Genomic DNA, 137,351 nt, shown 5'->3' on the forward strand with positions numbered 1-137,351 from the left:
TAACAACCTATTTGCTATGCTTCATTCTACATGCCACTCCTAGAATAGCCACTTTCAAGGTACAAAACACATTCCTGCGGAGGGAGCTGGTAGGAACGTTGGGTTGCTCGGTCAATGGCCAGGGTCAACGGCGGCGTGGTGTATTCCGCAAATATGCCCGGATGTGAGGGCGGGCACAAGCCGGCGTGAGTAGGTTAAACGTTGAGTTTTATAAGGGCACCACGGGTGACCAACCCCTCCCCACCCAGCCCCACCCCTCCCTCCCCCACCCAGCCCCTCCCCACCCTCCCCACCCAGCCCCTCCCCACCCTCCCCTCCCCACCCAGCCCCTCCCTGCACGACGAACGGACGGACACAATAATCCCCTGTGGGCTGGTGTAACCAGGAGGTTCCAACCAGTAACAGGACTTCCTGGGGAAACCATGACAGGTGAGAAACCAGCCACACCATAGATGTGCCGGTGGGTATTTCACACACCGTGACCACTGCATGCTCCATCAAACAAAACGTCCTGCACTACAGCTATCTAGCATCATGTTCTCGAGTGTTGGGAATTTGATGGTTTCAGCTTTGACACCAATGATAGCTATTTTACGTTGGCTTATTCAATTTCTGGAGATTAAGAATTTGAGTGTGACCGTAATTCTCCGCCCACACATTTCACTGCAGAAATTCATAACATGTGCAAAAGACTTTCTGGAGAAGCGCCCAGTCAGCCTTCACTCAGAGAGAGGTCGCTGTTTCTCCCCTGGGTCTAGAATTCCCTTAACTTTGTCATCCACGCTGTTGGCTCCCTGCCCCTGTTCAACACCATACTCAAAAAAGTTAAACATTTCCTCTGCATATTACTCTATTGCAAATAGCTTTATATTTACCTTATATCCCCTGGATGCCCATGTTCCATTATTCTGTACAAAGTCTTGGGATCTGATTGCATGTAGACGTTATTTAAATTCATAATTGTATTGTAAATTGTAATGTGTTTCGGCCGAATACAAATTGCTAACATTTCACAGTGCCTTTGCTTTTAATTTCAGCATGAACAGATGGAAGATACATGACCCATGTGTACCGATACATCAGCTTCCCGTACTGTGATTGAAAGGACACCCTAATAAGTACAGACGAGCATTTAACATTCGCTTGAATAACACACGATATACATATTTTTTTTCCTTCTTGCTAATTAATTTATTTTGTATGCATTGTGGGCTGAGAGAGAGGCTGCCCATTGCAGATTAAATCAGGGCTGAGTGACGTGCGAATTGAATGAAGCTTTGCGGTAAGGGTCGTTGAGCTTGTCGTGTTTTTCAAGTGAGTATCATTCAAAGAAAAATGTGAAAGTATAACCAGAAAGGCAGCGGTAAACACAGGTGGCGGCCTCTATTGTGCTGCATGTTCTGAGTGGAACCACCACCATTGCCATCAATAGTATGCTGCAAATTAAAGGCAAAAACCAGCACAAATTGTCCACGCAAAGCCCTTTTTGTCAATCCATTATTGGATGTGGGCCGACCCATACCATGCAGGTGCTCGGGATATTTGACCATACTCCACACTGGCCAGTAGAGGTTGGGTGAAGTCGGGGAGCGTGGAGGCAGGAGGATAGAGTTTGGAGCATAGTACAGTACAACAATGGATTTTAAAATACTGCCCTCGGCTGACCTAGTAACCCCGCTCACCGGCACTGAATATTGGAAACAAATACCATCGTCATATATTATTTTGTGCTAATACGATGAACTTAATATATTTTGTCACAATACAGACTGGTACTTCAACAACCCCAATTAATCTTCCAGCTATAATCCAATCAATGTCTGCTTTATCGCAGTTTGCTCCTTCTCCTATTCTGCCTCCACAGACTGCAATGCTCCTACCCAGGATCACATATTTGGGTGAAACTTCCATACACGCTAGGCTGGGAAGGGTCCACCAGAGCACAGCATTTGAATCTGTCCACCTGCCTATGATGACCTTGTAATGTTATCACCTAGTTTTTATGGTTTCCTCCCACAGTGCAAAATATTCCTTCAAAACAGAAATGGCCAAACTTCCGTACGCAGGACTACTGTTGTTTCCACTGCGGGTCACCAGCACAGAGTAACAGCGCCCTCCACCTCAGCCGCTCGCTCGCTCGTAGCGGTCCACAGCTCGCCAGCAAAGAGGCCCAAGTCCATCTCAATCTGGTGTCGCCACGTGTGACGAGGCCAAGATGGCCGCCTGAATACTTGCCACCATCGTCACGCGGTCTCACTCAGTGCGTTCACCTTTTTTTTCCCTGAAGGCTCATTGAGGCTTTCGTGGCGAAATTAATTTGATTGTTTATATTATTCTTGGTTCTTTCGGTAAAGTCACGTAGAAGGGAAATAATAAAAATTATAAAAAATTTACAATAAAATTCTCACGACGTTCCGATTGCAACGCAAGCAATCATCATCAGGTGTGAAAACCACGGCAAGAAAATTTGCAAAAAAGTGGCGATGTGGTTTTCACACCTGATGTTGATTGCTTGTGTTGCAATCGAACGTCGTGAGAATTGTATTGTTTTTATTTTTATTATTTTATTATTTCTCTTCTACGTGACTTTACCGAAAGAACCAAGAATATGAATCCCTGCAGTCACGAAACTTTAAATCGAAATTTAGTTTATTATTATTGTTGTTTTATAATTTTGAGGGTATTTTTCTTTCAAATAACGTCCCAAAATTGGTGTCATGTCATGATAAAAAAAAACTATTGACAGTCTGAACTCTCACAACAAGCAGATTAACATCTCCTGGTGACAGTGAAATCGCCCCAGAAGTTGAGTTTCCAGAACCTGCATTTTAGTTTATAAACGTACCCTGTGTGTGTAGCATTGAAGTGTGTAGTTCATCAGATGTGGAATGTGCCAGCTTTAGTGACAACCCGGATTTATTATGATTTTTTACGTGGTCTTTGGTGACCAGGCTGGGACCATCCACTTGCTACGCTTGAGAATATGGATTAATTACAGATGCCGTTTATTTATCGTCTCCATAAATCCCAATTGTTTTGACCCTTGTTGAGCTCATTCACTTCGCATTAGGCAATCCGATAATGTGCTGCACATTGGTGTGTTGAAGTAAAACAGATGCTGACAACACGCTTGAAGTTGCCCAGAAAGTGAGGGAATGTTCGCGGAAAATCTGTTGTGGATTCTAAATATTATTTTTAGACTAGCAAGGTTGACTATCTTGCGCAGCTGCAAAGGCGCAATTACAGGAGGACAGAGACATACATATTTCAGAAAGTGTCAATTCTCTAATTTCCATTCAGGTGCTTTCCTTGGGCATTAGGGAGGGGTGGGGGGAGAATCCACTATTCTCGGGCATATAAAAAGGCGTGCCATGTAGTGCAGATAATAAGGTCTGTTGAATTTCCTTCAAAAGTCATTACGCGACCTCACAATGATCATGGTAACTAGAAAATATAGCGCAGGAAATGCCGAAGTCTAGTTTTGCACAGCATCAAGACCCCATCTTTAATGAGTTTATATTGTCGTAGATGAGGTCACTTTTCCCATTTCAATTTGGGTGCCCATTCACACCCCGCAATTGAGAACGTCAATAGCTCACCCCTCCGCAAACCAGCAGGTGGGGATGAGCACTCGTCTTTATTCGTGGGTAGAATTTCGGGCGGAAGACAATTACATATAAAGTTGTGCCGTTGAAGGGCACTGCACTGTTGAGGTTTTCCAATTAAGCAAATCCATGGCTTTCGTGCAACCAAAGTTTGCGTGTGAATTCTTTACCGCAGAAACCATTTTTGTTGTTGCTTTTACCCTACCAATTATATTCCAAAGCCCTAATGGCACGGTCACAGGAATATATTTCCATGTGAAAGTCTCGCATCTGTCAGTGTACCACCTTGTTGCATGGAACAGCTCTGGCAGACAATACCACAGAACAATTTCTGAGGTATCTTCAATCGGCCTCTTTATCCGCAGGGAACGCCATTATATGGCCTGCAATGAACGTTTATCCAATTTCATGGACAAACCCAGTTTAATTGTAAGGTGGCTGGGGGTGGGGGCTTGGGTAAGTCATGCCAATTATGTGCATGATGCATGAGAAACCAAATGTAATATGATGCGGTTGTTTTGTGTGTAGTGATGTAGAGGCACTAAATTCACCACCATAATGTAAAAAATATTAATTGAGCGTTGAAGCCTCTCACACTCACGAATCATGACAACTGATGGAATTGTCAGGCAGGCAAATTGTCGCATTTCTAGAGTTTCATATATGTCGCGTCTTTAATATCTGTCGTGTGTTACCACTAAGCAGGTGTTTGCGGTTGTCCTGTTCAGCTCCCACGTGTGTTTTTCAGGTTGTCTTTCATTTGAAGGTAGTTCAGATGCTTGTGGGCTTGTATTTTGTTTACACAGTTACTGAGCACAGGCCCAGAGGGCCACCGTTCCAAGAGAGTGAGTTAATGGACTCAGCAATGTCAAGTCGCATCACATCAATTTGCCTTTTTTATTATCTCAACCTTGCCCAACTCTGTGGTCTACAATATATTGGACGATTGCCAGGAGGTGAACCACTCTCGTACAGAGCTTAAATAAGTATTAAGCACTGCTGCGTAGGTGTTCGTGGTTGTGCTATACACTAGCGTGTTGCAACCGTAGCGCAGCCTTGGGTACTGCCGTTAGTATTGCTCAGTGCTGTGTGTTTTGTATTTTGATGTCTATAGGCTTGCCTGTGAGAAACCAGACAATCCTCTGCATTGATTCACGTTGATTTTTGATGGAATGCCTTTTCTCTATATTCCCTATTCAGAGCCACTTCTATCAAGCTAGTCTCAAGACCGATTCATTTTAACTTAAAGCTTTCGTGACTGCAGGAATCATATTCGGTCAGGAAATACAATTGCTTGTGTTGCTGATCGAAACGTCGTGATATTGTTATTCTTTTTATTAATTTTATTCTTTTTCGATCTACGTGGCTTTACCGAAAGACCCAAAGAATATTAATTTTAATGAGATTGTCTACATTATTTACAATCCCTCATTTACTCAATTAGCAGCAATGTTATTTATTTTGATCTGGTTTTATATTTCACTCAAGTTTTATTTCCGAGGTTAAGTTTTAGCACCTTGGTGGTACACCCATCATTTTAAAAATATACTCGAATTCACCAGGGGTTATCAGTTAACTCGCATTTGCCATTGTAATAAGCCCTTGGTTTTGTAATTGCCTCACCTCCAATCCTTTATTTTCACCATGAATCACATCGGGGCATTGATTTTGGCGTATTCATTTGCGTGAACTAAATGTCCTGTTAAATTATGCTCGGTTTATGGCTTTGAGTGTTGTTGAGTATTTGCTCAGCAGGCACAATAGATAAAGTTTCCCTTCATAAACATGTGGACTGTCAGGGCAAGGCCTGCAGTGAAGAAACTATTGAGACAGACATGGCACGTGACAGGGTGGTGTGGTGAGCGCCACACCCGACCACCTTTGTCTCCCAAGTGCTGATGTTTATAAGCTGCACCAGGTACTCATTTAAGGCTGAGTGAACGTAGGGGTGTTTCAGAACCGTTTTATATGCTGCCTACGGTGATTGTGCATTGCTGGGAATAAAACCCAAAGCTCCAGTTTTATAATGCAATGCACGAGCCAGGATGCCACCACTCTCCCCATACTACAACATTTGCTACTAAGTGACAGTGGCGTTACCATAGTGATCCATTACTCTCATATGCAGAGTGGGTGGAAAACCGCTTCTCCCTACAATGTGCATCAAAGCTCACTTTGAAGGGATCGCAGAGGTAGCTCTTATATCTGCGTCCGTGGGCTATTCTCTAACAGCCCATGCCTGTTGAAGGCTGAGTTGAGATAGGGGGAAGCCTCGGGCCGGTTCAGTTAATCGTCACTTATGGTAGCCATGCCCGCAAATCGAACTCAGGCCACCACGTTCATAGCACAGTGCGTCCACCACTACGCTACCACTCCCCACATCCCACAAAATACCCGAAGACAAAAAAAAAGACACAAACGAGACCATGTGCGAACACACACAAACACAGGCTCAACTTGAACCAGATTTATGAGTAGAGGGTGGTTATGAAGCTTCCCCACTCGCTCGCTCACTAAAATATGACACCTACATCAAAACACCGTTAATCTGAAAGCGGTTCCCCTCCCACACCCGCCACACTCCCTGCCAGTGTTCAGAGGAACTTGTAAATGTCGCAGAGAAACTACACATGCGGCATGCCGGTGTGAGGTGGAAGACCCCTGTCCTGTGATCTTTGGCTCTTAACACTGATTCATGGCGGTTCTGATGTTGACAGGAGGACCATCAGTCTTATAATGACCACGTCAGAGCCACTGAGCCAAGCATTGCTGACATCCTAGGTTTAAATCAAAGCTCCAGCCATTTGGGACTATACCTGGTTCTCATATGCAGTGAGATGATGTGCTTTGCCCAACTAAACACCATAATGCTTCAGTATCTCAGAGGCAGACCAATACTCATTTGGTATGGTTAAAACGCAGTGGTAAGAGCCTCAGGCTCAAATGATGGAAGCCTTATGATTCTTAGGGTTGAGTGTAAATTCCTGAGGGTTAACGGAGGCCGTTTCTGGAGTGGCATAGCTGAGGGAAGTCACCAAGTTTGTGTATAAGTTCAGACACGGTAAGTTTCTGTGTTACAGAGACAGTTATAGAGTGAGGGTGAGAGAAGGGTGGCAGGTTTGAAAGGTCACAATCCATGTGACATATCAAGGAGGCGCTCGCAAATATCACTGGGAATGTTTACAATCCACGTGTGTGCCACACCGTGTGAACGTGCAAAGCCAGCGGGGCGGTGGTGCCGCGGTGAGGACATTTGACTCACAATCAGGAATGTGAGAGTTCAAATCCTGGTAGCAGAGGTCGCAATCGGGTACCCGATACCCGTACCCTACCCGATACCCGGCTACCCGTACCCGGCCGGGTACGGGTACGGGTACCCGTTTGCGACCCTGGTGCGGCCGGGTACGGGTAGGCCGTGAGTCACTGGTGAGTAACCATTTGTCACTCATTTCGGGTAGGGTACGGGTAGGGAACGGGTACCCGGCCGGGTACGGGTAAGAAATCAAAACCCGTTTGCGACCTCTGCCTGGTAGGGGACTGACTCGGCCTCTTATTTCTCTGGGGCCAATAAAATACGTAGCACTTTGTCAGGGATTAGCAGTCATCATTCTGAGAAGGCAATGATGCTGACCTTGAAAATATGGAACTTCCACCACTTGACTCAAGTGTACCAAAGAAAGTATTTTTTATTTAAAGGTAGGTTGTCACTTGACTTTAAATATCGGGTTGTTTTTTCCCATAAATAAACTAGAAATGGAGCATGAAAAGGTGGCAACATGTTAGGGCTATTCACTGTCACAATACAACGGAACAATATTGACAGCGTAATTGAAAGTTGTATTTTCTTCCATCGCGGTATTGACGTGCATCTCTCGGTGACCTTCGAATTTCCATTCTGAGCGTCGCTTGTGAAAGACAGTTCAATCGTGAGTGCACGGACCCCAGAGTTTAGACAAGTTGCCTGGGCCCTCTCCACCTTCACAATACCAATAGTGCTGTTTGTGGTCAATGTCAATGCCCCCTTTTGTTTCTCTAATAGTCTGCGAATATCTCTGCCAAAATTAGTGTAAAGCATTTGTGATTCAGAGCCGCTGGTGGAAAATCTACGTTCCTGTGGCAGGAGCAGAAATCTCAACAGGACAACCCGCTGTTCTTATCTCATCATCATCATCCTACATCATGATCAATTCATCGCTAGGGTGAATCGGGTGCCCTAGCGACCAATGCGCTACCGCGCAATTGGGCCGGCAGCCTCGGTTACTTTTTCCCTCCCGTTCACCTCATTCCCAAGGTTCTGGAGAAGATCAGCATGGATGGGAGTCTATGGGTCTCTTTATGAGTCTATGAGTCGCTATGTGAGTCCATGGGTCTCTATGTGAGTAAAACAAACCTATAAGTCACATAACCCTCCTCCCTATTTCCACAAATTACATTTTCAGTTTTTGGCCACTCGATAGGGCCACCCAGCTGCATATGTGTAGCCTGTCAGTAACCTACTTTCTGAACTTCCACCACTTTGCCCTGGAGGTAGGTTTTCACATCCCATAGCAGATTCATCCCCAAGCAATCCAGCGTTCTTGCCTCTAAGTTGCCGAGTGACAGAGCCAACGCGGCTATGCACAGCCATTTGAAATGTTGACGAGGTTTCTCCAAATCCCAGCTCGTTGCTGGGATCGACCAGAGACAACCTGACGCTCAATGCGAACATGCAGATTTGTGTCAATCAAGTTGTTTACAACATCAAAGGTAAAAATTGTATCAATCATCTGGGGAGGGGGGAATCCAAGTGGAAATTATTTTTCTCCCAAAAATGCCTCTCTGACGTGCGGCTTTAATACATCGCACAGCTGAATGGCAATGAAGGAGGCTAATGGACATCACAGGTGCTGAGGGCAAGGGGGGGGGGGGCGGGAATTTGATTCTGAGTTTGGAATGAGCTGTGCCAAACTAGTTTAAAGTGTTCTTTTTTTTCCTCCCACCTAAGATTCTTAACACCTGGTCAATCTTGTGATGTGTAATTGCTGCCAATTTTCTCCCCTTCTCTCAAGGGTAGACTTCTTGGACCGAAGCCGTGTCGGTGAACGTTCGTTCTGGTTCTATTTTGTTGTTGTTGTTGTTGCGATAAACGTGTGGGTACTTCAAAGGCCAGCAAATAACCAAGGCGAAGCGATGAGTTTCAGCCGCCGATTGTTTTATCAACTGGCCCCAAAAGTGTTTCCGGGAGTGCTGTTTGGGCAATGTCAGAACAATTCACCCTGTCCCCAGCGATCTTTGTTATCTAACCCTTTCCCATTCCGAGACATCTGCAAGTTGCAGGGTGGGTGTCCCGTTCACCGCCGAATCTTGGAACGTGCAAGCGGTCAGCGTTTATTTTGTTCAAAGAGGCGTAGCGCCGTTATTTTTTAAAGACATTGCGCTCACCGCAGAGAACCGTAGTGACACGACCGCACTCTTTGATAGTCAGCGTCAAACTGTGCCACACACCTCTCCCGCATGGTCTTGTGGGAGCCTCGGTACTCGTAAAGTTATTTATTTTAGTTTTTCTTCCGGTTCCGTTCCGATGACGTACCTACACGCCACAGACACACACAGATACCTGTAGCACTTACATTGAGATCCACAGGTTAGGAGGGCTATGGAGATGCCACCGGTACTGGGCAGAGGGAATAGAGGGAACCCGAGGGTAAGATGGGAGGATGTGGTGGAACGAGATGTGAAGAGATTGGATGTGATGAGAATAGAGGCGCATATTAGCAGCACATGGAGAGAGAAAATCCGAGCAGCCAACCCCTACGTCGTGATGTGACTTTTGGCTGGGAAGAAGAATTGCAGTGAGCAGCACTCAACACAAAATAAAAAAAACTATTAAAAGCAACAATACTGCCCACTTGTTCTGCAATATATTCTGCCTTATAATACCTTATAAACTAACATTATTGGCAACTGTTGGCATCCCACACATTGGAAAGCCAATTTCAACAACAAATAATTTATTTGGACGTGAAAATACATCACAATATATTTAATATTCATTTTAACAAGGTGGCTTTTTACTCCGATTGCTGTTTGTTTACCACACCAAGAGGCACATTACAGGACGTGCATAATACATAAACACTTCATTTGGAAGGGCAGTTGAATATGCATGTAAATGTTATAAATATACATCTGCGGGTATGTCGACACATCACCAAGGTTTTTTTTAGTATAAGCCGTGACTGCATATGGCTTGATATCCCAAATGTGAAGATAGCACGCTTGCTTAAGAAAGTATACCAATCCTCAGATCTTAATTTCTCATTAAACTAGGCCTTTGTGGAACGCTGCTAGGCTGGCTTTGAATAGGAATTATCGGTGCAAGAGACTTACTCAAAGATACAAGTTACTACTATCGATAATATTGTATACTATACCACCACACACACCACCGTAGTATTCTGAGGACAAAATAAGGTGATATGGATTTAGGCTGGGTGCCAAAATAATTCCCAGAACTGCGTTTTGGACTGTTCCGGCAAAGATTAAGCACTTACAATACCTGATGGACAATGGATTTCGAAATTATCATAATCTACTGCCCTTTGTCAATCCACTGCTGAATGAGCGTCTCCCTCCCCATGACATGTCAGGCATGGCGGTTTAACCATACTTCACCACGCTGGTCAGTAGGAGTTGGTGGGGTGGGGGAGGGGAGAAAACCCGTTTAAAGTTTCAAATGCCACCTAACGTTAGCCAAGGTCAGGCATCGAACTTAGGTCACTGGGTTCAAAGCACAATGTGCTAACCACTGCGCCATCACTCCAATCCAGGAAGCCCTCACTGAGTAAGAATGGAGCGATGCATCAATTTTCCAATTAATGTTGATTCTTAAGCTCATGATTCCATGCGTCAAATCGCGGAATATATTTGATGCTTTTTAATGTACATTCTAATGAGTTCATAGCCAACCCAAAGGCGCTACCATAAAACTACTAAAACTCAACACATTTGTCAATAGCATTGCCCTCCTTCACAGTGTAGTGGTGGTACGTGCTGACAAAGGGGCGGCGTGCGTATGAGCGCGCCGGGCGTGGCTACGTCAAGAGGGGGGGTGTTGACACGCGCCGACGGTGATGGATCACGGAGCGGCGCGAGGTGCGTGGTTGTGCGCGCTGACATCATGTGGGAAAGAGGATCGTAGGGAGTACGCAGTGATTGGCCAACTGGGGTGGGTGCTCTCAGCGACGTCCGCATTTAGGGCTATAAAGGAGGACGCGCGGGAGCACTCGGGGAATTGATAACCAGTTGAAGATCGAAGACGAAGCTGAAGAGATAGGGTCCCGAAACCCCTGGTCCCGCGGTCCTTGTAAGGGCCGGGACGCTGTGTGGTTCGGAGGCGAGGCTGTGGGACCCGTGGTCTGACGTCCATGTGGGACGAGGCTGTGGGACCCAGAGTCGAGACGGATACCCCGGTTAGGTGGGTTCCGAGAGCTACGGGGCGTAAGAGCCCGTGAGGGTGTAGCCTAGGGAGCTCTGTGTATCAGGCTGTACTTAGCCACCCGTGTAAAGAGAAGTTAGGGAGCCTTGTGTGTCAGGCTGTACTTAGCCACCCGTGTAAAGAGAAGTTGACGTTAATAAAGAGGTGTGCAACCCATGAAGTCGTCTCCCGACAAGTTCATACTTTACAACAGCACGTAGAGGCCACTCCACTTCTCCACCCTCTCTACGTGCTGTGAAGAGCCATTGCCTCTGATTTACTTTTTTTAGTGCAGTATTATTGATGCACGTATTGCGTTTCATGTTGTTTGTGCTTGTGTGCCATAACCAACGCAACACCACCAACTAAGTTACCATCTGATAATTGGTTCTTTACCCTTCTATCTGGCAACAAAACTGACACCTTTTTGCAAGGAGTCATGTTTGCATAGACCGCAATACCTGCAGTCATAATACAAACAAAAGAACATAACTCTGATAATGTGCACTGTCCTTGAAGTTGATTGGTCCACACCCGAGACAGCTTTCCTTCGAGCCTAGTCTCATATGGGTTGGACTAGATGACGCCAAATAGAAGGGTAAAGAACCAATTATCATATTTTTACTGGCAAATGAGGTCCCCATAGTGTAGAAGTTACCATCTGTTAACAACAGAATCGACTTTCCAATTGAATTGCAATTCTGAGCCCCGACACTTAATCAAATCACTGCGAATAGTGAATTGTTCCACCCCCATCATAACACGGAAGACTATGGGAGCCTTTGCCATTGAAGTTTATGGGGGAATTGAACATTGAAGTCTGAAGTCTATGGGGGCCTTTAACATTGAAGTATATGCTAGCCTTTAACACTGAACCCTATGGGAGTGTTTAACATTGCAGTCTACGAGATACTTTAACATTGGTGTATATAGGAGCCTTGAATGTGGTAGCGTGGAGCAACATGCCTGCCCTGACATAGTCACATATAAACACATTCCTGCGGAGGGAGCTGGTAGGAACGTTGGGTTGCTCGGTCAATGGCCAGGGTCAACGGCGGCGTGGTGTATTCCGCAAATATGCCCGACTGTGAGGGCGGGCACAAGCCGGCGTGAGTAGGTTAAATGTTGAGTTTTATAAGAGCACCACGGGGTGACCAGCCCCTCCCCACCCAGCCCCACCCCTCCCACCCCCCACCCAGCCCCACCCTCCCCACCCAGCCCCTCCCCATCCCTCCCCACCCAACCCCTTCCCACCCTCCCCTCTCCACCCAGCCCCACCCCTCCCATTTTTGGATGCACGACGAACGGACGGACGGACACAATAATCCCCTGTGGGCTGGTGGAACCAGGTTGTTCCTACCAGTATAAGTAAAACAGAATAATGCTTATGTACTCAGGTAAGAATTGCTGAAACTCAAGACTCTTTCTCAGGTGGGAGAGAACTCGAGAGCCCAGAGAAGACCCACCCACACACACGATGGGGTGACACTCAAAACTCCATACACAGATTCAATCCATTGCTGTGCTACCATCGCTTTGCCACCTAGCAGATCGAAGCCAACAACATTGAACCTGGTTCAACTTTTTAAAATCTAGATGTAAAACTCTTCCCTTTAGAACTGCGTTTTGTGTTTAGCTGGTCGCTATTCCCCCGCACCTCCGATTAGCACGGGTGACTACGCACGGCGCAAAAGAAGTTCTACATACAATCAAGTACTAACCAGAATCGAATTTGCTTCTCTTTGAGATTGATGAAATCGGACGCATTCAGGCTGAATTTATAGCAGCGATGGGGGGGATGATGAGAGTGGTAATGTCTTGTTTTGCACAATACATTTCCTGTATTTTGTATTTAACTTTCTGGCTAAGTGGTGCTGTAGTTAGAGCAACTGACTCACCATCAGGTCACAGGTTCATATCAAATTAGCCCATCATCCTTCTGGGTCCTATATAACTATAACTATTTTGTGGGAAACCAAGTTATTGTTTTAGAGAGAAACTCGTGCCTGTCTAGGAATGTGTAATTTTCACCACTGGACCAAGATTGCTAATTAAGAAAGATGTATTTGATGCTGGAGACACTGGTTTTTACATATATATAAGAACCGCACCTTATCCTGTGTTTATTCTGGACTTCCTTGCGAGTAACAGTTTATGTGAGTGGTCTCCCGCCTTGTGTATAATAAATTAACTTTGTGTCTGGCCAATGTCTTCAAAGAGCTTCAGGATATTTTTTCTGGATTTAAGTTGTCTCCTTTTTAAAAGAAATTCCTAAGAGGCTTAACGGAAAAGTTAATGTTTGAAGTGATTTCAGTTCGTGCCGTTTTTGCCATGCAGGCATAAATGAAAGTGCAAGTGTAGACACACTGCTTCTGGGCGTCTTGTATGTGCCTGTCATATTTCCCACTGGAACGGATTAGCAAAGTTTATGTCCACAGGAGAACTTGGGGCGAGAGTGCTGGTGGGGCCAAACCCGCAAACGCTGTTGGCATACATAAAAATGAACGCATTAGTTGCAATGATTAATAGCGTCGCGCTCAGTTCGACTTCTAATTCGTTTACGCGCACATACAGACCACATGCCCAATCCATTGTCAAATATGTAGCTACGACACTTGTGACGGGCTGGGTGATGTCTTTAGGCCACGTGAAGTTGTGGCAGCTTTCTGGCAGGAGGTAAAGGCCATTCCGGTGTTATGGGTTAATTTGCTGTAGTTACATCTCGCTATGCCACGTGATTGTGTTTTAGATGCCTAACGCTGGGACGCATATACACATATAAATATAATGCACACAATATCAATGAAAACATCTCTCCCATTGTGCCTTACAGACTATAAGAGCAAACTGCTGGTGTCGATCCCACATTAAGGCCAGCACAGCCCACGGTGAGATAAATGTGGCCACACCGCGCCTGGCCGCCTTTGTCTCCCCATTGCCGATGTTCACACACCGCAGTTACTCGTTACAGACTGTCAGCCCAGGGGATGCCCAGGACAGCTTCAGATACCACTTCCCACTAATGTGTGATATATACAACATGGCCCACGATTTAACTCGGTATGCTAACCATTGCCAGGGTTCTTCCTACAAAGACAAAGGTCGCCAGTATAGCCTTTTTGGGCAAGTGCTGTTAGAGAGCACCTTTTAGGGTAGAAAAATAAAATAAAACAAAAAAAATTATATCACGACGTTTCGATCGCAACACAAGCGGTCGTCCTCAGGCGGAAAAAATCTAATCCAGCAGTGGAACTACTGAACCAGTGAGAGAGCTGTTACACAAGAGGTGATTTATGTGGCGATGGGCAAGCAGGCGGGGTCTGAGCTGGAAAGGAATTCCATCCACGGACGCAAGCACGTCAGTTGTGTTAATTTGGGAGATTAGGAAGAGAGATTAGCATGAAACGAACTTCCGTCGCCGCATAAGAGTATCGTCACATATGCGCACCAGAGCAGTGTTAATGGGAGATTAGCACTATGTTGATGGGAGAGATTCGGCAGTGAGATTAGGGGGGTTAGCAAGTTAATGTTATGTATATGTGTAACACAGCTGCGGCGCTGCCAACTGCAAAATCCGTGATTTTATCCCATCTGTGAAGGATGTCATTCCTGACATGCAATACCCTGGTGTCTACAAACTAAGTTGTGTCTGCGGCAGTAGTTACATTGGGGAAGCGAAACGACATGTCTCGGACCATGGTCGCGAACACAAGGCAGAATTGAAACACGACACAACCAATACCTCTGCAGTGGCTGATCATTGTTATAACGCAGTGGGCTCGCACGATATTGTTTTTTCCGAGACCAAGGTACTCTGCAAACCTTCGGGCTACCTTCAAAGATGTGTCCATGAAGCCATCCAGATATATAAACACAGAGACAATTTCAACCAAGAAGATGGGTATAAGCTGAGCAATCACTGGAAGGACGTTATTAACCAAGCAAAGTCGTAACTTGCCGTGGTGCTTCCATTCTTCCTGCCGTTTGGCTGTTATCTACCGCCTGAGGACGAGCGCTTGTGTTGCGATCGAAACGTGGTGATACATATTTTTTAGTTTTATTTTATTTTTCTACCTACGTAACTTTACCGAAAGAACCAAAGAGTATGGATTCCTGCAGTCACGAAAGCTTCAAATCAAGATAGCGCCTATTAAGCCTGGCAATGCGCACAAGGGGGTGGGTGGCCAGCACCATGCCCTGCCCCCTTCGTCTCCCCAGTACTAATATATCCACCCTGCTCCAAGTACTCATTTAAGGCTGAGTCGTCTTCGGAAAGTACGAGAACTGGTTCAGATAATTCCCACGTGTTAGCCGTGGTTACAAATCGAACTCGGGTGATTGGGTTCGTGGTGCAGTGCGCTAACCACTAGGCTACTGCTCCACCCAGCATTTCCTACAACACATTCAGATTCAGGGTAGTGCAATTCGAGAAAATACACGTGTGCAAACATATATAGGCATAAACCTATTTGCGTATGAATCCTCAAGCACAGTATATCAAATGTCTATTGAAATGTACGCAGCAGCAGAGGTCTTAACGCACAATCGGAAGATTACGATTTTAAATCCTGGTCCGGAATAGAATCAAACCATCATGCCTCCGGGATCGATACATTGACTTCCACTGATTACTAAGTCAACAGTGCTCATCCTACAGAGAGACGAAACCGGGTCACCACCATGAAAATGGAGTTTCCACTGGTTCAAGCCTACAAAAGGAGACCCCCTCACCCCGCCTCGTGTTGGAAAGAGGAGAGACATCACCTTGACTGAGATTGCAGCCCACCAGGTTACAAAAAAGAATTGGCCGCAAATGTTTCTTGAACGTGTGGAGCGTTCGATTGCTGCTGCTGCTGTGCCGAGTCTAAGTCTCCACGCGCCTGGTGCGTCGGGACGGCCGTGCCCTGTGAAGATATTCCATCTGTGCGCTTTGAAGGGCTTAAGGCGAGAGCTGGCAAGCAGCTTAAAGACTGTCAGCAGGCTGTCTGCAGTAATCACGACGACACGAGTGGAAGTATGGGCGGGGGGGGGGTCGAAATGAGAGCCTTTAGAAATAAATAAATCTATGAATAACTGCTGGATTTGCCTTTTTAATGTTCTCGTATTTGAAGATTGCTATCTCAGTGTTAATGGAGGTCTTCCTCAGTCTGGCTGAGACTAATTTTAAGCTCTACGAATAACAATTTTTTTTAAACCTTAAGCTGAACCAGGTTCAAGTTTAGGTTTCAGCCACTCATCATAACACAGCTAACGGTCTGAGCACGTGATGTATGTACGTATGTTGAACTTCCTTTATACAATACGTTGTCAACCGTGCTCATCGGAGGAAGCAGGTTTGTGTGATATCCCTTATCCACTGGACTTTTCCATCACGGCGTGTTACAGCCAAGCTAGACAATGCCCATGGCATAGTTCACGCACGGACCGGAATCGAACCCAGGTTGGTCCGGCATGTAGTGCATTGTATTGCCACTTCCCAAGTCACGATTGCAAACGTGACTCTTGAGTTTGCACCCTGGTTAAAAACAACATCAACTTGAAAGCTGAACCACGACACATCGCTGCTCCTACGCACACAAATGTAAACACACACACACCAATGCACGTGCCCATGCTCAGTGTTTGCACCTCAGTTCCATCTGGTTCACATGATTTCCGTTTCTGGCGTAAGGTTTGCTTGTCAGTATCTTCCAACTCATGTCTCACGTAATCTTGTTCGAGTCTTCTCCCAACCCATATTTGTTTACGCTCCCCATACTAATTTCTCTCTTTTAAAGAGTGTCTTCATACTATGAGCTCATCGTCACTTTACTACAAACGAAACATATATTCAGTAAATAATGATCAGCACATTGTCAATCCAACCGTGGATGAAGAACTTCCTATTCATTTTATTTTGCCATACTTCACCACTCTGGTCAGTGTGAGTTAGCAAAAGAGCGTGGCCCAGGACTGGTTCTAATATCACCCACCACTGATGTTAGCCATGGTCAGGAATCAAACCCGGGTCACTGCGTTGACATTACAAGGCATGAAGCACTGCTCCAATGCTCGTATTATTATCATTATGTTGTTGTGTTGTTGTGCTGTCTACCCAGGAAAGCCTCACTGAGGTCTAAAGACTTTTTCACTCATGTCCTGCCACAGTAGGGGGGCGAGGTTGCTGCGTGTAGTCCCAATTTAGAAATGTGCAGGAAAAGTTTTCAGCATTGGGATGTTTGGCCAATAGCGGTTAGAACGTGTGTAGGGTTTGTGGCTATGCAAGGAAACCAGCGAACTCAGAGGAGACCCATGCAAACCAGGGGAAAATACACAAACTCCATGCAGAATACACTATGGGAACTTCATATGCCAGTAAAAATATGATAATTGGTTTTTTACCCTTCTATCTGGCAACAAAACTGACACCTTTTTACAAGGAGTCATGTTTGCATAGACCGCAATACCTGCAGTCATAATACAAACAAAAGACATAACTCTGATAATGTGCACTGTCCTTGAAGTTGATTGGTCCACACCCGAGACAGCTTTCCTTAGAGCCTAGTCTCACATGGGTTGGACCAGATAAACTAAACAATGAGTTGTGCGCCTTTTGGCGTCATCTGGTCCAACCCATGTGAGACTAGGCTCTAAGGAAAGCTGTCTCGGGTGTGGACAAATCAACTTCAAGGACAATGCACATTATCAGAGTTATGTTTTTTCTTGCATTATGACTGCAGGTATTGCGGTCTATGCAAACATGACTCCTTGTAAAAAGGTGTCAGTTTTGTTGCCAGATAGAAGGGTAAAAAAACAATTATCCATGCAGAATGGTGTCCGAGTCGGGATTCAAACCCAGGCCTATTGCTGAGACATAAGTGTTACCATTGCTTCACCCCCCCCCCCCCCCGCCCACATATAATCTTGAGCTTGCTTACACACTTAACCTAATCACTGCAGTTTCTAAAATGTTAACTGAAATCACTTTCTTATTCTCGGCCACTCTCAAAGCCCTCTTTAACATATTCAGGGTAACAAAAAGGTTAATCTGCTCGCCTCCACTGAAGGCTTCAATCCTTTGAGCTCAGTTGACGGCAATTTCACTAATTCAACTCTGTTTCCAAAACCGTGCCTCGGGTTAGGTGACCAGGACTCACAGAAAATTGAGAATAAATCCGCGGATCATGATACGATCTGCCCGTTGAGAAGCTACCGATTATTCTTTTTAACATATTCTCCGTATTAACTGATTAACGTCTGGCACACCGTTCTCCAAAAAGTTCAGCTGAATAAAATTACGGGCATCGGCCATTCATTGCTGGTATTTTTTAGAAAATTTGTATCACATAAACTAAACAATTTTTTTATTTCACCAGGTAAGGCCCACTGAGAAATCGAGCAATTTTTTTATACGCTACCTGGCCACAAATGATAGCCATATGAAGTGGCTTAATTTATGCTATTCAGTCTCGCTATAAAGTGAACAATTATCCCTGTGGAATTGACACAGCCAGTAAATTATCATAGAAGGCAACGACTCTAACTTTCCTCAAGTCACTCGATTTGGCCTGTCGTACCCAACACGAAGAGGACACTCCTTCATGCTCTGTAAAATCCAACATTCACCGCTAATTAATAGTTTAATGCAAAATAAGTGATGGGCATATGGCAGATGGTAGGATGACACGCGTGGCTCCAAACTGCATGAATAATGTTGATCTAGTGGAGCTTTGGAGGGACTTAAATTCTTCTTGGTTCTTTCGGTAAAGTCACGTAGAAGGGAAGTAATAAAACAATAAAAATAAAACATAATAAAATTATTCTCACGACGTTTTATTATGTTTTATTTTTATTATTTTATTACTTCCCTTCTACGTGACTTTACCGAAAGAACCAAGAAGATGAATCCCTGCAGTCACGAAAGCTTTAAATCAGGACTTAAATTCGTTGCCAACAATGCATTTTTTTTAATGAAATAGCGCATTTAATGTACTGCGGGTGAAGGACATAACAGAGGATGAAACAAGCTCGTGAGGTGGTCAGCCAGGTCACGCGGGGTCAGCGCGCTGAGCTGGCACAGCTGAGATTCTGGTAGCACTTTATTTTATTTTTATTTTACTTTTATTAATTTAAATTTTTTTACCTACGTGACTTTACCGAAAAAACCTAAGAATATGAATAAGGTCTGCTATTAGACCGGGTTCCCAAGTGTCGTATAAAATTAATGCACTTAATTTGGTAAAAATCCCAGCTTTGTGAGAGTTAAAATATCAATTTTGATTTGAGGCTTTCGTGACTGCAGGAATCCATACTCTTTGGTTCTTTCGATAAAGTCACGTAGGTATAAAATAAAATTAATCACGACGTTTCGGGCGCAACACAAACGTTCGTCATCAGGTGGGTAAGCATGGTCTGCTGCTGAGGCAGACTGTTTTTAAAAAAACTTCGTGATTTATTTTATTTTATACCTACGTGACTTTACCGAAAGAACCAAAGAGTATAGTTAAAATATCAGTTTGACTGTCATGCAATGAAAATGACTCTCACTGTGGTGGTGGTGGTGGAATGTGTGCTCTACCTCAGCAAATATCCATATGCACATTGCTTCTCGTGACGTGATGCCAATAGCACGTAACATGATGGTGGGATACGATTTGGGGAGGAGATAGAACAATTTTAAAGAATACGTTATCTCTCGACGTCTTCATGGTCGCACAGAACTTGCACTGTGCGCACTTCAAAGCGAGTGCGTGATTAACATCGACGATTCTCCTTCTTTCTGTTAAAGTGTTTTCCTGTTCAAATAATGAGTATGTGTTGGGGCTCATTTCCTGATTTAAGCCCTCAGCCAGTGGCGGCAATTCAACAGTCTCATGGCAGGGACAAAATAAATCCACAAGGCACCACAGTTGACAAGCCTAAATTAGTTCTCATTTGATCAACCATGATATGATGGAAGACTGAGTCGACCACCGTGTAGGATTTGAACTTGCAACCCTCGATTTGTGAATCGAGCAATTTAACTTAAGCGCACACAACCAATTTAGATTTAAAGTTTTCGTGACTGCAGGGATTCATCTTCTTGGTTCTTTCGGTAAAGGCACGTAGAATTGAAATAATAAAATAATAAAAATAAAACATAATAAAATAATTCTGTCTCATTAAAACATAATAAAATAATTCTGTCTCCTCGACAGACCTGTTCTCCACCTGAGGATGGCTACTTGCGTTGTGGCCGAAACGTCGTGAGAATTATTTTATTATGTTTTATTTTATTATTTATTATTTCAATTCTACGTGACTTTACCGAAAGAACCAAGAAGACGCACACAACCGTTTTATATTAATATATATTCTGCTATAGACAGGGTTGTACCCTGTGTGGATGTCTGGTTGAGGTTGTCGGAGAGTGCCCTAGCAGGTGATCTCTGCTCTAGCTTTAACCGTAGGCCTCGTGCGGGTTTTCTAAAGTCTGGAGGAAAATTGATGATGCTGGAGCAGTTGACTCTGCTGTGTTTGTTGGCTGAATGCTTTGTGTTGCAGGATTTTTGCCTTGTTCAGCAACGGTTGGCTACGTACGGTGCGAAATAAATTCAACATACATACGATACAAAAAAACATCGTGATAAAATTACTTTCTCGCTCTGCTGATGAGACCCAGAAGGTCGAAACTGGTCCAGAGTTTGCTTGAATATAAAGGCCAATGGACAGAGAAAACTATTTTATTAATATATGGAGGCACATTATATAGTGATGCTGTTTACATGTTCTTCCTCATTCAGGAATGTTGTATTGCAGCAAAAATCGGGGAGCTTACGAAGGGGTGGTAGGTTATTATTAATGAGTTCATGTTATTGTATATATATAACATCAATTGATTGCGTTTCATCACTCTTGAACATAAGGATTTTAGAAGCCTTGGAATGCTTGGTCAATGTTGTCATGAGTATTTCTCACGTGGGAGGCAGCCGAAGTATCCCAAGGAAAATTACGTCCACAATGGGATTCAAATCAATGTAAAATTCTATTGGAATAGAGCAGTAGCCTGTTTGCTATGTTATCATCCATAGCAACCTGGTATTTCTTTATATTTGAAATATGTTACTGTTTGTAAATCGCATTGAGAAGCTTGGCAATAAAATGCGAAGGCGAAAATAACCTTCAGGCAAAATAGTTGCATCTTGTCTAAAAACAAAAAAGCATCAATATACCTTTCATTTTATCCCTCACACAAGCAAAATACAACATACCACAGATATTACATTCAGAGCCTGGGACGACCCAATAGAAGAGGGAGGTGCCTCATCGTCTTCACATCGCATGCTCACAATTCCAGACAGGTCGCGCATCGCCGAGGCAACATTAATGAGTAGAAAATAGATATTGAGAACGTTCTTACTGTGGGCATTTCATTTGATATTTAATCAGTTCGGTGATTTCCATCGTTGTGGCAGTGTGGTTATGCAGGCGTTGAGGTGAGATGGGTGTCGACGCAAGAGGATTTTTAAGCGATGGGTGCAGGGATGGCTTCGTGAAATTACTCTTTCCTCGCACGCCTCTCCGCCACCTATCTGCCGTCGCTTCCCCCCCTCCAACTCCCCAACCTCTCCAATGCACCAGAAGAAATTACTGAACCACGGTCCTTTGAAGACCTGGGAACAAGGAGTATGTGTTTGCAGCTGGATGTGTGTTTTCATGAAACGTTTTGCTGCAGTTTGTACATTTCTGATAATCGTAAAATACCTTTTTCTTGGTTCTTTCGGTAAAGTCACGTGACTTTACCGAAAGAACCAAGAAGATGAATCCCTGCAGTCACGAAAGCTTTAAATCATAACGTAAAATACCTGTAAATATACATGTACAAGGTCAGCAGAGGTCATCACGGCCAATGCAAATGCGAATGCTGCCACACACAAACATACATCGCTTCATTCCTTCTGCCCAGATACTGCTGCTGTTGCAGAATTGATTCCCGACTTCAAAAATCTGTTTAGTATCATCACCACCACCACCATCGTCTGGCTTCGCTGACGCTGGGTGCCACTCCAATGACTATCTCAGTAACCTGCCCTCTAACACGCTGCACACGTTCATCACCCATTACACACTCCAACCTCCTCTTCGTGATTTACATCTGCAATGCTTTCCGAATACAGTAAATTCCAATATTCCAAGGTGTTACCATATCCAGCACATATTTGGCCAATTATTTTTAGGATTCTTTTTGTATATGTGGGAGAAAACATATATGCCTGGAGAAACCCCACGGATACAAGGGAAGTGAGAGTAAGAGGAGTGTATGGGTAAGAAAATTACATTATTGCTGATAAATAGAATTAATGACAAATCCTATAATTCCACGCAAACCCCCAATGATGGTTTTTAATTTGTATGCATAAAGCACAGCCTGGTCTATTTGCCAACCCCTGGAAAATATTCGTGTGGCAATTTAATTTGTGCAGTAACACATGGGTAGACGTGATAGAATTTGTATGCAGCTGCCAATATTACAGGACTGTCCTTTTTTATTAAAGTACAACCAAACTGCTTTGTGGATGTGTAGTGGCATCGCGGGATGTCACTGTGTAGTGCCGGCACTATAGAGAGGCACGGCGTGCGGTGTAAAGACCGTCGCAGACACCACAATGGTGTAGGTGCAATACCGGCCCTAGAGGGGCCCGGTGAGCGCTGATTGATAGCGCTGGATGGCACCACGCTTGGCGTGCAGTGCCAACCCCTACAGGACAGGGTGTAGGTGTAGTACCGGCCCTAGAGGGGCCCGGTGAGCGCTGATTGATAGCGCTGGATGGCACCACGCTTGGCATGCAGTGCCAGCCCTACAGGACAGGGTGTGGGAGTGCCGGCCGTAGAAATGAGGTTACTAAAGGCCATGGCACTCTGGTTGACCCGAGAGAGCACGTGACCATCATGGGACCTCCTTTGCCAGTACCAAAATATGAGAATAGGTTTTTTTTCCCCTTTTATCTGCCATGTTTGTTTGTTGTAGTACAGAATTAGCCTGATAACTTTAATCTACATTGTCTTATGGTTGTTATTGTTTGACTTGCATCCCACTGCGATTTTCGCACACAGCGTTGAAAGACGGTGTTTTTTTCTGGAAGACTTTGCTGTTTTTGCCAGGATTTTTCTGTTGCGTGTAGTCACTTTAAGATGTTTCTTTTTCATGTTTTTGTTTGTTGCGGTTGCACCCGAGTCAAGAGCCGCATGGCTCACAGGGTTATACCTAATACATGAAATAAATGAAAATCTGTCAACAAAAAAGGTGTTAAGTTGTTAAAACACCAAACTGAAACCTTTTACAAGGAATCATGTCTGCATTAACCACAATACTTGTGGTCAAAATGCAAACAAAAACATCCTCTGATAATATATGCATTGTCTTCGAAACTGATTGCTCCACACCAGAGACAGCTTTCTTTTGAGCCTCGTCTCAAACGGTGCTAGACCAGAGGACGCCTTTTGGCCTTTTGGCGTCCTCTGGTTTACTAACAAGGTAATATAGTACTGTATGTCCTTTATTGAATCTGAAAAATACCCAATACATCTTAAGACTGTGTTTCAGGAGGATGCTACCAGGGATGCTTGGGCAATGTATTAGTTGCGTGGTGGAAATGGAAGTTATCATCATCAGCCATGCTCTATCCTCTGCTGCAGGGGTCGGGAACCTTTTTGACTGGGAGAGCCATAAAAGCCAAATATTTCTAAATATATTTCATTGAGAGCCATATAGTATTTTTAACGTATAATAAATTAAATATGTCTTAATTTTAATGCGACTTCTGGTCACGGGACCCGTGACCCGAGAAATGTTATCTTTAAAACTAATTTCTGTTTATTTTAAAATGACACAGTATTATTAAGCAATATTACAAGTTCCAAACTGATTTTATTTTTATTTTATTATTATTATTATTTTTTTTCAACTCAAAATTGTCTGGGAGCCATATGCCGTCACCAGAAGAGCCATATATGGCTCGCGAGCCATAGGTTCCCGACCGCTGCTCTGCTGGATAAATACCTCCCCATGTCAGAGCCATCTCTCAGTCCTGCGATGCCACAGTCCACCTAACTCCGGCAAATGAGCGGTGGTGGTAGTGCTCTTGGGCATCCATCCATCACCAGTCTCGTCCGTGTGCTTGTATCCCTTAAAACGACGCGTTCTGCCCAAGCCCACTTCTACAGTCGTTGTATTTCCCAGCAGGAATCCTTTCCATGATTCGATGCATACTTTTCAGCTTCTGTTCCATGTTATTTGTCAGAATCCATATGCCATGGTAGGATACAATATGCACTGATCAAAACGTTTTTCTTGAGTCAGATTGGTTGTATTGCTTTTCATTATCAAATTTCATTTTCCAAAAGCACTCTATTCGGCTCTTCCTCGCCTCTTTTATATCATTATTTTGCTCCCAGTCCATCTTCAATAACTGCCCTAGGAAACCAGATTCTGCTGTGTTTTTCAGTGGTGTCTCTTAAACTGATATCTTCAATTGTTTAGTGACTTTAGTTTTGCTCATATTTATCCTTAACCAAACTTTGGAGCCTTTTTTTATTAAGTTCTTCGATCAGCAAAACTAAAATGGTTATTTTTTTTCACAATGGATGTTTAAACCGTTATTTAACCATCCTAATATTTTAGGAAAATATATTGTAATGTCACTGTGTATAGTCGAAGTGATAGTGTACCTCCTTGACAAACTAATCTCGTGGTTTGCATGATTCGTTTCTTCACGAAATCTCAGTGTAGCTCTTACCAACTCGATAAATGTATTTCATCATTTGTATATATATATACTTTTGTATATCCGGACCTTTATTTGTGAGAACATTGAATCAAATGCCTTTCTTATAATCTGCAATAGCCAAGTATAATGGTATTTGATATTAATTTGTCTTTTTATAGAATCTGATTGATAGTATATACTATATGTGGTCAATTTTCTAATGCCAGCCTGTTCTCATGGTGTGGGTTGGCTGGTTATGATTTTATCTCTCTGTGTTCTATTTCCATCTTGCTCTCTAGGGGTTACCGCTCGAAATGTATCAAACAATTGACTAATGCCTGTGATGACATCTTCAATCACATTCGTGGTGTTCTCTGTTTTTCTTAATTATTTTACGAAGGCGTATTCCATATTGTTTGGTATTTTCATCCCTCTTCAAATCGTTTGCAAAATCTTCAACACGCTTTTTGTTATTTGCAAAAAAGTTGTCCTATGTTTTTATTTTTTTACCCACTACTGTAAATACATCAATATTTAAAGTATCGATATACTCGTAATCAGTTTCATTTCTCAAAGGATTTCAATCTGTTGGTTAAATCCAGTCTAAATTCCGTAGAATGTTTTCTATACGTGTTAAGTGTTAGTTATCGTCTGTGGTTATTGTTGTCCTCTGTTTTAGCGACAACGTCGAAGTGTAATGTGCAGTACACCAGCCTCATATCACTTGCTGTGTTGATACTCTTAGGTTTTTTCGGTAAAATCACGTAGGTAAAAAATTAACCCGTAAAAACAAAGTTTTCACTATAAATCCTTTATATGCGTGGCATCGGTTTTATTTTATTATTCATTTCTTTTTTTCTTGAGTAAGAGTTTCATTTTTATCACATTGGTATTTTAAATTAAATATTAAAATGTTTTTCCTAAAAAGTGGAAAATTTTGGAATTTTTTTCACGAAAATAAATTGTCACGCACAACGAGTCTGTGTGCAAAATGTCAGCTCGATTGGATCACGGGAAGTGGGTTAAAAAACGACCGAAAGATTTGCACGGTCGTAAGCAAGCAAGCACGCAAGCAAGCAAGCAAGCGAACTTAATATAAAGGATTTAAAAATAAATAATAAAATATTAATAATATTAATAATAATATCTTTTTAAAATCACGACGTTTCGGAGGCAACACAAGTCTCCATCATCAGGTGGGACCGTCACAGCTAGGTTTATTATTATTATTTTATTATTTATTTTTACCTACGTGACTTTACCGAAACAACCTAAGAGTATGAATCCTTGCAGTCACGAAAGCTTCAAATCTAGAATTTCTGTGTTGAATTTATGATTCTAGAACATGCACATAGAGGATCCGAAATGAAAACATTATTTTAAAAAAAGTTACTTGATTCTCATGGATCCTGTATTACTCAGAAATATCTTAAACCTACACACAATGCTCATGGCAATGATGAGTATTATGAAGTGTTTACTAACGGTAATGTTAGTGATTTATTGATGACGAATGAGGTGATTATGATGCTGCTAATTATGATGTTAACACTGATGATCATCTTGCTGCTAATGTTGATGACTATGATGTTTTTTGTTGTTGTTGTTGTTCATGCTGATTGTTACAGCCACTGCTCCTGCTAATAATGGCGTTGGCAATGCTGATGTTTTTCCTCCTGCTGCTGCTGTTGTGGCTGATGCAGCTGATAATGAAGGCATTGTCGATTGATGTTGGCGATGATGAAGCAAATGCTGATTAGACGCACTTGTATAATCAGGTCTTGCATTGTGTAACTGCAAGGGTGATGATTTGTCTGATTGGGTCAAGCTGACATTTAGTGGCAAAGTCAATTATGCCAACAATTAGCTATCATAATTGAATTACACTCCAATGTCAATCAATGACCAGAGAAGACACGTGGTATTAGCTCAGAGACCAACATTGAACGTTAAATAAATTGTCTGGTTGGGTGGTTCATAATGCCAATGTCACAGAATTTGGGTCGACACCATTGAGATCGTGTGTTTGCATTTGTCATTCGAAGGCAATGATCTGTTTTTAAATCCTTTATATTAAGTTCGCATGCTTGCTTGCTTGCGCGCTTACGACCGTGCAAATCTTTCGGTCGTTTTTTAACCCACTTCCCGTGATCCAATCGAGCTGACATTTTGCACACAGACTCGTTGTGCGTGACAATTTATTTTCGTGAAAAAAATTTCCAAAATTTTCCACTTTTTAGGAAAAAAATTTCATATTTAATTTAAAATACCAATGTGATAAAAATGAAACTCTTACTCAAGAAAAACAGAAATGAATAATAAAATTAAACCGATGCCACGCATATAAAAGGATTTATAGTGAAAAACTTTGTTTTTACGGGTTAATTTTTTTTCATATATATAAAGCAAAGAACCCCAGATTAACTTCCTACATTTCAGCTCCTGTCCGTGGTACACCACCACTATTGGTGATTATAACTCGCCCTCCATGTGCTGGTAGGGAGGCAGGGGGGACCAAAATATGTTTAAATAGAGCCCTACAATATCATTCAAACAAAACGTTGAATGTATTCTCTCTATTTCGATTTAAAGCTTTCGTGACTGCAGGGATTCATCTTCTTGGTTCTTTCGGTAAAGTCACGTAGAAGGGAAGTAATAAAATAATAAAAATAAAACATAATAAAATAATTCTCACGACGTTTCGGCCACAACGCAAGCAGCCGTCAGACCTGGTTTTCACCTGAAGACGGCTGCTTGCGTTGTGGCCGAAACGTCGTGAGAATTATTTTATTATGTTTTATTTTTATTATTTTATTACTTCCCTTCTACGTGACTTTACCGAAAGAACCAAGAAGATGTATTCTCTCTACATTTATAAATATCAGGACCTCAATGGTGGAGGCAAACACCCACAACATGTCCACAGACCTTGGACCTGTGAGGCTCCCACCTCGCAAGGGCATGCAGACACCAGAGGATTGCGCTGATCAAAATTATTATTTTCACGATAACATACAATGTCATATATAGCATCTACATTCAGCCGCATATGGAGACTGTATTGGAAGATGTTATCAGTACGTGAGTGTGTGTAATCTGTATATGTGTACCTTAAAGCTGGGGTTAGCGCACTGCGTAACAATCCCGGTGTTCCAAGTTCGAATCCCACTTACGACCAATAACAGTGGCGAATATTTGAACTGGTCGACTCGGCCTCAAATAAGTAAACATCGCGACTAGGGAGACAAAGGCGGCCGGGCGTGGTGCTGGTCACCCACCTATTCGTCTGCCATTCCTGCCTTCATAGGTGCTCACGAATGGCACTTGCCCCAACAGTCTGTTAAGGCCATGCAGGGTATCTTTGTTTTTGTCCGTATGGAGGAGCGAAGTTGTTATCTCACTGCGCTATAAATCCAGTGGTTATAATCTGAACCAGCTCTCCATCTCACCTAGGTCGACTCAGCCTTAAATGATTACCTTATGCAGTGAGTCAATAGCATTGGTGGAAAAAACCCGATTTTAACAGCGACAGGCATCGGGTTTTTTCTTTAATACAATTAAACCCGATTTCGGGGAATTAAAACCTGGTTTAATGAATACGAAACTCTGATAGGCTTAGGCTGCTTCCTCGTCGGTGCTGCTATCGTACTCGGGGCCGTCGGGCACGGGGTAGTCGTAGAATGCGGCGGGCAGGTTGGTCTTGATGAACACGAGCTTCTCCACAATCGTGGGCGCCAGTGAGTTCCTTCGCTTGGAATGGATGAAGCCCATCGTTGAGAAGTTGGTAAAGTGCGGTTCTGCAATTAGAACCAATTAAACCGGATTTCTTCCAATCTCAGATGATCGGGTTTAATATAAAAAGACAATTAAACCCGATTGTAAAAAACCCGACTGTGCCACCCTTGGTCAATAGCAATCCTGGAGAGTTAACGGAAGTCGGGAATGGTTCTGGCCACACCACTCCCTCGTGGACCGTGCTTCTGAGCCGCACTTGCCCTAACAACCTGTGTAGACTAGAAGGGGGGAATCGTTGTCTTGATACGTCTGTTTTGCATGTATATGTGCGCATGTATCTGCGTGTGGGTATGTGTGCTCGATACATGTGTAGTGGTGTTTATTCACGCGGACAACTTCTTTTTCTACCGTGTCACTTTATTCTCAAGCATCCCACACGGATACTCCTCACGTTCCATACCACGTACTCCTCTCACGAATTATTCCTCTCTTGCTCCGCTAGCCTGCTTCTCGGAGCTCACTCTCTCTGGCTCCGCTAGCCTGTTCTCCGCGAGCCTCTTCCTGTATACTCCGCTAGCTTCTCACCCCGCTAACCTCTCACTGAATCTCCTGCTAGCCTATTCTCCTGCTAGCCTAACACACTCACACCAAGGATTCCGCTAGCCTCTCCCCCACTAGTCTGTCACTACACCCACACCTCCAACCTCGCCCGTGCCCCCAGCGGGGGTTCAGCCAACACCGCTGGGGAGGACGAGGCGTGGAGGGCGAGGTCCCGGACTTGTCTTGTATTGACTTCTTCATCTCCAACCAACCCAACCCCGTTGCTTCACACGTTCCCCTTATATCCCCCTCCTCATTAAGTGTCCTCAGGTCGCCCTCGTTAAGCCGGCGTCCTTCCCGCGTCTCTTGCACATGCTCCCCCCCCCCCCCCCCTTTAGCCTCTATTTCTCGCCTTCTTGGCGCCTACTCCGCGTTTGCATTTGCAAGCCAATCACTGCCTCTTTCCCTAATTTCTGGCGTCTCTCTGTCTGCTGTCTCCCAGGCCACATGCTTGCACCTGCTCGTCCTGACCTGACCTCACTGTTTGCAACCCCGTACATGAATGCAACTGCTGTTTGCAAACCCTGTGCGCGTTACGCCACTACACATGTGTAGTGACGTATATTGGGTCACTACGGCGCCCAGTGCCAGTTACTTATAGAGAGGAGAACTACAGTATAATTAGCCCTCTCTGCCAGCAGGGTGTGCTATGCCATGGCAAATGGTCCCTAAGGAGCATGGTTCTAGCTGCGGGCAGAGACAGAGCATGTGAGGACGTAGCAGCCTGATTAGCTGGCAAGGGCACGTGACAGGACACGGTAAGGATGTGGGCCAAAGGTGACAAAAGGGACATGTGATGTAAGGCCCAGAGTCTTCTAGTCAGTTCTAGAAGGGGGCGTGGCCGAGGCAGAGCCAGGCCACGCATAAAAGGGAGTTCCCAAGGTGCGATCCGGGCTGTCTACTGAAATGGAATCCGCCGTGCTACGTCTCTTCGGTCTTCGGTCTTCACGCTCGGCATCGTGGGTCAGGCAGTGTGTTAACTGACCTGACCCGGTTATGTGGTTACCCCGTGGTGGTTACCGCTATATAGTTATCCCGTTGTTACGTTTATGGAGTTACCCCGTTGTGGTCATAGAATAAAAGTGTTGCCTCCTAAGTCAAGTGTGTTTCTTAAGTGAACCCCCTACACATCTGAAAGAAGACTCTCTAACCCTTTTCTTTGTCCACAAGGTAAGGTCTTTTCATTTCACCCACCCACTCACCTACGCACACAACCACCCACCGACTCACTCACCCCACCAACCCCACTCACCCACCCCACCCACCCCACCCACCCCACCCACCCCACTCACCCACCCCACCCACCCCATCACCCAATCCACTCACCCACTCCCTCTTTTCACCTCTTCCTGGCTCCACCCCTCGTCGTCCTCTCTACCGTCACCTGTCCTCACCGTCCCACTTGACGCTCACCCAACCCTCCAGCTCTTTTCCCTTTTGAACGTTCCGGTCAATCCGCTTGCTCCCCGTGGCCTAACCAATCAGAGCACGGAGTGTTTGCTCCACCCTTCTTGATTACTTTAGTCCCAAGGATCGTGTGAGACAATAACGACACGTGCATCGAATCAAACGTGCGAGAATATCTCGCCTTTGATTCATATAAATGCGTACCCAATGGATTTTGTGGGGGGGCTCTTGCTACCACTAGGAGCCACAGCATTCATCTCAATAGAAAGGAAAAAAATCATTTCTTGAATTACGACCACAAATTGTGACAAATCAACGAATCACTTGGGGGAGGACAAATCATTATATGGGCCTAATATATGGCCTGTGGGGCATGTTGTCATGGTTAGCACACTGGACTTGCAATCCAGAAGTCGGCGATTCAGTTAGATATGTCAGCGTAGCAGCTGAAACAATGGTGAAAGTTTCATGGATGCCCCCCACCTCTCCGCCCAGCAATATAAATGGGTACACCACAGTCGGAACGGCATGTTGTGTTTGGTGGGGTAAAGTCGTGTGGTTGCCACCCACCTCTACCACGATGGGTGGCCAGTTTGGAAGAGTAGGCCAAATACCCTAATATTGGTGAATCCTGTGGTTAACACAACTGCAGCATCAACCAAGGCGGCTCAAACTGTCAACCTCTCCAGCATTCTGCAGCTCAGCCATGTCAAAGGGCCGTGATTTTACAGTGAAGAGAATTGAGTCGCACCTCCAAGGTCCTACGATCAATTGCTGAATTTCTACCAAAGATTAAATCTGTTCCTCATGCGGGGTGAAATTATAATTTAAGTCATGTTACTAATGCTGCTCAAATTATAATTGAAAAGAAACAATGATAGCTTTCACTATTTTTCAGAGTTTAAGTGAAAAGCTTGAGATTGCGTATAAGTTCAATCTTTGAAGGAAAACAAGGCTAAGAAGATCTTAATTCCTTTAAGGTGATTGTCACGTGATACAAAATTTATTAAAATGGGTTTCTTCCGGAAGCTGACATTGGCAAATTGGTAAATATATATCTCAACTAAAAATAAGACATGTGCTAAAACTATTTTCTAAAAAGTGAAAAAATGTTTTGTCATTTTCAATAGAGACACTTTTAACACTGCGCTGTTTTAAAGAGCAACGATGTTACAAAAACATATTACGTTCCATTCTTTAAATACTATGCGGCATATAACTGAAAACGAAAATTGCTTCATCCATTTAACCACTGGCCTGTACTTCTGTGTAAATTGTCGCCGTTAAGTTTAAATCAATACATCAGACAGAGCTCTTCATTGGCAACGCTCTGCGATTACAGACGATTTCAAAATGTTCAGACATTCGTTAAACAAGCTGGTCCTGATGGAAACGTTATTTCTCTCTTTCCTTGTCATATGCCTCCCCGCACGGCACAGAAAAAAAACAGAGTGAGGAAAGCGCAGAAGGACGCTGCTCATGGCTCAATGAAAAATCCGTTTGTATGGGCACGAGGGGACTGGTGTCTTTGATTAACATCGATCTGTATTGCCCGATGAAAAGACACAGTGAGCAGGGAAGCAAGCGGGCCAGGGTGTTTGAAGACATCACCGAAGGCTCGAATTAAGAAATGCTCAGGGTGTTGAAAACACGAGGATGGTGCCCAAGGAACGGGGTGTTTAATAGGGGCAGAATTATTCACCTCCCCATCGATACAGCGAATTGTCGCAATTCAGGGTCACTGTTTCATTTAATAATTGATTCTATTTTTAACAATGAATGCAGTGGTCTCTATCAACTGCTACAGGAGTCACATGAACACATTACGCAGATTGTAAACATGAGAAATGTTCATATTCTTAGGTTTTTTCGGTAAAGTCACGTAGGTAAAACATTAAAATTAATAAAAGTAAAATAAAAAAAATAAAAAATCACGACGTTTCGGAGGCAACACAAGCTTCCGTCCGAAACGTCGTGATTTTCATTTTTTATTTTATTTTACTTTTATTAATTTTAATGTTTTACCTACGTGACTTTACCGAAAAAACCTAAGAATATGAATCCTTGCAGTCACGAAAGCTTCAAATCTAGAATGAGAAATGTTGATTCTACCCGTGCATTGTTTCGATTAATAATTTATATAATCGATTCATTAAAAACGCGAGGAAGTGGTTGTTACAGGATTATAGGTCTACTCGCCCCGTTTATCATCAGCAGCAGCCTTAGAATCCATATTAGCAGCTACATTAGTATCAGCAACAGCAGCTGCATTCCTATAATCATCAGCTGCTGCGTCATCATCAGCTGCTGCGTCATCTTCAGCAGCACCATTCGTATCATCATCACCAACAGCACCATTAGTATCTTTAAAATAGCGAGAAGCAACTGCGGCACCAGGAGTATTCTCAGAATCACGAGAAGCAGCTGCAGCAGCATTAGTATTATCATCACGATGGGTCTTGTACTGCTAAAATGAGCCCCACTTGCTGATGCTGCACCACAGGGTTGAGAAGTCAGTGATGGTCGCTGCCGCTGTGTTTGACTGATTAAAATAAAGACAGGGCCCTGCCATTTAAGGTCCAGAGGTTATCGCTGGAAATGCCACTGATGTCAACACACCTCGCCATCACTTCCACTCCTTCTGCTCGGTCCTTCCGTATGTTGAAAGAGCGAGAGCAAACCCCGCAAGCTCAGTTTAGCACGCAGGCTTTCGCGACCAATAAATCTGGCTGTCCGCCTGATGATGCTGGTTGTAATTACTGGCGAAACGTCGTATACTCAGATTGTAGTGGATTTGCTCTCCAACGCACGGGTGTGCTGTACTCGTAACGAATTGGCATGTTCGGTTTACGTGACAAACATTACTAATTAGCTGTGTCGGGTGGTGGCGGGTTTAACGACACATTTATATTTAAGTGATCTAACCAAGAAAACCTCTATTATGGATATATTACAGGTCGGCTTTGACGTTATCCCACCATGCAACTGTGGCGTTAGGCCTTCCCTTTGGTCGCCGACCTCTGGTTTGTCGCTCCGATACACTCGTCAAAAACACTGACTTGAAAAAAAAACGGCAATGTTTTGGGCAATGGTCCTTCTTCATAGCACTGAAGAAGAGCTGCTGCAGCACCACCACCAAATAATGAATCTGTCATAGGTAAGTAAATGTCCCTTCACTCGCTCAGGACCATCGGTGTTAAACAAATGTTAAACACATGTTTAGGTGCTAAACGCAATGGACAATGACACGACCTTCTTTTGTCCATAACGTATTCTGAAATCGTTTCCACCCACGATGTATATGAGACAAGGCTGTGATTCCCACCACTGCTTTGTCATTCACTTTCGTTTTAGTGTCCAACCTCTATCCATCAGCCTGCAGATGGTCAGAATATCAACTGAACCGTATAAAATTATTTAAAAAATACCGCAGTAGATCATTTCAATGCATGCGTGGACAGTCTTAACGGCATGGAGAGTGCAACAATGGCCGTTCACCACGAAGTGACGGTGACGTCACCACGTAGCGTGTCCCATGCTCGGTGCCCTTTGAGGCCACGTGAAGTGTCGAAGGCCCGCTGACAGGAGGTCACGAAACAGACCCGGGTACCATGGGTTGGCTGACTGAGATAACTGACTAACCGCCGCACTACGGCAGGAGTATACAAAGACACACGCACAGTCATTAGCACATAATTTTGTCAAATTAGAAAAATTACCCGAAATTTACTCAATTGGAATTATGCAGAGCAATCATCACCCCTCTTTGTGAAAACTTGCCAGGACCCCCCTTAAAAGTCGCGTCACTCTGGTGAGTTTTTTTTTCTGTGTAAATAAACTAAATATTAATAATAGCTACACCAACCACGTCCCATCCCTATTAAACAAAGTGGAAATGCCTCAGAGATGAGCACTGCCCAGTACTCACGTGGGCTTTGGGGTTATGCCTCTGCTTTATATACAGTCTCGTGTGAAAAGTTTAAAACTCACATTAATTCTGGGTTGGAGGGAGGGGAAAAACACATTTAATACGATTTTAATGACATTTCAGTGACAGGCCTTCAAATTAAATTGCCGATCCGTTAATGTAGTTTACTTTATTTTTAATCGGTGTCACTGCTAATTAGAACTAATAGGCAGGGAAGTTAATGTTGTAAACAAGCCAACAATCCGGTCCACAAAGGAGGCCTCTTTATTTGATTTGAACTGGGGATTGGACCACACAAACACGCGCGTAGGAACGCGCACCCACACCCACACAAATAATCGCGTGTACAACGCTTGCACCCACCCATGAGCATTTTTAGTGAAAGTATTTTTCGAAAGTACGGCATTGTGTAGCCAATATTGCCCCAAAAAAACTATACACAACTGGACGTTGTGAGCTGTGTGGTAAGTTTCGTAGCAATTTAGGGGTTTTTGTTGTTGAAATTTTTGTTAAAACTTGAAGTGTCCTTAGATGGACAAATATATCAATATACCCTGGAAACACTTTGCGCCCTTTGCTTTGGCTCAATTTGCTCATGTCTAATGGACCCAGTGTAAGCAAGGACCAGGAGGCAGCACCGGGACTAGGCCAGCAACACGAGAGAGAGAAAAACGAAAGACAATCACAAAACAAATAAGAAAATAATGGAGGGGATGAAGGGAAAAAATGAGGGATTAGTTTTTGGCGGCAGAAACATTGAGCACAGAGCTGTCTCGCCCAGGGGAAGTGGGAAGGAGGCACAATCACACACTGGCCATCTTCCCACCAAAGTCTTATTTTTAACGGTATCTCTTCAGATGTATACATTTCATGCATAATATGAAAATCTCCATTTAATGATCTTGCCATTTACAAATAAGCATTTAATGTAGGTGGTGATGTCAAACAAGATGTATGTATATGCCGAGAAAGTCTGGATGTTTCATACGGACAGCATTTTCCACATTTACAAAGATCCCACGTATAGCCTTCAACATGCTGTTGGGGATATGCACAGCGTGCGAGACGGTTGGTGGACAGCACCATGCCTGGCCAGCCGCCTTTGTCTCCCCATGGCTGATGTTTACACATCGCACCAGGTACTCATTTAGTCGGCATGGGGATGCCCAGGACTGGTTCAGATATTCCTTGCTAATGTTGGCCATGAGCGGGAATCGAACATTTCCTGCGTTTGTAGCACAGTGCACTAACCACTGTACCCCACTCACACAAGCACACACACACACAGCAACGGCATCAGCCACCAATCACCGCTAAGTGGTGGTGACATCGTTACAGAGCCTGTCCTTGGCTTACACACGGAGGTTACACGTAGAGCGGCAGTGGCTCGTTGATTGGAGGTCACAGGACAAGACCAGATGATATGGGTTAACAGGATAGAGAGAAGGGTAATTGGGCCAATCCACCACTGTGTCAACTTGCAGTGTTTTATTTCTGCTCGATGTTACAAATGTAACTCTCGCACCTTCTCTTGTAACTCAAGGGCAGCTGCCACCAGCCACTCAGTAGGGTCATGCCAATTACAAGAGCAGTGTGATGGCAATCTCGTCCTATTTGTGCCACTGTGAAATATTCACTCTATTTTACACATTTATCCACCCATGACTGATCAGGTGACAACAGTTGTTGTTTTTTTAAAGTCGATTTGGGATAATAGAATCCACAAATAGTGCCTCCACCTCATTACAAGAGAAGTTTCATTTCGATTGCCAAGTCAACTCAGGCCCTCCTGTGCTACATAAACCCATTTCTTCTCTAGCCCATTCCATGTCACTTTAGACCCCTCTATTCAGTCGATCAACCACTGCTTGCGAATTCTTTGGCTGAGCATTTTGGTAGCTGGGCATATTGGTGGTTGGGCATGTGGGCTACATGACACAGTAAAGATGTATCAGGAAGAGCCAGTGAGAAGAGCCCATATATGGAACTTTGTTCAGCTATTTGTCGTTTAAAAATAACTGAACAGTCCCACATGGATAAAGCCAGGGTTGAACATAGGCAAGCTCACGTGCAACAACAACAACAACAATCGCTATTCGCCACTAATTGGCGGTGACGTCACCAATACGCTTGTGCCAGGCTATGTGCACGTTGAGGCCACCTAAAGTGTCGAACGCCCGCTGTCAGGTGCCACGCGTCGACTGACTGAGATGACTGGCTGATGCACCACCTGTGCCCCCTACCTACTGTGCCAACTTGCTGTGCTTTAGCCACCCGGTGCTCCGCTCGTTGTTGTGAGCGTCGCTCCTCCACCCTCTGTTGTTGTTGGAGGGCGACTGCCTCTAACTGCCCAGTAGCGTCCTTCACGAGCCTTCTCCATAGAGGCCGATCTTGACACCACTGGTACCAGTCATCGGCAAGTCCACTCAGCTCCACATCCTCCTGTACCACATCACTCCTTCTCTTCTCTAGCCTGTGCCGCGCCCATTTGGCCCCCTCTATCTGGCCGAACAAAAGCTGATTAGGCATACAGTGGCTGGGCATGCAGGCTACATGGCCCAGCTAACGCAGCCTTGTCTGCCGGAGGAGCTCACCGATGGGACTTTGTCCAGATCTTTCAAGGATTTGTGAGCTCCCCACACAATCCAGCCTGGTTAAACCCAGAATGGATCGTAGGCAGGCCAGCCTCAATGTTCTGACTGATGAAAATGTTCCATTAGGGGGGTCCACGTTTTGCAAGCATAGAGAAGGGAGGGAATGACTGTGGCCGAAAAGACCTGAAGCTTCATGCGAAGCAACAGACAAGGTAGTTTCTACACAGCATTACACAACAGATGAAAAAATAATGCCACTCGACTGATTCTGAGTGAGACCTCTGTTGTCAAACCGGAGCCGGTCAAGAGCACACTGCCAAGGTATGGAAAACTCTCCACTCTCTCCACAACTGCCCCATCACCAATAGGGAGTTGTGGGGGTGGAGTGTCCGATGGTACAAAATACCCAGGCAGGTGCTTAGTTTTGGTGGGGCTGATGGTAAGGCCCCACTTCATAGTGGCAAGGTCCAGGTTCAGCAGCATCGCCTCCAACTCCTCCTCTGAGTGAGCAGCAAATACCAGATCATCGACATACGTAACATGGTTGACCAATAGGGAGCCATCCCTTGACCACACCAAAGCATTGTATCCGTACCAGATGGAAATGCTAGCGGTACAGCCATCGAAGGCTTCACGAACTACGTGGTCGAAATGGATGTTAAATAATGTGGGAGCCAGAGGACATCCCTGTCGCACCCCAAGGTGAACAGGGAATGGCTCCAACTCCCGGCCACGTAGTTTTACCCAGGCCCGCTCACCACCATTAAGGTCCTTAATGATCATGAGCAGAGGGTCAGGGACTCCGAAAGTATGAAGAACAACCCAGAGCCCAGGCCTACTGATTGTATCATAGGCCTTGACTAGGTCAATAAAGCAGAGATGTAGGTCTTGTTGGAATTCCCTACATCTCTGCTGTAGCAGACGGACAGAAAATATGGCATCTGTGCAGGACCGCCCTTTCCTGAAACCACATTGGGGCTCTCCTTAGCGTGCCTGGCAAGGCGATGTAGGATAATCCTTGCCAGGACCTTTCTCGGCACACTGAGGAGTAGTTGTTACAGCCTGTGCGGTCCCCCTTCTTAAAGAGTGGGACCACGAGGGCATCCTCCCAATCCTGCGGAACCTGTCCAGTGGTCCAGACTGTTGTTATGATGTCATGTAGGGCAGTCTATGCAGAAACGCCACCCTCCCTCTGCCCAGTACCTTTCCTGGTCTCAGACTCTGGATCGCCTTCAGTACTTCCTCAACAGAAGGCACCTCAGCCAGCCACTCACAGGGGGTGACTTCTTCCAATATTTGAGGCACCACAGCTTCAGCACGGTCATCCCCACTTTGTCCCGCGATGTTTTCCAGGCTGAGGGATTTCCCCTCCCCATGACCTCACAAAAATGCTTAGCAAATCTGCAAACCTGTTCCTGGGGGTCGGAGATTGGTGTCACCATTCTTTCCCCTAATGATGGTAATAGGTGTGGCACTGCAAGTTACTTTTTTTAAGGCGTTAAAGAGCGATTTGTGATCGCGGGCCATTGAGGCAGATTCCATCTCCTCAGCAACTGGCGACCACCACCCATCCTTGCAGTGCCTCACGGCTTTCAGAACCTCCGAGCAAAGGCTGCGGTAAGCCTCCTCATTCTCTGATGTGAGATTCTGTAGACGATGAGAGTGGACCTGTCGCTTTTCTCTGCCAGCCTGAACACCTCCTCTGTCAGCCAGGGTCTCTGGGGAGGTCTGAACCGTGTACCAAAAGCAGCCATTGCAGCTGCATGAGCCACAGTCCTAAACCTCGCCCATTTCCCTCGACATTATTGGGGGACGATGCCAACCCCAGCCGCAAGCGTGGATGAAATTCTCGCTTACAACACTCACAGGCAGTACACGCAGACACTATCATACATGTGGAATGACATGGAATGGGTCACTACATAGCATAGCACTGGTTGCAGCAGCCTTATCTGTCAGCAGGTCACGTGATAAGCCAGAGAGAGAGATGTAGGGGAAAAGTGATAGAGGCATCACGTAAAGGTAAGCCCGGAAACCCGCTAGTAGGTTCTAGAAGGGGGGCGTGGCCAGGGCGGAGCGAGCTGTCCTGACTGGGAGCTGTAGTTACCTCTTGTGAACTGTGAAGGATCTTAATATATAGAGTGTCTTCTACTCCTAGTGTCTCTGAGTCAGTCACTACACATACATACATATACACACGCATGCAAGCCGTGAATGTGTGTGGGCTTTGCAATAATGCAACGCCTACTTGAAACGGACAACTGAATGAGTGAGGCCATTACTAAGTGCTGTTTGTCTGTCCTAACATGAAGAAAACGCGATTCTCTCTCTCCGTTATTGACCTTCAAAGCCCACACACACATCCACACACCATTTATCTGCACTATCCCTGGTGTTTTGTGCTGATTATAAGAACACTCAGAAATTTGTGGATGCATTCACTGTTGATGAGGTCATTCCCAGCACTTTCAGCTTGGCCCAAAAATAAAGAGGTATTGGGGTCCTTAGTTCCTATGGGTGAAAGGATGCATCAATTCATCAATGAATGTTCATTCTTACGCTCATAATACATTCGTTAAATTGCATGTACGAATAAATGAATATCAATGTCTATATATGTTTTAAATAATGGATGCATATCACGCCAGTACTCCAGAACAGTGTTTCCCAACCTGAGGACCGCACAATCATGGGAAGTGGTCTCTGGAAACTGTTGCCGATACGATCACACCATGTACTTACTGCACGGTGGTTTGCGTAAATGTTTTGATGTTGAACATTATTTTTCTTGGTTCTTTCGGTAAAATCACGTAGAAGGGAAATAATAAAATAATACAAATAATACATAATAAAAAAATATAACAATAAAATTATCACGACGTTTCGGCCACAACGCAAGCATTAGGACGCTGTCTTTCCAACATCTCTGTTCTTCACCTGAGGACGGCTGCTTGCGTTGTGGCCGAAATGTCGTGAGAAATTTTATTATGTTTTATTTTTATTATTTTATTATTTCCCTTCTACGTGACTTTACCAAAAGAACCAAGAATATGAATCCCTGCAGTCACAAAAGCTTTAAATAAAAATTGAACATTATAATTTTTATTATTATTTACACGATGATTGTGCACCCAGGAAAGTCTAGCTGTGTCTCGAGACTCTTTGGTCCATGAGTTAAGGAATGTTGGGAGACGACGGCGTTAGAAACTCTGCCATTCATTGAAATGTAAACAAAATAGATTTGATTTTTTATTGGATCGAATTGTGAGCCTGAATCACAGCAAGCAATCATTTTACGACTGCAAAAGCAGAGCAACAAATGTGTTGGAGATCTTACATCACAGTTGTCACTATACAGCACGACTTTCATGCTTTGCACATTGTTATGAACGTCCCACCGGAAGTGAGGGCAAAGTAAAAATGCAATGGCAGAATCAGTTATATAGTACCGCAATGTGCATATTGAACAAAAATTGATATCGTAGGGGAACAAATTGCCAAACAAAGGGAGACTACACCACAAACATTACACTGGTCAACAAAAAAAAAACATTTTTTTCTGGCCTGGACTTTTGCAGCTGTTCTAGACTCATTTCAGGGTGCTGATTCCAAATCTGATCTCAGATTTGCTCTATCACGTCTCATTCTTATGCTATCGGCATACCCCATTTTCATTGATTTTACCCGAAATTAACTCTGTCACTTATGATTGCAAGTTGTTGCGAGTCAGTGACTGCTTTAGTGTTAAAATATGGTGCTGTATTTTTAGGATAGTGTGTTTATAATATCATTTTATGTAGATATCCACATTTATTTACTATTTTTCTTCTGCAGTTTTTATTGAAAATGCAATATTTTATATCTCAAAAACCTGATGTGATAAACGAAAACTGATGCCAGATTTGGAATCAGCTCCCCAAAATTACCTTAAAACCGTTGGAATACCTTATGCCAGAAAAAGTGTGTTGACCAGTGAATTATTGAAGATGTAATGAAAAACAAGGGAAACATGATTGAGCAGAAAATAAGTTGATGATTCTCCTTTAAAAAAAAAACATGTTTCCATGAGGTCAACTCCCAGGTCGCCATGAGCAGAATCCATGGCGCCTCGATTAGAAAATCTCCCACATTTGATCAGAATCTTCCAGACTCATGAGCTCTCAAACTGGTATGAAACAAGATCCTCTTCATGAATCCTCTTGAAGGGTTGTCACAACCAGCTGGCGGTCCACGGTGTAGGCCACAACACTTTAGAAAACTCTCTAATTCTCTAAAGTCTTCAGCGGCTTTCTACAGGTATGTGATCGAATTCCTTCATTGCAGTGCCACCATTGGACATACCAAGTCCAGCGGTGCACGTCAGGATGATGGTTCTAAGAGCCATAGATTCTCAAGCACGAAGCTTTGGCAAAGTAGGTGTCGAGAAACACTGGTATTGTTGACATCAAACCCATGGGGACCTAAAGATTACTCATAGCAAACCCTGTCGGCACCAATTGATGCATTGAAGTCACCCAGATCACCTACCACTGGTCTAAAGTGCTTGTGAAAAACTGAATTTGGTTATGAAACCCAACCTACCAATGTGCCTAGAGAATTAAGTTTTAACAGTGCGTATTACCAAATATGCCACGGATCAAGTGGATTCAGCTCTGCTCTCTACGTGGCTGTACTGTGCAGAGGCTTAGTATAAACATGTAGTTGATCCATACCACATGAATTCATTCCCCAATTGAGAGAGGACATTGGTCATTTTAAGCTGCCTTCAAACATTCGCATTCGCAGATCCAGTAGTAGTAGGTTTTTACCCTTTCAACTGGTACAAAAACTGACACCTTTATTAAGGTGTCAAAAACTGACACCTTAATAAAGGTGTCAAAAACTGACACCTTTATAAAGGTGTCAGTTTTTGTACCAGTTGAAAGGGTTAAAACCTACTACTATATTTTGCCACTGGTAAAGGAGGTCTCATAATGTAAATTCGCAGATCCATTATGCTGGCGTTTCACCTCGCCAGAATTTTCCCTTTTTCACAAACATCACTAAATCAAACATTGCATGCAATTGAAAGGTGACAGGAACATCGCTATCAGCCATAATCACTTTGTAATGTCGGCCGTGTTGAGTGTGATTTGGTTGTTAGTAGCCCGGCTGAATAGCATTCACTCGGTAAGCACTCTCCTGTTTGCTCACTTTATATTTTACCTTCAACGCTGTATGAGAGAGAGAAGTGAGCTCCACAATATGAATGCGAGGACTCGCTACGGATACACAATGTTGGCTGGGGGTCCCCATCCCTTGCCATCTCTTTCCATCGGCCTGTCGAAGCGAGAAAATTCGCCGAGGCTACGATTGTAACCAATGCAACATTTTCTATGCGTGTGTGTTTATTGTATTGTGTATAGCTGAGATATAAACCACCAAAGTAGATCACCACCTTGCATGCTACATCGAGTATTTATCATAGGACTCTTTCTAATGTCAGTTTAACACGTAGCAGGCTTTCGCGACCAATATCATCCATAACAGAGGTTTTTTGGGTTCGATCATTGAAATATATAAATGTGTCGTTAAACCCGACACCACCCGACACAGCCAACTAGTAAGGGTTGTCACGTAAACAGAACGTGGCCAATTCGTGACTAGTACAGCACACCGGCGTGTTGGAGAGCCAAGCCACGACATTTACAATCTTTGGAATGTATTGCCTTTTTGTTTCCATTTTCCCAACAGTAAAATGTAGACCGCATTTCTTGAAATGGGAAATACAAAACTTTATGGCTCTAAGGTCATTAATATCTGCTCGGAACTTGGGGTTGGGGGGGGTCCTGGGCGGACTTAACAGCACAAAAAGTGAAGGATCTGCTTGTGAAAGCACGACTTTTGATGATAATGGAATTGCGAAGGCGAAAGCTTGAAAAATGCACGCAATGACGAGCGCTTTCAACACTCGCCTTTTAAACTCTTTGTTTACCGCGATGTTCGTGTGCTGCGTGCCAGGCAATGTGGTGAGTGCGTGCATCATCGCGATGCGTTCAGAAAACGAAATATGTCTGGCAAATGATGAAAGTGCACATCATATAGGGATGGGGTTAAGCTTTTCACCCCCCTGGATTCGTTTAGAATCAACATCACTCGTTTAGAGTATCTAGCTGCTACACATTTCCACATGATAAGCCACTTCGTTGAGCTATCATTTGTGGCCAGGTTCTCTCTGAAAAAGAGCTACTCAGCTCAATGGGCCTTACCTGGTAACATAAAAAAATATAGTTTTCCTCTTTTGATTTAAAGCTTTCGTGACTGCAGGGATTCATATTCTTGGTTATTTCGGTTACGTCACGTAGAAGGGAAATAATAAAATGTAAAAAATATACTTATTTTATTATTTCCCTTCTACGTGACTTTACCGAAAGAACCAAGAATATAGTTTTCCTAGTTTAGTTTCATTTGTCATATCGACCAGTCGAGGATCCTGCCGTTTTCCACTTTGACCCCAACGGACCTACAGCGTTTACATCAAAAGGCATTTTTTTAAAGCTGGCAAGTCTAAACGGTTACATTGTTGTCATGGGACCATTTCTTTTGCTTGACAGTATCAAAGTATGAAAAAAAAATGAGAATCGTTTTTTTTTGTACCCTGTTCCGACAATAAGACGTTCAAAAGCCGCCGCTCGTACGTCGCTGAAGCCGCTCCGGGCGGCTCCGCTCTCGAACCGCGGCCACTTTTACCGCGTCGCGATTTGCGATCCGGCTCGGCGAAGCATTTTCAATCCGCCGCGTACATTAGTCACCAGAGTGTATCGTGAAGACAGCGGAGGGCCCGCGTGAATTATTTCATACATTCATGGATTTTAGTCCTCAGATCAGAGCTTGGCCAAGTAAAGTCAAATAACAAATTTATACCCAGTGGTGATGCTTGTGCACTCATTGATGATCAAACTTCAGAGCCTGGTTAAATCTCAGGTGGCTGTCTGTATGTGAACCCATGTTCTCAGCGGTGCATGCTTGGTGATCTGACAAGCGTATTATGACCACCCCTCCACTCCCCAATGAGTCACCCAGCCAATTGCTTTTACCGTAAAGTTGTAAAAACATTTTTGACAATCCTGTTCTGAGGTTGAGCTGATGTTGTCGCTGCTGCTGCCACTTCTGGGAATGGGGTTTGGAAGGCTCTCGGACGCTATGAATGTTTTAAATAAAAGGTGCTTCTTTTGAAGTGCTTGACTCAGAGGTCTATTTCCCATGTCGGAATGCCAACCTGCCATGTACAAACACACCCAGTGAGAACAGGTGAAATGTTATACTGGTAGGAACGAAGTGGACCAGACCACCAATAGATTAATGTGTCCGTCCGTCCGTCCGTCCGTGGGAGGGGTGGTGTTGAGGGTGGTGTTGGAAATGAAAGACTACGAGTCTTTAAATCTCACAGCGTTTCTTGTCAAAACAAACACTTTTAATTAACGTTACACTAGAATACAGTATTTTTTTTTTAACTCCTCTATACCCGGTCGATATCTCTGTACCGGTACTAAGTATTATTCCTACCAGCCCACCTCGCAGGGTCCTGTTATTGATGCATCCTGGCATATGGCGAGGGAGGCTAGCCAATGGTCCATCTCCCGGTTTGACGTTTGAATTCGATGCCCGCTGAGCTACTTTGATCTGCATCGACGAATCAATTCTCGCTCATCTCGTCAAGCCACACAAACATGCTAATGGCAGCCTCATTACGTTATTATTGGTCGAAACGCAGACCTCTATTGTGGATGTTAAAGACCCTTTGAAGTCATAATTTTCAACGGTTTGACATTGTGTACTTTCACAGATTTTAAGTGATTTTTTAAATTAAATTAAGTTGATTTGTAAAATTGTACTTATAGCTCTCTATTGTTAATATGCACAGCTAAGTGTCCATTGCAAAAGAGGTCATGTATCTCAATAGCCTTAAAGGAATTTTGACTAAACCCTTAATATGCTTTTTGCGAGAGTCCTAAATATCTATGTTTGCCACTTTCTGTAGCAAAATGTAGGAGGTAGAAAACTCAGGCCAAGCACAAAGCAAAATATGTGCAGTGTTTGTCTTGAACAGACTGTTTGGGCAAGTGTTGTTGGCGAGCACCTGTTCAGGCTAGAAAGTAACACGAGAGAGGGGTGATGACAGCACCACGCCTGGTCGCCTTTGTCTCCCCAGTGCTCGTGTTTAGCCACTGCATCAGGTACTAATTTTAGGCTGAGTCGATTTCGGGGAGGCCCAGGAACGGTTTAGGGAATTGCCACTGATTTTAGCCATGGCCGGCGGTCAAACTCAGATCACCGAGTTTCATAGCTTGGTGTGCTAGCCACTCCGCCATCGCTCCACTAATGTTCACCCACGTACTGGCCAAGTGCACAGAGACAAATACAGTTAGCTTTCAAGATGACACACTTAAAAAAGGGAAGTTTTTTACTCAATGAAATAATTTAGCAAATTGCCAGATATATTATAAACATATTCTAGATTTGACGTTTTCGTGACTGCAAGGGTCCATACTCTTTGGTTTTTTCGGTAAAGTCACGTAGGTGAAAAAAGAAAATAAATTAAATCACGACGTTTCGGAGGCAACACAAGCTGTATTTTGATACAGTAATTTTGCTGTGACGGTTCCACCTGAAGACGGAAGCTTGTATTGCCTCCGAAACGTCGTGATTTAATATATTTTCTTTTTTTACCTACGTGACTTTACCGAAAAAAACAACGAGTATATTGTGCATTATTACTTGCTCGTCATTACACATTTTAAGACAGCTATCACAATATCCACACATCCACTGAACAACGTACCCTTGCAATGGCATCTTGACCTCCCTGTCTGCGCACATTGTAAACAACCCTGTATAATTGCCTAAAGTAGTTGTGCAATTGTTCATCCCTACATGCGTATAATTAAAATAATTCACCGTAAAAAAAAAGCTGATTCCTGCTCAATTAAGTGTGGGGTGACGTGCATCTCTTATTTACAGGCCTGAGCTTCTGGTGGAAATGCAGCGTTCCTATGGCAGGAGGGGAGCCTCATCTGAAAAGTATCTCAGTGGGCAGAAATATAATAATACATAGTGTTATATTAAAATGTATAAGGTATAGGGTGGTTTATAGCAATACAGTATATAATTTAATGTTGGGTTTATCTATGGCAGTATATAGTACGGTGTATGCTCGTGTGATGTAAGAGAATAAAGTTTAGATGGAAGCACATTATATAATTCTTACGACGTAGAATTGAAAAGTATTACTTGCTGTTAGTAACTCAGCTTATTGTAGAGTATAGTAAGTATACTGATGGTGCTATGCAGTTTATACTTTCGTTTTTTATGTAGTTTATACTTTAGTTTTCTACGTGGTTGTTTAGTAACTGCAGCTACATACTATTAACATTCCTTTCCTTTGTTAATGCTACTCCCTGCACCCTCCCTTGGTGCTGCTGATCCTGCATAATGCATGGGCATAATATGACTATGAAACCCCCCCACCCACCTCCTACGCATTTCCCATGAATATGCTAAATTCCTCTTCATATGCACATTATTTTTGTTAAGGCGCTCTTCCACCTCCAACCCAGCTTATATATAAGCTCCTAGCTTGGTAGTGTCTCATTCTTCACCTGAAGACGGCTGCTTGCCGAAACGTCGTGAGAATTATTTTATTTTATTTTTATTATTTTATTACTTCCCTTCTACGTGACTTTACCGAAAGAACCAAGAAGACATTGGTATCTTATCACGCCAGCAGTGGATTGATCACGGATGATGATACTGATGATCATCTGTGCAATCTATGCCAATACAGACTGATATCAGCATGTGTCATTGGCGTGTAATGATTTGACCCCCCGACATTCCAACCTCTTATGGTTCACAATTCCATCGATTGCTCCGTCTCATTCGTTTCATTCGACCTGAATGTTGCAATTGCACATAATTGGCAAAAGTAATAAATAATTGATCTTTTGTGCACAATTCATTTGTGTATTTTCAGTGTGAAAACCAATATTAATTAATCAATCAATTGCTGTAATCTTTACATGCATAATGTTTATCTGTGTCAGAAGAGTTATTTTACATACCACAATGTTGTGAGTCAACTCAGCCCATCACCATTTCTGGAAGGCTATCAAAATGAGTACCACTTTGGAGGAAGTCAAAGTGCTTTTCTTGAGGATAAACTGACCTCTGCCATGGGAATGTGGCATTTCTTCCACTGGCTCAGTTCCAACAGCGATGAGTACAGCTCCTTTATTGTTTAATGCTGGGGAACACCTTGACTTGCCTACCTTCTAAATCTGAACTCTTTGTTTTTAAATCCTTTATATTAAGTTCACTTGCTTGCTTGCTTGCGCGCTTACGACCGTGCAAATCTTTCGGTCGTTTTTTAACCCACTTCCCGTGATCCAATCGAGCTGACATTTTGCACAGACTCGTTGTGCGTGACAATTTATTTTCGTGAAAAAAATTCCAAAATTTTCCACTTTTTAGGAAAAAAAAATTCATATTTTATTTAAAATACCAATGTGATAAAAATGAAACTCTTACTCAAGAAAAAACAGAAATGAATAATAAAATAATACCGATGCCACGCATATAAAGGATTTATAGTGAAAAACTTTGTTTTTACGGGTTAATTTTTTTCGTATTGCAGACCACAGTACTTAAAACACAAATCCATCACCGCAGAAGCAGTAATACAACTGTTTTCCGTTTCAATGAAAGAAGAGTCCAATACTAATACATGGCAATCGCAGATACGTTTTGTTTCAATCACACATTTAAACCTGACAAATGTAGGAAAGGTTGCTTTTTTAAATGTGATTCACTTTTAAACGCAATATAAATTACCGTCTCATTTGGGCTCAGGTTTCCGTGTTTTGAAACGGGATCATTTCCAATAGGACTGTGGAATTTGAACTCTTAACCCAGGATGGATCTTCAAAAGATTTGACCCCTGCCAGACGCTGTGACACATGTGAGCAGCAGACAGGGATCTTGCTTTGATCCTGGACACAATGCCGGGGAAAGCTCTGTTAAGGTTGGGTTGGGCCCTGCCGTTGGAGCACTTGATTTGCAAACGGAAGGTCTCAATTTTATATCTTGGCCAGGAGTCAACTGGGTCCATGGTCCGTCCACCCTTGGTCGATACAACAATGTGTGGGAAGTCCAACATTTGTTCTACAAAGAGACGAACTGGTCCATGCCATGGAAATGTAAAAATTCTGCTATTGGCTCAGTGGCACTGCCCCATTGCTTGTTTAAGTAGACGGATGCTTTTGACTGATTTTGTTGGCTTTTTTATTCGGTGGTGGTAAGCAGGGTGTTGCAGCTGAAGGACATCCATGTAATTGGAACCCATTAATCGTACATGCATTCATTCATTGATCCAGGCATCCATTAATGTATATATTACATAATTAAATCATGCATCCATTCATGCATTTGTTCATGCACTGCCGGTGTGGTTCATGCAGCCGTTGTGGTTAAGTGGGTGCATATGTAAATGGTATGCAATTTCTACGCAAATATCATGTACGTACGCCGCACGACTCCCCTGCCCTGTGCAGCGTCACTCTGCATCTGTAATCGAAGCAATAACCCGCATCTTCTACAGTGTTCCTGTGCCACTGGTGACAATACCAGCATCTTACATGCACAGCCAGCCGCCTTTGTCTCCCTAATAGTGATGCCACCCACACTGCACGAGGTCACCGTTTTAGGCTGAACAAACCTAGAGCATGCCCATCATGGATCGGATACCAATTACCACCAATGGTTTGCATGGTGAGGAGTCTTAAGCTCAGTCTCTGGGATTGTAGCAGAGTGCGTTCACGACACCACTTCTGCACACACATTGGCTGCATGCGAGCACAGAATGTCCGGGCAAGTTCTGATTGTGAACACAAGGCTTGTTAATAAAGCTTCAAGGTCAATATGACAAATAGAGTAGTAGTGGGGTAAGCACCCAGGCATGCTTAGCCACCCACCCTAGTCATCCCATTGATATAATTATTCACACACTGTGCCAGGTAGTCATATTACGAGGCCGAGTTGACCCAGGGGAGGCTCACAGCTGATTCATATTCAAATTGGTAATGGTTATGCACATGGATAGGAATGAACTTCGTGTCTCCCTGGGTTGGTAATCAGGAGTTTGTAAAATACAAATGTCCTTGTTGTAAGGGTCAATCGTCGAATGCATTAATCACATGCAAACACTCAATAATGGAATTGGCCAAAGAATTATAATGTTCTTCTGAAAGTCTCGGTTCAGTTATCATTCGCTACCGATATTAGCCGTGGTCAGGAATCAACTCGGATTGCTAAGTTCATGGTACCGTGTGCTAACCATTGCGCCACTGGTCTAACCCTCCAGTGACTATGGAATATTACCAAAAATCAAAATTTTGGGGCTCCCCTGAAAAAGCATTCATACTGCAATCATGCCTCTTTTGTTTAAGCCCACTCAGATACATGCCTCAGATAACTCTTTCCACCTGCCAGAGCAATGTGGAATTAGAGCAGTAAACAGCTTTTTTATTTTTTGACGGTAACTAATATTAATAGTAATAATATCCACGTCGGGATGAACAATTGCACAACTATTTGTTTTGGCAAACATAGGTGGGGCTCGTTTACAACGTGTGCATGCGGGGAGGTCAAGGGGTGTCGCTGCAAATGTGTGTTGTTGTTGTTCGGGTTGACGTGTCCACGTGTCTTGTGCTAGCGGTCTCACGCTGGGCTGGGTAGCGGGTGAAATAACTGACAAAAATGCACTATAGGTTTATAAACATCTATCTGAGAATGATCTAAATTACCGAGTTGAAGAGTTATCGCACTTCCCTTCTTAATGTGCACCATGTTGAAAGCTGCCTGGATGTTTGTGTGTGCGTGCAACTGGCCTTTACTCGAGCTGAGTGGTGGAGTAATGGCAATGGCTAACATAAATGTAGAATATCTTAACTGCTTCTGGGCCTCCACTAGATTGCCTCAACAGTAAACGAGTACCTGGTGCAGTGTGACAAACGTATGAGCACTGGGGAGACAAAGGTGGTCAAGCATGGTCCTGACCACACCTCCCAATTGTGTGCTGTGCTGGCCTTCGTAGGTGCTCGCTCACCACACTTACCCAGATTATGGCTCGATTTTGTGATGAGCAGCAGGAGGTAAAGAAATTTTCATCTGAAACTGCTCCAATCAGGTAAGTGTAGTGTCATACGAGGACACGGCCCTGCAAGATAATATTACGGAATCTCTGGCTTTTCAATGCCAAAGAACACTCCTTCACGATGTGAAAAGAGTAGTGTCGTGCATGTCAGTTCATCCCAATTATATTTACAAATTACAGCCCTGCACACTTGGCTAAACTGAATGAATTTCAAAGCGAAATTAGATCTTTCATGAGGAGCTGCAACACTGCTGAGATGTAATTGGTGACCAGGCTGAAACCATTACATGCACCACATCATTTACGGACGTATATTTGTATTTAGAATATGCCATGGTGTAATGGATAGCACACTGGACTTGCAATACAGAGGTCACCGGTTCGATTAAATCTAATGGTGTGGCAGCTGGAAGCAACGGTGCAAGTTTCTTAAATCCCCTCCACCTCTGTCCTTCCCCCGCACCTCCGATTAGCACGATTGGTTACATACGTGCGAAAGAAGTTAAACATGCAGACGGTTGAATCTTGATTTGAAGCTTTCGTGACTGCAGGAATCCATACTCTTTGGTTCTTTCGGTATACCTATGTGACTTTACCGACAGAACCAAAGAGTATGCATGCGGTCAGAATGGATACACCACAGGTCAGCATTTCACGTGTGGTGTGACAAAGTGTGGGTAATCCCACCCTTCTTCAAAGACACCTTGCCAGTGTTGGAAGTGTAGGCGAAATATATACTAGATCTCCCTCTAATGGAGGCCTTTCTGCCAGCAGTGCAGTGAGCAAGCAATTACAGGGATGCACCTTTATCTTTTACTGTGTTATCGCGTAAGGCACCTGCCCAGATTCTGACCTAGAGCACACTTGTGCCAGTTGAGTGCTCCGACACGACCATTGTGAGCTCAGCTGCGATGTATTTAAATATTCGTGTGCCACTGTGGAAGTCAGTGCGTCTATGTGCATGTTTGTGTGCTTGGGGTGTTGGTGCATACATATTGATAATAATCGATACTTTAGCATCGTTTATCACATTTAGTAGATCATCTTTCAGAATGCTTAGAATACGTCGCACAATATATACATTTTTTTATCTTACACGCACACACATGCAAGTATCAAGGACAGTGAATTATGGATGTTAGTGCTTTCTATCCAACAACTAGGTGACTGTGTTTTCACAAATTCCAGGGCAATAATATTTTATTTATTACAAAATTCTGCTGTCTTCACAGGAGACCAGCAGAACACGTTTCATGGCTAAGTTTGACGAGTTTGAAATTGTGATGTTTTCATGTGAACATCTCCATTCATAATAAATCCCCACACTTTCAAGGATAAATAAACAAACCACCCCTCACTGCACGGTATACCAAAATGCACTCAAAAAACAACGTTGAAATGTTTTTGCTTTGTACAAATGGCATGACGGGCAAAGTGTCTCCCTGAACAACTAGGGGAGTGCGCATCTTCCCTGGTGGCTCTGATCAAGCGGTGGAATTCCACACCGCCATGACAGCAGTCAGTCTCTCTCACATTGGTGTGCGTACTCACAAACAGTGGTAGCCTCGTAAACCCCCATCAGATATTTGAATTCGGAGCCCTCCAATTGAGAGGCGAGGAGGGGAGAGGCATTACACTGGTCAACACACTTTTTCTGGCATAAGGTATTTCAACGGTTTCAAGGTAATTTTGGGGTGCTGATTCCAAATCTGGCATCAGTTTTCGTTTATCACATCAGGTTTTTGAGATATAAAATATTGCATTTTCAATAAAAACTGCAGAAGAAAAATAGTAAATAAATGTGGATATCTACATAAAATGATATTATAAACACACTATCCTAAAAATACAGCATCATATTTTAACAGTAAAGCAGTCACTGACTCGCAACAACTTGCAATCATAAGTGACAGAGTTAATTTCGGGAAAAATCAATGAAAATGGGATATGCCTATAGCATAAAATGAGATGTGATAGAGCAAATCTGAGATCAGATTTGGAATCAGCACCCTGAAATTAGTCTAAAACAGCTGCAAAAGTCCAGGCCAGAAAAAAATGTTTTTTTTGTTTACCTGTGTTATCAGCGTTCACCTCGAATCTCTGAGCACCTGCTTAGTTATCAGAATGGTCCAACCAGCTCTCTCTGAATCCTGATCAATCGGCCAACAATTCCCACAACCACGTGCCGCCATCCGACTGTCTCGCCATTGGCTCCGCGTTCAAGTCTTCAACTGAACATCAAGGGTCTGTCAGCCACCAAGCGTCATCTCATCAGTATTCTCACTCAACAGAACCTGTTTGGTGACATGTACAGTCTATGCAAGATATATATTGACAAAGCAGAATTGCGTTGACTCAAGGTAGATGCCTCTGAACTGCAGCAATGTATGCATGTTGAATTTCTTTTACACCGTACGTAGCCAACCGTACTAATCGGAGGTGCTATGCCCTCCGTGCCAAACAGAGACGGAGGGCAAAGCAATATCCACTCAACTTCGAGTCAACACCGATGTGAAGTCATTTAAACTGGTGGGTTCAAGGTGGTTAAATTTTGATTTAAAGCTTTCGTGACTGCATGGATTCATCTTCTTGGTTCTTTCGGTAAAGTCACGTAGAAGGGAAGTAATAAAATAATAAAAATAAAACATAATACAATTATTCTCACGACGTTTCGGCCACAACGCAAGCAGCCGTCCTCGACGGACCTGGTTTTCACCTGAGGACGGCTGCTTGCGTTGTGGCCGAAACGTCGTGAGAATAATTTTATTATGTTTTATTTTTATTATTTTATTATTTCCCTTCTACGTGACTTTACCGAAAGAACCAAGAAGAGGGTTCAAGGTGCTTAATGTCTATAAACTACCAAGCATAACCAAAGGGGAATAGAGCGCTTCCCAGCTTCAAACACCCAGCCGTCATTGTCGGTGATTCTCAGTCACCACCCACATTGGGGCTATAACGAACCAGACTGCGATGGGAAGAACTTTTGGGACTGCTCCTCCGCAGATGACGTGGAACTTTGCCACATCACAAAACCGCGCGGTACCGTTTGGTGATCAAGATGGTTGTATGACAACTCAACAGACCTCTGCTGAGTTTAAGTCGGTAAAGACTTAAATGGAGAGTTATACAGGATGACTGTGAAAAGCTACTTAGTAATAAGCCCTCCTTTATGAGACCTTGGCTACGCAAGTGTAGGTCTCATTCCATGTAAATCACTAGGAAGCCTTGCCACTGTGCGGATAAATGAGCTTAAAGACTTGACTTAAACTACTTCCAAAACCAATTGTTTTTATTCCGTCTAAAGTCTGTTTTCTTCACCATAATCCGCGGCATCAGTCACTTGTCCATCCATTGCAATCCCTCATGGTTCTGTGATGCCATGCTCCATCTCGCCTTTGCACATGAGCGGATCTCGTTTTCTCTCTATCTTTGGTGTATTCCCTCCTTTGGCTGTTATACCATCGCAACCCTCACCCATCAGCCACCATCACTCTGTCAATGTGTCCTAAGCCCAGAAAATTATGCCTCTCATTTGGTTGTTCCAGGCTGCACGTTTTCCTCTTTCAGTGCATGCTTTCACATGGGGAATATTAAAGCCGAATTCATAAAGATGAACTCTGCATTGAGGATAACCACCTCCTTTTGAGAAATTCACAAAAGGGAAGAGGTTTTCCTATATACTTCAAAGTAATTGGCCGTCCCAATGACGGCTGGATCATTGGGAAGGCATGTGCCACCCCCCACTGGGTCCACCAGTGCTCATATTGACGAGATGAACCCAATTCAACTAAACTGAGATTTTCTTTTAGAATGACATGGGAGGAAACCAAAACACCACGCACCCCGAGTCCAAAACACCACACACCACGTGACCAAAACACCACGCACCCCGAGTCCAAAACACCACGTACCCAGCCTGTTTTTTTTACACATTATAGAAGCGCTATAAATGTGAACCTTGGTACCATTCTAACGAGATTCTACATTTTTAAAGTCTGTCACCCAAAAACGATGGCCTGGAGGTTAGTAGGTTTCACTCTTAGGGCAAGTTCATCCCAGAGTTCAAAGCTGCCCGATTTTTCGTGCCAAAAGCTAAAAATATATCGATCAAATATCGACATCAATGTGGGCGGTTTCCATTTAGGAATACCGTTAGTGTTTTTTTATGATGGAGAAAGGTTAATGTATCCACACATCATAAACCTATGTGTTGTACTGTATTCTAAGGTAACTTAGGAATCAGCAGGTGGGTATCTCATACACGACGGGTCCATCTCTGTACGAGCCACCAACCCCTGCTTTGTCTCACCAGTGTACGCCCATCCTACTAGTCCAACCAATACAATAAAGAATCACACAAGTCCCGATGTGGAAAAAGTTTTACTTAAAATTATAACCGTAACAAAAAACGGGAGACATTCCGAAGCTTTGCAATGGCACATATTTGACTTGACATGCAAAGTTACAGACGTATGAACATTAATATAAATAATGTCGTTCATATATTCAGTCAATACATGTTTATTGGTTTGCGACAGCTTGGATGACTGCGTCAATTTCCACTTTTATGTATTTTCAAAGTCAAAAGCTGGGCACATCCATCAGTGGAACGGTCATGGCAGGAAGATTCAGCATTGGAATGTTTGGACAATTCCTTTTTTAAGGAGAGTTTTGTGCTTGCGAGTAAAAAGCCACACACATAAGAGGTTATATCACACAAAGGGCCTCACAGAGACGTTCATGAATCCACTTGCTGTTCTGTTATATCCTGGCCACCCCACAGAACTAATGGATTTGGGGAATCTCACAACTACGTGGAACCACGAGGGTGCACCGCTCGCCCCAGCTGAAACATGATACACTAATGTATCCACTGCTGCCAGAGATTGTAAACATTATTTGTGAGTCTGACCAACGATTCAGGTTTCAGCAGCCAAATCGCTGGAATAATAAACACTGAGGTTGTTCATGAGTGTTCATAGCAGATTTGTACTTTCTCTGGTGTGCTATTTGTAGCATTAATGACATTTATATGGGCTCCTAAATTAAAATAAACACCGTAAAGCCTATTTTTCATTTCATCTTGCGCAAGTTTAACGGTGTGCTTTTATTTGTAGGGAAATCCATGGTCTTAATCGTGTAACGAATGTAGTTGTTACAAAAGGGCAGCCGTTAAAATTAATTCCTTTTTAATTAATTTAAATTTGTGCTCGGACTCCAATAGATATGCCGCGTTCTTTGGCGTGCAGTTTATATCAGCTGACGTGCTTTGGTTATTAATATTGTCCAACATAAATTATTTGGAGTCACTGCGAATCTAATTTGTGACCTAGACCTTCCGTTTCCCATGACTTTGTGTTCAGCACAATGTTGATAAATTGTGAATAAATATTTTCTTAATATAAAATAATGGCATCCTGTTTGGGAACAGCCCATACAAATTACACCACAGACTCATTTCAATAGGTTTACTTAACCAAAAAACTATACTTCGCTGGTTTGGAAAGAGTAGTATTCTTCAAGTTAAGTTATCCAATATAATCAGCCACGTTCTATACAATGCTAATTTGAGACCTCCACACCATCACAATCCCTCATGATCCCGTGATCCCACAATCCATCTCACTCCTGCACACGAACTGATCTCATTGCTATATCTCTGCGATGGTCATCTTCTCAGCTACTGTTTTCTCCTTGAGCTACGCTTCCATCACAAATCTTGTTCATTTGTCATTATTCCTTCTAGCAGAGCCTTGCCCAAGCCTACTTTGTTAAACAAAAAAACAATACGTCTCGGATTTGTGCTCGTGCCCTGATCCAAGTGTTCCTTTTTCACAGCATAATTCCCAGCGTGCATCTATCTACATTTGCTTCTTTGCACACTTTTAAACTTTCCTCCGAATTTTATTTTTCAAGTTTGTGATCCATACCTTGTACCTGGCAACACAGTCTGAAAACTTTACATTTTGTGCCCAATGCTGCTTCTCATGATCAAATTATGTTTACATAAAAAAACACTCCATATTGTGAAGAGCTGTCATCATTAATCGGTAACATTTACCAAGACATATAATTTATAACTCTTTTTATCTTTTGGTTGGACCCTAATAAACACGTTCCTTCGGAGTGGGCAGGTAGGAAATTGGTTGGACAGCGCATTCGTGCACGACAGAAACCTCGCGGTCACGTGATGCACTTCAACCAATCCAGGAGCAGTACATGTTTGGGAGGGGCTATGCACGACAGATAAATAATCCCTGGTGGGCAGTGTAGAACTGTTGTTCCTACCTGTTAAATGGAATCTGTACAATCACTTCCTACGTCTAGAAGGGCCATGCCTATCACGATGGGGTATAGGCTGATGGTGCGATTACGTCATTAACCCCCGCTCTTCACATCTCGTATGATGGCATTACAAAGGAGAGTGTCTACACAAGTTGAGGAGTGGGGTAGTTTCCTTTGTTTGTGCATGAGTTCGCTGTTAAGTGAATTATATGCGCCAGAGTTAAATTCAATAAATGTGAAGGCGTTAAATGTGAACAAATTGTTATATACTGTACGATTTTTTTCGGTTTCGCAAGGTTTAAAATGTATGTACGTATTATTCAAAAGAACACAATCATACGCAATAGTGGCAAACACTTCCTGGTAGTAACACAGATTAGTAATACATCGTGCTAAATGCATGTTTTAAGCCTTGTGACAATGTCTCCTAAAAATGTACCAAATTTCCTTTTCCGATTACTCGGTTATTCTGACCAATAATTATTGGCTAGAAAATTTGAGCAATTATAATTGCTCAATTATAATTGCTCAAATTACAGCTGACAGCTCTAATCCTGTTCTTTTTTTGCCTATTTGTTTTGCAATATTCAATATATCCACTTTTTTGTTTAAACTACGCTACGTATCTATATATATAAAATCGTTCATGTCTGTCTGTCTGTCTGTGTGTATGTGTGTGGACTTTGGCCCATACGCACTTTCATTGGACGGCGGTTGCCCCTGCCAATGGCTAGCCACGCCTTCGCCGCTTTCATTGGACCTGGCAACGGCTAGCCACGCCTTCGCCAAGGGCTGCAGTTTCATTGGACGGCGGTTGCCCCTGCCAACGGCTAGCCACGCCTTCGCCACTTTCATAAGCTCCGTATTTAATTAAATAATAGCCATTACACAGTATTGTTGGAGCGCTAGGGGGGGGGGGGGAAGGAACGCCACCCGTACCCTGCCTTTTCCAAGCCGACAATTTTAGGCGAGGCCGCAGGCTTTGCACGCTACTAGGCCTCGACACCCACCACGCCACTCTGAGGTAAATTCATCAAAGTTTTTCCTACTCTTCACTACACCCCCACCACAATGTGTGCTATTAATATTACTTTTAAACCCAACGCGCCAACAATCGATTACTTTAATGTTCACTGTACAAATACTCATTAAGCTGGGTGAGCGTACTGCCAGTCTATCATGTACACTGTAGCCTGCTTATTAAGCTCGGTGAGCGTACTGCCACTCTATCATGTACACTCTAGCCTGCTTATGAAGCTGAGTGCGTGTACTGGCAGTCTATAATGTGGACTCTTGCCTGGTTATTATAATCGATTCTTTATATGTTCTTTGTACAAACAGTCATTAAGCTGCTTGAGCGACCCCAGTTCGATTCCAACTCACGCCCACCACCGCTGACGATTATTTGAAACGGACCTGGCCCTCCCCTAGGTCCACTCAGCCTCAAAAGCGTAACTGCTGTCGTGTGTGAACATCGTCACTGGGGAGACAAAGGCGGCGGGGCATCGTGGATCCAAGTCCCGGGCGAAGCCGGGTCATGTGTATGTGTGTTTGTTTATGTGTATGTCTGTGTGTCTCTATGTATGTGTGTATGTATGTGACGTCACCGCCACTTAGTGGCGAATGGCGGTTGTTGTTGTTGTTGTATGTGTGTTACGTGTCTGTCTGTGTGTCTGCATGTATGTGTGTGTGTATTGTGTATGTGTTTGTGTGCATGTATGTGTGTGTTTGTGTGTATGTGTATGTCTGTGTGTTTGTATGTGTGTGTATGTGTGTGTATGTGTTTGTGTGTATGTGTGTGTATGTATGTGTGTGTATGTGTTTGTATGTGTTTGTGTGTTTACGCTCGCATTACACAAATGTGTTGCTGGTCTAAGGCGTTCCTCGCACAGCATTGCCGCTTTATTATTTCAGTCGTTTACTGCCTTACGCACCCTGAAAGTCGTGTGTGTCTGCAGCAAGCGCGTGTATGTGTACCTATGGACGCGCGCGCGTGTGTTGTGTAGGGGGAACGGTAGTGTAGTGCTTAGCGTGCTGTCTGTGTCTGTGTGTGTGTCTGTGTGTGTGTCTGTGTGTGTGCGTGTGTGGTGTGTGGGGAGCGGTAGTGTAGTGCTTAGCGTGCTGTCTGTGTGTCTGTGTGTGTGTGTGTCTGTCTGTGTCTGTCTGTGTGTGTCTGCGTGTGTCTGTGTGTGTGTCTGTGCGTGTGTGGTGTGTGAGGAGCGGTGGGTGTAGTGCTTAACGCTACGCTGCGCTACCAACCCGGCGAACCGAGTTCGATTCCCGCTCACGGCCACCACCGGTGACGATTATTTGAACCTCCCCTAGGTCGACTCAGCCTCAAACGAGTAACTGGTGTGGCGTATTAACATCGGCACTTGGGAGACAAAGGCGGCCGGGCGTGGTGGATCCAAGTCCCGGGCGAAGCCGGGCCATGTGTATGTGTTTATGTGTATGTCTGTGTGTCTGTATGCATGTGTGTATGTATGTGTGTGTATGTGTTTTTGTGTATGTCTGTGTGTGTATGTATGTCGGTTTTGCCGCCGTGGTGGATCCAAGTCCCGGGCGAAGCCGGGTCATGTGTATGTGTTTATGTGTATGTCTGTGTGTCTGTATGCATGTGTGTATGTATGTGTGTATGTATGTGTGTGTATGTATGTGGGTTTTTTTGTATGTGTTTATGTGTATGTCTGCGTGCCTGTATGTATGTGTGTATGTACGTCTGTGGATGTGTTTGTGTGTATGTATGTGTGTGTCTATGTATGTGTGTGTATGTGTTTCTGTGTTTGTATGTGTGTGTATGTATGTGTGTTATGTGTCTGTCTGTGTGTCTGCATGTATGTGTGTGTGTATTGTGTATGTGTTTGTGTGTGTTTGTGTGTTTACGCTCGCATTACACAAATGTATAATGCGGGTCTAAGGCGTTCCTTACACAGCATTGCCGCTTTATTATTTCAGTCGTTTACTGCCGTATGCACCCTGAAAGTCGTGTGTGTCTGCAGCAAGCGCGTGTATGTGTACCTATGGACGCGCGCGCGTGTGTTGTGTAGGGGGAACGGTAGTGTAGTGCTTAGCGTGCTGCCTGTGTCTGTGTGTGTGTGTCTGTGTGTGTGTGTCTGTGTGTGTGTCTGTGTGTGTGTCTGTGTGTGTGCGTGTGTGGTGTGTGGGGAGCGGTAGTGTAGTGCTTAGCGTGCTGTCTGTGTGTCTGTGTGTGTGTGTGTCTGTCTGTGTCTGTCTGTGTGTGTCTGCGTGTGTGTCTGTGTGTGTGTGTCTGTGTGTGTATCTGTGCGTGTGTCGTGTGTGAGGAGCGGTGGGTGAAGTGGTTAACGCTACGCTGCGCTACCAACCCGGCGAACCGAGTTCGATTCCTGCTCATGGCCACCCCCGGTCAAGATTATTTGAACCTCCCCTAGGTCGACTCAGCCTCAAACGAGTAACTGGTGTGGCGTATTAACATCGCCACTGGGGAGACAAAGGCGGCCGTGCGTGAGTGGTGAGGGAGGGAGAGTCGTGAGGGAGGGAGAGTGCTGAGGGAGGGAGAGTGGTAAGGGAGGGAGAGTGGTGAGGGAGGGACTCAGCCGCAAAACGAGTAACTGGTGTGGCGTATTAACATCGCCACTGGGGAGACAAAGGCGGCCGGGCGTGGTGGATACAAGTCCCGGGCGAAGCCGGGTAGTACAGCTAGTATACATATATAGCAGTACTCTTTGGTTCTTTAGGTAAAGTCACGTAGGTATAAAATAAAATAAATGTATACCTACGTGACTTTACCGAAGGAACCAAAGAGTATGAATCCCTGCAGTCACGAAAACTTCGAATCTAGATATATCGCTGTATTTCTCAGCAGTGTCCCTAGAATGACTTATTTTTCATTTTGTTACAAACTTACTGCCCATTGACTTTTGCGTGTAAATGAAAGCCATCATAAAAACAGGTTTATTTTTCTGTGTCTTCCTTTATCAAGCTTTTACTCCTTAGAATATGCCCAATCCACATCGTCTGGCTTTTTATGAATTGTTCTGATAAGAATTCTCTCCTCTACCTGCCATAAAACGTACTCATTCTCTCTATCGAATGGAATTAATTTCTCTAATCGATACCACACTCACATCTCAAGACATGATTTTCTATCCGCTTGTAAATTTCAAACAATATACACATCCCCACAAAATATCACTGCCGATAAGGGGTAAAATCCATGTATCTATATCAAGTACGTAGCATTGTTATTCACCCATACATGGTTTTAATGTCACAAATCTGAAGCAGTGGTTAAAATCTGCATCGCTCACTTTTTAAACCAAGCCACCTCATGACTTATCCTCTGGGCTACAGCGTAACTTTGGATAAGTACGCAGAAGATGCCGATTGTTTAATACTTAACACCTGTGACGAAGCACCGAACACACTGCTACACATTATCTACCAGTGTTTACATATAGATGCAGCCTAAAGGTTGTTACTATGACTAACTCATCAGCTAATTTGTGATGGGCAATATAGATTTTTTCCCAACCCAGTTTTTGAAAAATATCTTGTAATATTACTGTTAACAGCATTCATGAGTGCGTATGTCCTTGCCTGATTCATTTTCCTTTATTTTTGTTCTGCTATCGTGTGCAAACAGCCTGTTGCCAAAAGGCAGTCGAATAGACAACACTTGATGTTCTTCAGAGCCATAAAGAGTCTGATTAATTCAGTTTGGGTTCATCAACACAAATTCAACACACGTGTTCGTAATGGAAGTGCACTTAAATATACATTATAGGTGCTCAGTACAATTCTTTGCATTTGTTGATGCAAACAATTGCACCGCCAATAGAATCCACACTAATCGATTATTGTGGCAACTGATTGCATTCTGACGTGGACTTACTGAAAGTGATATATTTCGCAGCTGTGTGACCTGAAAGAAATGTGTTCAATTTACAATAGATGACTGCGAGCACATCGCTGCTGTTGGTAAACATATGGCAATGTTTGATTGCCATTCAACAGAAATGCCAAAAGGTGCAGAGGGCCTGGCTAGAGCTCTCTCACAATGTCAAGCAATGCTCGATCGAGTTAAATGCCCTCAATAGAAGTATAATATTACCTTTCAATAACAACGCACTATAATAACGCAGAATGATGGATGTTTTTTTTGCGCAACCATGTTCTCATTTTCGTGATATCTGAACCGGTTCTTTTGCCCCCCTTTATCAACCCGCACTGGCGACAAATGATGAAGTATGGTCAAATAACACCCATGTTCGATATGGCGTGGGGAGGCTTTCATCAAGCAGTACATTAATAAATCGCCTAAACAATGTTGAGTTTTAAATTAAAACGGTACAATCGGTGTCATAAATATAATAGCCATGCCCTTTATATCCCTATTCCACTGACAAAATAAGCCAGCCCAGCGCGGCTCAGGTGCCAGGTTGTTTTTCCACTGCAGAGCGTCGGGCGAGTCAAACTCCACATTACAACCATGACATGAGGGTTAAGCAATTCGATGTCACTTTAATGGGCATCTTACCACAAGAGATGGGAACCCGTTTTACATTTCCTGCAGAGTATCCATCCCATAGCTATGCAAACACATCGTTAGCAGTCGGTGCCAGCAATTTGGTGAAAATCCAAACAGTCTGTTGGGGATTTTTTGTGAGAGTCGTTGCCGACCATGTCGAAGCCATCAACACGTTACGAAGTTTTTATTTTTATCACAGAGGAAATATAAAACAAGGTTCGAGCCCAGGGTCTCGGTGGTGCTGGCTCAATGAGCTGCCAGCAGCCAATGGTATTTGGAAAAATGGACGATATTATTATCATGGACCTTATATCATACGATATATCTTGTAGTATTGGCAGATTGTGGCAACCCTAGTGGCACCATATACACGGTGTGATTATGGACAAGGGCCAGTGAAACTCCAAAATCCCGGGTTCTGCCTGTATCCTTCATTCAACCAGGATATGAAATAAACCCATTGAGACACATTAAAAAACATTGCCTCTTTTGCAATGTTGACCTCGGTTGTGCGATGAGGTATTTAGGTGAAATTTTCTCACTTTAAGTTAGTCACCTAAGGCACGTGCATTACACGATCCCCGCATCCCGTGCCATTTTGTGGAACGCGCTGTCCTTGCGGGAGAGGAGAACGTCGGGCGAGTCGAACTCCACGATTTGGCCACTGCTGAGCACCATCACCCTGAAAATCAGCACACGTCAATCAAGCTTTTGGGGACAACCACTGATACTATTTTGCCTCTAGTAACACTACAAAGTCTAGAAATACGACGAGGTCAAACAGCTACGTTGACGAATAAAAACATAAGGAAAAGAAGAAGGATCGCCGACGCTGTTGCTAAAGGAAGTCATCAAGTGGAAATGGGCAGCACACGTCATGATAACTGACAATATACAAAATTAAGTACAGAGAGTGGAGACCGGGAATCAAAGGCAAAAAAAGCAGAGGAGGATGGTGGGAAAAAAAGACGGGACAGAACAGAGTTCGGAGGCCACGAGTGCAAGGGAACAGCTGGGGAATCAAGGTGATGGCTTTTGCCGAGCAGTGGGAAGTTACAGGCTGACAACAACTATCCACCTCAGTTGCAAACTCTCTGGGACTTTTAATGTCCCGGGGAAGATGTACAGATTTCCCAGGAAGAGCTACCTTAAAAAGGGTGCGATCCTGGAAAGAAAAAAAAAGCAGGAGAGGTGACAACCCCGACACTCACCGTGTGCAGTCGAGCACGGTGTGCAGGCGGTGCGCAATGGTGAGCACAGTGCAGGCGTGGAAGTGCGTGCGGATCGTCCCCTGGATGAGGGCGTCTGTCTCCACGTCCACGGCGGCCGTCGCCTCGTCCAGCACGAGCACGCGCGTGCGGCGCAGTAGTGCCCGCGCCAGGCACACCAGCTGCCTCTGCCCGACGCTGCGCGAGACACAGCACGCACGACACAGCACGCGTGACACAGCACGCACGACACAGCACGCACGACACAGCACGCGTGACACAGCACGCGTGGCACAGCATGCACGACACAGCACGCCCGACACAGCACGCCCGACACAGCACGCCCGACACAGCACGCACGACACAGCACGCACGACACAGCACGCACGACACAGCAAGCACGACACAGCAAGCACGACACAGCGCACGCAGGACACAGCACGCACGACACAGCAAGCACGACACAGCACGCACGACACAGCAAGCACGACACAGCGCACGCGTCACAGCACGCACGACACAGCACGCATGACACAGCACGCACGACACAGCAAGCACGACACAGCGCACGCGTCACAGCACGCACGACACAGCACGCACGACACAGCACGCCCGACACAGCGCGCACGACACAGCACACACGATACAGCATGCACGACACAGCACGCACGACACAGCACGCAGGACACAGCACGCACGTCACAGCACGCACGACACAACACGCACGACACAACACGCGCGTTACTCGCCGCTCGGACCCGTCTCATCGTGTTTGTGAATGCAGTGCGCCAAACGCTCCACCCTGACACACGATGTGATTGTGTGTAACGTTATGTCATGTAACAGTTCGCCCCGAGACTCCACGAAACATTGTCATGGTTTCGGAGGCGTATTTCAATTCAAGAATTGATTCTCTTTCGTCTCATTTTACAATGTAAGTTGTCTTGTTTCTTGTTTGTACATCTCTTGTTCACTCCATTAACCCTCAACGCAATATCGGTGCATAGTCCTCAACATGACAGGATAAACTGTAAATAATACGGTATTTCCCCGCATATCACCCGCGGGGTATACCACTTTTTACAAACAAATCAAGACCCTGCGGGGTATACGGAGGTGCGGGCTATCCCAAAATATTTTACACGTGTGACATGTCATATAACTCGTTACATTTTTTCATGGTAGGACTATCCACTATGCCACACTTACCTTTGACTAAAGCACTGCTGAATAAACCACTCACACTAAAATTGCACATGTTATCACGTTTTAAATGAATTGTTTGTACAATTAAACGACAATGTTTGAAGTGCGCGCATGTTTACCGGCGACGGGAGAGCTGGGGGGAGAGAGAGGTGTGGGTTGGGGGGTGGGGCAGCTGGGGGGAGAGAGGTGGGGGGTGGGGGGTGGGGCAGCTGGGGGGAGAGAGGTGGGGGTTGGGGGGGTGGGGCAGTTGGGGGGAGGAAGAGGTGGGGGTTGGGGGTGGGGCAGCTGGGGGGAGGGAGAGGTGGGGGTTGGGGGGTGGGGCAGCTGGGGGGAGAGAGGTGGGGGTTGGGGGGTGGGGCAGCTGGGGGGAGGGAGAGGTGGGGTTGGGGGGTGGGGCAGCTGGGGGGAGAGAGGTGGGGGTTGGGGGGTGGGGCAGCTGGGGGGAGGGAGAGGTGGGGGTTGGGGGGTGGGGCAGCTGGGGGGAGAGAGGTGGGGGTTGGGGGGTGGGGCAGCTGGGGGGAGGGAGAGGTGGGGGTTGGGGGGTGGGGCAGTTGGGGGGAGGAAGAGGTGGGGGTTGGGGGTGGGGCAGCTGGGGGGAGGGAGAGGTGGGGGTTGGGGCAGCTGGGGGGAGAGAGGTGGGGGTTGGGGGTGGGGCAGCTGGGGGGAGGGAGAGGTGGGGGTTGGGGCAGCTGGGGGGAGAGAGGTGGGGGTTGGGGGGTGGGGCAGCTGGGGGGAGGGAGAGGTGGGGGTTGGGGCAGCTGGGGGGAGAGAGGTGGGGGTTGGGGGGTGGGGCAGCTGGGGGGAGAGAGAGGTGGGGGTTGGGGGTGGGGCAGCTGGGGGGAGGGAGAGGTGGAGGGGTTGGGGGCGAGGCGACGGCGTTATCGTAGTGCCGCTATTATCTGCGCAGTGCGCAATCTGTACTTACTTATCTACCAGTTATGTTACTTATTTATTTGATATTTACTTTTGTTACTTATTTACTGTTTAAAGTTCACTCGTCTCCGGTTAGTTTGTTTTCTTTGTGCACGTTATGATTTTAATGTTAACAATTGATTGTGGAATGTATTACAAATGTACTTCGTATTAATATGATGGAATTAAGCTGCGGTAACGACGTTAAATATATGAATGCATGCGGGGTACATGGAAGTGCGGGCTATCTGAATTTTTTTTTACACAAAACACTATTTTTGCGGGGTATATGCGTCTGCGGGTTATATGCGTATGCGGGCTATATGCGGGAAAATACGGCAATGCCTTCCGGTGCACGATTTTAGTGTCATTTTAACATGCATCTGTGCAGTGTTTACATCCTCAGCAATGGTGCATACGCTACAATGCCTTGAGCGCACGTGCACTGGGATGGCGGCATCTCAACGCATGACAAAACGGGATGGTTAAAATCGCGCGCCACAACAGAACCGCTTGATGGCCAAAGCGACTACGGTCTCAGACGCCGAGGTCGGATTTGGAGCAGCGTTCCCGCTAACCGCCAGGCCACGCAAGTCCTCCGCAGATCACCTGAAGTTCTCGCCGCCCTCGGCACACTCGTGCTGGATTCCCCCGGGCAGGGCGCGCGCCGTCTCGCCCAGGTGCGCCAACTCCAGCGCCTCCCACACCTCGGCGTCCGAGTGGTGGCCAAACGGATCGAGGTTGTCTCGCAGGGAGCCCCCGAACAGCACGGGATCCTGGCCACGGGAGTTTTGAGTTTCCAGGTTTGTTTTGTTCAAGCAGGTGGGAACTCGAGAGACAGCGATAGTTCTCAATTGCAAGTGACCCAGGTCACCAGAAATGGCAAAAGCAATTTCGTAAAAACCAGTAGAACAACAAAGCAATGAAAAATCCAAGCAAAATAAGCGAATTGAAATTTGAGCAAAATTGTGTCTTGTTTAAATTGTATCTTACATCTTTACATGGCTTGCCATTATAAATCACCGAGCACTTTTTGTAGACACATCCAATTTGTGCAATGGTCCTTCTATGTTATAAAATTCGGCTGTTTTTCTACATCCCAAGTGTGTTTTTTCTCAGTAAAGCACTTTTTTTTTCAATCATTTATTTCTGGTAACAGCAGGCTGTCTGCTTTTTTATCTGATTTAATGTCACACTTATCAAAATGTCCCCTAAAATTTGTGTTTAAAAATAGTATTTGACAATTGTATTCAGCACCCTTGAAACACTCCAGATAAGAGCTCTTTCATAGGCTTAGGTTTAAACAAAAAAAGCATTGCAAATGTAACAATGCTGCCCTCTATTGGTTAATCTTAAAATCTTTAAATCCTTCACACGAACACCTCAAGCATGTTTCATCCAAAACATCAATTTGCATTCTATAGCACTGACGCAGTTACATTCTCTAGACCAGATTAATCCTCACAAGGTGATGTTTCTGCATATTCGAGTATGTACCTCTTTTTAACACGTACGCTTTCGCGACCAATATTATTAATAATAAACGTTTTTGGGTTAGATCGCGTTATTTATAAATGTGTCGAAGAGTGAATCTTCAAGACACTGGTGGGCTAAAGTAGTGATCTATTTGTATTTTGTCAACGTGACACTTTTTTGCTGATTGGCCGTGTCGGGTGGTGGAGGGTTACGACACATTTATAAATAACGCCATCTAACCCAAAAACGTTTATTATGAATATGTACCTCTTTATCTGCCTTATTTTGCCTTTGCAACAAAAACACTAAGATTCCCTCCACTTTGACTGCCTCAATGCAATATTAAACGTCTCTATTGTATGTGATGTTAGGGTCACCAAATATGGCGATGAGCATCAGAATAGGGACTCCACCGCATCTAGAACGTCTATGGCAATAGCCCAGGCTTGTGCAAATGTTAGACTGTGTGAAGAGTCAGGGCAAGTAGTGCATGGAGTCAATGCTGTGATAATGCATTCAACATTCCGCTACAAGGAAGCATGGTTAACCCTTTCCCGTTCTGATGACGTTCCAATGACGTACATGTACGCACCAAAACGAAACCGGAAGAAAAACTAAAATATAATAACTTTATCGGTACCGAGGCTCCTACAAGGTCATGCAGGGGGGGGAGGGGGGCACGTGGCACAGTTTGCCGAGTGCGGTCGTGTCGCGACAATTCTCTCTGGTGAGTATAAACAATGGCGCTATGCCTCCCAAAATATAATTAATGCTGAGCCGCTTGCATGTGCCGAGATTCAGAGATGAACGGGACCCACCCTTCCACTTGCAGACCTCTTGTAAATGGGAAAGGGTCTGTTGAGATATACTGTACATGGAGTAATAATATCCTGTTACATTGTTTAACAAACTGTAGATAGAAAAAGAAGTGGCATCTGATAATAACAAAAATACTTTGCAACTAATCACAAAACAACAGTTTTGTGATATTGCATTTGCAGTGGTGCACAAGCACAAATAACAACAACAACAAACACATGCGTCAATAAAACCACCTTAAAAAGAATATAGGTGACATTCCGGGCAATGGCCTTTCTTAACGACACACAAATAAAAAACTTGGCATTCGATTCCTTTCCTCCAATTTTTCGCTAAATCATTGCGGATGTTTCTAACGCCAACAATGAGGTCAAGTGCCATGGCCAACGTGTGTCGGCCTTTTCATCAAGACGTAAATATTTTTTGTTACAACAACAAACAAGAAAAAAAACCGACACATTTCACTATTTCGCCCGTGGTGTTCGTGCGAGCTCGGTGCCGCGGCCTGCCTGCGGGATGATGGTGATGCGCGACCGCAGGTCATGAAGGCCGATGCGCGAAATGTCCACGCCGTCGATCGCGATGGCTCCGCTGGCCGCTTCGACCATGCGCAAGAGGCAGAGCGTCAACGACGACTTCCCCGCGCCCGTTCGGCCCACGATGCCCACCTGCAGCAACAACCATCAACGGCTACTGCCACTCGAGTGGAAATGGCCTGTGCGGTCGATTAAGTCTCGAACTCTGACATTTGTTTACGCAGGAAAGCCTCGCCAAGTTGCAAGACTCTTTTTAGCAGAGTCCTGAGACCATGCAAAATTTCTACAGGTTTTGCTAATCCAGGATGCCTGCACACAAGATACATTTTCTTTTTGTAATATCACATGATCTTTTTCGTCTACTGTGAAACAGACAGAACACTCCTGCATTTGATCATTCGGATGTTTTGCCAATTCAAATGTATTATTGTGATGAGGGTGGTAATTAGACTCAGAATCTTTATTTGGACTGCAGGAGGAATCCACTGAGCTATGAAGCTCTTTTTCACAGATGTCCAATAGGGGCGCGGGTCAGAACGTTACAATTGTAACGGTGGTCGTGGTGGTGATACTCGTAGTGGAGATGATGAATACAGTATTTGTGAATGTGATTATGGTGGCAATAGTGCTGGTAATGGTGATGATGTTAATGGAGGTAATATTAATGACGGTAATTGTGATAATGGTGGTTAACATGGCAGTGCTGTTGCTGCTACTGATATGGATGATGATGTTGTATTGATGGTGGTTGTGTAATGACAGCTGAGATGATGATGGTTATGGTTATGAATGTTAAAATCGTGTTAACAATAATATTGGTGGTGGTTGCGGAAGAGATGACGGTAGTGATGATGATGGTGATGGTGGTGGCGCAAACAGTTTTAAATATGACAAAATGCTTTTTCGAAGTGCTTTGTAAGTGAATGTGCATAACTGTGCGTGAAAATGTCAGATTTGTAAAAAATTAGAGCTCCACCACGCTCAAATACTGTACTGGGTATGGACGTTTAATTGGTTCAGGGCCGAAATGTGACAGGTCGGATATGTGACGTTGCACTGAAGTCAAAGTGGTTTACGAACAATGTTGCTAGCAATGACGAGCACAGAGATGGCAACTGGTGGTACCTTTTCTCCACCCTTGATGTCACAGCTGATGTTGCGTAGAACCAGATCGAGTCCCTCGCGGTAGCGTGTGCTGTAGTCGCGGAACTCCACATGGCCCTGTGATGGCCAGTCCGCGGGCGGTCGGCACGACTCCACCTCCCAATCCGCCTGCACATGCCAAAAAGATTCCCTGGCACTCTACGATGCTCAACTTGTGTTGTCCGAAGGTCAAATGAGCACCCGCCACCCAAGTTGAAACACAATTCTCTGTAGGTGGCATATTGGAAAATTGCCTCAGAAGAGGACGCCGCAGAACTATTTAAGAACTCACTTTTTCTTGTGCATCTCTTAACATTATCCGATACAGTCACCATTTAAGCATTCACCTCCCGGCCCTTACCAAATCCTAGCGACCAGCTACTGCATAGCATGCAGCCAATATGGATTTCATGTCAGAATATGGCCCTGGAAAATGATGTCAAAAAACTACTTCTGAAGTTCTAGATTTGAAGCTTTCGTGACTGCAAGGATTCATACTCTTAGGTTTTTTCGGTAAAGTCACGTAGGTAAAAATAAATAAATAGTAAAAAATAAATAATAATAGTAAATAATAAAATTAATAGAAATAATATTATAAACCTAAGAGTATACTTCTGAAGTCCCTTAAATAGGCCTCTTCATCCATACGAGGGGCATTTTATATGCCATGCTAGGATTATTCGTCACATGTCAAATATGGAACAGCCACATTTAATATTGTGTTTTTTGTGCAGTCATTAGTGACCGGGTTTAGACCATCAACTTGCTACAATTTAAAACTTGGGTTTCGCCGCAGGCAACTAAAACCAAGATTTAATCCTAGCTTCTCAGTGGTGCAGGTTCAGCACCCTGGCCCCAAAACCAACTGGCCACCTCAAATTAAATGTTCTCATAAACGAAATTTCAACTTTTGTCAGACATCCCCTAATATAACTACGAAACAAATACTGTTTGTATTATTGTGTTGTGTGCTTCTTTAAGGATTTCATGTAAAGCCTTCGCTGAACCAACCTCAGGCGGAGTCTCGGAGTACTCCTTGACTCTCTCCACAGCCACGATGTTTGACTCCACCTCTGACGACATCCGGACCATCCAGCTCATCACCACCGTCACCTGCAGGGAGCATGAAGGAGATGCATGTGCGTGAGTGAGGACTGCTGTCATATACAACAAACAATGTTGGGATGGTTATTTATATACACGCGATCAGTGAGTGAGTTCTGATATCGGAAAGTTTTAGAAGTAACGTAATGTAATATAGAAATGTATTTGATATTAAATATTGACTTAAAGCTTTCGTGACTGCAGGAATTTATACTCTTTGGGTCTTTCGGTAAAGTCACGTATTTGATATTCCCAAAGTAATGTAATCCACTCAACATGTATGTTTTGGAGTCAATACTATGATTCTTAATTGTCTTTTTGGTTAGGCCAAATAATCATCTGGCAAAATATGTATCTGCTCTCTAGCATTGGTTGTGAGGATTGTTCTTCAATGAACCACTGAGCCATAACAATAATTATTGACTCGTTATGCGCTTGTAGACCACGTGACAACTTCATCTGTTTGACTATGTCGCGTGGTGGAGGGCCTCATGACAGAAACTTGGACAATATGAATAATAATTTAATTCAATGTATTACTCTTGAATACATATACAACCTTGATTTAAACTTTAGTGACCTCAGGAATCCATACTCTTTGGTTCTTTCGGTAAAGTCACGTAGGTAGAAAAATAAAAGATCACGACATTTCGATCGCAACACAAGCAATCGTCATCAGGTGGGACAACCACAGCAGTTTTTTCTTGCTGTGGTATACATATACAATATTAACAATAATCATTGTTTTCATATATAGCATCTATCATGCAAACTGCATCTCTCAACACTGCACTCATACGGAGTACCTATACATCTGGGGAAAAACACGCATATAAGGGGGCAACACTCTATACCATACAAATGGAACAGATGGAGATTAGTCCACACATGCTGTACTGCCTTCTCCTGGCAAACCGGGGTATGGCACCTCCTTAACGCCCACAGGAAGGGATTTTTGCAACATCAGCACGATCCACCAACCCTCGCTGCCTCCATAGTGCTGGCTTACAGGTCAAGTGCATCGGCACCACCGCCTGATACAGGGGAGATCTCTGGAATGAGGTGAGAGTGCAGTGGTGGGCATGTCCACCTGCATGGCATAAGAAACGGAGAGGCCCACGGTCCCCGCCTTCAGGGAGTCGCGGCTCAGCACAGCAAACATAGCGGCGAACAGCACCACACAGGCGCCCAGGAACTCTAGCCACACGGCCAGCCACCTGCACAGACACACAGACACACAATTACATACAAACACACGAACACCATCACATAAACATACAGAAAAACACAGACACCAATTCTAGATTTGCAGTTTTCATGACTGCAAGGAGTCATACTCTTTGGTTTTTTCGGTAAAGTCACGTAGGTAAAAAATTAAAATTAATTTAATAAAATTTTACCTACGTGACTTTACCGAAAAAACCAAAGAGTATAAACACAGACACCATTAAATAAAACACATGCACACCATCATACAGAAACATGGGCACACACAGAGATACTGATATGTCCTGCACATACATGTGCTATGCCACTGGCTGCATGAATCAAACTGTAGCCCTGCAATTTCTTCCTCAAGCCACTGCTGGCAGATGGGCTTCCACTCGAGGGACTCTAAGAGTGTTTTTGGCCTACTCTTCCACACTTTACCCCACCACACTGTGACCTGCCGGTCAATTAACTTACGGTGTACCCATTTATTCTGCAGGGTGGATAGAGGCGGGGGAATTAAGAAACTCGTCCAATTGTTTCAAATGCCACGCCGGGAGATCGAATGGAATCGGTGACCTCTAGATGGCGAGCACCACAAATGAACCACAAAACCTGCTGATCTCATCAAGGAGCATAAACCATCACGCAAACTCTGGTTATCCTCACAGCGAATTTTGGCTAGCCATCGAACAAAGACGGTCACCCCATCGTGCGCTTTCAGAAGCGCTTCTGCGGCCGTCTGGAATGCTCTTCCTTCCGATATTAGAAAGCCACTGGAGCTATGCACTTTCAAAGTCACCTAGATTGAAAACTAATTTCTTTACAACTGCTTTTATGTGTTTAGCTTTTTGTCTTCTTTAGCTCTTTCGGTAAAGTCATGTAGACAGAAAAATAAAAAAATAAAAGTGAATAAAATAAAAATAATAAAAAACACTAATATAGACTGTAGCCTGGTTCTTAATCGGAGTGAGTGTACTGGCAGCCTATAATGTAGACTATAGCAATCGTTATTAAGCTGGGTGAGTGTACTGACAGTCTATAATGTAGACTGTTGCCTGGTTCTTAACCTTGGTGAGCATTCTGGCAGTCGAAAATGTAGACTGTAGCCTGGTTTTTAAGCTGGTGAGTGTATATTGGCAGTCTATGATGTAGACTGTAGCAATGCTTATTAAACTGAGTGAGCATATTGGTAGTTTATAATCTAGACTGTAGCCTGGTTCTTAACCTGAGTGAGCTTACTGGCAGTCTATAATGTAGTATTATTCTTGGTTCTTTCAGTAATTTAAATATAATAAAAATGAAAATAATAAAAACAAAAACCACGACGTTTCGATCGCAACACAAGCGGTCGTCATCAGGTGTGTCAGCAGCATGGGCGGGGCAGCTGATGTTAATGTATCAGAAAGCAACGCCAACGAAGTGGGTCTACACCAATCAAAGGGCTGCCAGGCAATCATTGCACCTCACTCCACACACCCACACTGCTGACGGTGGAGGTTGACAAGAAAACACAAATGAAGTCATGACCCAAAGTGGTTGATGACATCTTTCCAATGATTTCTGAGTTTATAACCATCCTCTACGTTGAAATGTTGTCTGTGTCTGTATATATGGATGGCTTCATGAACTAATCTTTGTTGATAGCCAGTAGGCTTGCAAAGTACCATCGTCATAGAGAAATCTATTTCGTGTGAACCAGCCACATTAAAATAATGATCAGCCATGGCAGAAGCATTGGTCCTACCATGTTTCAAATCTGCCTTATGCTCACAAATCAGGCTACAGTCTATATTAGTGTTTTTGGTTTTTTTATTATTCGTATTTTATTTTTATAATTTTTCTATTTATTCACTTTATTTTGTATTATTATTTTCTATCTACATGACTTTCCTGAAAGAACCACTGCAGTCACGAAAGTTTAAAGTAAAAATGTTGCTTTTAGTCCTTTCCCCGCACCTCTGAGTAGCATGGTTTGGCTACGCACGATGCGAAAGTAGTCCAACATACATCGTGGCACTGACCATTCCACCGGTTAACGAACGCATCGTGATGCGGAGCGATTTCCATCCGAGCGGCGTTTCCCGCAGTAACGCGGGCGCGGGCCGCGTCTGTACCTCTGGCTGACGATGCTGGGGTAGCACGTGCGCTGCAAGGCGTCGACAGCGCGGTCTCCCGCGATGACGAAGCGTTCCTCCTGGCGGAAAGCGCGCAGCGTCGCCGCTCCCGCCACGCTCTCGCCGAAGTGCGAGAAGACGGGCGAGCGCACCGTCGACTCCAGCCGCTTCAGCTGCCTCGACGTCGCCACGTAGAACCTCTGCCGATGGGCGGTGGGGGGGGGCAGTTTCAGGTTCAGCAGTTCTACTGATGGATTCTTTTTTTTCCGCCCGCGGACGACTGCTTGTGTTGCGATCGATACGTCGTGATTTATTTTATATTTTTTTCTACCTACGTGACTTTACCGAAAGAACGAAAGAGTATAGTTTCAAGTTTGTTTCGTTTTAACTGAAGCGAGAACTCAAGGGGGCTAGGATAGTCTAATTTGCTAGTAAGTGACCTAGGGCACCCAAAATGAGAAAAGGAATAATGTTAAAAGAAGTACAATAATGAAGCGAATAGATAGATGTGAACGAAAATACGACTGAATTACATAAGAAATCAAAAACAGTGCACGAACACGAATCGATATTGAAACAAACTGACTTCGAGGAATAAATGTTGTCATGGACAAATAACTTTAAAAAAATGAACCCGTAAAAACAGAGTTTTTCACTAGAAATCCTTTATATGCGTGGCGGCTAGAGTCCTCTCGTCCTCTGGCTTGAGATGGCTGCCCCCTATGGGTCAGATGATTGCCTGCCACCATTAAGCAATTGGTAATTAAATATAATTAATTTTTTCCTATAAAGTGTAAAATTTTGGGAAAAAAATTACGAAAATAAATTGTCACGCACAACGAGTCTGTGTGCAAAATATCAGCTCGATTGGATCACGGGAAGTGGGTTAAAAAACGACCGAAAGATTTGCACGGTCGTAAGCGCGCAAGCAAGCAAGTGAACTTAATATAAAGGATTTAAAAATATTCAGAAACATCGACATCAATTGTGAGAGAAATTATCATAATTAATTTACAGATTAGCATCAAATTGTGATTTAGATAGGACAGTAAAATAAGCCATTTTTTAAGCAATGAAATTCTAGGGAAAGGCTCTAAGATTGGCAGGAGTTTAGAGGAGCAGGCAGTGGTGCATTCAGTTACATTGCCACATCACCTGTGCCAGGCTACGTGCACTTTGAGACCACATGGCCATGGTGAAGATTCATCACAGATTGGTGCATCATTCCAGCCATTTCTTTGATGAGTGACATGTTTCTACTGCCGCAAGAAGATTGTAAGTGAATATCATTTATACATTTCTCTACTACTGTGGTATATGAAATATTAGTATTGGTTTGACACAGTCAGTTAGGTTTTTGATGGCCAAACCGACCCATTTTGCGCTGAGAAACTGCCCTTAATAGGTGCTTGCTAACAGCACATGCCATTATAATATATGTATATAAGGCTTGAGTGGCAATTTGTATCCTAACCTGGCCTAGACTTCCCCTAGGGTGACTGAAACCTGGATTGAAATCATTGTCTCACTCAGCCCAAATGTCAAAGCGATTTTCTGCTCCAAAGAGCATTGAGGCTTTGGGTATTCCTATTCTCGGGTTTTTTCGGTAAAGTCACGCAGGTAAAAAATAAAAATTAATAAAAGTAAAATAAGTCTTTTATTTTTTATTTTACTTTTATTAATTTTATTTTTTTACCTACGTGACTTCACCGAAAAAAAACCCAAGAATATGAATCCTTGCAGTCACGAAAGCTTCAAATCTAGAATTTGGGTATTCCTGTTTACAGTCCTGAGCCAGTGGTGGAAATTCTACATTGCTACGGTGGGGGCAAGTCGATCCAGAGGGCGACCACCGTCGACTTCTGCACAAAGTGAGAGGTAACAATTTGAGGAGGGGGAAGTGACGAGGGCAGGACGGAGGGAACGTGAAAGAGGTGCTGAGATGGATTTTGTTTGGATTGCTTTCGCTGAGGACTCGGGGCACACCTGCACAAAGAAGTAGATGACGACGAGGGGAATGGCAGCGACCACGAAGACCGGCGTGCTGATGACGATGATGAGGATCGTGAAGATTGAGTTGCACAGGGCTCCCAGGAACATGAGGAACGTGGGCGGCAGCACCTCGTCTATCATGAACACGTCCTGCGTGCGGCACAACACCATCACCACCACGACACTCTACCGTCAGTCACCGCATAGAAGCATCGTACGACAATGGGCTTTGTTGTTCAGCCATGTGCTGCCCATAATGTAGGCCTGTAAGCCCTATAACAACCTGCCCTGTATGCACGTGGCCACCCATCTAAGCACAATCCAGACTCAAACCTGCTTAGTTCTGAGCAGGCAATACCAACCACATTATGAGTGATCTAGTCACAGGGGAATAAAATAATTAAGCTATAATTTACTTAAAAACTCATAGCAATTCTATGTTTTTAATTTGCAAATGCTACATCTGCGCTAATGGTTCAATTGTTACATGCCTACCTTCCATCCCACCCAGTATGAGACATCCTAGAGTCATGTCATCACAGCCAGCCCAACTAAAATGTCAAACCTCAATCACTCAACAAATAATTTCAGGTAGACTCAGTGTGTCGGAAGGAGTGGTCCAATACCAGGATCAACTATAGGCGGCAAATGCCCAGCGCCAAAGTTCTGTGCAGTTTTTCCAGGTTCTCCGGTTTCCTCCCAGAGATTTAAAAACATAACTGATATTGGCCAAACATCGTAATGCTGAAAAATTACCTGCAGCTCCCTGAGTGGGGATTACACGCAGCAGCATCGCAACTTACTGTGAAAACTTGGCAGGGACTCTCCTGAAAAAGAGCTTTGAGGATACAGCTAGGCTATCCTGGGTAAATAAGTTTTACAATAATAATAATCAGTAAACTCCATCCGCTTATCTTAGCCTCCGCACCTTCGAGAAGCGGTTGATGATTCGTCCCAGAGGCGTGACATCGTAGAAGGAGATCGGCGAGTGCAGCTTGTTATCGAGCAGTGCAAGGTGCAGGGTGCCGGCAGCCCGAAGACACCCTTTGAAGACCATCAGTACCATCACCAAGGACAGCACACCTGGCGTGTGGAGGAGGGTGGAAATGTTGATACATCGTAATGATCTCCTTTATTTCGCCAGGGTAGCCGGTGACAGACTAAAAAGGGCATTGGTGGTGCAGTGCTCTGTACACTGTGTTATCTGAAACCTCGACTCTCACATTTGGTGGTATGGTTTTGTCCTCGTTCATAAATGTCTTGCATGGTCAGTGTAAGGTTCCATTTGATTTATTTAATCTTTACATCCGGGTGCTGGGATGTGCCCCATCGTATCTGACCTCAGAAGCTAAGCAGGATTGAGGATGGATAGTGTTTGGACGAGCAACCACCGTGCAGTCAACTAATGTTTGTCGCCTGCTCCGGAGCCACATTGAGGGCAGTGCAGAAAACCCCATTGTTGTACTGTATTATGGTACCAGATCTATGCTCCACGCCTTTACCATCAGTTTTCTACGTGTGTTGTCTAGCAACACTTTTGACGACTTTGGGTCAATCTAGTAACATCTGGTAACTTTCCAGGTTCGTTTGGTGACTTTCCACTGCAGGGAGTTGGAAACTGGTGGAAACTCTCCCATCGCCTCTTTCAGATCAGACTCAGAATATGTATTTATACTGGAGGAATCCAATAAGCTATAAAGCTGTTTATCACAGATGCCCAGTTATTTTTTACAGATTTTCCCGAGCTCCTATAACCTTGCTTAACTCAAAAAACGTGTTACAACTTCTATCCGTTGCAAGTTTTAAGTTGCTGTTCTTCGCTGGGCCCGCTTGACGCCTATGGGCCTTTGGCGCCGGTATTTAACAATCGTGCGGACGTATTCATCAATTCTGTCTGCGAGCGCTCACTCTGCACGGCGCCCAGCGCGGAGTAGACGCCGAGGCGGTAGCCCGTGTTGCGCTGCGTGCCGTTGACAACAGGCTCGCCGGCCCACTCGCTCAGCCACACGTTGGTGCCCAGCATGGTGGTGTAGTTGGCGCAGAAGAGGAGCAGTGCGAGCGTGGATAACGGCGCGCCGACCGCACGCAAGTAGTGGAGCACCACGGAGAGCTTCATCTGCACGACGCACGGTGGGTGACGGCGGACGGGGCGGTTACACGATCAGGAATAATACTCTACATAACAGCATTCTTTTGTCTTCTTGGTTCTTTCGGTAAAGTCACGTAGAATGGAAATAATAAAATAATAAAAATAAAACATAATAAAATAATTCTCACGACGTTTCGGCCATAACGCAAGCAGCCGTCCTCAGGTGAAGAACAGGTCTGTCGACACTCGCATTCAGACTCTGTCTTCTCGACAGACCTGTTCTCCACCTGAGGACGGCTGCTTGCGTTGTGGCCGAAACATCGTGAGAATTATTTTATTATGTATATTTTCATTATTTTATTAATTCCATTCTACGTGATTTTACCGAAAGAACCAAGAAGATGAATCCCTGCAGTCACGAAAGCTTTAAATCGAAGCATTCTTTTGCATTTAATATACATGATATATTACATGACAGCATTCTATTGTGTTTAATATACATGATATACTACATTATACCATTCTATTGCATTTAATATGCAGGATGTACTACATCTCTTCCCAAGTGTCTGGCCAGGGTCTCAGCGGTGAACCCTGCATGGACCTCCATCTGCCCCCGATAACGGAAGCCGTCACGTACATGTCCCGTCTCCATGCTCTCGGGCTGCATGAGGGTGCTTCCGGGCTGCGGCGTCTCCTTTTGTCCCCGCGTCTCCGTGCCCACACCCTGGGTCGTACTAGAGCCACTTGCTTCTTGCGGCCCCAACTGCCTCAGCGAGATGTGGTGAATAGACAGACGCTTTCCTCCATCGCCCTCTCTCATAGATTGCTTGCTGATCTGCCTTTGGGTCAGCAATGCACAAAACATGAATTCATTCGTTCATCTGTTCACAAAGGAATCGTAATATGTAAATTAAGCATGAGGTCATTACGGCCAATACTGTTAATGTCAACACACCTTTCCAACACTTATGGCAGCCTCTTTCTCTTTATACAACACATGAATGAATAAGACTCATTTCCCAAGGATGCCAATGCCCCACTAATCATCTTGAAATATGGTTGCTCATATCTCACTTCGAGAGGATTGTACGGTTGTTGGCAGCACTTTATAAGTATGATTATGATGAGCATACTGGGGTTAGGTGTCCGACAGATTCGTCACCACAGCATGCATTGGCCATGAAGTCGCGTTGTTGGGTGTGGTGTACCTCATGAGCGTCCTCCGAGGTTCTGCCATCACCGGCTCCATGTCGGCGGTGTTCGAACACGTGCTGAGCACCTCATCCGGCCCCGGGGATCGCAGGTCAATGATGACTGCAGGGAGGCGACATAAGGACCCTCTTCAGATGAAGAGCCTCGTGCCGAACGTGTGGGTGTTCAACATGTCATGTCACGTAGGTAAAAAATAAAAATTAATAAAAGTCAAATAAAATAAAATAAAACTTGTCTCGTTGTCTGTTAAAAACTCTAACAGATAGGTGGAATTCCTCCCCGTAGAGGGTATTAATTCTAGATTTGAAGCTTTCGTGACTGCAAAGATTCATATTCTTAGGTTTTTTCGGTAAAGTCACGTAGGTAAAAAATTCAAATTAATAAAAGTAAAATTAAAATAAAAAATAAAATAAAACTTGTCTCGTTGTCTGTTAAAAACTCTAACAGATAGGTGGAATTCCTCCCCGTAGAGGGTATTAAAAATAAAAAAACCTAAAAATATGAATCCTTGCAGACACTAAAGCTTCAAATCTAGAATAAATACCCTCTACGGGGAGGAATTCCACCTATCTGTTAGAGTTTTTAACAGACAACGAGACAAGTTTTATTTTATTTTAATTTTTATTTTACTTTTATTAATTTTAATTTTTTACCTACGTGACTTTACCGAAAAAACCTAAGAATATACGTCATGTCAGTCGTCGGCGATCTTTATATTTACGTATGGGTGCATGAGATGATTCAGAAGACCGAACTTGGAAGCACAAACCCGCCGCCCGCAGAACGTACATGGACACACAGCCAGAGGTGGTTTGGTGGCATGAGTTTGATAAGACATGTAGGTGCAGCCCCATGGCTTGCAGCATATGGCAATGCAAGGCGTTGGCGAGGGACTCGGGGGTCAGAGCAGCACCACTGAGATACGAGGTTCGAATCCAGATTTCAGTCACCCATGAAATGAATGTGGTCCTCAAGTGTAGTGAGATAATGGTCTCAGCCTGGTCACAGGTTACTGCACAAAAAAACACATAAACTTTGAAATTGAATACAGTCATACCTCGGTATACGACCACTTTGGAATACGTCGAATTAGGCACACGTCGTGTTTTGACGAGAAAAAAATGTCTTGGGATACGACGTCTTGCTTGGGATACGACGCGCTTGCTAGAACTTGTATGGGTCGGGATGAGTCACCGCGTACCCACGTAGACCCCGCTCACGACTGAAACAAAGCGCCGCTCCTCAGTCTGCCTGTAGATCTCGTTCAGTGCACAACCCTTGCTATAACTCTCTGTGAATGTTCACGTGTTTTTTGTCATTGTAACTCCTCTCAGCAAGGTAAAATAATGTTACATTTTATTTATATTTCAATTTATTTTTATTTATTTATACATTTATTTTTATTTATGTATGCATTTTTGTAATAAGTAGTGTCTGAATTATTTTATACAACCCCATTAATGTATAATATGCCATATAAAATATCATTTCTTATACTCTGGAACAGATTATTTCCTTTCCCTTTATTTCTTATGGGAAAAATGCGTTTGGCATATGTCATTTTCGGTATAAGTCCTACCTTCTGGAACAAATTAACGACGTATACCGAGGTACCACTGTATTTCAGATTGACTTCAAATAAAACATACGTTTCTACAGCAGTACGTGAGGGGGAAGGGCAGTGCCCTTCGTGTGAATTAGAGGGCACTGAAGGAACCTCAGAAGTACTGTAAATGATATCTGCTTGCACAAGGCCATTTCATTCTTCAACACGTGGTGATGAAGTGTCATGTCAGTCAACAAAGCAAAACACCCATTCATAAATTGGTCAAATATTACAATGGAGGACCTTCCTGAACAAACATTCAGAAAACTCAGTCAGATAAATAATAGGCAATGTTATTTTCGACATACACATGTGGTTATTCACTAAATTCCACCTGGCCTAGTTCTCAAAAGTAATAAATATATTTATATATAATAGATAGATGACATGCACTGATCCCAGCTTTCCACAGCATGACTCATTCAGAGGTTCAATTCCTAGTCAGAAATCTACTCGGCCTATCATTTCTCAGGGATCAATAAAATGTTGTGGGAATTCACCTGTGGTCATCCTATGAATATAGACTTGTCATAACTGGCTTAGGGGTCACTGATTATGTGTGTTGAGCACTCGCCTATTGCCTCTCAGGGAGACACTTTTGACTTTTAACTGCCGATTATCGTTTCGGGCCTTGCCGTCTTACCGTGAGGCCCATCGTCCTGACTGACCGGGGAGTCCTCTCCTGCGCCATCTCCCTGTCCGTGGTTCCTCAGCAGCTCCGAGAAGGCCTCGCCGCTGAGCATGAGCTCCGAGTACGAGCCGCTCTCGGAGACGCGGCCCGCTGTGAGGACCACGATGCGGTCAACGTGGGGCAGGAAGCTCAGGCCGTGAGTCACCAGCACCCGCGTCTGGTGGAAATTAACAAAGGGCAGAGAGAAGTGAGGGCATCTACTTCATTAGACCTCCTTTGCCAGTACCAAAATATAATAATAGGGGTTTTCCCCTTTTTTTTCTGGCTACAAAAATTAAACCTTTTTACAAGGATTCATGTCTGCATTAACCACAATACTTGCAGTCAAAATGCAAACAAAAAACACACTCTGATAATATATGCATTGTCCTTGAAACGGATTGGTCCACACGAGAGACAACATTCTTTTGAGCAATTGGTGCTCGACCAGATTACGCCAAAAGGCGTTTCAGTTTTGTTGCCAGAAAAAAGGGGAAAAACCCTATTATTAGAGGTGAGGGGAGTTGGGTGACGGATCACATCTGACTTGTTATGGAACGGCTCTGTCACTCATCTGGTGCAGGAGACATTGAAGAAGCTTGTTTTATTTTCCTGTGCCAAAGCCTCTTTAATTAAACAACTATTATTACTATACAAAACACATATTTGGCTGAAGTTAAAACACTGTTGTCATACCTGGGGAGCAGCACTCAGTTCCGACCTCGCTTTACTTGATATTGTTCAATATAAAGCAGTCAGGTTAATTGCCGATGCGATGCATTACGCAATCCATGCGTGTGCATGATGTCCCCTGGCCCGTGAACTGTGGCGTGTGCGGCGTGCGACGGGAGCGCCGTGCGTGCACGCACTTGGCCTGCCAGCAGTCCCGAGGGCCCGATGACACGCTCGAAGATGTGCTTCCCCACGTGTGCATCCACTGCCGACAGAGGGTCGTCCAGCAGGAAGACGGACGCCTTGCTGTAGATGGCACGAGCCAGGGACACACGCTGGCGCTGGCCCCCAGACAGGTTGATGCCCTGTAGGACCGATGAGTCAAGCCATGAAATGAAACAGTCATTGCCTGCCTCACAATTTGACTGCCAATTATGGGGGCACCACCACCCCCACCGGCCCCCACCATGGGGAGCCCAGGGCAGTCACCGCCCCCCCGCCCGAACCTTGGTAAGGCAGTGAATTAAACTGATGATGATAGTAAAGATGCTGAGGTTAATGATCATCTCAATGATGATTATGCTGCTGTTGATGACATAATATTGATAATGAAGACAGCGATGTTAATGACAATGGCAGTTATTATTACACCATTGATGATTGTATTTGACCTGGACACTGCTGCCATTTCTGATTTTTTAACTGTTGCTGATGATGATAATGCTGATAATGCCATGAATGATGACGGCGTTACTGCTGCTGCTAATGATGATTAATATGACACTGATGATCTTGATAATGCTGAAGTACCCGTCGAGGACGCTTGACAACGGAGTTGAGGCACACGTATATTTATTTAACAAGTTGCCAGTACAGGACAGCCCTAGAGGGGGTAGCGGCCCCCTCACCCGTATAACTCAGGGAATACCCCTAGCTATCCATAGCCTATCCCCTGAGTCCTCCACTAAGAGCTAGGGGAGGCTGTCTGGCCCGACACTGGTAATCGGGCTCGGTACCCGGAGTCCCAGAGCACTGGCTCTGGTTCACGGGACCACGCCACTGACTCGAGCCTGATCCCGTGGGGCCCTGATAAGGGCGGCGATCAGGGGGAGTCCAGGGCTCTAGCTACGACGTCTTCCGACTTCTTAGCTTAACTATAACATAACTGACTAAGCCCATATAACGACCCCTTTTTATACCCAACCCTCCTTGAGGGGTGGGGCCCCGGGGGATCGTAACGCCGAACCAGCCCCCCCCCAGGGTGTCTGGCTCGGACGTCGCAGAGGGCATCTCCCTGTGCACACACGTAGCCCCGCCCACTGTGTTTCTTTCCCATAGGCTGCCATGCATAACGGCCCTCTCTCCAACATCCCTACATCACTCCCCCCCGCATAGCTCGCAGCCGTCCCGGCTGCAACAATTTCAACAAATGAATCTTTACCCCTTGCCTCCCCCCGTGTGTGCCCCATTTTTTTCATTTAACAGAACGAGAATTGAACAACAACACTAACAATGCCCCTAAAGGGAGAACAAACCGACGCGCCCCCCCCCCCCGAATAAATACGAAATCCGTAGAGGCAAGATATGTACATTTCCCGGAACCCTCAGCGCACGCACAACACGCACACAAGACGCACACACACACACAGCCATAATACAACAACGCGCCAAGAGCGCCACACGAACGCAGCGTCCAGTAACAATAGCACACGAAAGTGTACCAGAAAACGCAAAAAAAATAAAAAAAAAATTTCTTCTTATTTTCGTTTCGTTTTCACTTCTTGTTCGCGTTCCAGTGTTTTTATAAGAGTCTGCGCATTTTAGCGCGCGTCCTTGCCGCAGGCCCGTCACAAGGGCCAACCTCAGATGGCGGACCATTCGGTGGCCGCTGTCCCATCCGAGGCGAGTCCGCAATTGGAGTGGCGGGACCCTCGGCATCCCCCGTGAGGGATGTGCGCGAGCCCGTCATTCCGGGAGAACCTGGGGGCGGGGCAACCGGCAAGACGTCAGGTGAGATCAACAGAGGCGGACCCTCCGGGTCGGTCGACCCCTCACATGCTTGGCCCTGCGCGTGTGGAGCAGAGTCCCGCACCGCAACGAAGGGTTTTAGTCTAGAGGGGTGAACGAACCACCGGCGCCTCCCCCACTTGATACGAACGCACTGCGGTCGCAAAACCTCGACCACCTCGACGGGGCCCCGCCATGGCCGTACCAGTTTCGAGGAGGTCGCAAGCGGTACCTGGGGACAGTGCAGCCATGCCCTGTCCCCTGGCTTCCACTGCAGCACGTGCGCGCGCGCGAGTCTGAGGCGCTCATTCGCCTTTTGGCGCATGCGGGAATTGAGCATGGCAGCATCCCGCGCCTCAGTTAGCTTTTGAAGGTTAAATTTAACGTGCTCGTCCAATTTAATTTTACCTAGAGGCGCGGGGATCTGCAGCTGTGCCCGAACAGGTGGGTCATGTTCGCGACCATACATGAGAAAGAAGGGTGAAAATCCCGTGGCAGCATGGGGGGCCAATCGATATGCTGCCAGGACCCCTTGAATTTGCAAGTCCCAATTGGTCTGTGACTCCGAAACCAGGTGCGACAACATAGACGTGATGGTACGATGCAGACGCTCGACCATCCCGTCAGTTTGTGGGTGATAGGGAGAGGTACGAATCTTCTTTGTACCTAGGAGATCACAGACTTGTTTGAGGAGGTTCCCGGAAAAATTTTTACCCTGGTCGGTCAGCAGCCGCTCCGGAGCACCTTTGTCCATGACGTAGCCTTGGACAAAGGCGTCCACGATGGCTGCTGCCGACTGATTTGCCAGGGGCCAGGCCATAGGCCAGCGTGTGAAGTATTCGACCCCTGTTAGCAAATATCTATTGCCCCTAGGGGTGGCGGGAAACGGCCCCAGGATATCCAACGCTACGAGTTCGTTCACCCTGGAGACTGTGATGGACTGCAACGGCGGGTTCGACTCCCGAGCTGGTGGTTTGCGTTGCGCACACCGGGGGCATGCTGCCAGGAGATCCGTGACATCCCGTGTCATGCCCGGCCAAAAAAAATCCAGCTGGAGCGAGGCGAGGGTCTTTTGGGTACCCAGGTGGAGGAGGCGCTCATGAGCAGCCCACACCACCTTACCCCGTAACCCCGCAGGAACTACCAGCCGGTGACGGTGGGATTTACCGTCCCAATGCATGAGCAAGCCCGCGTGTATTTCCCAATTGTCGGCATCACCCGTCCCACACCCCCTCTCCCTGGCGCGACGACGCAGCGCGAGGAGGGAGGCGTCCTCCATCTGGAGGCGTCCCCACTCAATCACAGGCAACCCAAGCAGGGAATCCCTTCCCTGTTTCCCGATCTCATCGGGGAGCGATGTGTCAACATCGGCGGCGGCCGCCAGGACTGGAACCGTCATGTCCCCAGCTGGCTTGCAACGCCCCGACCCCAGGAGGCATGCGCATTCGGAGGTGGTTGGCATGCGCGACAGAGCGTCCGCATTTGTGTGGCGAATGCCCTTACGATAGGTGGTGTCAAAATCGAAATCCTGGAGGACCTCCAGCCATCGGGACAATTGTCCCGATGGCTGTTGAACCTTCAGGGCGTACTGCAGTGCCGCATGATCCGTACGGACAGTGAAATGCTGACCGTACAGATATGGGCGGTACTGTTGGATGAAGAAAACAATTGCCAACAGTTCTCTACGGGTGACACAATATTTTTGCTCCGCTGGAGACAACACCCGACTGCCGTACGCAACCACCCGTTCCACGCCATCAACCACCTGGGAAAGCACGCCTCCGATACCTGTGTTGCTCGCGTCGGTGTCGAGCAAAAACGGCCTCGAAAAATCGGGGTAAGTCAAAGGAGGAGCCTTCACCAATGCATCCCGAAGGGAGCAGAAAGCTACTTCCTCATCCCGACCCCAGTGGAACCGAACCCCTTTTGATGTCAAAGCATGTAGGGGTTTGGCAATTGTAGCAAAATTAGCGACGAACCGTCGGTAATATGAAGCGAAGCCAATAAAACTCCTCACCTCCCCCACCGAGGTCGGAATTGGCCAGGAGCTGACACACTGCGTTTTGGCGGGATCGGTAGCAATACCCGAGCGCCCCACGATGTGCCCCAAATAACGCACTGACTCGCGAAACAAATAGCATTTTTGGGGCTTAAATTTCAAATTAGCAGCCCGCATCCTTTGGAAAACCGCCCGCAGCCTCTGGAGATGTTCGTCAAAGGTTCTTCCAAAAACAATTACGTCATCCAAATAAATCAGGCACGATTCCCATTGCAATCCAGCCAAAACCAATTCCATCAACCGCTGGAAGGTTGCCGGCGCTGAGTGTAAGCCCATCGGCAACCGGTTGAATTGGAACAGGCCGTGCGGTGTACGGAAAGCGGTTTTAGGCTTCGAATCATCGTCCAGAGGAAGCTGCCAGAATCCCGAAAGTAAATCTAGTGTGGAGAAGAATCGCGCTCCCGCCAAGGCGTCCAGCGATTCGTCCATCCGTGGGAGCGGGTATGCGTCGGCAACCGAAACCTTATTAAGGCGACGGAAATCTACGCAAAACCGCAACGAGCCATCCTGTTTCTTAACCAGGACAATCGGTGCTCCCCAAGGGCTGGTAGAGGGAGAGATAATGTCGGCGGCTAACATGTCATCGACAGCCGATTTGACATGGTCCTTTTCGGCGGGACTCAACCGAAAAGGATTTTGGCGAATAGGCGCGCTGTCACCCGTGTCAATATGGTGACGCAGCAGGTGAGTACAACCCAAATCGTATTTATTCCGACTGAAAACGTCGGAAAATTCCTTTAGCAGCGATCTAAGCCGTTGGCGCTCTAAATTGGACAGGTTCGTCGATCCCGCACAAAGCGCGTCGAGCCACCCTTCATCGCCGTCCGAATGCGGGTGCGTCCGAGCAGCAGTGTCAATGTGGTTCACGGCAGGTTCCTCGCAGGGCACCGGCGTCGCGTGAGCGAGCACAGTCCCTTGGGGAACCACTACTGTCTGCGACCCGACATTGAGGACCGCGATGAAGGGATCCTCGTCCCCCCTTACGATGGTCTGGGCCGGAATTAAATGAGGCCCATTAACCCCGGCCCTAGACGGCCCCAGCACAACACCCTGATCCCCAACACCCTTAGCGAAGGGCCTACGAAGTTTAAGAGGTACCAGCATTTGTGCCCCCGGCGGCACACGCACTGTTTTTACGACGAACGCCGGTACCGTCGCGAACGCCGTCCGAGTCGCTACAGGGGAAGGCAGGAACGCCATACGTCGCCCCGACGGAAGCTCAATGCATCCTTGGTCGATCAAAATACGAATTGGCATCCTGCCCAAGAAGTCCGTCCCCAGCAGGCACGGAACTGCCAGTGAGGAGGAGACAAAAATCGGCCCCGACAATTTGATGTCCCCGATAGAAATTTGCGCTCGAATCTGTCCCACGATGCCGAGAGAGCCCCCGTTAGCGGCATAGAAAGGGACATTAACCGGTAGCAAAGGACGGCTCTGCACCGGTAGAATATTGTAAATTAGTTCCGAAATAATTGTCGCCGATGCCCCTGTATCGACTATGATGCGTACCTCCACCCCATCAATGTAACCGACCACGGCCGACGATCCCGACGCCGCGGCCACCACGCGATGGGCCAACACGGACCACCGCTCGGGCTCGATTTGAGTCCCCGCAGTGATCCGCGCCGGTCCATCGCAGCGCCCCACCGGCCCCCCGTTCGTTACGGTGCGAGAGTGTGCGACAGGTGGGTGCGTTGGCCAAACATGTGAGGTGCCGCGACTCGCCGGATCATGGTGCTGGAGCTTGGGAGGAGGAAGAGGAGGGCCGGCGTCCTGTCGAGGCGTCGTCCCCCGCTGTCGAGGAGAACGGCACCCCGAGGCGACATGGCCCCGGATGCCGCAGTTGAAGCACCGCGGGAGCGCCGATGGAGACGATGGACGGTCGAAACGCCTCGGCCCGTCCCGACCCGGCCGCGCCCCCGTCGTCTGTTGCCGTCGATGGTCGACGGCATAAAGTTCTTCTGACGGAAGGGTGGCTGCAGCCACCGCACGCCCAGCCGATGCCCTGTTTGCCTTTCGCCGCTGCTGCAGAAGGTTGGCGTGGAGGAGTCGCGCAGCCTGGAGGGAGGTCATTTCTGCATCCCCTTGTGCGATGACGACGATGTCGAGGTCGTCCGCCAAGAGGAGGATCTTCTCCGCGACCATTGCGTCCACGCCGTCGTCGTCCATGCGGGGAAAGGCTGTTTTTGCCAGCGCCAGAAGACTTGTCCGGAAAGCCAGAGGCGACTCTTTTTCACCCCGCCTGCGATCGTAGAACTGCTGACGGCATTCGGCTGAAGGTCCATAGACCCCGGCCAGCAGCTGTAGCGCCATTGGTAGTGTAGCCCGCTTCTCTTTTGGCGCCGACGTGAGTGCGGCGAGCGCGTCCCCATCGAGGAGCGCCGGCAGCGCGCAAAGGGCCTCCTCGTCGGACCACCGCGCCATCTCCTGATGGGCGAGGAAGCGTCGCCGGAAGCCGCCCCAGTCACCCTCCGCACCGATGAATTCCTTCAGCGGGGGCAGCCTTTGGTGAAGCGCAGCGGTCGATGTGGACTCCCGCAGGTTGCTTTCACCTCCCTTTGGCGGTGCCTCGGCGCGACTGGCCGATGGCATCGCCTGTCGCGGCAGCGATGACGCATCCTTCGGCTGCGATGACGCTGCAGCCCCGGCGACGGCGATGTCGGAGCCGATGTCTAAGCTGGCCACGCCCCGAACAGCCGCGGCGTCCATGGCGGGAAATTCAAATTGTGAAGTCGCTGAAATGGCGGGAAAGTGCTCCGGCCGCCGGTTCTCCTCGCCCTGCGGTGGACCACCAGCCCCCAACCGCGTAATGCCTTCCAGTGTGGCGGCAGCGGCATAAAGTAGCTCCGCCAGCCGTTCGTGAGCCAGTCGTAGTGCATCTGGCTGCGGCCCCTCTCCATGCTGACGTCCCGGTGAGAAGGCGCCAGGCTCCGGCTGCACCCCATCTTGTTGCTCTGTCTCGGGCTCGGCGATCTCCGCGGCGTCCTCCTCTTGTGGTACCCTGGTCCGAGCTGTATGGCGCGTTTCCATTTTTACCACTTCTGACGCCAGATGAAGTACCCGTCGAGGACGCTTGACAACGGAGTTGAGGCACACGTATATTTATTTAACAAGTTGCCAGTACAGGACAGCCCTAGAGGGGGTAGCGGCCCCCTCACCCGTATAACTCAGGGAATACCCCTAGCTATCCATAGCCTATCCCCTGAGTCCTCCACTAAGAGCTAGGGGAGGCTGTCTGGCCCGACACTGGTAATCGGGCTCGGTACCCGGAGTCCCAGAGCACTGGCTCTGGTTCACGGGACCACGCCACTGGCTCGAGCCTGATCCCGTGGGGCCCTGATAAGGGCGGCGATCAGGGGGAGTCCAGGGCTCTAGCTACGACGTCTTCCGACTTCTTAGCTTAACTATAACATAACTGACTAAGCCCATATAACGACCCCTTTTTATACCCAACCCTCCTTGAGGGGTGGGGCCCCGGGGGATCGTAACGCCGAACCAGCCCCCCCCCAGGGTGTCTGGCTCGGACGTCGCAGAGGGCATCTCCCTGTGCACACACGTAGCCCCGCCCACTGTGTTTCTTTCCCATAGGCTGCCATGCATAACGGCCCTCTCTCCAACATCCCTACAATGCCATTGATTCTGCTGCTGCCACTTTTGTTTTTGCTAGTATGATGAGAATCTCTTTTATTGTTCTTGCATGCGGCTTCGTCAACTTATAGATCTATGTCCAAGTTTTAAAGCCACATGGCAGCTTTAGTTGAGGCTGAATGAATCGCTGCTGCTGCTGTGGTGGTGGTTCTGTTGCATTTGCAAAGTAGGTAGCGGTCTGCAACAATCTCTACAGTTCACAGCGTCATCACTGTCGTAGCAATGATCACGACGATGACGTTTCCTCCACCGCACCTTCTCCCCGATCTCTGTGTTGTCTCCGGCCGGCAGGGCGAGTAGGTCCTGCTCCAAGGCGCAGGCCTGCAGCACCTCGCGGTACCACGCCTCGTCCAGCAGCCGCCCGAACAGCACGTTGTCCCGCAGCGAGGCATTCTGGATCCACGCCTGTTGGGCCACGTACGCCACCTGGCCCTGCACATGCACGACACCCGTGACCAGAGAAACAGGCGATGGCCAATCGCTAAATTTGCCTCGTCACCTCCGATTAGTACGGTTGCCTATGTACGGTGCTAAAGAAGTTCAAAATACATATATACATACGTCATTTGCGCAGCTGGGGTATCCAATTATGTAAGGAATTGTTTCTTTCAACGGTTATCCATTTGGTCGCTCGACTCGAATAACACAGAAAATAGTCGCGGTAAAAAAAGCTCGCCTCTGCACCATGTGTCGCTGGACAGGAGGTGTGGGGCATTGCTTAATCGACTAATCATGCGTGTCTAGTCACTGGGATGTGAGTAGGCCTGTAACGATTGGTCACCTTTAACCTCCCCGTAATCTGTGTCACAATTCTGGGATACGATTTGATTTAATATTCATTATTTTTGTCTCGTTTATATTACTCGAAAAATCTGTTTATTCCCATTCATGGTCAACTTAGCTATTCCAGCTCTTGAAGGTGGAAATTCTTTGTCTTGATTGCCACAGAACACATACCCCTTTGCAGGGAATATCATAAGATGTTCGAATACCCAGTGTGGATACAAAACTTTTGAAGTGACTTCAGACGGACTTCTGCGATGTGAGGTTTTTTTAGATGTGGAAGGAAAATAGAACACCTGGAGGAAAACCAGCACATGGGCCCGTAGGCTCCACTTGTCTAAACGATTCACCAACCCCACCTTCAAAGTGCCGGCTTATAAAGAGGTGTGCACCCCCACGGTGGTCAGAAATGAGAGGTGGGAGCCAGGGCTATTTGGGGAGGACATGTATTGTGGGTGGGGGTGGAGGGGGACATGTTAGTTGTACCTTCACGGCCACCGAGCCACTCAACTTGTTCAGCTCCCCAAGAAGTGCAGCCATGAGCGAGGACTTCCCGCTGCCCACGGTTCCGACCACAGCGAAGAGGCAGCCGCGTGGCACAGCCAGGGAGATGCTGCACGGCACAAGGTAGAACGACAGCAGGGGTGCACGGTAGAGGACTGACACAGCAAGAAAAGTAGGGTGCACACACGTCTGGGACGGTGCGTCAAAGTCAACATGAACTCTCTTAATAGAATTCAATCAAAAGTTGATGATTCAGTGCCGTCTCCATCTCCTGCCTCTCTCGTCATCGTCTGTAGCCTGCTCCTGCCCATACCGCTGGGTACGCGTATGGGCAGTGCACTTCTGAAGCCTCTCGTTATTGCTCCCGTCTGTTTGTCAGCCTGCCTGCGCTACTTATCTCTCCTCATCCAACCGTGTGAACTGCACTTATTTACCCATCTGCTGCAGACATACATCAGCAAACCAACTTCCTACGGGAGCATCTTTCAGCCTCCTTTCATCCTGATCACCACTCTCAGCCTGCATTGCTGACAGCGGAGTTTTTTTTGCCAAGCACAGTTCCAAAGGCAAAAAACATCAAGCGGCCAGCAACAAATGGCTCTATCGAAAGTAAAATAGATAAGGGTTAACACTATCCGTTTCTTGATTGAGCACGATTATAAGAGCCTGGGGCAAAGCAGATCATGTAAGGAAATTGAGCAGTACGAGGGGAGAAACAGAAAGAGAAGCGCTGTGACCTGCAATTTGGTGGCTGAGTACAATACGGATGAGACAAAACAGTCGGCCTGGTAGACCGAGTCCTCAACATGGGTGGAGGGTTAAGCTCACAAATCGCAACAGACGCTGAGCTTTTGTCAAGTGACTTTCAATACAAAAACAAGTGTCACGAACACGACAAACACTCACTCATGGAGGATGGGCGGCTCGTCCCAGCTCCACGTGAAGGTCCCTCCTTCGATGGACACACAGCTCTCTGGGAAGAACGAGCGTGAGCCATCAATCACACAATTGCACGCGTAATGGTGCGAGTGTAGGCAAATCCTAGATTTGAAGTTTTCGTGACTGCAAGGATTCATACTTGACTGTGTGTACATGGCCAGATACACCCGGGGGATTTGTCGACATACTCTTTGGTTTTTTCGGTATAGTCGTGTAGGTAAAAAAGTTAAAATAAATTAAATCACGACGTTTCGGAGGCAACACAAGCTTCCGTCTTCAGGTGGAACCGTTACAGTAATTTTGCTGTGATGGTTCCACCTGAAGAAGGATGCTCGTGTTGCCTCCGAAACGTCGTGATTTAATTTATTTTAATTTTTTACCTACGTGACTTTACCGAAAAAACAAAAGAGTATGTAGACAAATCCCCCGGGTGTATCTGGCCATGTACACAGAGTCAAGTATTATGAAATCTTTACCCACGGATGCCTCACTAATAACTCCATTCCATGGGCAGTCGATTCGGGTCACCTCAGGTTGGATTTATTTATCCCATAACTGGAGGTGGTGAGCAATTCAAGTTGTTTTGGCGTTTCCATGACTTTCTGAATTACGGTATTTATCACTTGAGTGAATGAGTCTGATTCATAATGTGCACAGAAGTTATGCTGCGAGTCACTGACACAAACCAGACGTGTTGAAAGCTCTTAACCAGGAATCCTTCAGACAAAAGATTTTATCAGACATATATAAGAGGTCACTAAACGTATTGCTTATACAATTAAACGCTGCACGATGGGCTATGCGTTACCTCCAGCCAATCAAAATTCTTGGAACATACAGAATGATAAAACCATTCGTTTTTTGTATAATATGATATGATCAAGTCACCCCTGCAGCCAGCAGTTACTAATATCACTGCTGTGATGATTGAATTGAATCACAACCCTGAATTGTAATTGTTCAAATCCCTGGGAGGAGGGGGGTGAACTATTCCACTTTTACTGGGGAGACATTCCGAAGCTGATCATTTAACGATCTTGAGTAAATGTGCAAATGTGGCTGGAGAAGCAGGAAAGTAGGCAGGCGAGTGTCTGACCACGGAGATTGGAGGGTGAGCGATCCACGGCATGCGGGTCCAGCTCCTCCAGACTGAGGAAATTCCTCAGGCGACGTAAGGACACACTCGCCTGTGAGCCGCCCGGCACACACACAAACAAAACACAAAGTCCTCCCCATTTAGCGTTATTGACTATGTACGTATGTTGAACTTCTCTCACACCGCATGTAGCCAACCGTGCTAATCGGAGGTGCGGGAAATCGCTATTAGCGAGTACCCAGAAGGCTGATGCTGCACAAGAGAAGGTGTGGTGGAGCGTGGTTGGCGTGGACCTTGATGCAAGGAATGAAATGCCCCCCCCCCATTCAATGACCCCTCCTCTTTGTATCCCAGTGCCATGGCCCCTCTGGTCGATGAGCGCCGGTGCAGTTGCGCCTTCCACCCACTCGATAGCTACGCCGCTCAGGCAGAGCCAGGCTTGACGCCTTTGCCAGTCCAATGCTCTTGTCGGTAACACCGCAAATGTGTAATAATTTTAGGATGTATCGATCCAGAAGAGTTGCAAATGAGGCCGGATTACAATTAACCCGGTAATTGCACATCATTACCAGGAATTGAGTCTGGGTCACTTGGATCGTAGTGGAGTGCATTAACCACTGCACCACTGCTCAGAAATCATGTGCCGCAGGCATTGTGACAGAAGAGGGAAGTGCAGCTAAATTCGCAGTTTTTTTCTGCACTCTCCTCACCTTCACCAACCTCCACTGGACTGGTCAAATAACCCTCATTGCTTACATGGCATGGGGGAGATCCATGTAAAATGATGCATGATTTTTTTTTACTGAAAATAATATTTTTACAATTCATTATTTTTATATATCAACTACTATTTTATCGCTTGAATGAGAAGTGCCTCAATGATAACGCCTGCTCCTGATTTGGAGTTTGTGCTACAGCCGCCTCAGACTGGTTCTACAGGTGTGGCTCGTCACGAGGCGTGGCTGCTGGCTCGGTGATAGCGATAACAGGAAATCTTTCAAGGCTGCTTCTGAGAGCAGCTGGGTGTGTGTGCTCACCCGTGACAATGGCCCAAAGGAATGGCGCAACCTTCACACACACACTCTGGTCACCTTCGCAGCGGCTTTCAGCTAAACCATGGAACAAAGACAGTCGCCGCATCGCTCGCTTTCAGATTCGCTTCTGTGGCCATCTGGAACGCTCTTCCTTCCGAGATTAGGAAGCCACCGGTGCTATGCACTTTTAAATCTAGATTTAAAACGAATTTCTTTTGAACAGTTTTTTCTGTTTAGTTTGTTGTCCTTCCCCTGCATCTCCAATCAGCATGGTCAGATATGTACGGTGCAAGAGAAGTTCAACATACATACATACAAGGTAGACGAGGACTGACATTCATCGGGCTGTTAAGTGTGTTATGCCTATGCAGATTCTGAGTGGGCACGTCTGTTTGCAGGCTTCAGTCTGCTGTCAAACATAAATACAACGTACACACAATTACAAAACAACACTCTTTCGTTGAGCCTTATGGATCGAAAAAATCCTGTGCGGTTAGCGATCATCTACTAATCCTGGCTGCCTTTGTCTCCCCCGGCGCTGTTTTACACACCGCACTGGTTACATACCATGGCGAGTTCGCTCATGAGCTGAGGCAGCTGGTTGAGTGGGTATCGCAGAAGGTTAAAGAGCGCCAGGGACACGAACGCCCTCTCTGCGTCCAGCACGTGGTGTTCGTCCACCAACACGTACACGCCGAACGATGCCAGCGCCACCTAAAAAAACACAAGCTCAATGACTAACAACACAACGCCACACGCAGCAAGAGACACGCTTGTGACCAAAGCTACCCTTGGCCCTCCCATCATGCCTTGCATGTCACGCGACATCACCATACCGCGAGTATAACGTACACATGCTCGTTATAAGCCACCGATTTGAAAGGACATAAATTGTGGCCAACTGGCGATGATATTTAGACTCTGCTGTGTGAGATTCATATTTTAAGTGTATATTGGATGGCAGTGGTCGGCTGCATAAAATAACAGAAATGGGATTTCCCCTTGTATTATAAATTAAAACACTGTCCATTGAAGGAAACAATAACATTATAAAATGTTTAAACTGGGAGGCCTTCATCCAGCAGTTGATTGATCATGGCTCGTGATTATTTAAATTATGAGGGGGAGTGGTGATACAATCATTCGTGCTAACTGTGGCCAGGAATATACTCGGGGTGCCGGGTTCTATAGCGCAGCAAGGCTAACCGCTGCACCGCCCGCCGCGATCAGCGCTTGTGGTAATCGTCGACCGATCCCGAACGCCGCTCACCCTCGTACCAAAAAGGGAGAGCAGAGCCAGGTGAACGCGGAGAGCATGGAGAAGTAAGCGGCACGCCCGAGCACGGCGAGCTCATGCTCGCGCACTCCCAGGATGACGTCTCGGAATCGCCGCTCCCACGCGTACATCTTGATGATGCGCACGCCCGACAGGGCCTCGCTCAGGGTGCGCACGCGCTCGTCGCGCTTCTTGATGATCTGAGCCTGCGATGGCAAATGCACGCGTGGGGCGAGTGCCGTTCATGACCGCGCTGGAGCGTGACCTCGATTCAAGCGAGGGGGCGCAATACAGTCGGTATTAAAGTGAAACATTTATGTTAAACACCGAGCAGAGAGTAACGATATAATATTCCGTTGTTGTCTATTGTGCATTCTGCCTTCGCTGCCGAACATGGAATCAAAATCCCAACTGGTGTTAAATATTGCACCAAATATCTTTGACTTCATTATAGAGAAAAGGGGCTCAGCCCCCTCCAGCTATAGCAGTGCTTCTAACTTATTCCAGCATGCATAGCCGAGGGATGGTCTGCACCAGGGTTCTTGAACTTGTGTTTCGCCCAAAGATATAGTTTGTCGAGACATAAAGAAACCTGCATTTGTGAGATGAAAGTGAGATTGGCATTAGACTTTTCTATTTCTTCTAGATTAAGAGTCGTCATTCGCACCTTCCTATCCCATTGTCTCAATTCTCTCCCTGCCCTGCATCATCCTACTACCTCATTCCCTTTCCTCGATTTTTTTCTTTTATGCTCTTGCTTACACATCAACTCAATATCCTTCTACACTTCTTGTACAGCGCCTTGCGTTTCAGCCATACGTATATGCTTCGCAAATAAAAATTTTTACGTGTTTCATTAAATGGTACGCACCTGTAGAGTCCGTATGTTGAGGGCGATGAAAGCGTTGAAAGGTATCAGCAGCAGCATCACGGCCACCCCCGCCAGCACTGATGGTCCGAGATGCTAAGACAGCAGCACAACAGTGATTTGTTCTCCCAATTGTATTACCAGCATCGTTTCATGGGAACCACAAGGCGTTCTTAAATCTTGCGAGAGCAACGCGTAGAACCCTGGCTAATAAAATTGCCCCCTACTGCGAAAAATTGGCAGGACCCTCCTGAAAAAGAGTCTTGAGACTCATTGAGGTTTTCTGAGTAAACAAGTGGAATACTATATTCTTGGTTCTTTTGGTAAAGTCACGTAGAAGGGAAATAATAAAATAAATATAAACGAATTTTTATTGTTTTATATATTTCTTGTTTTATTATTTCCCTTCTACGTGACTTCACCGAAATAACCAAGATTAGGAGTCCCTGCAGTCACGAAAGCTTTAAATCAAAATTTAAGTGGAATCCTATAATAATAGTGATAAATAATAAACAGATATGTCTCCAGTAGTGACAATGATACCACAACAGGGTAGTGGAACCCTGGGTAATCATAGCATAACCAAAGGCAGATGAGTCTGGTGAGAGGAGTATCTCAGGTGGTGGTGCACGCCTCTCATCCAGCACTGTAGAGGCGGCGAAGGTTGGTGGATCGGCCAAATAACAAAATGTCGCGAGGCTTCCTTCCCACCGGCATTAAGGTACAATACCCTGGCTTTCCTGCTGCATGCAGTACAGCAAAGTGTAGACTGACATCATCTGTCCCTACTCTATGTAGACTGTTGCCCCCGCACGTGCCGGGGGTTTGTCTGGGTGCTCCGGTTCCCTCCCACGTGTATGAACGCTCACTAATTGGCTGAAAACATCTTTATAGAGAGCAAACTGCAGAGCGATTTTTGACGCTGGCTCACCACCTGGCAGCCTTTGAGCTTGTCTATAGTTCCTCAGCGATCGTGAGCTGCAATGTGCATGAATGACGCTACTTAAAATTATATTTTTTTGGAAGGCAAAGAGCATGAACAATGGGAGAGGAGTAGGTACTGGGCCTGTAACTACGCATCAGTTCATAGCTTACAGTTGATTCTTACAATATGTGCATTTATTTGTGAGGGTACGAATATATTATTTCTTATTTGTGTACATTGTATGTAATTGATTCACGTGACCGCTGCAGCCACCAGATGCCCCGTACATTCACCAAAATATGAAAGTAAAGGAATTGCGAGAGGGCGAATCGTTACACGCCATCATCGGCAATGACCAGCGTCGAACCAGCTACCCACCACCACAGCATGACATGAGCTTCAGATAGAAGCAATGGTGGGATGTGGTGGCATCACTGGAATTGGCCGTGAACACCTCACACCTTTTAGTGTATCTCTCCACCCACCTCATGCCTCGGACCACTCAGAGGTTGAGGCCTGAGGCAGAATGTCATGTGGGGTCCTATCATTCCACTGTTGTGAATTGTGCGAATGTCTGTTGTGGGGCCCTCTTCTGTGTGTGGACCAGACCACATTTTTCCCCTTTTGCCACCTTCCTGGGCAGCCCTCCCATTGCCACCCCCGTCTCAGTATCAGAAAGTTACCTGCCAGAGGAAGTACATAGCCAGGCAGATGTGCAGAGGGGCAGACCACACAAAATTGAGGTTGTTGGTGATGTCGGCCATGTGCTGAACATCGACAGACATTAGAGTCGTCAGCTCCCCGCCAGCACACGACAATCGCGCGGCCTGTGTTATCATGAGAGCCTGTCGAGAGAAAAATACAAACGCATTGAGTTATGTTTGCTATTTAGAACACTGGACGGTGATGATGGATATTACTTGGAGCTGAAATAATAGCCAATAGGATGAAAGACGAAACGTATTATTGTTTATATGTGGAGTGACAGAGCAGATATTTTCTTAAATTGTTTTATCCGATATGCTGCAGAGGAACACATAATGAGTTTATATATCTTCTTCTCTTTCTATATATATAAAAGTCAAAATTTGTGTGTGTGGGGGTTTGTGGCGAGATTTGTGTGTGGGTTTGTGTGTGTTCGCGCACTTGGCTCTCCAACGGTGGAGTTTACGTAAAAAAAATATAGCCAGGTACCACGCTGTAAGCCCCGCAGTGAGCAAGCGCTATTCCTTTTCCACATCCGTCAACTTTTAATTAGTTTAATTAGCGATTTAGTGCGATTTTTGTGCGCTTCCCTTTTATTTATTCATTTATGACTCGTGCACGACCATACCAACTCACGAACCTTTGGTGGGGAGGACGGCCCATGCCAAGTCACACGCCTTCAGTGGGAGTGAGGGGGACATTTGCTTTCACATTAAAAATGCTATGAAATACACTTAACGCTGACGTTAATTCTTCACTGTCTGATGTCCCCCCACCCCGATGCATGCAGTTAGTACTACTATACAGTCGCTAGATGCTACCACTATAGGCCGTAGATATTACTGCAGAGCGGCCGGGGAGATCGTGGCTGGGGGGGGGGGGTCAGGGGTAGCAGCCCAGCCCCAGACTGCCAAGGTGCCACCTCGGCCGGCTGGACAATCTAGGCGAGGCCGGAGGCTCTGCACGGGACTAGGCCTAACCACGCCACTCTGTCAGGTGAGTACTTTGTGCTATACAGTCGATAAATACTACTGTACTATAGAGTCAGCATGTACTACTGTAGTGATAGCAGGTACTACCACAGTCGGTATGCACTGCTGTAATCATAGCAGGTACCACCACAGTATGCACTGCTGTAGTTTTGAAATATTTTTTTGGCCCGGGCAACGCCGGGTATATAAGCTAATATACAATATAACATTTTGTGTTGAAGAGGACCCCATCGTTGAGATTGAGTACTCTTGCCAAAAAATATCTGGTAACTCAACAGCATTTGTTCCAAAAAGCCAGAGCCTGAAGGTCAACACTGGTCCAGAGTTGGCTGGATTTTATTAAATGTCATTTATATTTTAAACACAAGAAATACAGGGAAGCACAGAGCCATCGTACATGACGACCGAACGAGCAACACAGACATGAGTAACCCTAGGAGCCCCTATCTGTGATATGTGAAACAACACAGGAACAAGACAAAGAAAAAATATAGAAAAGGAAAAATAGGCAGAGGAAGAAAAGAAAGTGATGGGCAATGAGTGCACGTTGGAGTGGGAGGATCAATTCAGAAGTTAACAAAAGGAGATTCAACCTCACCATAAACCATTAGGGAACCCTGGAGTCTGCTTGCTTAAAACACATGCTGCTGTATATTGGTCCGGAAAGCCAATAGGCCATTGGGCTAAAAGATGTAATCATATGTGGAGAAGTAGAGTTCTGATTTTATTATATATATGCTTAAATGCTAAAGCATGTTGCCAACCGCTGAGCCAGATGCAATACGATGCTGAGTTCAAATCTTTATTATCTTCATCTATAAAGTGCCCATTTACAATAACTGGCACCACTGCATTGTGTCTCACAAGAGAATCCTGGGCTCCTTGACGAAATAAAAAAAAATCAGATAACGAAATTTACATTCTTCATTTTTGGCAAGACTTTGAAAAGTGCTGTTGCACAAAACTGTTAATCACTGTCTTGAAATAGTTTGTGCAGGAAATATATATGTAAATATACAACAGTTAGTTTAACTTCTAAAACAGATTTTTATTTATTTAATGAATTTATAACAATAATTTACAACGATGTCAGTCCAGTGCTGAATGAAGGCTACCGCACATCATGTCAATCATGGGGGTTGTTTGACCATACTTTACCACACTGGTCTATGGGGGATGGTTATTTGGAGGACCCAGGACCAGCTCAGATACAACGCACTGCTGGTGTTAGCCATGGTGAGGAATCCAACTCAGGTCACCGGGTTCATCGTGAAGTGCCAATGCTCTCCCCAACATTTACATGCATCGGCCAGTATAATCAACGTGTGCAAACGATGTGTTTAAGCAGGAAAACCTTGGACCCATTTCAACTTCCAGAGTGTCTCACCAAGAGGGGAGTGGCCCATGAAATGTGTTTTCGACTTTCCGAATGTTATAAGCAACAGCTTATACACATTTGGGGATTAAACAGACGTTTATTATTATTAACTTAACAGACGTTTTTTAACTTTACGTTTTATTTTCCGCAATTCATGACAACGCCTATGGCGCAATGTTGTTGCACTGTGCTGCATGGACCCGTCTGTCTGTGGATATCTCTCGTCTAGCGCAATAAGCAAGCTCGTAACATTTGTTCATCAGGTTGATGAAACTCAGAAAGTCGACGCCAGTCGTGGGTTTGCCTGTTCAAACAAATGGCGCTGGAAGAAATTGGCCCGGAAGGCCCATAGGCTGCTGAACCAATTTTTGTATTAGATTTTTAGACGGTGAAACAGATTTTGTAATGTATGGAAATTATGGTGGCCATATTAAGGTAGTGATGACCATATGACAGTGATGATAGTGGCCATGTGAAAGTATGTATGTTGAACTTCTTTCACACCATACATAGCCAACCATGCTAATCGAAGGTGATGGTGGTGGCCATATGAACGTGGTGGCAGACATATGGAGGTGACAGTGTTCACGTGATGGTGGTGGCCATATGACTGTGGTGGTATCCAAATGAATGCGCAGAGATGTGGGTGCGGTTGGAAGAGTAGGTTGCGGGCCATGCCTTGCGGTAAAGCAAGCCGGTGAGTGCGCTGCGGAGCCGAATGCCCGTCACGAATCCCGCGTGGAAGTGCTGATGCGCCAACATGGACGTGGCGATGGCACACAGGAACATCAGCCCCGCCAAAGCATAGCCATGCCATGTGGGGCGCGAACTGTCCCCGACAAACCGGATCAGGTGACTGCAGGTGCGCACAAGAACAGTGTTAATCGCTTGAATTAATAAACAATCTGAAATGTTGTCTAAATTTCACATTAATACACTGAGGCATTCGTATAATGGTGGCAAGTGAACCCATAGGATGATGATGATAACTGGCATCCATTCCATCGCACGAATGTTTAAGTATGCAGCAGGAGTGAATGTTTCTTTAAAAATATTACAGGTACCCATAATTTAACTTAATAATATGAATATTCAATTGCTGTGAAATGATGGATGAATAAACATTTATTTTTCATCTCACAATACAGGCGTCAAATCAAGCATGAGATTCAATGTTTTTAGTATTCGTATATAGAGAAAAAAAAGCATTATTCTTTATCTGAATTGTAACCCTGAATTGCAACAACTGATTTGCAGGGAGCAGGTCGGTGAATTGTTCTATCCATCGTATTTAATGTTTATTCTTTTTGTGATTATTTTATGGTGTTTGAGTTATAACAATTAACGAATAGTACAAATATCAAAGAACAACCCGGTAATTAAAAGAGTGAAAACCACAACTCAAAAGAGAAAATGTCATGACCAAACACACCAAATACAATGATGGAAAACAAAAATAGATAGAGGCAACAAATTTAAGTTATATCAGCTCTGTGTACGAGATGGTCGCCCTGATCACCCACCCCTAAGGCCAAGCACTTGTCCTCATGGGTTTTAAGACTCTGGACAGCCCCATCAACTCACCCCGCTGTGCCCTCACCGTTCCCTGGTGTTCCCATGTCTCACCTGAGCAATAAGGGACTTGCGAACGACAGAATGTCCTGCAGGAGTTTGTAGACAGAGCCCACGAGATATCGTGGCCCAAACGCCAACGCCATGGCCCTGATGAGGGATGGCTCTTGACCTGTGGCTCCTCCCTCTGTCCCAGCACCACCACCCTGGGACTTCTCCCTGGGCAGGCGTAGCCGAACGGAGATGAGGTTCCTGTCCTCACCGGGACCCGCTGCTTCCTTGGTCAGGTGGCCGTTTTTATCTCGTACGTGGTATGCAGCTTTCACGTCTCTGCCGGCCAGAAAAAAAAACACAAAAGAGGTGAGCGGAAAGCCTGTGGCCTATCAGAGAGCAATGAAGTTGTGTTATTTCGATATACAGCTCTTGGGAAGTGCAAAGCGCTTCGCCCATCATTGATTCCTGCCCAGGAGAAGTTTTTGTTTTCTCCTGAAGCCACTCGCTTGCAGATCATGTCACTGCAATATCTTTGGGAAATGTCTTTCCCCACAATGTATGTTGTATGTATGTTCAACTTCTTTCCCACCGTACATAGCCTACCATGCTAATCGGAGGTGTTGGAAGCGATTCTTTGGCAGTGGAAACATGGAAAGTACTGGCAGCCAGATCTAGTGATTTTGTTGTTTTTCAGTTTGCAAAATTTTTCAGTGAACACACAAACACAGACGATTCGAAGCATCCAAGCTAAATTACAGCTGTAAATTGTCACTATAATATTTGGTAATCCTTAAAAAGTAACTTGCTTTTATCGAAACCCTCACCAATTGTTGAAACAACACACCTTCTACGTCAGGCCAACTGAGTTTTCAGTCACAATGTGAATCCAGTTCAACTGGAGCATTTTTAGAGCCATTGTGTTCAAAGATGTTTATAAATTATGTTGGTGATGTGATTCAGATATTGGCAGGAGGCCATATAATGCCTGTGGAGGGCTCTGTTTAGTTTTGTATTACTGTATATACTTTTCAATTTACTTTGCCAAGTCGGGGTGCTATGCCAGGCTTAAATTGCCCTGTACTTTTACGAGACAGATGTAATATTTGTGTAACTGTATGGGTCACTGGATGCATAGAAGGTTCAGGCAATGATGCTCGGAATTTAATGGCAGGATAAGATAAGCAACATGGAAGTGTGGAACAGAGCATGGCAGCCAAGTGCTGTAGATGTAATTTAAAGAAAACAAAGTTTTCGATAGGTGAGACACATGTGGCAGATAGAGGGCAGGTAACCGAGACATACATTGCAGTGGGCACCTAGAGATCAAAGACAAAGGAGAATATCTAAAGCCGAATGGTAAGATTATGTAAGAACAGATCTTGGAGATTGGGTTGACTCTGAAACAGCTGCATGATTTAGAATAAGCAATGGTAAGGTGCGGTGGAATGAACAACATTGGCTGTAAAGACATCTGAAGTTCAGTCAAACCATACCAAAAATCAGAGTAACCAAAATTATCTGTCGCTGAGAAGTGAACTCAGGTCATTGGGCTTATAGTGTAGTGTGCATTATAAACAATGGGAAAACTATAAATTACAAACTACTGGACCGCTGTAAATGTCGATACAAATTAACAATTAACCATGTCTTGTGTCATATATATATACAAATTACCATGTCATTTGAAGTGTACAATTTAGATATTGATTACAAATGGAACAAATGACACTACAATTAACGCTTACAATTTAGACATGTATCTCCGGCAATGCACTAACCACTGCGCAAACCACTTCAACTCCATCTCTAACATTACAGCACATGGAAAACGTAAGTGGCGAGATAAGGTCTACCCCGATCTTTGTGCGATCCGAGCTTGCTCCTTCCTCCACTCGGCCTGCAAGTGTGGTACCACGAAGCCGCAGGAATCCTTGTGCCGCAGTGACCACAGGTCGCTCATCTTCAGTCCCCTACGGTACCCATTCACCGCCATCCTGCGTAGCATAGACATGTGGCAGGGGAGGGGGGAAATGAACAGGAGCCATTTACCCACAACTCCGATTAACACGGTTGGCTACATATGGTGCGAAAGAAGATCAACATATGATAATTGTAGATTTGAAGCTTTCGTGACTGCAAGGATTCATACTCTTAGGTTTTTTTGGGTAAAGTCACGTAGGTAAAAAATGTTAAATTAATAAAAGTAAAATAAAACAAATTAAAAAATTCACGACGTTTCGGAAGCAACACAAGCCTCCGTCTTCAGGTGGAACCGTCGTGGCTGTGACGGTTCCTGCTGAAGACGGAGGCTTGTGTTGCTTCCGAAACGTCGTGAATTTTTTAATTTGTTTTATTTTACTTTTATTAATTTAAACATTTTTACCTACGTGACTTTACCGAAAAAACCTAAGAGTATATATGATAATTGGTTGTTTTACCCTTTTATCTGGCAACAAAACTGACACCTTTTTTTACAAGGAGTCATGTTTGCATAGACCACAATACCTGCAGTCGGAATGCAAACAAAAAACATAACTCTGATAATGTATGCACTGTCCTTGAAGTTGATTGGTCCACACCCGAGACAGCTTTCCTTAGAGCCTAGTCTCACATGGTGTGCTATGTTTTTTGTTTGCATTCCGACTGCAGGTATTGTGGTCTATGCAAACACTAAAAAAAGTTGTCAGTTTTGTTGCCAGATAGAAGGGTAAAACAACCAATTATCATATTTTTCTACTGGCAAATGAGGTTCCAAGGAAGATCAACATACATAATTACATACCCCCCCTAATTCCCATGTTCCCATGGCCTTGTTGGAAAGGAGTTGGCCCAGATTTTCGTCGCAGACTTTCCAGGCTGACCCGACTCACGAGAGGAGCTCACCGCTTAGCACTCGCAGAAGCAGCCAAGATGTCACAGCGTCAACACGAAAGGATTTTGTTTTCATTCGGTTGTTTTTGTTACAAAAATTATGACATAATGTAAATGAACAAAAATAACAGACGTCAGCTTGAGATAGTGCCACAGAACTCAACTGTAAGTTTATTGCTGAACTAAGATAGCATCAAATTTCGATTTAAAGCTTTCGTGACTGCAGGGATTCATCTTCTTGGTTCTTTCGGTAAAGTCACGTAAAAGGGAAATAATAAAATAATAAAAATAAAACATAATAAAATAATTCTCACTACGTTTCGGCCACAACGCAAGCAGCCGTCCTCAGGTGAAGAACAGGTCTGTTGTGCGTTGTGGCCGAAACGTCGTAAGAATAATTTTATTATGTTTTATTTTTATTATTTTATTATTTCCCTTCTACGTGACTTTACCGAAAGAACCAAGATGATAAGATAGCATCCTCCTGGCCGTGGAGGGAAGAGAAGGAGAGGGCGGACAGAGAGGAAGGGCAAAGTCTATGGAGCCGAGTGGCCATGAAGTGTTGGGACAAAAAACAAGCCGCGCTGAGCCATACTAAGAACAGCCTGGTATGGCGCAGGTCTGGTTTCTAATAGCTGTGGAAACACTCCAAGGTGTGTGTTGGTTTGGCTTGGGCTGTATTGTGGTGATCCAAAGCAAGTTGTGAGCACAGTGCAACATGACAATTTCACATCCAATTGACTCTCGATATCTAGGAAAATCAAGATCGCATTGATATGTTAAACAAGAGAGAACCTCACCTAGTGAACCAACAGAAGGTGAGACGAGATATGAAAGAGGCACCAACTTCCGGACACAGGTTCTGAATCGCAAAAACAACACAGAGCGAGCTGCTACATGAGATCACAGCACAGAGTCATGGTAAACTGTGTGGCATAGCGTAATGTGTTTGACGCAGAGCAACTTTGGTTAGAGAGCTTGGCTCACTGATTGGGAAGGCTGAGAGAGTTAACCTTCCAATTGGGGCTTAACTCCAGAGTCGATAATATAAGTACTGAATTGTGGTTATTTGAAGGACAGACTGACCACCGTCTTCGGAATGCGAAATTTTCAATGCTGTCTTAGAGCCACCAATTGAGGAGCACCACCACATAGATTGTTTGAACTAGCAAACTTTTTGGACTTTCTGAAATAAAATAAAACAACAATAAATCACATTGACGAAAGCAAATTTAGTTAAATTGTCACTTCGAGGTGGCTTCCAATATGCCTATTCCTGAACAGACAGAATTGCATCCTAAAGTTAATTTGCTCCCAACTATGAAGGGATCTCAGAGGTACCCCTGTGATATCTGCTTCCATGAGCCAATTCCCGATAATAAGTGTTGCAATACTCTGAGAGCAATCCAACTGGGTACGTTGTCTCGTGATGTGACAACGAAAGCACATGCGAGATAAAATTAGCCAAAACGGTAAAAAATCTATGGATTAACTCACCGGGTCGTCAGAGTCTGTGCTGAAGAGCGGTCGCTTCTCAGGGAGAGAAACAAGGATGAACTGTATGAGCACGAGCACCGAGTACATCAAAAACACCGAGTCTCTAAACGGGTCCTCCAACATGCCCTGCACACGAGAACGCACATGCACAAACACGCGCGTGCACTCATGAATACCGTTACACCGTCATCAGGGATGTGATCCCAATTTTCGGATGAATGTTAACAAACAAAAAAATCTGAAAATCGACCCAAGCTATGACGTTTCAGATTGTCCAAAAACAATATTGTTTTCAGAAGTCAAGCAGAATGGAGTCTGAACAGTGCTTGGGTGAGCAACCACCATGCACAGAGGTAGTTATAGGCTGCTCTGGGGGGTACGTGGTGGGCAGTAGAGAGTAGAGGGGAGTGCAGTAATATCCATTGTCGTTCTGTACTTCTATGCTTTCATGCCCTGCTTCCCACCTTTAACAGCCCACACTGCCCAGCATGGTCAAATATGATCAAGTAACCCCCAAGACCTGGACTGCATGTTCATCGCTGAACATTTTTCAATTAGTGCTTTCCGAATTGTTTGTGTTCACAAATGTATATTTGTTTACCGTACTTATTTCAAGGTCGGTCACCCTTGAAAACTTTTGGTCTGATTGGGCACTCACCTGGGAATAAATGATACCCCTTTTGGACTGCACATCTGAGCCAAGCCAGTGTAGGACCCTCACAGTATGGGTGGTTTTCACGGCGATTTGCCATGCCCAACCGGCACCAAATTAATATATGTTGGTCTCACGAAACATCTGGATTTGGCTCGAGGCCAAGTAGGGCCAGAGCCAGCACTAATGATACATTAATTGCATATGACATCAGTCATTACACAGAGGACACGGCATCACTGCTTCTTCATCTATACATGCGGCTCAACTCATTCATTGCATGTGAAGTCAGTGGCACGGCTCGTGTTCTGAAGTAGAAAAAACAACCTGGTTTCTGCTGAGCTGCACTGTGGCTGGGCTGGCTCTTGCACAGCCCTGCTCGCTCTGTACTGTGGAAAAGAGACAAAGGCCAGGCCAGGTATCTGTCCATCTGTTTGTGTGGCAACGCGTGCAATCACCAGGCGAGTGGCGTGCAGCACACGTGACCGCGTCCCCGTAACCGCCCCCACCAGCACCAGCAGCCAGAAGACGAAAAGCAGCGCCGAGGAGTGGACGCCGCTCCAACGCTCCACCTGCCCCAGGACCGCCGCCAAGAGCTGCAGGGCAGTCGGTGAATGAAAAGCAGTGAATGGAAAATCAGTCAAGGGGGCCCTAAGTGGCAGCTGTCCCTGTGCGGCACCAGCGGCAAGTGGCAACTGCTTGAAAATGGGCCATTATTCTATTAGCACGATTATCATGGTTGGCTACGTACAGCGCGAAATAAGTTCAACATATATACATACATGCAAGTGGGTGGGGTGATGTTGCGATGCGGTTTACCCGAATTAAGCCATTTGTAAAACGTTAACCATAACGCCGGCACATATGGCCTACTCTTCTCAGAATAACATCAGGGAATTATTAGCATCCACTGTGAAGCAGATGGCGAGTATTTAGATGAATGCATCCGCTATTGCTCTGCCATGTCACGCCCCATCGGTTAACGCACAAATGAAATATCAAGCAATGAGCAAAAACAAATACCCCTCAACAGCTCACAATTACAAATGTAAAACAAAGTTATACATTTTCCCCAACTCACTGACCCTGGCCAACCATGGAACACAGTCACGTTTACATCCATCCATTCATCACTTCATCAGCAACCACATGCACCCCACAGTCACTACTTAATGATTAACCTCGAGAACTCTGTGTGCAGTTTAACCTCCTGTAAATTGCAGCTAATTTTACATTTTCCATAATGGAGGCTTTTTTGGTTTGATCGCGAAAATATAAATGTCATTAAACCCGCCACCACCCGACACAACCAATTAGTAAGGTTTGTCACGTAAACAAAACATGCCAATTAGTTACAAATTCAGTACACCGGTGTGTTGGAGAGTAAACCCACATTTACAATTCGAGTACTATGTTTCACCGGTAATAACAACCAGCCTCATCAGGCGGCAGCCAGAGTTGTGGAGAAATCCTCCTGTTTCGCTCTTAAATGGAGGTAAATGTTATGTCGTCACTGTGAGCCAATCCTTTGCAAGAAACATTGATGTTCCACATCACGTCACATGCTCTCTGATGTGTTTTCGAGTTGAACCACGTGTTGTTTGGCATGATGTCCGACGTCTCAATCCACGTGCTGGGAGCTCATGCAGGAACTGAACAAGATGATCCCAGTATAGAGGAAAACGTTGGGCTTCATTCCAAACAACACATGGTCCCACCAGAAAGCACATCAGAGAGCAATGTAGCACAACCAGAACCACCTACATAGTGACATTACACGTACTTCTTGTTGCCGTATTCAAAACACCCACAAGGCTCTGCACAACTTTGAGATATCGCCACTTCCAGTCCACAAACTTTTGGTGATCTGTAATTTTTCCGAGTGATTATCTAGAACAAAATCTGCACAAAAGGTGTGCCAAATGTACATGTACGGGTGTGTGCATGCTTGCCAACGTGCCATGGTTGCCCCCAGAATGAGTGGTGATATGAAGAAGATGGGAGGAAGTGAATGACCTTGGCTCCTCTCCCACAGCGAGAAGAACAGTTTGGCCCAGCACAACAGCCATAGTATAGCACACAGCACCTGACAGCACACAGTACGCACAGAATTCACACATCATACGGTCAGTACATGGTATTGCTTGATTCACGTGATAATACCTGTAAACTGTTCCGAGTAGTTGTTTATGCACAAGTTTTTAACGTGACCAAAAGTGATGCTGCCCATCAAGACAACAACAATAACAACATAGCAAGAGATTGAGCACATTTAGGGTGACTGTACGTGCACATGTACAGCCCTTATTGTCAATCCACTGCTATAAACACAATATAATATTGGATTTTGCTGATTGCTCCTCTGCTGCCCAAACCATAGCCCAGTCATAAAAACCTATGACAACCTGTTTGCTCATGGTGGTGGTCACCCATTCAAACACTATCAAGGCTCAACCCTACTTCGCTTCCAAGATCTGGGAAGACCAGGTGTCATTAGCTCGGTATGATTCAGTCATAATTCATTAAGGGCCATTAATCATACACAAGGCACGAATCCCACCACCGCGCCTTTCCCCGAGGACTCACGGTCTTGGCACGGCTGAGCACGGAGCAGGCAATGTAGCCCTGGCGGTGGTGTCGCAGCCAGACGAAGTACGGCAGAGCGGCGAGCCACAGGAACGTGCACGGCACCCATACCAGCACAGTGGCCTGGAAGCAGGCGGGGACGTCCGGCGGGTCCCCGTGTAGAGTCAACGTCCAGTTCTGCCAACGCATTCATTCAGCCACATCAGGAGCCTGAATTCAAGTTAATTTGGTTAACTAGGTGAGAACTTAAGGGGCCAGGATGCGTCTCATTTGCAAGAAGTGACTTGGATTAAACCGTAGAGTTTAATCCAAGTTTAATCCATATTTGCATCAATATATTTGAAATATTAAATCCTAAATATTTTAAAGCAATGAATATTTTACAATTATGGATGATATAATTATTTGCAGCATGCCGGACATCCTCCATAATTGGAAAGGCTCTCCTCGCGATTAGTCCGGCTTCGAGAGGGTTTGTCATTTCTGTGTGAAGGAATCTAGAGCAACAAAGGCAATGTGCCTCGCCTTGCTGTTGTTTATGAATAGGTCCGCTGTGAGCCTGTGGTACGTGATCTCACAATGGTGCTTTGCCTGTATGTACTGTAAATAAACACTGTTGCTCTTTTACATTTGATACCTCCCCATGTTGTAACGACAACAAACGAGTTATGGGTGGGATTTGTTGAGGTTACCACTGGGTCCTGCGCCTCCCTTCCCTCTGAGATAGTTTGACTTAGGAAACGACTGAACAACTGAACAAACCATTTTTTGCTGACAAAGGGAAGGGCTTTCAGGGGGCAGAGAATTCCTAAATCTACGGAAGCGCCTCTTTGTTGAGTTTTGGTCATGCGTGTGTTTGCATTAGATAAGACAGCAAGTATTAACTGGCGGCAAGGGACTGATATGGGTAACGTTTCCAGTTAATTGTAATGCATTACAGTACTCCGTAAGATATTGTTGAGTAGCGGAGAGGGCTCATAATAACATGGCTTTGCCAAATTACATAGCCAGCAGCATTGACATCCTTCGTATTAATCCAGACAGATATCCGTGATTACATTTGTAAATACATAACTATAAAGTGCTTTTAAAGTAAAAGGTAAAATGTCTCCATTCTCTAATGTGCATTCGGAGGGGCACTCATCTTCATTGGCGGGCCTGAGCTCGCAGTGGAAATTCCACATTCCCATGGTGGGGCCATTTTCTTAATAAGACCATGCACTATTACATGGTCTCCTTATTGAGGAGACCAAGTTGACTCTGTAAGGATGATGGGCTGCGTCAGAATGGCATTTTGTTCAAAAGATTAGATTACTCTTTTCGGTGCGCACTTCCAACTCTGCTTCCAACAGAGTGGATGAATATTTGTTTTTATGCTTGAGAATTGACATGACCGTGTCATAACCCCACTCCCACATCGCATTAGGGTGTGACTAGCCTGACACTGCTGGCTCAATGGATAGAGAAAAGGGCAGAGGTGTGGACTCGAGTCATGTGACTTGGACTCGAGTCAGACTCGAGTCATGAATTTGATGACTTCAGACTCGACTTGGACTTGCATAACAATGACTTTGTCCCACCTCTGAGGTGTGGACTCGAGTCATGTGACTTGGACTCGAGTCAGACTCGAGTCATGAATTTGATGACTTCAGACTCGACTTGGACTTGCATAACAATGACTTTGTCCCACCTCTGGAAAAGGGCATCATCGGTGTCAACGAACCTTGACGAGAGTTACGTGGCTTTATCTCAAGTGATCACAGAGCATTGGGACAGTGCTCATCTCTGTGGGTAGCCCTGAGCCAGTGGTGAATATTCCACATTCCAATTGTAGGAGGTTAGCTCTCGACCGTTAACTACTGTTAACTTCACACAGTTTTACTCATTTTATCCACCTCAGAAAGGAGAAATTATAAATGCGATGCAATATGCTGATTGTCATTTATTTTAATCAAAGGAACAATTATTGGAATATGACTATATTTAATTGCAAACACGCTTTTTTTCCTTCTGAACGTGATCGTGTAATATTTTTTTTCTCCCCAGTGCTGATATTTATACACCACACCAGGTACCAATTTAAGGCTGAGTCGACCAAGGGGATGCTCAACACTGGTTATAATATCACTCACCACTGATAGTAGTCATGCTGGTAATCAAACTAGTTTCCATGTACAGGGTGCAAACCACCATGCCACCACTAACCAGGATGGATATATATAACACAAACAAGACCTCTATTTGCGTCTAAATCTTGCTGTCTGTGTCACAGTCACGCAGAACACGTTTGCCAATCATCAGGCACATGCAGTGTGTAATTTATTTGTGGACAAGAATGGTAAACATGGACAGCTGACAACTGGGGTTTGAGAAACCATGCCATAGTCGGATTAGAGCATGTAACATAAACTGATCAGGGGTAGTAGAAATTTACGTTAGAGGGACTGTGAGGCAGGATTAGAGGTTCACAAACAAAATTAAACCATCACATATGAGAAAAAAACTTTCATTGCAGAAAATATATTCGAATAAGGGATTAAGTTACACAGCATTTGACTCAATGAGTATGTAAAATATTGAAATTCTGGCTGAGGGTCGACTCAGTCTATTGGGCAATAAAATGGGTAAGATTTTGTGAGCAGTCAACAATTGTCGACTTCGAGACGGGCCCCCCCACATCGAAATGTGGAATGTTCACCTCTGACTAAGGAAATGAAAATAAGCACCGCCAAAAATGTCCATCCTCGGGTCACTTTTACTTTTAAGTTATCATATTGAGTCAGATGAAATTCAACCGTAATTTCTGCAGCAAAACTACATACTAATAAGTACCCAACCTTACATAAGCAAACTGATTTGTGCGTGTAATAACTGTCAGGGCAGCCTATCATTACTTACAATCATTGAAATACGGTACTCGTCAGTCAAACGGAATACTTAGATTCCGCAGATTTCTTTTGTCCAGAGGAAAAGGTCGTGCATTAAATATCTCGGGCTCCATCTGTAACTGTCATTAAGCGAAACCAGTTTGGTGGGGTCATACCTGAACACAAGACACGAGCATGCTTTGGGAGGTGGAGGCAGGGGTGAATGATTAAGATTAAAAGATGAGCTCTTTCAACAAGGCTTTTCACAGCACCATTAGACGATCATAAAGAGTTTGGTATATACAACATATTTTGGGCAACTGCAAAGTATCTAGCTTTTTAATATACAGTACTGTAACTTAAACATTTCCAAACATCAGATTTTTATGCAATAACAATGACACAGTGGAATATTTTGTGTACACAGTGTATTTACAACAAAGTTATAACTTTTATCACTGATTTACTTTATAGCAGCCAAGAATGGTCAAGCTGTGAAAACCAAAACTGAAAGTTACACAAAAAGTGGATCCCGGTGATGCATCAGAGAAGGTGGATGATAGGGGTATTGTAGGCTACTAGTATCGTTAGAATTAGAGCCAGTGGTGGCTCGTGACATGTTGTGATTGGCCTCAGATAATAAGGTGTTCTAATTAAGAAAAACCTCATCATCTTATTGGCCTTCCCGTGAAAGCGATATGTCTTATCTACCAACGGTAGGCATTTATAAACAATACGAAACAAAACAACAAAGCACTCAAATTCTGTCCCCATGACCCTCAAGTCCACACTGCACAACCCCTTTCACACTGCCTCCTAGAGCGTGTAGGACGTGACTTGCACAGTGCAACCTCGCGTTGTGACATCGTCTCATTACAGCCATGGGCGCCTTTTTCAACGGCCCTGAATGGGTCTCAAACGGCGTGGCTACAATGCTCGAAGCTAATCGCAAAGAACGAAGGGAAATCTCTCACTGACGCCTTCACAGCTGCCCCGAGACCTCCCCGAGGCACAAATCAGACTGTGGTGTTGCAGCGGTTTCTGATATGAACAACTTAAAATGTTATCTTCATTAGGTAATTCACGTTGAAATAATAATTCCATATTTTAAACACAACAAAACAATTTATAGAAAAATTCTTTCTTATCTCCAGCTGCTTGGTGGGGCGGCGCCCCAACGCCCTTAGTGGACGAACCGCGCCTGATTAGAGATGATACTTCAAATCTAGATAAGAGCTGATACTCATATTAGCAGGACAAGTGGCAACCCGAGGCTAAACGAAGGCTAGAGTTCTATTCTTTTGAAACTTACTTTCATGCTGTAAGTCTGAGTTTTTTGCTCCTGTTAACTAAGGTCACTTTTTTAGGCTCGGTGGCTCGAAACGCTATTCCTGGAGACGACGCTTAAAGCCACTATTGTGGATAAAAGACCGGTTTTACGGATAGTGATGGCACTGATAGCACTTGTATGGTTCTGATGCACAGTATTGAAATTCTAGATTTTAATCAAGTAGTTTTTGTCATGAGGCTTCCCACTTAAAAATGTTCCACAAACGATATTTATCCACCCACTGCAAGTATCTAAGCTGCACTAATCGGGTACTAAAGGGGAAATATGTTCAACCTGGGAACACTATGTTTCTAGCCTGTCGTTCCAAGGTCATCTTACTACGACAGAAGTGTCTGAGGTGTGTGCTAATGTGTGGCTCGCCAAAGGTATTTGAAAGTTCGAAAACTAAACAACTTTTTAGCTCTTTTTTAGAAGCGACCTGGCCACAAATGATAGCTCAACGAAGTGGCTTATCACGTGGAAATGTATAGCAGTCAAGTACTCTAAACACATGTATAGAAATCCACACGACCACAGGGAGAACATAAAAACTCCAAATACACAGATATTAGGGTTGGGATAAAACCCACGACCTCCAGCATACCAGGCGAGGGAGTTGACATCTCACCAACACGGCACTCTATTCAGTTTTCAGGAAAAAGTTTCCCACTCCTGCTCTAAAACCCGATCTCCTTGGAATTTAACTTTTATTCACAAATAATATCAGTGTTTTCTACTTTTCGATTTAAAGCTTTCGTGACTGGAGGGATTCATATTCTTGGTTCTTTCGGTAAAGTCACGTAGAAGGGAAAAACAATAAAATAATAAAAAATAAAACAATAAAATGCTCACGACGTTTCGATTGCAACACAAGCGATCATCATCAGGTGTGAAAACCACAGCAATACTTTTTTTTCCCTTCTACGTGACTTTACCGAAAGAACCAAGAATATGTTTTCTACTTGTTATGTTATAAGGGCAGAGGTAAATATATAGCCAATACAGTTTAACTTCTCTCCTACTATATACAATATATATTTCAGTGGCCTCTAATTGATCCAAGAAAAGTCCCGTTCACATTGTGTCAGAAAAAGAAGTTGTATAAAATTTGAATCCTATTATTTTATTATAAAGTATGTCGTGATGTGGTTGCATATGAATGTCATAGAAATGAAGATTGTATTCTATCCATATTTATCTGTGGATAAGCACACATGGAAGTGGTCAAAGAGGGTGCTAAAGTTATACTAGATAGTAAGGTAAGTCACGTGGCAAATCCATTCTATGATATGTTTGTCGAAGACTGAAAGTGGGCGCCAAACTTATCTTAGTATCTACACATTAAAAACATGAATATCTATCTTCTTGGTTTTTTCGGTAAAGTCACGTAGAAGGGAAGTAATAAAATATTAAAATAAAACATAATAAAATAATTCTCACGACGTTTCGGCTACAACGCAAGCAGCCGTCTTCAGGTGAAGAATGAGTCACTGCCAAGCTAGGAGCTTATATATAAGCTGAGTTGGAGGTGGAAGAAGAGCGCCTTAACAAAATAATGTGCATATCAAGAGGAATTTAGCATATTCATGGGAAATGCGTAGGAGGTGGGCGGGGGGTTTCAAAGTCATATTATGCCCATGCATTATGCAGGATCAGCAGCACCAAAGGGAGGGGGCAGGGGGTAGCATTAACAAAGGGAGGGAATGTTAATAGTATGTAGAAGCAATGAAACATGTGAATGGGAGAACGGTGGCAGGAGACCCGCAGCGGAGCAAATAATGCATTCCCTTTGGAGAACACAAGATACACAGTTAATGCCAGTGAGTGGACTGCGGTCTGAAAGTCACCGTAAACGTGAACAACAATTAGTTAAGATCCGAAATGGTTTATTACGTCCTTCCAATATCTACACATTTTTTTAAAGGAATTTCCCAAATGTTTCGGAAAGTTTACCCGATTATCCACTTCACCAATGGACAAGAGCAGTTATTCTTTTGGAGATAAGCAATCAATAAGATCAGTCGATAAGATAAAATGGTCCCCCACATCAGAGCGGATGAGATAAGTTGCATGATGACCTCTTTATATAAATAATGAACTCATGTTTCTGAGCTGTTCGCACAGGCATTGAAAGCAAGTCTCTCTGTGCAAGCATAGGGCGGTACTCATCTCAGTTGGTGGTCTTAAGTACAGCAGTAGAAAATCCATATTCCTCATACTGGTTCTGCTTTCTCCATTGGACAATTGCGGTTGACTAACTAATAAGTGACACTTATTTTAATGATCCCACAATGACCCTACAATTATTTTGGGAGGAAGTCGACCTACATCTTTAATTGTAAATCAAGACCTTGTGAGTTTGAGTCAAACCCAGGCAAACCCTGAATAAAACCCACATAGTATTGCATTTTCTGACTTTCTGCATTGCATTGCATGTTCTGCCCTTACATCAATTAATTTGCTGAAAATATGTTCCCATTATGCAAATCGTATGCATATTTTTGATTCATGGATGCCTAAAAAACAGCAGATAATGATAAATGTTCTGCCCTGTAATAACTTGCTCATGCCACTACTGGTAGACGAGACTCCATATTGACAGAGTTCTTTGGACCCCTCTAGAGATTATTTTGGTCTACTTTTTTACTTTTCCATGCTGACTTACCGAGTGATTGTAGTAAACCCGTTAGAATGCAGATGGGACAGTGGTGAGGGCAATTTAAGAAACTTGCACCATTGTTTAACCTCCCACGCCAGGAAATGTAATTGAACTTGCGACCTATGGATTGAAGTCCAGTGTATCAACTATTACACCATAGCAGAATCCAAATAATATAACCCACCAAACAGCTGGCGAGCACACCCTGTTATGGTGACAGAAGGCCAAATATTGATAGGGGGCAGATGTTGCATAATACTGCTAAGGAACCCATACAGTCAGTGTAAGGTGACAGAAAGTGCTCTGGCATCAAAGTAGGGGACATTAAATTATCTTAATGTTTTAATTATGTGACCTAGGTCTACGAGAGGATTTTAGAGGTGATTAACCCAAATATGACATTGCATTTTGAAAGCTATATCTTTTGATACTTTATTGAAGAGAGTGAAGCTGAAGGTAAGGGAAGGTGGCACTGCGTTAATCATCCCTGAGTAACCTCATACCCTAACATATCATGAACAGGAAACCATACGTCTAGAAACTGGGTTTTTGGTGAATGCCTATGCACAATCTATGCATTAAAATATCTCCCCACTGCAGTCAAAATAACACACTCATGCATGCTTTTGTAACATCTGAGCCAAGCAGCAAACTTGCAACCTTTCCTGAATGCGTCAGAGGACCTGGCTTTTGTTAAACGCAGTGCTGCTTATCGGGTGAATATTATGTTTTTGTCATTTGATCCCCTGTGTTTTAAAGGAGTGGCCAAATATGAGGCTGATGCCGAGTTCAGCACTTCAGTGAGTCAGAGTTACATTCCTGGACCCTCACTTGAAGTAACATTCGCATGTTTTCTCACATGTTACCATTTCAGTCAAATCGACGTGTCTCCCTGCTCAAACACGCAATGTGGTGTGTGGTGGAGCTCATCTCCACTGCTAGCCCTGGGCTTGCTTGTTGTCACGTAAACAGAAGATGCCAATTCGTCACTAGTAAAGCACACCGGTGTTTTGGAGAGCCAAGCCACAACATTTACGATCTGAGTAGTTAGTTGTAATTATGGTACTGGCGAAACGTCGAACTCAAATTGTAAATGTTGTGGCTTGGCTCTCCAACACACCGGTGTGCTGTACTAGTCACGAATTGGCATGTTCTGTTTCGTGACAACTTTTACTAATTGGCTGTGTCGGGTGGTGGAGGGTTTAACGACACATTGATATATTTACGCGGTCTATGCTGTTAAATAGATAAGAGGTGGGCAAGGGGTGCAGAACCATGGGCACTCGTTAGACTTGCAACCTGAGCTCGACTCTGGCCACAACGATATATCAGTGGAAAAGTGATATCTGGACTGGTTTTGGGTGCGCCATTACCAACCCACACTGACCAGCATAGTGAAGTATGGTCATGCACTCCCATAACTGACACAATGTCATCCAGTAGTCAAGCAAGAATGGGCTGAACGTGATCATCATTATTTAGACAGTAATTCACCATTCATATACACAGCGGTCAAAATGCATGTTTTTAAGTCTCAATATGAAAGCTATTTATTAATCTTGGAGCCCATGTTCATTGCTATTTTCCCCTCTGTGAAAAATTGTAGTACAGTATAACAATAGGAACAGAAAAGTGTCGATATTGCGTATTGTCGTATACCAGCCCATTTTGACTACTGCTTATACATGGTAAGGAGTGTTATCTTGTCACTGTGATGAGAAAAGTTAAATCTAGAGCAACCAGCGGGTCTACAAGTGTATTTTCCAGTGTTGTCACCTAATTACATACAATCTGTAGTATTAGTAGAGTAATAGTATATTGTATTCAACCAGGAGATGAAATACCAACCCGTTGAAATGCATTACACATCAGAAAGCCGTTGGGGGAGGGAGTCATCTTTGTAGAAAGGGAGCTGTAATGGAACGTTACCTCTAATTTACACCGTGGCTTTACACAAATGCTGCACTTCAAGAACTCAAGCACAGATGTAACATATGGTACAGCAGTAATGAAGCTATATTTAAGGTCTTTTAAAAGAATACACAGCTAACAGATATTTTAAGAGCCTGTGCACAATAACCTATATCGTGTCCTAAATACAAATCATATTTCCTGAGCATCAATAAACGGCCTAGCATTGTCTTGTGGTGGACTGGTCAAGTCTTAAAGTATAATTCGAGTGCTACTCAACCCTTGTAGTGTTTAGATCTAAACAGCTATCTTTATTCACTACAGTAATTTTGCTGTGGCGGTTCCACCTGAAGACGGAGGCTTATGTTGCTTCCGAAACGTCGTGATTTAATTTAGTTGTTTTCATTTTAATTTATTATATTTTTTACCTACGTGACTTTACCGAACAAAACTAAAAGTAATATTCCTATTATCAACAAGCACCATTATTTCGAATAAATGTGGAGCAATTCGTAAGTGGCATCATATTAATCATATTATCCGCGGATTCGATCGTGCTTGAATTCGCCCAGAAAATGTTTACAGTTACATGTCAATTATCCTATTATCCACATTTAAGCAAAGATAAAGAGGATTAACCCAAAGGTATGGCAAATTAATCCTATATGTATTTTTGCAGCAAATCCGTCCTTTATTAATGATTATCTAAAGATTTGACCAAACTGAATTGACCCAGAAAGATTTGTTTTGAATATGCGTGAATAAACAGAGATAATGGAATGTACTCATAGTGCGCCCCATATTAGTGCAGATGAGAGCCATTTCACTGTGATATTTGAGACAATGGGATTAGCGCTGTAGTGTAATTCCAGGCTGTTCCCTGCCAGGATCACTGTATACCAGGATGTCATGTCAGGATGCTGTCAGTAGGGGTTCCTAAAAATGTATCAACTGACACCAGTGGCACAATGAGGTTGAGTAGTGAAAAGAGGGCAAATGTAAATATTTTTAAATTGCAAAAATAACCCCGACATTTTGTTGGAACAATGGAAACGCTGGGAGGGCCTGGTTTGGTTCAAACGCAGGCACTGCAATTATAAATAGCAACTTAAATTCAGATAAGATGTTTAGCCTGCTTAAAACAGTTTGGAGTCCTGTTAGTGAACGCCTATGCAGGTTAGTGTGATGGAAGCGTTATTCTTATTTTTAAAAAAGTCCTGTAATTTCCCCCTAAAAACTTACAATGTTCAATTGACAGTCAGCTAAGGTGGTTAGTGCTGGTTAGTGCTCAATATTAATGATGGTCTGAAGTCAACGGTGAATGTTCACATTAATACGGCTGTGGGCCAGACTCTCAGCGATGGACAAGTACTACTCACTTTCCACAAAGTGGTACAGTAAGCATTATTATACCGGCAAAAATAAAATAAAAAGGTCCATTATCCTGAATTGACAACAGCAATGATGCACACACTCAAGTCAAAGTAAAACTATCTCGCTGGTCAAACGAATGAAAAGTCAGAATACGTTATGCAAGCCACCCACTTTTATTCAGCACATGAAATTTTAGAAATTCTGGGGTAAACATTTTATTTTCGACTTTTGTGTGAAAAGTGTGTGCATTAAAAAACGTGTTTTCTACCTATTTTTCCTTATTGTAAGGCAGTATTCATGCAATGTTTGTTCAGTTGTGCCCGTGAACCACTGCCAACCCAATTCCTTAACTTTTGTGTATTTTTTTACCCCCGTTAGTGGCCATAGACATGAGCCAACGTAAATCCTCGGAAAAACACAGCAGAGTATGTGCGAACCTAAGACAGCTATTGAAAATCCAGACGGAAATCATGAAAGTTAAACGAGGACAAGAACAGGTTGTTGTGGAATGCTGAACTTGATAATGAATACAGTATTAGCATACCAAATTGCCTGAAGAACGTGTGTACTACCGGTTATGATATGTGGATGAGAATGGTGAAATGCACAACGACGAGTGGAGATATGCATGCTAAGAATTACATTGTAACAGAGTGCCACATGGATCAGGATACCTATGCAAGTTAAGAGACGTCATATTGATTGTGGGATTGGGAAGGATCAATATTGCAAGTAGGTATGATGGCCAGTGGTGGAGATTAACGATGGAGTGACAGCCGAATTAGATAACATGAAAGGGCGGGCGTCCGTCGTGGAGATGGAGTAATGAAATCAGCTCGTGTGCAAGAACTAGATGAATTGTTGCATCGCGAGAACGTGAGTCGTGATTTGGGGAGGCCTTAATCCAGCAGTGATGATGAGAATGTGGATAAAACAATACATAAATGGGAACTTGCATTAATGGGACGAAGAATACTTAATATAAACTATGAATGACTACAAAACAATACATTAACGCTTAGCACGGTTGGCTACGTACGGTGCGAGAGAAGTTTAACATACATACAATACGAGCGTTTCGGTACATGGACAATATCGATAACTTGTGCATGACTAACGGTAAGAAAGGCATACAAAAGTCAATTCAATAATTAACCAAATTAGTACTTGAGTCGACAGGCTAAATTAATGCTTCCTCGCACTCTGTGTCGTTTCATGACGATACTTAAACTAAATTAGTAATTTCACCAGATAAGACCAACCGAGTTTTTTGGCTCTAATTCAGAAGCGACCTGGCCACAAATTATATCTCAACAAAGTGGCTTATCATCATGTGGAAGTATATCGTAGCCAAATACTCTGAACGCATATTCATTCGAAATGTGGATGTAAGACACAGGAGAACCCGGAAAAAACCCCACGCGACCACGGGGAGAGAGACGCAAACTCCAAATACGCAGACACCAGGGGGGGGGGGTCGGATTTGAAACCACGACCTCCTGCATACCAGGAGAGGTAGTTAACATCTCTGCACCACGATGGTCAGTGTAGATTGGTAAAGACGGGAGGAACGTGTCCATCATAGCACAGGCAATGGGTGTTTGCTGCAGCGTGGTCTCTGCTGCCCCACTAAGTAGCCCTTGCAGCCGTCAATAGTTCAACACAACACCTGCTTTATGCGTTGCGCTGGTCACACATCCCAGCTAAATCATCCACATCTTGCGACATCTGACGAGCTCCGTGTGATGCGGTGTATGTGTAGTGGGTTCAATTTAGGTACATATGTAAACAAGTCGATCAATGGGATATAAGCGACCTTACGCGGCGAACGAAACAATGCACGATCGAATGAATCAATTAATCTTGATTTGAAGCACAAGGCAGCAGAACATCGCGATTTTCACCTGAAGACGGGCGCCTGTGTTGCGTTCGAAACGTCGTGGTTTATTTTGTTTTATTTCTACCTACGCGACTGTAATCTCACCCAAAGTTCGGCGCCGCAGTCAGCGCTGCACAGCTGCTCCATCGCGTCCTTTGTCGGGTCTCGTCTCTCGTTGTGTGCGAGCGAGAGAGCGAGTGGCGGGGATGGTGATGTGTGGTCGCTCTCACGCCGCCTCCAGAAATCCGCGGAAGCGACGACGACGGCGGCGGTGGCAGTCGCCCACTCGCACCGCTCGGAGGATTCAGCTTCACCAATTGGAGGGGGGGGATGTTGGGGGGGGGATTTGGGGGGGGGGGATGTTGAGGGGGATGTTGGGGGGGGGGATGGTGGGGGGGGGATGTTGGGGGGGGGGGATGGTGGGGGGGGGGATGTTGGGGGGGGGTGTTGGGGGGGGGTGTTGGGGGGGGATGGTGGGGGGGGGATGTTGGGGGGGGATGTTGGGGGGGGGGATGTTGAGGGGGATGTTGGGGGGGGGGATGGTGGGGGGGGATGTTGGGGGGGGGATTTGGGGGGGGGGATGTTGAGGGGGATGTTGGGGGGGGGGATGGTGGGGGGGGATGTTGGGGGGGGGGGATGGTGGGGGGGGGATGTTGGGGGGGGGTGTTGGGGGGGGGTGTTGGGGGGGGATGGTGGGGGGGGGATGTTGGGGGGGGATGTTGGGGGGGGATGTTGGGGGGGGATTTTGGGGGGGGGGATTTTGGGGGGGGGGGATGTTGGGGGGGGGGATGTTGAGGGGGATGTTGGGGGGGGGTATGGTGGGGGGGGGGTGTTGGGGGGGGGGATGGTGGGGGGGGGGGATGGTGGGGGGGGGGATGTTGGGGGGGGGATTTGGGGGGGGATATTTTGGGGGGGGATGTTGGGGGGGGATTTTGGGGGGGGGAGATGTTGGGGGGGGGGATGTTGAGGGGGATGTTGGGGGGGGGATGGTGGGGGGGGGATGTTGGGGGGGGGGATGGTGGGGGGGGGATGTTGGGGGGGGGTGTTGGGGGGAGATGTTGGGGGGGGATGTTGGGGGGGGATTTTGGGGGGGGGGGATGTTGGGGGGGGGATGTTGAGGGGGATGTTGGGGGGGGGGATGGTGGGGGGGGGATGTTGGGGGGGGGGGATGGTGGGGGGGGATGTTGGGGGGGGGTGTTGGGGGGGGAATGTTGGGGGGGGGTGTTGGGGGGGGGGATGTTGGGGGGGGGATGTTGGGGGGGGGATGTTGGGGGGGGATGTTGGGGGGGGGGATGTTGGGTTGCTGCTGGCGCCACGTGAACGCGTGGGGTGCTGTCGGGGCTGCGGTGGCGTTCAGTGCGTTGCGCTGCGCAGCGAAGCCGGCGAGCCGAGTTCGATTCCCGCTCACGGCCACCAATACGGATGACGATTGTCTTGAACCGGTCCTGGGCCCCCTCCCCATCGGTCTGACTCGGCCTCAAATGGAGTAGTAACCTGGTGCGCGGTGCGTGAACGGCGTGGTGCTGGCCACTCCACCCCCTTCCGTGTGCTGTTCCAGCCTTCATAGGTGCTCGGTAACAGCACTTTCCCCAATAGTATGTTAAGGCTACACGGGGGATCTGTGTCTTTGCTGCCTTGATTGTAATTTATTCTGGGCGTTGTGTGTGCACTGCGTATGGATGTGGGACTCTTTTTGCCAGTATCATGATGATGAAAATGGAAAACATTTTACCCTTTCTGGCAATAATACAGTTGTTAAGATGCTCAAACACCAAATGGACATCTATTGTTAACTTTACAAAGCAGTGAATCATCTTGGCCCAGCCTACATCATTGACATGCACCCATATGCCCCCTAAAGGTCCCCTAAGATCTGGAGATATTCTCTGCATTCCCAGGTCGAGGTTTCGGTCTATGGGTGACAGAGCCCCCAGGATGTGGGACGCTCTTTCGCGAAATATCAGGAATCTCTAAGTCTGTGGACATTTTTAAAATACGCCATAAAACCCATTTACAGTATACGTTTCCGCTTATTAAACTTTTACTTCATTTCGTAAATTATTCTTAAAATGTATTTATAATATTAATTTATGCTGAGTGTCTGCTGCTGTGTCCTGTCCAGCACTTTGAGATCCTTGATGAAAAGGTCGATATAAATGTAATTATTATGAGTATGAAGTCTGATTTAACTACACATGCTTGTGGTAAAGCATGAAAACAAATATGCTTTGATGATATTATGCATCGTCCTTGAAACTGATCGGGCCACACCACCACCCAGGCTGAAATCCAAGAAACCATTCTGGATGCGCGCCTCCGCCCAAGCCAACAAGGGCGCAAACAATAACATCGGCACTCTCTGCACGGAATCGTAGGCGGCTATGGATGTGGCAAACAAACACCTCACTGAGGACCCGACAGTAAAAGTAACGAGATTCTCTCTACCACGACAACTTAAGAACCTCGCTAAGAGATTCTCGAAAGTAACATGGGAGACACACGTACACCTACAAATGAAAGAAAAAAGAATTGCTGTACTGCGACTGGTGAAATCCAAACCATAAAAAGCATTATTCTTTGGTTCTTTCGGTAAAGTCACGTATAAAGATACAATATTAAATTAAATACTAGCATACGACGTTTCGATTGCAACACAAGCAATCATCATCCATGAGTGGAAACGGTGAGTGGCAATGTGTAAAAAGCTTGGTACGGTACGAAAGCTTGAAAAAAAATTCAAGATTTCGTACCGTACCACTCATCGTGCTACTCATTGACATGCTAATTTCTATAACCCCTCTCTCCCCGCCCCCGCCCCCCTTTCTCTATTTAAGGCCTCGACACAGAGGCGTAGTTTTTCTTTGTGCCTATGTTTGCTCTCTCTCTATGTATCTCTGTGATATCTGTCTGCTTATATGTCTGTCTATGTTTCTGGTTCTGTGTTTAATCTCTCTCTCAAATGTAGCATTCTCAGGAAGAACGTAATTAACCAGATAGGGTGTTGACTGTTATGTTATCCGACTCTCTGTTGTATTACATTACATTTCTAAGTATACTAGATTTGTGTTTCTATTTAATTTATACCTGATGATGATTGCTTGTGTTGCAATCGAAACGTCGTATGCTAGTATTTAATTTATTATTTTATCTTTATACGTGACTTTACCGAAAGAACCAAAGAATAATTCCTGCAGTCACGAAAGCTCCAAATTAAGCATAAAAAGCATCTCCAACTAACGCGCCATCCGTGCATATACTGGCGGTGCCGCTGCGATCCAAACAGCGTCTTCTGCTTCCTTGGATTGTTTGAAAAAATACAGAGTGCTTTAAAGCAATGTTAACACTTCTGAGAATTTGCAACGACACCACAAGAAATGTGATGCCTCCGGGCTCTGGAGACCACCTGGAGAAGATTCCAGGCACGTGTTGACAACGATGGCGAACAAGTAGAGATTATTTGACTTTTTGAAGCTATTAACATACATTTGTTATCATGTTACAGTGTATTATCCGTTCTAGATTTGAAGCTTTCGTGACTGCAAGGATTAATACTCTTAGGTTTTTTCGGTAAAGTCACGTAGGTAAAAAAATTCATAATAATAAAATAATAATAAATGAAAATAACTAAATTAAATCACGACGTTTCGGAAGCAACACGGAGGATGATGGAGGCTTGTGTTGCTTCCGAAACGTCGTGATTTAATACAGTTATTTCCATTTATTATTATTATTTAAAATTTACCTACGTGACTTTACCGAGAAATACTAAGAGTATGTATTATCCGTTCTTTTCCCATTAAAAGCGATAGTCCCATATCAATATGAAAAAATTTTGAAGCACCCTGTATACAGAATTCAACTATAAACACGTTTCAGAACTGTTGCTTTGTCACCATAAAAATGTAAAAATACAGCATATGTGCGTATGTGTGAGTAGCGTCATGTTAATGTTTTCATCAATGCCAACATACACCACAATCACTTTCCCATGCCAGATTCTAAGGCTGTATTACAGACGCGACACCTGAACGCATAGATCTTGCTCTTGCAGTATCCCAACATCTGGGTGACACTCAAATACCTGTCTCGGTAGCCTGCCTTCCTGTATCCCGGACACATGCCTCCCAGATCGCAAGCTGCAACCTCCTATTCCTTATGAAACTACTGCTATTTTGCCACATTCTCTTCCAAACCTCCAAGTTTTTACCACAATCCCAAATTAAATGTACTGTCCTCCACATTTATATACCCAAAATTAATACGCTTATTCTATCTGCATGTTTAGGATGCATATTTGTTCGGTTGTTTATTGAGGTGTTTAGTTTGTTAAAATCACACGAGGAATTGCAGAAACTTGTTAAAGCAATGCAAAAACGCCTATAGTAACCTTTCTCAATTCAAAAACTTTAATCATGTTCTTCATTACTCACCAATTGACCTTTAGGCCTGCGCTCAGCAACTGTTTAAAATATAATCCTCATGTCTTTGGAATTACAGAACAAATCACGACACCGCTGCTCGCCGCAAACACAAATTAAAAGGTGTGTGAAGTCGAGAGAGTGGAATGAGTCACTGCATCTTGCCCCGAGGATGTAAAACGACAAAAACTGTGAATCAGAATGCAAAAACACAGGTTGTTAGGAAAGTTTTCGGTGTGGTGGTGGTGGTCAATGTACCCCTATAATCCAGTGACAGGTTAGATTGGTGACTCATACGTGGATGAGAGCCACGAAGATTGTCGTACGATACTCTCACTGCCTGGAAAACAAGTTTGTGCCTGCAAGTGATAACACAGGAAATTAGTTTCAAATAGGCAACATTTTTCAGGCTCTTAGGCAAGAAGCCATTCTCAGAATAGGGATGGTCAGATTTATTGAAAACAATTTACTGTAATTCATAAATTAATAATACAAAATATGCTTGCTTCCCTATAATAACTGCGATGATGTATCACCAGTCACTTGCATTCACAAGATCCTCACAAGACAATCTCCACTCCCCAAACACCACTTTCCTGATACCACTCATACACAGCACTAATTTGACACTCACCAGTCACCATGCACCAAACATTCATCAGATACCACTCACTTGACACTTCACACACTCATCACTCGCCTAATACATACTCGCATGACACTCCCTCCCCGTCTAACATTAACCTAACACTTAATCAACAGACACTCAAAACGACTCTCCTGACACTCACCAATCACCTTACATCATTCACAATCACTGCTCATTACCTGACACTCACCACTCATCTGATACCACTTACCAGACACCAAGGTTGAAATAATGTAAACTATACGTTCTGTCCATCTATTCTATTTTTGTTCTTGCCATTTATCAAAGTTGTATCCCAAGTGTGCTATTGGCGTCATTCGAATATCTCGCAGCCATTCGTGCGAGTGAAGGGCATAGCATGATATTTGTTGCTATGTTGTATTCTTTATATATGTTCAAAAAGCCATAGACGAGTCCTCGTAAGCAGGTTCACAAAGCTGCCCGAGATCCCTTCAAGTGCCTTGGTTCGAGCAGGAGGGGGCAGCACTTTACCACCCACCCCACCACAAAAACGGTTAAATCGATGTTGTAATCCTCAGAAGTAAAATAACGCCAAATTAAACAAATTGCCCCATTTAATGTGATAGGGTTTTGTTGTGCAGTCATTAGTGACTGGGCTGAAACCATCAAATCACGACATTTGAGAGCCCAGTTTAATCGTGGATTCGAACTCAGAAATAACACTGGTCAACACACTTTTTCTAGCATAAGGTATTCCAACGGTTTTAAGGTAATTTTGGGGTGCTGATTCCAAATCTGGCATCAGTTTTTATCTACCACATCAGGTTTTTGAGATATCAAATATTGCATTTTCAATAAAAACTGCAGAAGAAAAATATAAAATAAATGTGGATATCTACATAAAATATTATTATAAACACACTATCCTAAAAATACAGCACCATATTTTAACACTAAAGCAGTCACTGACTCGCAACAACTTGCAATCATAAGTGACAGAGTTAATTTCGGGTAAAATCAATGAAAATGGGGTATAAATCTGAGATCAGATTTGGAATCAGCACCCTGAAATTAGTCTGAAACAGCTGCAAAAGTCCAGGCCAGAAAAAAATGTTTTTTATTTGTTGACCAGTGTAATCAGTGTCAGCTCAGCTTCTGACTTCTGAACCATCGGGTAACGTCTTGAATTTCGTCTTAATATGTAAAATCTATTTAGTCAGTTAAAACCTTTCTTTCAAGGTTTTAACCATAAAATTGAGATGGGTGCTGCAGCCCATTTAATTTCTCAATCAATATTTTTTCAGGCCACTGCCAAATGAAGACGTTACAGAACCTCACCTTTACTGTACCTACTCATTTTCTCATTGACATGTTACACTGGACATGCGCATGAGCACACCAAATAAATAAACATACATTATGTGAAACGTTAGCGTCGTCTTGAATACTATAAGTAACAATAAATAAGACGTCAATTCGCCTCCCATCTGGAATGTCAAAAAAAATTGACTTTTTTCTCATGAGTAACAGATGTGGGAAGGTGGCGTATTGTTTTTAATAGTTTTTGTTGTTTATTTATTTATTACTTAGTAGCAATGCCATTATATAACAATGCCAATTTAACAACTGGCCATCCGAAAATTTAAAAAAAGTCATCTCCAGCTCTTATTATCCACTCTGGTCCCTCTTTTCGATAAAGGGCCATTGCCTGTAACGTCGCCTATTGTTTCCTTGTGGTAGTATTATTTGCGAATGTTAATTGTGCTTGTGCACCACTACCAATGCAGCATCAGTACATGTCATTTTGTAAATGTGGGTTTAAATTTCAATTTAAAGCTTTCGTGAGTGCAGGGATTCATATCACGTAGAAGGGAAATAATAAAATAATAAAAAGAAAACATAATAAAATAATAAACTAAAATACATTAAACAATTAAATTCTCACGACGTTTCGGCCACATCGCAAGCATTAGGACGCTGTCTTTCCGACAGCTCTGTTCTTCACCTGAGGGCGGCTGCTTGCGTTGTGGCCGAAACGTCGTGAGAATTTTATTATGTAAAATTTGTATTATTTTATTACTTCCATTCTACGTGACTTTACAGAAACAACCAAGAAAAATGTGGGTTTACTCTCCAACACACCGGTGTGCTGGAGTAGTAACTAATTGTAACATTTTAAATCACGACGTTTCGGGAGCAACACAAGCGTCCTTCATCGGGTGGGGACAGCCACAGCGAGAGACCTATCACTGGTGGATGCCTTCTTTGTTGTTTTGTTTACGTTTTGTTTAAGCATACCGAGTCAACCCGTATTCTTGTACAGGGAAATTGATTTTGCAGGTCCATACGACGTACAGCCGTTTCAAGTCTATGGCTGCAGGGTTTTGGTGGTCCATGTTGTCGTTTATTGTAAAAATGCCATCACAGTTCCTATGATCAAAGTTTCATTGCTTTCATGGCTTTATTTTGGTGATTTCGAAAAGTTTTTTGGTTTGGCCATGTTTGTTTACTGTAGTACGGAGTAAGACTGATGGCCTTAATCTAAGTTGTCTTGTGGTTGTTGTTGTTTGACTTGCATCCCACTGGGATTTTTGCAGCGTTGGTGTACGGTGTTTTTTCTGCAATATTTTGCTGTTTTTTCTTGGATTTTCTGTTTGCACATAGTCACATATTCACTTTAAGATGTTTTCTTGTTCATGTTTTTGTTTGTTGCGGTTGCACCCGATTCAAGAGCTGAATTGCTCACAGGACTATACCAAATAGATTAACTTGAACTTGAATGCTGGCAAAAAAGATGTGTTGTCTATTTGTGTTTCTCCCTTGTGATCGGACTTTGTAGGATTAACGTTGAGATTAATAAGGGGGCACGGGGTGACCAATAAGGTCTGAATTGGTCTGCAATAAGGCAGGGCACTGATAAGGGGTTGGCAGGAATGTTTACGTGACAATCATTTCTAATTGGCCGTGTCGGGCGAGGCAGCGTGTTTAACGACACATTTACATTGACGCGATTCTAACGCAAAATTAACAGCAACAAAAATAAAAAAAATGTTCGTGACTGCACGGATTCATATTCTTGGTTCTTTCGGTTAAGTCACGAAGGGAAAGAACCAAGAATAACAAAAAAATAACTTAATTCCGGACTATAAGGCTCGCGAAAAGCCGACCACGCGCCTTTCAACTCGCGACTTTGCCCCGCCCCTTTTCTCATTAGCATAAGTCCGTGACGTCACGTCCGGCGACTCGTAACCCCGCCTCCTCGGTGACGTCACGCGCGACCTTCGACCCTGGGCGGGCGCGTCTTTCGTCTTTCAAATGGCGACCGTAGAGGAGCTGAGAAGCGGTAACGCAGTTTGCCGGGAGGGAGGGAAGGAGGGAAGGGTTTTTATATTTGTGCGTTGTGTGGACACCCACCACCAGCACCAGCAGCACACCACTCGGTTGTTTAAATCGCGCTGTCAACAAAGGGCGAGCGACGCGTTGCGCGAGCGAGAAGGCGGCGTCGCTTCGCTCGGTTACCACGGCAACGTGGCCACTGTAGCCGTCCACGCATCTGGATGTCTCCTGATGATGCCAGCTATAATTAGCGGCGAAACGTCGAACTCGCATTGTAAATGTTGTGGATGTACTCTCCAACGCGCACTGGTGTGCTGCTGTAACTGCTCATGAATTGCCGTGTTCTGTTTACGTGACAAACCTCACTAATTGGCTGTCGGGTGGTGGAGGGTTTGACGGCAATATTTGTATTTACGCGATCGAACTGTTGTTGTTTTTCATATTAATCGGGCATGGTCAATCCGCTACTGGTTGAAGGCATTTCGGCCTCTATCACTGCTATGATCACTGTTACATTGCTTTTATGGCTTTATTTTGGTGATTTCGAAAACTTTTTTGGTTTGGCCATGTTTGTTGTAGTACGGAGTTAGACTGATGGTATTAATCTAAGTTGTCTTGTGGTTGTTGTTTGACTTGCACACAACGTTGGTGTACGGTGCTTTTTTATGGAAGATTTTTTCTGGATTTTTCTGTTTGCGCATAGTCACTTTAAGATGTTTTCTTGTTCTTGTTTTTTGTTTGTTGGCATAGCCCTGTGACCTGAATGGCTCACAGGGCTATACCAAATAAATTAAACTGAAACTGAAAACTGCCTCCGCGATACAACAATCTACGTAGCATTCGCACACGAGATGATGTTTTCTCTCCCATCTCTGCTCTGGACGTCCACTGGGACGCGTTTTCTCCTTTGGCTGCGAGTTTGTTTTTAGTCTCGGCCGTTCATTGTGACGTGTCCTGTCCAAGCCCACTTTACTAGACATGCAATTACGATGTGCTTAACATTCGTACGCCCTCCAGTCCATGTGTTTTTGTTTATGAAATTGTCAGTGTCCCAAGCATACACCTCTGCTCATGTATGCGTATAAAGGGTATGCTTTGCACGGTGATGTCCGTGCCACACAAGTCACATAAATCGAAAATTGTGTAAACATATGCAGTAGTAGTGCACTGAAATTTCGCAAATAACCTTATTGATAGTCGTAGATAAAACCATTCTACTTAGACGAAAATATATGGCGTTAGAATAGGCAAGTAGCAAAGTAATATGAACGTACAGTATTGGCAAGTGAAGCGATGGTGAAGTGTGTGCTTTCCACCACGCTACGAACCCAGCCACCTGAGCTCGATGTGTGTTACAGTATTTGAACAAGACCCAGGTCCTCCTACCCCTTAACCAACCCACAGTCTGCCCAGCGTGTATTATGTAGGGAGTCCATCTAGCAGTGGATTTACAATGGGGAAGATTTTTTAAAAACCGTTAAATTGTAAAGAAAATGTTGCTTGGTCAAGACATGTTGCTCAAAAGGATGAAGCCAAGGTCAAGAATAGTTACGGATTGTCAGCCAAGGTGTGCAACACGTCAGAACGAGGCGGAGCGATTAAATTAACGCGCGTGCTGGTGCGATGTGATCAGTCCAGCAGTGAGTTGGTCATGGCTGATGATGATTATGACTGTAGCCAAGATTTTGACCAATTGTATTTGCGCTACCAGCGGTGCGAGAATCTCTGGAGCGGCGGGGGGTCCTGGCCGCGACCAGGGCCCGCTTGCGCGCGGAGGTGTTCACGAGCCTCGCGGAGCCTGAGACTGCGCGACCACCGCTCCCGCATGAGAACCTCCTGCTCAACGAGCTCATCCATGAGTATCTGAGCTACAACCAGTACAACTACACGGCCGGAGTGCTCGTCACCGGTAACGCTGTCGCTTTACACGATTATAGTGCATTGCAATTAAAGTTTTTTTTTTTTATGTAAAGGTGAATCCCTGCAATTTCTAGCTCACACGGAAGGGCCTAGAGGGAGCTCTAGAGACCACTATAGAGGGTAGTTTGGCCTTAAATTCCATGATGGTCAGAGATCTTGGAAGAGGTGGGAGTACACACACTTTACCCCACCGCGCACGATCTGGATATCCACAAACGGTGGTGTACCCATGTATACTGCTGAGTGGACAGGGGTATGGACATTTAAGAACCTGGCCCATTGTATCAATTGCCGAACCTGGAGATCGAATTAGCGACCGGTAGATTGCAGATGCTTGGTTTGGCTGTATAGGAATTGAACCCTGTTTCTTACAAATTAACTACGTACCTCCACTGGTCCAAACTATGCACTGGACAATAGCTATCCAATACAATAATCTGTACATGTAAAATCTGTATGTACATATTTTTGTATGCAGGCAGCTTTCTCCAGAAAATTCTTCCTAGACCACTCAAACAATTTAAATGATAGTTTATAATGTCCATGATGGAGTAATGGAATGAGCTGCCCTCCAGTGATTAATATATTCCCTTGTCCAATTGTAGCCTGAAAACTACCCAAAAATATTTTTTGTTAAATGTATCGATTATTTGAAGAGGTCATTGATTTAAGTTCAACATAGCAGTACTGTTGTTGCCACCAAAAAACGTATTTGCTCTGCTAAATCCCACAGCTGTGACAGTCGTTTATCTGATCTAAGAGATGTGCTAATACTTGTGTAGTGTCAACGAATCAGAGACAGAGTTTCTCGGAGGCACTTTCTTTATTAACAACTTTCACGGTCTCGTCTGCACACTCTCCACAGTAGCTCAGCCTAGCCTGTATATTACAATAGCCGTCTAACACTGACGGCGCTGACTGAGATAGCCAACTACTATCCTTCATGTTGCGCAATGTCTAGCGGAGACGTTTAGCGACGACGGTGACCAGACGACAGCAACGACGAGACAAGTCCATTCCCAGAACCGGCAGCCTCGAGCTCCTGCTCTCGACTCCTTTTATGCTCCCAACGCGGCCTGGCTCCGCCCTGACCGCGCCTCCATTCTCGAACCCACCAGCAGGTTCCAGGGGCATGCAGACGGGGTCCTCCGTGATCCTTGCCCCAGTTCCTCCACTCTGCCCACACACCGTGCTCACGCCCTCACCGGCGTGTGTGCTGTCTGTCCACCACAGTTGCCGCTGCTGTCCACCAGCCAGCGCTATTGCACTACACTTGCATCCAACAATCTGGATTTGTGTCTTCCCATCTGTATATATCTGTGGCTGTTTGTGTGCAAGTTTCTTCGAGTCAAAAGTGTCTACCTGCTCAATGTTCAGGCAGTGTAATTGTTTGCTTGAGATAATGCAGCTCTGCTTCAGTTTATTCATATGTTTTTTTCTGCAGAGGCAGGACAGCCAGATACAAGACTGGAACGTGATTTTCTTGCACGGGAGCTGCATGTGTTGGAGGAGCCATCTGCACGCTCTGTGTAAGCCCTCAACCCTCTGCCTCTATTCCCTAACCTTTGTATGGCTCAAAGAATACAAAGGCACGTGTTAGACCACAACATTTCAGAGATTCTGAATTAATGTTCATGTCTAAATCATGCACTGGATTTCCCAGTTAGCTGATACCTCTTATTGGGCTCAGAGTCGTCACGAAAGGGGCCATCCATTTAGTACGTACACATGGAGGGGGGGTTAACCCAAATGCGTACGCTTGCGTCTGACAATGTACGTACGCATAGGAAACGGTGGGGGGGGGGGGGGGGGTTGTAAAGCCTCGATAATAATTTGTCTACATTGGCCTTCAAATTAGTTAGAGTCCGGCGGTGGACTATCTGTTTGCTTAAACACATTAATATTATTCATCCTTGATCGTTTCTGCGTGGATTAAACATCGGCCGTTCTATAGGATTCGGGGGGCGGGCGGGTGCGTCAAGCGTACGTACGCAGGTGGAGGGGGTGTAAAAAGTATGCGTGCGTACGGAGAGGGGGGGGAGGTGTCAAATTTTTACAGATTGTTGCGTACCTACTAAATGTATGGCCCCAAACTGGAATTGTCCACGAGCACCTAATCATGAACATTCATATCCACTAGGGGGCGATCCAATATCGTTTGTGGTTTGCACAAGACTTGTCTGAATTTTACGAGAATGCTATTTTATTCTCACCCAATGCACTAATCATTTAAATTGTCAATACAATCATTATTCCATATAAGTGGTTCAAATATATTGAGACATTACGAAATAACATACGTGCTATGTTACTTATTTTTTTTCAAATAACTGCTAAATTTGGGATTTATTCACTCGTCTATTTTGAATGTTAATTAGAGTCCTAGCAGTCCCTTTTACGATGTCTATCATTTATAATTCTACATTTGTTATTATTTTTAAATAGTTACAGCATGACTGTATAACTCATGTACTCTTCAATACTGTGTCATCATTAAAGGTTTTTGGGATTTGTGAAACAATTATGCACATCGATCTTTGCTTCCCTATTTCCTCTCTCATTATCTCAGGTCTTCTTTGTACAATCAACACTTAATGGCGTCTCATCTAAATTGAAATATGATACTGTATTGATTAATATGGGCATGAATTGCAATGCATGAGTATAAAAGACTTAATACAATGTTTGTATACACTTGTATTTAGGTGGTTTATGTTGATCCACATTTATTGTATCTTTTAATACCTTTTAGCAAAAAACTTGTACTGTATTTCTAGCAACATAAACTTGTTTTTAAATCCAGGTGAGTGGCACTGTTCCAAAGGACTTGACTCAATGGAAGCTTCCAGGTTCAAATCCTGTTGTAGGTTAATTTCCTAAAATATTTCAAAATTTCAATTTTCGTTCTTTTATGGAATGGCTGGCCGCCACCATAGAAATTTCCACTACTATTCCTGAGTGATCAGTGGAGATGAGCACATCATCCTAGCTTTTGTGAACATGAAGACAGTTTGGCTTTGAAAAGTTTATCAACTTGTAAATGTATGTTTTTGTTTACAACTTTTCGACATATCATTAGCATAATATATCAACATGATATTAAGTTAGTTATAGTGTTAATACTGGTTGTGGTGGTGACTTTTGGTATGTGTGTGTGTATGTGTGTTTTTATTACAGCCCCCTGCTGTATGGCATGTTGGCTCATTTTATGTCACGGGGGGCAGGGGTCAATGCATCACGAGGTGTGCCCATGCCGGGAGGCTCGAGGGGTTTGCAAAGGGCTCCCTCTCCAAGCCGAGTCCCACAAAACATAGCTACTGCTGGGGACACAGGTGAGGGTATTTTTGAGACGAACTGCAATTGGTAGGGGCCAGAGCTGCTCAAATGACATTTATACTGTATAGGAAAATGTTGTGGTTTTTTTCAGTTATAACCAACTATATCTGTGGTAAATTGCATTTTTTTAGCCCTTCTAGAACATCATTAGAATTTACATCAGTCATTGTCACGAACATCTATGTGTATACAATAATGAAATACAATGATTAGCACGGTTGGCTACATACTGTGCAAAAGAAGTTCAACAAATCCAATAAAACGTGCACTAAACACTAGGAGACACTGGATTAAAATGATTGCATCTGAATGGTTTAAAAATTATATAAACGATAACAATACAGGCTACAACATTGGCAATGCCAGATGAACTTGGGTACCAGGTGTTGTGATGGACAACCCCTTTACTATCAACCATTTAAATGTTAGATGTGCCATACTTAAGTTGTTTTTTGTAAAAAAATTCCCTGGATAATCCCTTGAGATGAAACTTGTCTTGAGTGTCCAGGGTTTCAATTGGTACATGGAAAGCATGCAATGACATGCCATACAAAAAAATAAAATCTACAACATACAATATACTTTTGTACAATGTTAACTCAAACACATTTGTGTCAAGAACAGGGACAAGACAGCCAAAGCAGCATGCATGAACATCACGTAGAAATTAGTATATATGTGATAAAGAATATAAACAAAAATCATCTTGTTGTGAATTGTAAATTTGCATCCTTAAATATGGCATTGTCGTTCTTTAATGCATTTCCATCTCTTATTTATTTGCTCATCATCTCTCTGTATGCAGGTGTGGAGGAGCCTGCAATGACGCAGTTTGTGGTTCGTGGAGGTTACAGGTGATGAGGGCTCCTGTCCCCCATATGAAGTTCATATGCGCTGAATGAAATACGCATTTTTGTACATGCATGACTTATTACATTAACAGTACAATTCAATGTCACTGGAATTATGAAATAAGTACAATAAAATTGATATTTAATAAGGAAACCTCAGTTGTTTATCCATCTGATTGTATTGGTTTGGATGTATATGGGTAGTGTACAGTCTGCTTTTATCAAGATTTTTCAAGAGTGTTCTGAATTGGCATCTTTGGTGTTGTGTGTGGGAGGACATTGAAGTGCCTCGTGTAAACTCAATCATACGAGGAAAATAACTCAAAAGGTCCACACAAATTAGTTAATAAACCTACTGCTATATGCCCACCTACCGCACTTGCAGCCCTCGTGATTGGAAATTCGCAGGACATCGTGCTCTGTGATCTACAAACCCTATCTCTGCTGTTTTACAAGCATACACCACCATGCTTGAACAAGGCATCTAGGTAACATTCCTGCGGAGGGAGCTGGTAGGAACGTTGGGTTGCTCGGTCAATGGCCATGGTCAATGGCAGCGTGGTGTATTCCGCAAATATGCCCGACTGAGGGCGGGCACAAGCCGGCGTGAGTAGGTTAAACGTTGAGTTATATAAGGGCACCACGGGGTGACCAGACCCTCCCCACCAAGCCCCACCCTCCCCAGCCAGCCCTTCCCCACCCAGCCCCACCCAGCCCCTCCCTGCACGACGGACGGACACAATAATCCCCTGTGGGCTGGTGTAACCTGGCGGTTCCTACCAGTATTATGTGTTATAGTCTCTAGACTAATTTTCAATAGCATCTTGCTTTGGCAAGTTTTGTCATTTGTTTCCATGTAATAATTCCAAGTGCCCATAGCATCCTCATAGATATAAAATAGCATATACTTTGTGCGCCCCATTTGATTCTTATGATGGAGCACTGAACTCAATTACACAACTTGTTAGAAACCTACTTGCTGTACTACTTTATATGATGATTTTTATCACTAGGCAGGTGCCTGAAAAGTGCTAAAAGTACAAAAAAGTTATGAAGCGCCTTTCACGTGTGGGCGTTTCAGTGCATTTTTGCACGGTTTATGAACACATCAAAAGTCAATGGATTAGACAAACATTTTCTAAGTTTGGCACACAATGCATTGTGGTATTGATAAAAGACAGCTTGTTTTTACCGAATCCACATCTGCCACATCTTACATTCTTTGGTGGCTGAGTCACCCACATGCAGTGCACCAAGATACCTTTAGAGGGTAGCACAGCAAGGATATTGCTAACAATGAGCGTTCTTTGCGCTCAACAATGCCGCTACATTTCTAATGTGATATTTTCCTGGTTGCTCTAGTTTCTGGCCAAATGTAAGAATTCTAAAAAAACGGAGTCCACCAAAGAATCAAATTGAACATCCATATTGAGATTCAGTGAGACCCCTGAGTGAATAGGGTTTA

General features: G+C 44.8%; 2 protein-coding genes across 4 annotated transcripts; one reads left to right on the forward strand and one right to left on the reverse strand.

The window, feature by feature from the left end:
- Nucleotides 1-60,458: 60,458 nt before the first annotated feature.
- LOC133353670 (ATP-binding cassette sub-family C member 3-like) lies at nt 60,459-121,664 on the reverse strand. Of its 3 annotated transcripts, none has more exons than XM_061570098.1 (32): nt 121,521-121,664; nt 109,396-109,572; nt 108,770-108,895; nt 107,268-107,405; nt 106,158-106,283; nt 105,461-105,522; nt 103,643-103,783; nt 101,850-102,125; nt 100,902-101,079; nt 97,832-97,993; nt 96,227-96,319; nt 95,358-95,561; nt 94,647-94,793; nt 93,046-93,136; nt 91,917-91,983; nt 90,993-91,119; nt 89,979-90,155; nt 82,207-82,374; nt 81,311-81,515; nt 79,058-79,163; nt 78,487-78,688; nt 77,666-77,873; nt 76,686-76,840; nt 75,752-75,907; nt 73,766-73,965; nt 71,530-71,656; nt 70,347-70,448; nt 69,318-69,464; nt 68,166-68,254; nt 65,971-66,137; nt 63,247-63,441; nt 60,459-62,717 (listed from the first exon to the last, which is right to left on the reverse strand). In XM_061570098.1, the coding sequence occupies exons 1-32, from the start codon at nt 121,560-121,562 to the stop codon at nt 62,713-62,715; spliced, it is 4,566 nt and encodes a 1,521-aa protein (XP_061426082.1). In that variant the 5' UTR covers nt 121,563-121,664; the 3' UTR covers nt 60,459-62,712. The 3 variants fall into 3 exon arrangements, with proteins under 3 accessions (XP_061426082.1, XP_061426081.1, XP_061426083.1); XM_061570097.1 differs by having other exon boundaries at nt 68,166-68,324; XM_061570099.1 differs by lacking the exons at nt 81,311-81,515; nt 82,207-82,374; nt 89,979-90,155; ... (14 more) ...; nt 109,396-109,572; nt 121,521-121,664 and having other exon boundaries at nt 68,166-68,324; nt 78,487-78,612; nt 79,058-79,152.
- A 7,985-nt stretch (nt 121,665-129,649) lies between these two features.
- Nucleotides 129,650-136,034, forward strand: CEP20 (centrosomal protein 20). The gene is made up of 5 exons (XM_061569958.1): nt 129,650-129,786; nt 131,491-131,688; nt 133,144-133,228; nt 134,877-135,031; nt 135,841-136,034. The coding sequence occupies exons 1-5, from the start codon at nt 129,759-129,761 to the stop codon at nt 135,891-135,893; spliced, it is 519 nt and encodes a 172-aa protein (XP_061425942.1). The 5' UTR covers nt 129,650-129,758; the 3' UTR covers nt 135,894-136,034.
- Nucleotides 136,035-137,351: the final 1,317 nt, after the last annotated feature.

Source organism: Lethenteron reissneri, chromosome 44 (assembly GCF_015708825.2).
Source record: "Lethenteron reissneri isolate LAM-NWPU_2019-01 chromosome 44, ASM1570882v1, whole genome shotgun sequence".
In the NCBI taxonomy this organism is placed as follows: Eukaryota; Metazoa; Chordata; class Hyperoartia; order Petromyzontiformes; family Petromyzontidae; genus Lethenteron; species Lethenteron reissneri.

Bases quoted from the DNA above. Each gene is read 5' to 3' on its own strand.
- LOC133353670 (XM_061570097.1), bottom strand. From the start codon at position 121,562: ATGGAGCAGCTGTGCAGCGCTGACTGCGGCGCCGAACTTTGG. The intron at 81,516-82,206 runs GTGCGTGCACGC...AATTTCCACCAG, and splicing joins CGGGACTGCTGGCAGGCCAA to ACGCGGGTGCTGGTGACTCA. The intron at 76,841-77,665 runs GTGAGCGCTCGC...TCCACACGCCAG, and splicing joins CGCGCTGGGCGCCGTGCAGA to GTGTGCTGTCCTTGGTGATG.
- CEP20 (XM_061569958.1), top strand. From the start codon at position 129,759: ATGGCGACCGTAGAGGAGCTGAGAAGCG. The intron at 131,689-133,143 runs GTAACGCTGTCG...TTTTTTCTGCAG, and splicing joins GGCCGGAGTGCTCGTCACCG to AGGCAGGACAGCCAGATACA. The intron at 135,032-135,840 runs GTGAGGGTATTT...CTCTGTATGCAG, and splicing joins AGCTACTGCTGGGGACACAG to GTGTGGAGGAGCCTGCAATG.